Below are 144,179 nucleotides of genomic sequence, written 5' to 3' on the forward strand. Positions count from 1 at the left end.
GCTACAGTACACTACAGTCAATTATGTTTACCAAGCAGTTCCAGTTGGGTTTGGAACCTGTAGTTCTGTTCAGGATTCTGAGGCCAGACAGCCGTCTTAAAACCAGAGTATTGTTTAACAGTGGGAACAAAGCACTTAGAGAAAAAGGATTTTAGGACAGTCTACACACTTCTATTTTACCTAAAGTCCTACCATCTAGTAATGGTGACCTAGGCAAGCCTAGAATCAGAGGGGTAGCTGTGTTAGTCTGGATCTGTATAGGAACAAAGAGTCCTGTGACACCTTATAGACTAACTGACGTATTGGAACATGAGCTTTCGTGGGTGAATACCCACTTCGTCGGATGCGTGAGCCTAGTTTCTCCAGACACCCCTGATGGTTCTGTGTATCTATATAGTTACCCCAAACAACTCCCCAACATATACCCCTTCTTTGACAGGGTCTACCTTTTAAACCCTGCCACAGGTTTTGTTTTGTTTTTATTCCTCTGGTTTCCAGGCCTTTTCCAGTTCTCATCCACCCTTTTCCAGTCTCCCATCCACCCTCATGTGTTTGCTGAGAAGTGGCTTATCCTGAGCCACTGTTTTCCTTCCTGCTTGTTTTTCCCGATAACCCCCCATTAAATTAAACCAATGTATTCATACAGTAAACATCCCTATAATCTGGTCAATATACAATGTTCATAAATTATTACAGAGCAGTTTCACTTCTATCACAGTAATTACCATTACTACCAGTAATGCCAGGCACAATTTAGGATGGTTCCAGAAAGTCATATCTAAAAAGTTTAGAACCATCTGTTTTTTTTTTTCTTTCTCATTGATGTAATTCTGTCACATGCTACTTATTAGAGACTGGGTTAACAAAGCACTCTACCTCCTACATTTAATATATATTTTACATCTAATTTTTCTTAATAGTGATTATTACTTATGGCTAAATAACAATGTTATCATACCTTTGTCTTTCTTCTACCAATCTCCCTTTCAGCTATCTAGGATTCCCACTTGTATCATTTTTGAACTTAGTACCTGATCCTATGATTGGATCTGCACAGAAGTCTTGTGCCTGCAGGAAGTCCCACTTGTTTAAATAGGGCTCTGCGTGGACACAGGGGTCCACCAACACAGATCCACTTATATGATTGGGGCATTCAATTGTAAGGTTTTTGGGGCAGGGGACATATATATGTTTCTGTAAGGTACCCAGCCAACTTTCTAGTTCTCTCTTTAGAGGGAGCTATACCACCGCCTTTATAGCTCACATGGAATAATTGCTAAGTATTATTATGTATTTGTAGTGTGGTAGTGCTCAGAAGCTGCAGCATCATTGTGCAGAAACATACAACAAAAGTATGGTCCTTGCTGTAAACTGCTACAGTGTTTGCTGTTATGGAGAGTTCTAATACCTTCTAACCCAGATAAGTTCCATAAAGCTCTTATTTTGAGTGAAAAGACCTGAAAATTAACAAGGAAAATCAAAATAGTCATACTGATAAATGACCATCACAGAATATTATCAAAGTCCCTTATTACCAGCTATGCACCAAATTGCAGAATTTTTCTGACTGGCCTGCAAAGTTAAACATGGTAAATCTTTACAAAGCTCTCAGGATCAAAATCTGTTAGAACTAATCCTACAAAGACTTGCACATGTGCTTAACTTTACACGTGTGAGTAGTGTATTAACATTAATGAGACTACTCGTGTGGTTAAACACAAGCATAACAGGTCTAAGTTACTCATTCTGTGTGTGATCTTGGTCAAATTTCACTTGACCTCCTATTGCCAGGAAATCTATTTGTAAAATTAGGTAAAAAGCAGGATCTTATGAAAATCAGGGGTGAAATCCTAGACTCATGGATATCAATGGACATTTTTCACCCCAGATATCTGAGTTCAGCAGCCGAGGTACATGAATTACACAAAAGATTTATCACTGCATATGTAGCACCATCAAGTTTATATATGAAATTTGCGAACTCAGCCAGTCTTCCGTCTCAAGTGAGTCAGCATATACTGTACAGTTTTTGCTACATAATTAAGTAAAGGAAGCTTCCATAGATGTCTCAAATACTCCAAAAGCATCAAAGACTTTAAATAGAAATTTTTAAAAAATCTGATAAATACAAAAGTAAACATAACTTAGGGACCAAACCTAGCACTCAGAAAAGCTATGCCTGAAAATTTACAACTATATATGTAAGTGGGATTGTATGGTGTAACTGAGGGCAGTATCTGGCTTCTGGAGTTTATTTCACAGTCAATATCTGTATTACTATTTATGTCTGAAGACTGTGTACATTTTAATTTGATTGTATATTCCTGAGGTAGAAATAATGTCATTTATGTGTCTACCACTTGTGCTCTAGTATTTTAAGTCTATTATCTGCCTTGTATTATAGGGATTCACTTTAAAGATCAGGCTGCCATTTGGAGTGAGGGAGGGAGTGGCAATCTACACAATGTCTGTTTTAAACCAGTATTTCATACCTAAGGCCCAAATTCTCTAATGGCAAGCCTTTATGCATATGCTTAACTTTATGCATGTGAGTACTGGTGTGTAAAGTTAAGTGTGTGTGCAGATCTTTTCAAGACTGAGGCTTATATAACCAACATTTTCTATAATTACTTGTATTAAGGAAAAGATTATTTTGATGCATCTGTAGCTTCAAGATATTTCAGTATGTTTTTTGTAACCAATGATGTTGTTATTGGGATTCTTTAGTGTTGGATTATTGCTAAAATTACCAATCCTTTAAAATAATTTAATATAACTTTATGGGTGTTTGCCTTTTCCCCTCCATACATGGAGTTACGCATATAGAGGCATATTGTTTCTTTTCTGTTCACAAAGGAAGTATTTTGAGAAATGTATTGTTAACTTGTTCCTTTATGAGAGTTTTTATGCTCAAAACAAGGATAAAGCATTTTCCAGAAATGAAAAGTATGACAAATTGAAACTGGCACATATAGCTGGTTCACTAGTTGCCCTTCTGCTAGCCTTTCCATATGGCATTCTTTTTGACAGACATTTGCAAATTTGTCTTTTAGAGGCAAGGATTAAAAATATAAAGATCGGTTGCAGTTTTCGATGTTTTTTGGCTTTAACAGGGTATGAGTAAGAATAAAATACTTCTATAATTCCTCATTTAAAACACCTTTAGTAAAACAACCCAAACAATGTACAATTCTATACTGATAAAATTCAGACTTTAAAATAATAAAATATGAGAGAGTATTTATGATATGGAATGCATATGCGTATGATATATTCTGACTGATTCATTTATTGTCTTCATTTTACAGATAACGACAGGACCATATATAAACAAAACACTGGCAGAAATAGGACTGATGGAACTAGCAGCTTTTCCAAAGTGCTCAGGGTAGAGAGTCAGAGGAGATGAAGCCACAGCTTGTCTCCTCAGTGGGAGAGGGGAGCAGTCCTCCTGCCCATAGCACTTACAGTTACCATTATTTAACATTTCTGATACAGTAGCACTTAAAGGCCCCAATCAGAATTTGAGCCAGGTTGTGGTAAACCCTGAACAAACACATACAAGGACAAAAGCTTACATTCTAAGCCCCAGATCCTGCAATTTGTTCCACTTAGGAGTCTTCATGAAGGCTTTGTCTACACTATTACTTTTGTTGGCAAAACTTTTTTTTGTCAGAGGTGTGAAAAAACACACTCCTGACTGATAAGTTTAACTGACAAAAGTGCCCGTGTGAACAGCACTATGTCTGCTGGAAAACATCTCCTGCTGGCATAGCTACTGCCATTCATTGGGGGTAGTTTAATTATGCCGGTGGGAGAGCTCTCTCCCGCCAGCATAATTAGACTACACAGGAGACCAACTGTGCCGCTGTACGGTCCGTAGTGTAGACTTAGCCAAACAGAATGGCTTACAAAATTGGGGCCTTACGGTATCGTCCTTTCCCAGCCAAATTCAACACAGGCGTAAGCAGACTTCACCCTACTTCAAAAGTGTGGTCCTTTTAATACTGATGTGAAGTAGTTACTTATGTATTATCCCCATTTTCCAGAGGACGGACATAACTAAGACATGAGGCTAACCCTGCTGTAATGCCATTGACTTTAATTAATAGAGTTATGCCAGGGTTGACTTGGCACTCGTGGTAAGGGGGGGTTTACCCAAGCCCCCCCCAGCAAGTCAGTGGTAAAAAGCAGGATGACAACTCAAGAGTTTTTAAGAAGAGTTGGGGTGTGTCCACACTACCCGCCAGATTGACGGGTAGCGCTCGATCTATTGGGGATTGATTTATCGTGTCTTGTCTAGACACGATAAATCAATCCCCAAACGCGCTCCCTGTGGATTCTGAAACTCCACCGGTGTGAGAGGTGGAAGCGGAGTCGACGGGGGAACTGCGGCCATCAATCCTGCGCCATGAGGGCGGAAGGTAAGTCAGAATAAGATACATCGACTTCAGCTATGCTATTCTCCTAGCTGAAGTTGCATCTCTTACATCGACACTCCGCCCTCCCCCCAGTGTAGACAAGGCCTTGGTCTTGGGTTCTTGCAATACTCCTCTGCGCAGCCACGAAGGACTGAAGCCTGGATAAATGGAGGCGAACCATGAGAAGTAGCAGTGCCTTGTGGAGACCCAGGCCAGGAGAAGTTCACAGGGAGCTGCAGCTGCACTTTAGGGATTTGGGAGCAGAGAGAAATGCCTAAAAAAGTGCTCTTGCAGCAGCAGAGCTGCTTTGCTGTGTGGCTCAGGAGTTCCCCTTGCAGCATGGGGGCTTTGATGTAGCTCAGTGATGGGTTATACCTGGCTTGGTCTCACTGCTGGGGGCCAGGGAGATCTTGATTCAGGGATAGGTTAATATCTAGCTTGAGGTGGAGGTGTGTGTGTGTGTGTGGGGGGGTTATCCTGATTCGGGAATAGGTTTATATATGCATCAATCTCATTGCATGGGGATTTTTTCATGACTGAAGGAAACTGCCTTGGTCTGATTGAACAGAGGGATTTTATGATATGTTAATAACAGGTGGCTAAGTCTAATTGTATGGGGGGACTTTAGCGTGACTCGGGGATAGCTTTATATGTGGCTGGGCCTCGCTGCCGCCTGGCTGGAGGGGGCCCTGCACTCAGTTGTGCCCGGGACAGAAGAGCCCAAGGGCTCTTTGCCGCAGCTGCACTGGGCTTGCTCCTGGGCCGGTAGCAGCAGCGCCCGCCTTCTCTCCCGCACTGCGGCGCAGGGGCCGGCGATCGGGAAGGTGGGTCTGAGCGGCGCGGCCGGGGGCGGGACGGGAAGGCGCGGCCCTGGCCGAGGCCCAGCTTCTTCCGCCGCTTTCTGCTGCCGCCGCCGCCTGCGTGTCGGGGAGAAGCCCGTGAGTGGGGGGCCGGGCGGGGGTAGCTGCGACTCGAGCGTAGCGCGGCGCCTGCTCGGGGGAAGCCCCGAGGGGGAGGTGGCCGCCTGGGGGCCCGGCTCTCGGGCTGCGTTTTCCCTGGGGCCAGCAGCGGCCTGCCCCTCTCCGGGCCAGGGGCTCGCCCAGGCCGCTGCTCCTGCTGGCCCGCAGGCGCCATGACCCGCTCCTGCCCCTCCACACACATGGGCTGGGGCCCTGGTGCTGGCTGGCTTCGGGGGCCCGCTCGACCCTGCCGCGCTAGAGCAATAGGGCGGGTTATTCAGCCCTTGGGGGGCGGGCTGGGGCCTGACCCAGAAGTGCCTTTTGTAGGCTGGGCACTTGGCCACACTGGGTGCTTGGAGCCCGTCAGACGTAGTTCATAGTATTTCACCTGAGCCGCCATCAGATGGTGACTTGTCTGGCTACCAAACTGGGCTGGGTTTGTACCAGAGACATGGCTGCTCTAGAAGCGCTACAGCAGCACATTTGCACTGCGGCGCAGACAGTCGGGCGTAGTTAATCCACCTCGCTAAGAGCTGGTAGCTAGCTAGGTGGGTGGGAGACTGCTTCCCTCCACCTGACGTTGTCTGCTCTGTCCTCTAGATAGTACAGCTATGTGTCTTTCAGGGTGTGGGTTTTTCACATGTCTCTTGTGTCCCAAGGAGGGTCCCATCTTCAAAAACGTCAAATCCTAGGAATGAAGTTACAGGAAACGTTGTTCACATAAAGAAACCAAATTGCATGTTACTTTTAACTGATCATTCTGCTGTTGTGTATTGTCTCATTGCCACACAGGCACTGCTAGGGTGGGGAGAAGGATGAGGAAGTAGGTTTCATAGTGTAAGACTTTGGACTCTTTGCAGTCCCCTGTGGAGAAAAAAATTCCTTAGATGTGTTTTAAGAAAGGCCGTATGAAACTCAGTTTCCTGTCTTAACACTTTTTATTTGTAATAATATTTGGAAGAGTGTAACTTTTGTGTTTTGTGGGTTTTTTCTTCTAATTGCCTAAGATGACTTAATTGAGGTTTAGTTATTTAAGAAATAGAGTACAACAAAAATAGCAAAATGGGAAAATGTACTTGACTTTGAAGTAATTTCTCAATTAATTGTCTAATAATAATGGAACATTAGTGTCACGATTTGTTGGATTAAAACGTGGACTACAGATTTAACTAAGAAAATTACATTCACTTTATCTTAATCAAGTTAACAGAAAGTCAATGCACTTATTTTAAAATTTGATTTTCTTTCATGGTCCATGATGCCCATTGCTGTCAGAGCTGATTCACATACTTCTCTGACATCCTAGCATTTGCCATGCTTGCGATCCCACAGCCTCCATGGAATTGCTCTGGAGCCATTCTTCTGGGAGGGAGGGAGGGAGGGAAGGATTAAGTAATAGTGTTCAGCATGCCTCTTGTAACCTGTTAAAACCTCTTAACACAAATTCCTGAAGTACATAAATTTTTTATCTTATATTTGAAGTTTGAGAGCTGATGGTGGTGATTGGAGGAAAATCCAAAGAAGAGACTGTTAATTAGTTTGATATTTAGTACATTAGAATCACCAGTGCAGCTGTAAATGCTGTATTTCAGCAAAAATTGTTTTAATTTTGGTTTCAGGTTTTAGAGCAGCATCCACTTTATCTTGCAGTTAACTACATCAAACTGATGAACATGATTCATGTGACCTATTGACACAAATAAGCAACTTCTTAAAATTAAAGTAATTTTGTGCAAAATAATTTGACTAGCAAGGATGAGCAGTTTAAACTGTATCTATTGCATTGCTCAGCTTTTCTACAAGTATCATATAATTTCACATGAGGTGCTGAAATGCAGTCCTTCAAAAAAAGCTCTCTTTAGCTCTTGAAGTGGAGGCACATATATGCTAGGCCAGTTGCACAATATGCCTTATGAAGTTACTCTGTAATTTACTCCATTTGTAAATATTTTTGTCAGATTTCTTCAGGAAATACTGTAAAACTGGTATTCTGTAGATTTGTTTCCCCTTGAGTTCTGTGGCAGTACAGCATCTGTCTTTTGGGTTTTGCTGGTAATGTCTAAAGCAGAACAAGTTTTCATTGATCTGGGATTGACATGTGTCATAAAAACAAATTGAGGCATTCCTGTATGTAAAAAAGAAAATTGGATGTAATCTTATGCTCTCGGCAACTAGTCTTTGACTTTCTGAGAAATAGCACTAATACATATGCTTTTCATAGCACTTCACGTTTCTGGTTCCATTACTGTCATTAACTAATTTTTGTCAGGTAGGTAAATATTCTCTCTACAAATAGGAAAACAGTGGTTAGTTAGATGACTTGCTCAGGACTACACAGTGAGTTCAAGTGTCATAGCAGATGTTAGCATTCGTGATTTTCTGGCTGTCAGTCCTTCAGCTTGATGTGCAACCTCTTGTGGGTCACAGAATTGTAATTCCACAACCACAATTCTAAGGGTTTGTCTACACTGGCACTTTACAGCACTGAAACTTGCAGCGCTCAGGGGTATGTTTTTCACACCCTTGAGCGAGAAAGTTTCAGCGCTGTAAAGTGCTAGTGTAGACAGTGCACCAGAGCTATTTCCCTTGTGGAAGTGTGTGTTGTTTTGTTTGTTTGTTTGTTTTTTTTAATAGCCGTGACTACACAGCCATGTTTAAGTGCTTTACCATTGCTAGTGAAGATATGCCCTTGCCCTGTTATCTCAGGAGTTTTTATGTTCTATGACTATTCTAGCAAAATCCAAATTAGATCACAATACACATCCAGTGAACTAGTTTCACCCTCTGTTATCTTAGCGTTTTCCTTTTCTTTTTACGGGTGGGTGGGTGGGAGATAGGTTAGTTTACTTTTGCTTCATGAAACTGTATGTTGACAGTGGTGTCAGTCTGACATAAAATACCCTAGCCATTAGTCTAAAAATACTTACCTACACTCAGTAACAAGATTTTGGCAACTTTTGGCATAGTATATTTCAGTCAAAAAATAGCTCATGAATACTGTCACTGGGCAGGCAAATCCGATTTCTGTGAAACATAAGAAATCACAAAATAAAGAACAGGATGAGGAATCTGAGGAGAATCACATAGGTTTTAAACCATGAGAATGGGTAAAAAGTGGTAGATGAAAGTCAAAAGTGCTATCGAATCTTTAACTGTTATGTGGAAAGCTGTGAGAGAGAGGCAGCCATGTCTGTTTAACGTCTCGTCCAAAATACAGTCACCCTTCTAGGACTGTAATGTAATGTCAGTAGTGGTCTGTGAGCTCCAGTCATGGTGTGTGATGTGTCTTTGGGCCAGAAGATCAAGGATATGACACTACCAGAATTTCAAATGACAGGCTCCAATGAAAGAAATGTTCCTGCCACTACCAGTCAGTAGTTCTGGTCCTTTTATTGCTCTAGCAGGCAGTGGGTATTTGTTTGCTCAAAAGGCTTTCATGGCTGTCACGGCAGTGAAAGTCCTAAACTACTGATTGATGACTTTGCCCAGTTGCTAGCAATGATGAATGCCGTTCTTGCTCTGATTGGATAACATTTCATCCAGCAATGAACCAGCCAAAATGCCAGCGGTAGCTATGAAAAGTCACCCAAACATTTCTACTTGCTGCTTACATCAGAATGTGCTACAGTTCTGCAATACTTGCAGAAGATGTGTTGATTTGGCACCACCAGCCCACAGGAATATATTCCTTTTGTACTTTGGCAGATTTGAGGAAATGCATTAGGACCTCTCCTCCAAATACAGCTACAGAACATTTTGGTCTCTGGATGCTATATGATAAAGGCTCCATGTGCTCTGAGCCAAGCTGTACCTAAATTCTGTGGCAAGGACCTGTGGTTTCTGTGGCAACCTGGTGCTGGAAGTTCTGCAGCAGCTTCATTTAATCAGTACAGTAGCCCTGTGTTTACTTGTTTTTATATTCAGTTTCTCTCCACTATGCTGTCTCCACATTTTCAGTATGTTGCGATGATTTCTTTACGGTATTGGCAATATAAAACTGCATCATAGTTGTTGAGCTTTTTGGCAGCTGGATAGGGAGCAGTTAGTGCTTGTGGTGCCTGTGCGGGAGACAGAAATCAATTTGGGATAAACACATAATCTAAAATGCACAGTAGTGAAATATGCAGTGTAATTGTGGCCATGTGAGTCCCAGGATATTAAAGAGATAAGGTGGATGACGTAGTATCTTTTATTGGACCTACTTCTGTTGATGAGGGCTTTCGAGCCACACAGAGCTCTTCTTCAGATCTGGGAAAGGTACTCTGAGCATCACAGCTAAATTGAAGGTGGAAGAGATTGTTTAGTAGTTGCCATTGTTTAGTAGTATCATTCAAGGTAGAGTGGCCAATTAACACCTGCAGTCATAGGACAAAAAGAAGGGGTTAGTGAGTTACAGATTGTTGTAATAATCCATAAATAGAGTGTGTGGTCAGTCCATAATTTTTAGTGTCTAGCAGAGTTAAGAATCTAAGATCCTGGGCTCATCTTTTGAAAGTGTTGTACAGGTTCATTTGAGGATGAGGACAGATAGGTCAGACATAGAGTGATTGGTTTGTGAAAAGTATGAGGAGTACTTGTGGCATCTGACTAGCAAATTTATTTGGGCATAAGCTTTCGTGGGCTAAAGCCCACTTTATCAGATGCATGCAGTGGAAAATACAGTAGGAGGATATATATACAGAGAACATGAAAAAATGAGTGTTACCCTACCAACTCTAATTAGACTAATTTGATTAAAGTGGGCTATTATCAGCAGGAAGGGGGAAAAAAAACTTTTTTGTAGTGATAATCAGGATGGCCCATTCCAACAGTTGACAAGAAGGTGTGAGTAACATTAGGGGGAAAATTAACATAGGGATATAGCTTTTAGTTTGTGTAATGATTCATCCATTCCCAGTCTTTATTTAAGCCTAATTTAATGGTGTCCAGTTTGCAAATTAACTCTAGTTCTGCAGTTTCTCGTTGGAGTCTGTTTTTGAAGTTTTTTTGTTGTTGAGTAACTGCTACTTTTAGGTCTGTAATCAAGTGACCAGGGACGTTGAAGTGTTCTCCAACTAGTTTTTGAATGTTATAATTCTTGATATCTGGCTTGTGTCCATTTGTTCTTTTGCATAGAGACTGTCTGGTCTTGCCAGTGTACATGGCAGAGGGGCATTGCTGGCACATGATGTCATATATCACATTGGTAGATGTGCAGGTGAACGAGCCTCTAATAGCGTGGCTGATGTGATTAGGTCCTATGATTGTATCCCCTGAATAGATGTATGGACGGAGTTAGCAATGGGCTTTGTTGCAAGGCTAGGTTCCTGGGTTAGTGTTTGTGTTGTGTGGTTGCTGGTGAGTATTTCCTTCAGGTTGGGGGGCTGTCTTTAAGCGAGGACTGGCCTGTCTCCCAAGATCTGTGAGAGTGAGGGATCGTTCTTCAGGATAAGTTGTAGATCCTTGATGATGCACTGGAGAGGTTTTAGTTGGGGGCTGAAGGTGATGGCTAGTGGTGTTCTGTTACTTTCTTTGTTGGGCCTGTCCTATAGTAAGTGACTTCTGGGTACTCTTCTGGCTCTGTTAGTCTGTTTCTTCACTTCAGCAGGTGGGTACTGTAGTTGTAAGAACGCTTGATAGAGATCTTGTAGGTGTTTGTCTCTATCTGAGGGGTTGGAGCAAATGCGATCGCTTCTCGGGCCTCTGGCTCAGATCATGTGTAGATCTTGACTGTAGACAATGGATCGTATAGTGTGGTCTGGATGAAATCTGGAGGCATGTAGGTAAGCATAGGTTTCTGGTATAGGATGGTGTTTATGTGACCATCGCTTATTAGCACTGTAGTGTCCAGGAAGTGGATCTCTTGTGTGGACTGGTCCATGCTGAAGTTGATGGTGGGATGGAAATTGTTGAAATCATGGTGGAATTCCTCAAGGGCTTCTTTTCCATGGATCCAGATGATGAAGATGTCATCAGTGTAGCACAAGTAGAGTAGGAGTGTTAGGGGACGAGAGCTGAAGAAGCATTGTTCTAAGTCAGCCATAAAAATGTTGGCATACTGTGGGGCCATGTGAGTACCCATAGCAGTGCTTCTGACTTGAAGGTATACATTACAGGACTGCTGTGCAGCTCAAGCCATGGTGAGCAAGGCCTAACAGAGAGGGAGGTAGTTTACTACATGGAAGGTTTAGACACTGGGCCTCCATAGCTATGAGTATAGGGGTAAATGTAGTTAAAATATTGCCAATATTTTCTCAGGTAGTGATGATTTTGGTGATACCTCTCACTCCTGAGTGTGACAAAGGCACAGAGAATCTAGCTGCTACTGGCATTCTGAAGCTGCTTGCTTGGGCCGTATTCTGCTAGCCTGTTTGTTGTGATGATGCCAGCAGAACTCATTGCAATGTGGTGTGGGAGAAGAAACAAGCCACCATCCCCAGAAATATTTGGGAAGGGATTGCAGAGTATCTCCATGAAATTTTCATTGAGACTGCTCATGAGCATAAAAGGGACATCCTTGTTTCGTTAAACAGGTGCCCCACATGGGGTGAATTATGGTCTTCCCTGCCTAGCTGAACAAACCAAATAATGGAAATGTCGATGTTGGCTCTATTGAAGCGCGTGATGCTGACTTGCTGTAGAGTAGTGGTTCTCAAACTTTTTTACTGATGACCCCTTTCACATAGCAAGCCTCTGAGTGTGCCCCCCCCTATAAATTGAAAACACTTTTTAATATATTTAACACCTTTATAAATGCTAGAGGCAAAGCAGGGTTTGGGGTGGAGGTTGACAGCTCATGACCCCCCCATGTAATAACCTCGCGACCCCCGAGGGGCCTGACCGCCAGTTTGAGAACTCCTGCTGTAGAGCATGTCTACTCTGCAGCAGCACAGTTATGGTGATGCAGCTGTGCTGCTGGAACATTGTAGTGCAGATGCTTCCTACATAGATGGAAGGGTTTTTTTCTGTCTATGTAGTTGATCCACTTTTCAGAGTGGCAGTAAGTAGGTCGCTGGAAGAATTATTCCATTGACATAGCCAAGTCTTTGTTGGGTTTGAGGTTGAACTAACTGTAATGATCAGCCCTGAGTGACATAGTTAGGTCGATCTAATTTTTAAGTGTAGACCAGGCCAAAGACTGTGTAATTCAGACTGCTGTACTAATTTTTTTGACTTTATTTTTCAACATTTTACAAGTGAAGCGAGCAATCAAAAAACAATGCCCTTGTTCTGTAAATGTGGGGGATAGGATGGGCACCATTCTTAAATGGGGACTGAGGAAGGAGGAGTGACTGGTTTCATTTTCCTAAAGGGGGTTCAGCTTTCAAGAGTTTGAGGAAATATTGGTGTAATGAAAGAGAGAAAGGAAAATATCTGTACGTATTGCCAAGACTTAAATGTGTTTTTAAACAGATTTTTAGGTTTGTACACCTGTATTTGGTACAGTTTAACTTGCTTCTGTTTTAGCGAATTATTGTGGTGATGTGAGTAAATACTGTATGGTGCCACAGTATGTCATCTTTTTCTAAATAGAATTTATGGCTTGTGGAATTCTGAGTTAACCTGTAGAATTCATTGCCATGGGACATTGTGATGGCCAAAAGTATAACTGGATTAAAAAAGAACTAGATAAATTCATGGAGGATAGATCCATCAGTGGCTATTGATGCAGCCTCATGCTCCGGGTGTCCCTAAACCTCCAGCTGCCAGAAGCTGGGACTGGGCTACAAGGGATGGATCATTCACTGTTTTGTTAATTTCTTCTGAAGCATCTGTCAATGGCTGTGTCAGAGACAGGATACAGGGCTAGATAGGCCATTGGTCCGATGGATTATAGCTATTCTTATATTCTTAGTTAGCTTGTACTACCATTGTGCTTCATGGGAAGTTTATCCTGTCTGATATAAAATGTAACCAATATTAAAAGGGCAGCCTGTGAAAACGGGCTATTTATGTGATAAATTTCTGTATCAATACATTTATTATTGCTTATCTTAAAATCAGAAGAAGAGATGAACAATAAATATTGTACCATTTTTATGAAAAGTGCAAAATGGACAAGTTGGTGTTTGAAAAAGGAGATATTTCTCATTTTAACAAAACGACTATTTTAAACTATGATGGATGCACTATAGCGTATTGTCTTTTTATGACTAACAATATGTAACACTATTTTCCAATTTGTGAAATCAGCTACCTCTTGTTTCTGCATGTTGCAGTAGCTTATCTAACAACACTGCTCGGTGTGTATTCCTCACTACAAAATAGCTGAAGTTGGATGAAAGCTTATCTATTATATAAAGTATGTATTTTGTGGACTGCTGTTTTTCTCAGTACTTGATTTGCTACTTGCATGCTTTGAGAATATATTTCATCAAATCTAAAGATTTATATAGAAGGTGAAGTAATGTGTGTTTTTTTCCCTTCCTTTCCCAGTAAGTAACAGATGCGGGTAAAAGATCCATCGAGGGCTAACCCTGAAAAAAACAAGAGAAACAAAAGGCCTAACAGGCCTCAGGATGAAGACTCTTCAGATGACATTGCAGGTAAATAAATTATGTGACATTTGGCAGTCAGAGTGAGGGAGGGAAAACAGTGTCCATATGGTTTTCATTAGTCAACAAAGCAGAAGACACATGTGGGAACCGTGAACTGCGTGTTGGTTGAATGCAGCAACAGAGATGCTTACAATCAAACATCCTTGGCGTGATGAATTGTCATTACATTGCACTCAGGGAATTGGTGCAAAAAATAATGAACAGGAGGATAGTTTGGCTATATTAACATTTTAAGGAGGCAGGTGTAAGGACAGTAGTGCAGTGATGTAGTTGAAACACAGGGAAGGCCTTCCTTGTCCAAACAACCTGTATTCTCATTCTTTCTCTCTCTCTCTTACACACACACACACACACACACACACACACACACACACACACACACACACACACACACACACACACACACACACACACACACACACACACACACACTTCAGTAATGTTAACAGTGTTGCCAAAAGTTAGGAAAATGAACGTTTAGTAATTTTGTCCTTTGGTTTATCTTAGATTTGTTGGGTTATGTCACCAGCTTGTAGCTTTTTGGTGTTCTTTTTGGTAGGAAAAATAGTACTCTTAAAAAAGATGGAAATAAAATTCTTCAGATGCATCAGAAAATGGACACTATCGTGTCCTTGGAGCTATGTCCTGCCTTTAAAAACTATATAGATATGGCTAGATAGTGTCTTTGTAAGGTGTAATTTATGTAAATAGTAGACAACTAATACATTTTACAGTTACAAAATTTTGTTAACTTGAGGGTAGGCTACAATTTAGATCTGTCAGTTTTGATAGTTACCTTCAAAGTAATCTCTATAATCAGCTTTTGTGCTGGAGCAGGGTTCTGGAAGGAAGTGCTGTGTCTGAAATGTTAAGTTGTAACATGAATAAGCATGGTGTGCAAGCTTCCTAAACCTCCACAGTATTAAACACGTTTTTACAGTAATGAGTGCCACCTGATTAGCGTAAAATGAAATGTGATGTGTTATTACAGCACTTTTTTTTTTTTTTTTTTTTAAGAAGGCTTGAATCCTTGTAAATGAACTTGAATCTGGCTTTTGTGAAAGAAGTGAACATTTCCTGTTTCATATTTAGTTTTGTGGCTAATGACTGAGTATCTCTTATTCTGTAGGTTTAACCTGCCAGCATGTAAGCCAAGCAGTGGATGTGCATCATGTGAAGAGGGCAGTAGCTCAGAATGTTTGGTCAATATGTTCAGAATGTTTAAAAGAAAGGCGAATAAATGATGGTGATCCAGTGATTCCTTCTGATATATGGCTGTGCCTCAAATGTGGCTCTCAGGTAAAGAAACTTGCATTGTAAATTTACAGACAAATATAGACCCTGATCCTCTGAAAAGAGTTGCAAGTGGAGATTCTTATTTCTGCATGGAGTCTCACTGGCTTCAGTGGAACTCTGGGCAGGAGCAATTGGATTCTGCCCAAAGGGAAAGTGTTGTCACCGCAGATACCTGCTTTTGGGATAAGCCTCTGCACTGCACTAGAGTTAGAGTTTTCCAGAGGTTTCAGACTCCTGGAGACGGTGTTGATTTCTCTTCGAGCTATACAGACTTTCCATACAAGTCTATGCAAGGAGGTGTGCATGCTACCCTACCCACGGTACACCCACTGTTCTCTCTAGACATCGGAACAGCAGTTCAGAACTCCTTCTGGACTCTTGACTTTGAGACTAGAAGTAATTTTTAACAGTGAGAGTTATTAACCATTGGAACCATTCACCAAGGGTTATTGTGGATTCTCCATCATGGAGAATGTTAAAATCAGGATTGGATGTTTTTCTAAAATATATGCTCTCTGAATTATTTTGGCGAAATTCTATGTCCTGTGTTATTCAGGCGGTCAGACTAGATGATCACAGTGGTTCCTTCTGACCTTGGAATTTATGAACTTGCTGTGTATAGTTTTGGCCCCCCTAGCTCCCTCTTGTGTTGACTGTTCAGTGCCAGGAACTGCCCTTCCTGAAGGATGACAGATCTAACACAAAACTTAGATTTAACAAATGTTTGTCTCACGCCTCATCCTTGCTTATGGAAGAAGCCATTAGTGTTTTCCAGTCAGACTATGGGCAGGTCCAGCCTAGAAGCACTACGCTGGTGCAGCTGAAGTGCATCTGGTGAAGACACTCTATGCTGACGGGAGAGCGTCTCCTGCCAGCATAGCGACACTGTGAATAGCGCTTAGGTCACTGTAACTTGTGTTGCTCGGGGCACAGGGGCTGTCTTTCACAGCAGCGGCTCCGGCCCTAGCTCCAGCTGAAGCTGCAAAGGGCAGGGGAGCGCACAGCCCTGGGTCCCGCCGCAACCATGGGAGGGCAGGGAGGCGCACAGTCCTGGCTTAGTCCTCGCCTCTGACAGCTGAAGCCGAAGTCCTAGAGGTCTGGTAAAGTAACCTGCTTGACTAAATTGTATCCTTAGTTATAAAACATACTGTTAGTTAGCAGATATTGGGATACAATTGACAAGGTCTAAGGAGGGCTCCATGGCTTATATCCATAACATTCCTATTGATAACAGTTCTACATATTTTAACAGGAGCCCAATCCCTATGTTTATATAACATTACTCTTGATCTGGCCTCTAAATCTGATATCGCAGTTCAGAAAGGAAAACAGTCACTGTTCGATTAATCTCCTTAATCCTAACACTTTAGATGGTTATTACTGCTTAGTACTCTCCCAAAAGTGGAGATCTGTACTGAATGACTGTACTAAAGGAGAAGTTATTCCACTGTAATGGAGTAGTTTGTCAGTACAGATGCATGTTCTCCCAAACTTATCCTCACTTTCCAGAGTCTACGCTGAATTCTTGGGAAATGGAAGGAATTGAGGGTATATTGGGGGCCATCCATCCTTGTATAACTTCTCATTGAGCATTCCACGGCTACAGGAGAAGTCTACTTGGCACCCTATGATCAAAGCTTTCCAGAAAGTTTTGTCCTTTAGTGAACTGCTCTGGGGCTTCCCAAGAGTGTTGCTCTGTACTGACAATCTACTCAATGAATTCTAGCCATAGGTGAGTAATGTTTCTTTCTGAAAAGTGAGAACTAAACTTTGGAGTGCTTGTCACAGTGAATACAGTTGGGCAGAAAAAAAATGTTTTGTCCCTTGTAAATTTTAAAGATTTCACAACTTTTTCCTGCTCTGTATTGGGGTGAAACTGAGACCTTTTGACGTTTATTGTGGAAAAACTAGAGCAAGACCCACGCCAGAAAAGCCAATAGCCTGGCGATTAGGGGACTTAACCTGTCTCTCCCATATCCCAGGTCAAGTCCCTGCTTTACGTGATTCGGAGAGAGAGCTTGAAGCAGGGAAAGTAGATAAATTCAGACTCGCAATAAGGCATATGTTTTTAACAGTGAGGGCAATTAACTACTGGAACACCTCACCATTGGCTGTGGTGGATTCTCCATCAATGAAAATGTTTAAATCAAGATTGAATGTTTTTCTGAAAGATATGCTCTGGTTTAAACTGGAATTAATTCAGGGAAGTCCTGTTGCTTGTGTTATACTGGAGGTGGGACTATGTGACCACTAAGATCCTTTCTGGCCTTAAAATCAGTGCAAGCACTAGTAAAGTAAATCAGTAAAAATCCTGCTTTTTGGAGTTCTAGATGATTTTACCTCTTTTTCAAGAAAATGATCTTTAGTTCTGTTTTGTAAAGTAAAATATTGTAGTGATTTGTTGAAATATATGCATAATATATATAACCTTTTCTTAATGATCTCATATTTTCAGGGTTGTAGTCAAAACTCTGAAGGCCAGCATTCTCTGAAACATTTCCAGACTGCTCGCACAGAACCTCATTGTATTGTAATCAATCTCAGCACATGGATCATATGGTAAGATTGTGTATAGGAGTATTTGTGTAGCGCACATACTATATACACTCTCACACAATATTAAAAAGACTTTTTAAAAGTAGGGCAGTCAGTTAATCGCAGTTAACCCATGTGATAACTCAAAAAAAATCAATTGCAGTTAAAAAAATTAATTGCAATTAATCACAGTTTTAATTGCAGTGTTAAACAATAGAAGACCAATTGAAATATATTAAATATTTTGGATGTTTTTCTACATTTTCATAGATATTGTATTCTGTGTTGTAATGGAAATCAAAGTGCATATTTTTTATTACACATTTGCACTGTGAAAATGATAAACACAAGAAATAGTTTTTTCAATTCACCTCATATAAGTATTGCAGTGCAATCTCTTTGTCGTGAAAGTGCAACTTGCAAATGTAAATTTTTATTGTTATATAACTACACTCAAAAATGAAACAATGTAAAACTTCAGAGCCTACAAGTCCACTCAGTCCTACTTTTTGTTAAGGCAATCACTAAAACAAACAAGTTTGTTTACCTTTACAGGAGATAATGCTGTCCTCTTCTTATTTACAATGTCACCAGAAAGTGAGAACAGATGTGCGAGATACGCTGAATATTCATATGCCCCTTCATGCTTCGGCCACCATTCCAGAGGACATGCTTCCATGCTGATGATGCTCGTTAAAGAAGTGTTAATTAAATTTGTGATTGAACTCCTTGTGGGAGAATTGTATGTCCCCTGTCTGTTTTACCCACATTCTGCCATATATTTCATGTTATAGCAGTCTTGGATGATGACCCAGCACGTTGTTCATTTTAAGAACACTTTCACTGCAGATTTCACAAAACACAAAGAAGGTCTCAATGTGAGTTTTCTAAAGATATTTACAGCACTCGGCCCAAGATTTAAGAATCTGAAGTGCCTTCCAAAAATCTGAGAGGGACGAGGTGTGGAGCATACTTTCAGAAGACTTAAAAGAGCAACACTTCGATGTAGAAACTGCAGAACCCAAAACACCAAAAAAGAAAATCCACCTTCTGCTGGTGGCATCTGACTCAGATGATGAAAATGAACATGCGTCAGTCCGCACTGCTTTGGATTGTTATTGAGCAGAACCCGTGTTCAGCATGGATGAATGTCCCCTAGAATAGTGGTTGAAGCATGAAGAGACAAATGAATCTTTAGCGCAGCTAGCATGTAAATTATCTTGTGACGCTGGCTAGAAGAGTGCCATGCGAACACCTGTTCTCACTTTCAAATGGCATTGTAAACAAGAGGCAGACAGCATTATCTCTTGCAACTGTAAACAAACTTGTTTGTCTGAGCAATTGGCTGAACAAGAAGTAGGACTGAGTGGACTTGCAGGCTCTAAAATTTTACATTGTTTTAATGCTTGAAGGCAGGTTTTTTGTGCGTAAGTCTACATTTGTAAGTTCAACTTTCATGATAAAAAGATTGCACTACAGTACTTGTATTAGGTGGATTGAAAAATACTATTTTGTTTTTTTACAGTGCAAATACTTGTAATCAAAAATAAATATAAAGTGAGCACTGTCCACTGTGTATTCTGTGTTGTGACTGAAATCAATATATTTAAAAATGTAGAAAAGACCCAAAAATATTTAAATAAATGGTATTCTAGTATTGTTTAGCAGTGCGATTAATTTTTTTAATCGCTTGACAGCCCTACATTTAACTTAAATGAAGTGCCGTCTTTGTCAAAAGTTCAATAAAGTCCACTCCAGTCTCGCTGCTCACATGAGTGAGACCTATCCCACTTCCTTTGTCTCCTCCATGGCTTCCCACAAACTACTGAAAAAAGGACCTCTTCCCAGTAGGCAGTAAGCCTTAGTGTCCCTTTTCCGTCTGTTCTCTGCTCACATCTTCAGCACAGAATGGCTCAAGCTTAGTTCCAATAATGTTTCTACTGGGGCTGTCAATGAATCACAGTTAACTCAAGCAATTAACTCAAAACAAATTAAGTCGATTAAAAGAGTTAATCATGATTAATCGCAGTTTTAATTGCACTATTAAACAAGAATCGAATACCAATTTAAATTTATTATAAATATTTTGGATAATTTTCTACATTTTCAAATATATTGATTTCAATTACAATGTAGAATACAAAGTGTAGAATGATCACTTTATAATTTTTGATTAAAATATTTGCACTGTAAAAAAATAAAATTAAAAGAAACAAAAATAAATACATTTCATAATATAAATTGTCTACATAAGTAATTGCTTTGGCTGTCCCATGTATGTTATGTGGTCACAAATAAGAGGGGGAGGAAAATAGTGCATTAGACTTTTTTGCCACGACAGTGCGATTCACATAATGGAAAAAATGAAAACCTCTGACCTAAGATTTATGGATACAGCCTTTTCAAATTAAGGAAAAAAAGTGTTCTTGTTTTTTTAAGTTTAAATATAAAGCTACTAGTAACGGAGTTTTGCATGAGCCATTCACTGTGGTAGAATTTAAAGAAGGTAAACGAACCCAAAATTTTTTTTTTCCTTCATTTTTTATGTTTGGATAGAAAAGCAAGGTAAATGGCAGTCTGGACTGAGTTTTTTTTGATTTGCTAATCCTTCTTTTGCAAAACTACCTTTTTTTGTATACTGTATGTGTAACATATGTATTGTATGTAAAAATGTAAAACCCTTAGTATTTATTTGCATGATTTATTTTAATTATTTATGCCCAATCAATATTTAATTACTCATTTGTTGATTCTGTTCTACTTGAATTAAATAGAAGAAATTTTGAGAGAGCCATATCAGAACTATAGTCCAGTGGGTAGGGCATTTGCCTGAGACACCTAATGGATCAGTCCACATAGACAAGATAGGCAAAGGAATGCTTATCTTTTCCTGGTTTATGGATAGTGGTGGAACTTAGGCATGTGGATGCCTACAGCAAAAGGGCATTGAGTATGCGCAGGTGCAGAAACTTAGGCATCTAAGGTACTTTTACAGAGAAAATTTAGGTACCAAGTGAGTTTAGACACCTACATGGTTTGGTGGCAGCCATACAGGGGTTTTGTGGATATCAGTGGTTCCTAAAGCTGAAAATTAGGTGCTTAAGTCCCTTTGTGGATGTGGCCCTAACTGACTTTCCCAAGCACACAGGAAGTCTGTCAGATCTGGGAAGTGAACCTGGATCTCCTGAATTCCAGTCTATTTCTCTTTTTGTTTTAATTTTGTGTATTGTTTAGGTGTTATGAATGTGATGAAGAGCTGTCAACACACTGCAACAAGAAGGTTTTGGCTCAGATAGTTGACTTTCTTCAGAAACATGTTTCTAGGACTGAACCAAGTAAGTTACAGTAATAATTTTATTTAATGCACCTAATTACATATTCTCTGTTTCCAAAAACTATGGATGGTATTGATACAAATGTTTATCACAGTTGTTTCCAGAAACACTGCCTTCTATTGTGGTGCTAGAACAAATATAGATTCATACACTTAAGGTCAGAAGGGACCATTAAGATCATCTAGTCTGACGTCCTGCATAACACAGGCCATAGAATCTCACCCACCCACCCACTCCTGTAACAAACCCCTGACCGATGTCTGAGTTATTGAAGTCCTCAAATCGTGGTTTAAAGACCCCAAAGTGCAGAGAATCCTCCAGCAAGTGACCCGAGCCCCATGCAGCAGAGGAAGGCAAGAAACCTCCAGGGCCCCTGCCAATCTTCCCTGGAGGAAAATTCCTTCCCGACCTCAAATATGGCAATCAATTAAACCCTGAGCATGTGGGCAAGACTCACCAGCCAGCACCCAGGAAAGAATTCTCTGTAGTAACTCAGATCCCATCCCATCTAACATCCCATCACAGATCATTGGGCCTATTTACCTGCTAATAATCAAAGATCGATTAATTGCCAAAATTAGGCTATCCCATCATACCATCCCCTCTATAAACTTATCAAGCTTAGTCTTGAAGCCAGATATGTCTTTTGCCCCCACTACTCCCCTTGGAAGGCTGTTCCAGAACTTCACTCCTCTAATGGTTAGAAACCTTGTCTAATTTCAAGTCTAAACTTCCTAGTGTCCAGTTTATATCCATTTGTTCTTGTGTCCACATTGGTACTAAGCTTAAATAAGTCATAAGTATGCGTGTTAAATCGTAGCATGAAATCTGTAATAAAAATTCAATTTAATATAGGCAATGTCTACATTGCAGAATCTATGCTGGGATAGCCCCTTAGTGTCGATGCAGCAGATGCTAACAGAAAGAGTTTTTTTCTGTGTGTCAGAACACAGCCTTCCCAAATAACATTAGCTACGCCATTGGCAAAGCTGCATCTACACGGGGTGGGGGGTTGTCAGCACAACCTTGTCACTAAGAGGGTGTGGTTTTCACAGATGCCTGACTGACTAGCTATGTTGGGCACTGTAACATTATTCTCCTAGAATTTCAGTTTCTGCATCTGTATTTTATTACATCAGTTTATGGTAGATGATAAAACCTTCCTTAAGTCCCCAGAGGTAAAGGCAAGTACTTGATGATAAAGCATTCATTATTTCATTTATATTCACACATACAAACTGCATTTTAAAAAATAATAATTGGTTGAGTTTTTGTAACAGTCACCTCTTTAAACTGCACAATGCTTACTTTTTTATTGATGACGTTTGCACGGCAGTTCTTTAAAGCTTATTGCTGGACGTAGTGCTTTCAATCACTTTATGAAATTAATTGCACAAGTTAATACTAGGTGTAATAGTATGTTTTAGCGGTATCAGGCTTGTAAAGCATCAACTAATGTGTCTTTTATCTTGTACCTATATATTGGAGATAATTAGGTATACTTTATGCTCACCTATGCACTTTTGAAGATTGAGATGGATGATATAAGCATTGACATAAGTCTTGCTGCAGCATTTCAGACCTAAAGCTTTACTGGGACTGGGCAGATTTCACGTTATTTAGACGTAACTGGGGGAAAGGGGGATGGACTTGGAAAAGACTTTTGATTGCACATTCTCAGAAGAGAATAGTTGCATCAGCTGGTTAGGGATAGGATCAGAGTTATATAGCCTTATGGGTAGGTCTTTATATGCTCCTCAGTGCATGTGCATAACTCTTGTTAGTTTTAATGGAAATTGTTTTCCAGGTGATCATCTCACAATGAGACCCTTTCAAGTTGTAATATTTAAAAAAATCTGATTTTCTCACTTCAGTTACAAATAATGGCATATTGTGTTTTAAAAATATTTCTTCATTATGTTGTTTTTTACTGTATGTGTTTCTCTCATTTTGGACAATGAAAATACAATATTCAATTTCACTTTCCTTTATAGTCCTATTTTTAATGTCTGGTTCTCATGCACAAGTAAAAGGCTGTGATATTTCCATTTGCAACTACGGTACTTAAATACTGTGGTAATTGTTTCAAATAATTGAATGTAAAATATTTAAATTTGATTAAAAAAAGCTTGTTTTTACAAAAAATAAAAAGATTCTGGCTAAGATTTTCAGAAGTGCATAATGATTTTGGATGCCTCAAATTTTAGGTGCCAATTTGAGATGCTTTTAAGGTGTCTTGATTTTTGCTCATCACTCTCTGAAAATGGGACATCCAAAATTACCAGCCAGCTTAATCTTAAATCTTAATCATTGTCAAGTCATGTTGGGCCCGATGCTCATGCAAAGGAACAGCATTTTATATGTGGGTGTTTTTTGTTTGTTAGAAGCACATTGAGTATGCCCTATTTATTTAAACCAAGAGTTAGAAAATCAAATTTTATTAACACTGCCTGAGAATGCAGGTGTTAAAAGTGAGATGCCAAAAAGACAGAAAATTCTTGAAGATTTTACTCAGATGAACATGTTTGTGAAGACATTTTCTGAATGAAGGAGTAATGTCACAAAATACTGAATTATAGAGAATGAAATTTAAAATCAGTGATGTACTAAGCTCAGCTTTTTTGGTGAGCTTCAGTATGTTTCTGCTGCCATCTCATTCATTCTAGCTTATGTACAGTGCAACTGGTGCTGCACTAATAACGTCTCTGCACTATCTGATGTGTTGCTGGATTTTTGACTTCCTCTAGTTTAATTCAGGGCCATAGACAATTTTTACTTTTTTTATTTTGGAGTGTGGGCTGAAGTTAAAACATAATAAAATAATAGCAGTTGACTATCACTTCAGTGAGTAGTTTAGTACCAGAACTAAATTTTCCTACTATTAATAAAGTGAGATAAACTAGCTTCTGTTCCAAACTCTGTGTTTCCTTTATCAACGGAGTTCCTAAAATTTTTCTGGGGAGAGGCCTGTGAGCTAAAGTTCCCTCCCCCCCTTCTCCCAGAAGTCCCCAGTTGTCTATGTCGATGTAATTGTGAGTGCAAAATTAGACCTAATCCCACGAACAGTTATGCACAATTTTTGAGTATGTGAGTAGTTGCATTGACTTCAGTGCAATTATTCACATGCTTAAAGTCAAATGTATTTAAGTGTTTGCAGGATTTGGAGCTTGAAGAACCAGAAAGCTTAATGCAGAAGATTGGATCCTGTACAGTGACCAGCTTTCTGACCCTTGTTCAACAAAGCATTCAGTCCCATGCGTAAGTGGTTCAGATCAGGGCCAGTGCCTGCAACACTTAGACTGAACTCAAAGGTTGTATCTTTATCACTAAAGAAGCAAGGAAAAGAGGTCACAGGCTACAGAGGAAGAGAAGAGGATTCTGACTGGTAGAGCTGAGGTCTTAGTCTGGTGAATTGGTGCAGCTGCCAGAAGAATCTGGGAATTGTTAATCTATTGATAAATCACTGGTGAGAGGGGACACTTCTGAACAAGGTTGACTGTCTTGTTCCAGTTCGATAAATTTAGTTACAGCGATTGCTCTTCGCTAAATGATTATTAAATTCAAAGTTTAAAAAAATTGTTTTTCCATTAAAAGACTTTAACTTGGGCCCTTATTAGATCTTGGAGGGTAGAAAAAACAGACAGTATACCGAAAATCTTGACTGAGACCCAAACTTAACTCACATTAGTGTACAAACAGAAAAGGGGATAAAATATAATGGTCTGAATTAAATATATGAGTTTTGAATCTTCTAGCCTTTTGTGGATAGATCTGAGGCCTTTATTTCTTGTTAAATTGTAATTTTCACCATAATTCTTAATTTCATTTAAATGCTTATTTCATAGTTCAGTAGATTTTATTTTTCCCTTCTGATTTTTTAATACAATATAGAAGATTTTGATTTTTGTAATGGTCAGGTAATGAGGTTAAGAAAAATACTAGTAAATGTGATTTTTTTTTAAAATAGATAAATCTGAAAGTATTGACTACCAACTTGCAATTCTTGCTTCCAACAACCTGCTATTAAATATTTTAAAATAAATCTTGGCTTTGTTATATTTTCTCCCCTTTCTCCCCAATTTCTTCTGATCTATGAATAAGCATACTGAAGTGGGAAAATTGCTACTTATATTTCATTGCAGAAATTGTGGCATCTATAATAAATTATACAGTCTAATATCTGTGTTTTGTTCTCTGACAACTGATTAGCATGGCACTTCATAGCATACAAATATGTACAAGCCTCTATACAAATACAGTATGTACATGAATATTAGATATTAGCTATTATACTTGTCAAGTTCTTGATAATCAAGAATCCATATAAAGATAAAGTAAAACATTTTAAAACTGGAAAGAGAGGGTGGGTTGTATAGATTTCCTAATTAATGCATCTTGGAGGATAAACAAAAGCAAAATGCTTGTCATTTGGTACTAATGTGGTGGAATAGTGTGGCAGCAGGACCCCTGCCTTTTACTCAGTCTCTCATAAAGATTGAACTTCACTTCAGCTGCAGAAATGTGCAAATTACATTACTACTACATGACTGACTTTTGTAATTACATTAAGCGATTGAGATGAACTCCAGTGCTGGGTTCCCAAAAGAATGCTTGCAGCTGTGTGGTTTTTGCATCTGATCCTATGGTTTGCTGTACCCAGCAATGTCTTTATTTATTTTTTTTAAGTCTGTTTGGTTAAGGGGTCATGTTGGGCACAAGATGGAAGAATAAAGCAAGACTCTTTTCTAGGGAGTACCGCACAGAAATTTGTTTTGTAGAAAAGGTTAGCAGGCCATGATGGTTTTCCCAGGAAGGCAGGTGCAGTATTGTCAGGATGGCACACTTGTGAACTTCACAGGAATATAATGCACGTGTACTACACAGGAACCATGCTGAGATGCTACTGTTTGAGTGTCTGATTGTTTTCTGGGGAAGAAGAAATTATTTTGCAGTCTTGAAAATTATGTATATTTGCTCCAGTAGAAGTGCAGAGATATATATGTTTGAAGACTGAGTTTAAAAAAAGTTTGTTAAATCTGTCACAGACGATTGTTCCCAGTGTGGTTTTTGAAGAGAAAGGAGAAGAGCTAGTATTAGCTCTCAGGCTTTCCAGTCACAGCCCCTGCTGGGGAGGCCAACTCGTGGAATGGATTTTTGCTGTTTTAAGTTCAGCTGTGCTGCTCTGCTGAAGAAGCTGACAGTAGGTGAAAACTAGGAACTTGATTTGTATTTTCATAGATATAATTGATATACTACAGTTTCTGTAATAGCTAGAAAAGCAATACAATTTCACACAAATTACCAATCTTAGAAACGTATCAGGGAAAAATAAGTATTCTGAATAATTACCCCTATTCCACATTTGTGGGTGGATATTTGAGTTGACCGTGTTTTACACTGAATTAAAAATGGTAGCTTTTTCTTAACTAATTTGTTGTACACATAGTTCAAAATTTAAGGAGCCAGATTAACCAGTTATATTGATTTAGGGCAGGCGTGGCCAAACTGTGGCTTGCAAGCCACATGCAGCTCTTTTACAGTTAAAGTGCTGTTCACAAAGCCCCCACCATTTTCCCCCCCTCCCCCCCTTTTTTCCGCCTACCAGACGGATGGAGGGAGCTTGGGCTTCTGCCCTGCGGCAGGGTGGTGGGCTAGGGGCTTCTTCTCTGCAGGGAGTGGAATCTCAGGGCTTTAACCCCACACAGGGGGGACGGCAGGCCTCGGGGCTTCAGCCAGGTGCGTGCCATGACAGGCGCCGCCCCACAGGCCAGGTTGTGAGTGTCTTGTAGCTCTCGAACTTCTGAAGATTATTGTATGCAGCTCGGAGAGTCAGTAAGTTTGGCCACCCATGATTTAGGGGTTGCCTACACTGCTCTGGCAGAGCATGCTAGAGAGGGCTGATTTGTAAACTTGTCTAACCTATATTTGTCCTGTTTAGATCTTGCTGGCACACTGTAAAAGGTATCTAAGAGCTAATACAAACCAGGTATGCTTTAGAGAATGCCAGCAGGATCTACACCAGGCAGTCAGAGTGCTTTACAAATCCCACCTTCCTAGTGTATTTTGTTGAAGCTGTATAGACAAGCCCTTATGTTTAGAAACAAAATTAACAAGCAAAATGATAATACTAAATGTGCCCCATACCAAAAAAGAGAGGGTACACTTCCAAAAAAAAAAGTTCCTCTGTTGTTGGCCTGAAATTCAGTTTGACAAATACAGACCTTTCTTTGGGAGATGGTGTTAGTTAAGAAAACAGATTACTTTTTGGGGGAAAATGAGATGACAACTCAGTGACAAATTTGTTCTTTCTTAGTTCTGCTATAACAAAATAATTTGCCTCACTGAAGAATTATTTTGATTCTCTCGCTCTCTCCCCCCCCCAGTCTTTCCCCTTCATCTATTTAGTAGTGAACAAAAGTACAAATAAGTCTGATAGTAGAAACTCAAAATTAGTGATTGAATAGCTGCACAATTATGAAAGAACCAGACATAATTTTCAGTTTATTATATTCTGGCAGATGCATAGAAATAAAACTCTAGTTTGCTTTCTCTAATCCTGACATTATTTTAGCACTGAAAGAAAAAATTAGGCTTTTAAAACAAAAAATTGGCAGCCGTTTAAGAAGAGAATATTTCTTTTTTCTAAGGGTTAGGTTTTCATGATTGTACAATATTGAGAAAACTAGTTTTAGTTCCTTTTTTAAATAAAAAAGCGCTAGGTGATTTAGTAGCATTTCATAATGCAGCATGATGAGAATTTACTAAAAAAGAAAGGAAATCTATTAACCTTGCTTTTTCCATGAAGGCCTTCAGCTCAAGTGCCAGAGATATACTCAATAGAAAAGGCTTGACCTTGGAATAAGGGTGCATATTCCTGGAACTCTCATTTTTTAAATTTTTTTTAAAAAGTTGCATTGAAAAAATAAACAAAGATGTTTAATCCCCCAGTTGAAGGAAAAATTGATTGTCATTTATGTTTTTGTTTGCATACCATCTGTATCCCCAGATACACTTCTGTTTCAGCAAAAATATTTCTGAGGCATGCACACACTGCACATATTTGAAATACTATCAAAATAAATTGATACAAAACCTACAATAAGTCTTTAGAGTTTCTTGTGCAAGTCAGAGTCACATAGTTCAGAGTTGCATTGTTTAAACTTTGGACTGATAAGTTTTAACCCAGTACATAATCTGAATTGAGGAGTTTTTGCTAACAAGATTTATTGTGTCTGTTAAATGTACCACTGAATTGTAAAGAGAAACTAAAAATCTCCAGTTTTTATGAATTATGTGGTTTTAGTTACTTCGGGTTCAGTCCTTAAGCCCTTCACCTTCCCAACTCCTATTGACTTCAGTGAGTGTTCTGCAAGTGGAGGAATTTCAGGATCAGGCCCTTTATTTGTAAGCACTGCCAGATTAGCTAGACAACTTTCTCTACTTTTTCTCTTACCCTTCCTAAGAGTCAGTTTCTTCAAGGTGCTGCACACTCATAGCTCTCATTGATAGCAGTGCTCAGCCCCTTGCAGGGCCAAAAGTTCTAAGACTCCATGAACTCCCACAAACAGTGCAACACTAATGGGTGTGGAATATTGAACCCTGTACAAAGAATTGTCAAAATCAGGTCTCAGACCTGCAGTAGATGAGGCTTGATATTTCTGATATAAAAAACAAAATACAAGAAAACCCACCTCACATTCTACATTCTCCTTTGTTCTAGTCTGTGTTTTAACATCAAACACTTTTTATCCCCATTTGCAAATCACCTTTAATGCTGAAACATTTTTCTTAACATACTACATCCTTAAGTAACTCTCCCAGTGCCAAAGTAACATAGCACAAGACTATTGTCCCAATTCAGAGAAGAGATTTTTTTTTTTTTAAGGTCTGAAAATACTTCACTTTTATTTTAATTTTTTTTCGTAATATGAATTTGTACTTAGTAACTTTTGCCTTTAAAGATCTGAATTTAGAATTTCATACATATTTTAGCACCTGGCTAAATACAGTTTAATTGACATTGGCTAAATGTGTTCCTATTATGCCAGATATATACGGTAATAATTTTGCCCAGATTAAGTAGCAGTCATTACAGTTCAGTATTGTTTGCCTGAATCAGTTCCATAGACAATCTCCGAATTAAGCTCATTCTATTCAAATGGACTGCACTGTATGAAGCATGTTGTTATTATTGATCATGGGGACTAAAGCCAAGGAACTGGAAGCAAGATGGGAATAACTCTGCTAGATACCTGTCTTCAAAAAGATCTCTGTTTGTAAGCAGTTTATGCTCACAGAGGCGGAGGATTAGTTTACAGTGCGTTTGTGAGTTTTTGAAATATCTTTCCCCACGTACAAATCTAACAGAATGGATGTGTAGGTTCACAAGATAATTAATTCTAAATAAAGTGTTGAATAACAGAATTAGGAACATATATTTTAACTATTCTATTTACATTTATTTTGCACTCAGGAAAATGCATTATTTCTCATTTGGTTAGCTGGGAATTGGAACTTTTTTTGTATTGCAGTAGTATTTGATAGTCCCAGTCAGTTTAAAAAAACAAAAACAAAAAAACCTTTTGGCCGAACTACTATTGATACTTGGTGCCCACTGCAATTTTTTTTTATGTAAGAAACATTTTTGTGAAGTGTTTTGAGTCACATGTAAATGTATTACTTTGTTCTGTTTAAAATCTCTATTTACACCATTACTAATTTTTAGACTGTTTCCCATAGTTTGAAAGTCAGTATGAATAGTTTTACATACAGCTTCTCTTTGTCATAACTCCTTTGTAATTTTGCTTCTTGGGAGTTGGTTTGGTTTTATGGAAGGAAGATGTTTTTTTCTTTTAATCCTTGAACCTGTGAATCTATACTGGTATGTGTTTGTAGTAGCATACAGCTGCTTTGATAGAAGAGTGCAACTTTTTTTTTTATAGAGCCTTTGTTGTGTCTGTATTGGCTTGAAAAGTCACATTCTGTTACTAAAAGAGGAATGATAAAATATTTTGAATATGCGCCACATTGGATCAAAGAGTCTATAAAAATGTTTTTGTACACAAGCACTGTCTTTTTTTTTTTTTTTTTTTTTTTTTTTTTTTTTTTTTTAAAGGTTAGGCTCTAGCATGCTTTTAGCCTTGGGTTATTTTTTTGAGTAGAGCCCTGAAATTTAAGTCTTTAGAACTGTTAACAATCAGTAATTGCAGTTATTACCACTATCACTTATTAAGTTGGCTAGAGGCTGGCTGACCAGCTCAATACCTGCCCACCAAACGTATTCAGCCTTACCAGCCCAAGGCCCAACTGCCATTTATCACTGAATTTAGGGCTTTCCTGTATGGAATCAGTAGATGCTGTACCTTTTGAATTAGAGATCCTGTAGATGTATAAATGTGCTTACAAGTCACTGTACCAAATGGGCTAGGTAAGCAATAATGTCTGAACTGGGACCAGTTTACAGCTGTGTCTGTTTAGACTTTTTCCAGACAAAAATACCTATTCTTAGAAAATGTCATTTGGGAAAATCTATTAAAGATTGGGGGGAGGGGCGGGAGCAATATTTATAATCTCTGTGGAGGATAGAAAGTTCCTAGGAATCACTGATAAAATGTATACAGCTTTTGTTTATTTAGTTCTATTTTTTATCTTCATAAGTTTTATCTAGCTAACGTGACAGATCTATAATTCTGGTTTACTGTATTTTGTAATTACACAAGCATTCAGGTCTGATAACAAAATTCGTCATCGTTGTTTTGATTTTGTTTTTTTCTTAAGTTATTTACATGTGAGACTTAGCAAATGGAACCTTGCTACTTGTGTGAAGCTGCCATTTAACCATGAAGTGAAATGCTTTTATTGAGTTTGCCCTGCAGACATGGTCTGCTGTGGCAGTGCTGTCCATATTTGGTGGCTGTGCAAGGAGAGCCAGGTGGTGCTGCAAAGCATAGCACAGTGAAGCGTAGACAGATCTAGGTTTGACATTTGTCATCCTGTACTGCTAAAGGGAAGAGAAAAATCTGCTTTTCCATATGCTTATGCTTTAATTTTTGCCCGCAGTTTTGTCCAGATGGCCTTGTGAACATTGTTTACTTTAAGATGCTGTCCCAGATGTTTTTGGATGCCGATGGATAAATGCAACAACTGTGGTATACCAATACACAAATTATTTACACAATTTTGACTTTTTTTGTTTAACCATCGATTTTCTCCACGTACAGAACTATTTTAGTGTGTGTGACGGGGGAAGGGGAGTGACTTTTATTTATTTTCCAATGCTGAACATTACCTTCTGGTGGCAGATATTTAGAGATTTCCCCCCCCCCCCCCCAAGCTCTTTCACTTTTCTTGCCTTAGGAGTTTTATGTGATGGCGCTGTTGCAAGACACTGTAGCATGCAGCTTGTAAGCATGTCAGTGAAAGGGTATTACTGCATGTATCCTAGTTTGTGGGAGCCTATTTAAATTATGAAGGATTCCCAAGCTGTGTATCATTTGTTGTGCTCAAAAGTATTCTGTCTACTTTTTCAAAGAGAATTTATTCTCTTGCTGTGTCCTTATACTGTCTTCAGTTTCCACATCAGTGGAATAGATATCTGTAAGCTGCGTAGACTGTGTCATTGAGAGCATTTAAAAAGAAAAATTAAATGGCAAGTGCCTCTAACTGCATTTTGACAAACTTGAAAAATAATTATGCCTTGCTATCCTTAAGGAGTGCATGCAAATTGCATCAAAGGTTTATGGTCAGCCACAATAAATATTTTAAAATTTCATCTACTTTTTTCCTGCATTTAGTTATATTTTTCCACATTCTAAGGAAGTAAGTACCTAGGAGTATACATAAAATACCCTTCTGGCATGAGCATTTCATTAATGTAAATAGATCTGTTAGTTATTTCTCAAGAACACTTTAATGAGACTTCACTGTGTAACTCATTAGAACAAATATATGAATTCATATGTCAGGATGTAGATTGCAGCATCACAATGCTTGGCATCCATTAAGTCCATAACTCGTTTACATTGACATGCATTGTTAATCAATACTTAAAACGCTGTAGATGTCAGTAATGTTCATATGTAGTAGAGCAATCATGACAATATGAAAGTTGCTAGTAGAATTCTAGGCTAAATAGTGTATCTCAAGTCTTTACATTACCTCTAGGCTACAAGTTAATGACTGCCTAACTTCACTGCTCCTTGTCTATTTAGGTAATAAGGCAAATGGGAAAATACAAGGAAACTACTGGTAGCATGTTCTATTATGGCTTATTAAATCTGTTTTTTGTTAAATTTTAAACAAATAGCATCTTATGCAGCTGGGTGTAGCTTAACAGATCCTGTGCCAGTGTCAAGGGGCAGGAGAAGTAAATGTGTCATCTGGGAAAACAGATGACAATTCGTATCCAGCTGTTGAATGGGTTATGCAAGCCAAATTGAACAAAGTACAGTAATTGAGAGAGATTCACTATACTCAGGTGGGAGCTTTTGCACACCTCTCTTCAACAGCACCTAAAAGCAAAGTAATAACTACTGCCTGGTCTTTCTAGTATGTGTATAATGCACATAAATCTGAAGTCTTTACTGTTCTCAGTGACTAAAAGGGCATGCTGTAAGACCCATCTCTCTGTGTGGCTGGTAAGAGAGGGTGGAGGCTGCGGATGCGTGGGGTGTTTTTTTTTCTTTGTCTTTTTATGGTGGGTAGAAGTTCGGTGGGAAAAGTATCACCCATTGGTTGTGTTGGTGGTAGAGTTTGTCTGGGAGATTTACTGCTGATTTTGTTTTTGTTGTGTTGTTATTTTAAAGAAAGTCAAAAGTACCCACAGTAGCTAAGGTTTTATGTTATACATTGCAATAAATAAATAAATCAGTAGAAAGAGTGAACTAGGAAACAGGGTATAAGTAAGATCCCATTTCTGGAAACACTTAAACGCACATGCTAGCTTTAGTTAAGCGCTAAAGTCGATGGAATTACTTCTTCTGCATTAAGTGAACCATGTCTGTAAAAGTTTTCAGGATTAGGGCTTGTATCAGTACTTTTTGGGTGGGTGTAGGGCCTCATTGTGGTAGTCATGGTGCATTTGTATAGTAAAAAGACAGATCCTGCCCTAAAGAGCTCACAATCTATACAGTGTTAAACTATTATTTTTGGTAAGTAGACATCTCAGCAATTGAATATAATATTCCATATCAGACATATTTAACAATCTCATATTGAGTACTGGAAATAGCTTTTACATAAAAGCTAGCTTGTTTGCGACCTTTCCTTTTTTTTTTTCCTAATAACTTTAAATCCAACTGTTCAATCAAGCAAACGTGTCACTTTTAGGTAACGGGAATCAATATTTCATGCTAAATATCCAAAGCATAAATAGCTTATCTTTGGGTCACTTAATGTTAATCTATAGCTTTATTTATAGGTTCATCATCAAAAATTATACGACTTTGTGAAGAAAATAATGAAGGAAGTGAAACATTGAAAGGAAGAAGTTCCGCAAATGGCGCGTCAATTCCAGTTAAGGGAATAAATAATTTAGGAAATACATGTTTTTTTAATGCTGTCATGCAGGTAAGATGCAAAAATGACACCAGCTTTCCTTGTTAGCATTTTAGAAATATTTCATTTAATCATTACAAATGTGAATTTTATAAAGGATATTTGTATGTTATCACTTCAGTTATTGCTTTTTGACATTTCATTCTAACAACTTTTTCCCAACCCTTTCCTTCTTCCTTGCCTCCTCTTTCCCCAAAAAATATTTTCTTCAGTAACAAACACTGTGTCAGCAGTGCTTTACAAATGAATGAGACAGAAGAAAATGTGAGGTGTTACACATCGTGTTTTTGTGTGGTTTGTAGCTGTATTCAGTTACAATTCAATGTGTGATCTTTGCAATTCCATATTAAGTAGCCATGAGTAATGCACTGAACTTGTCCTACCTGCAGGAGTGAAAAGGGTGTTTTACTCATGAGTTAGGATGTTGAGCACCTAGGCATTGTCTACACATAAGAATTGTATTGCTTTTACTATAAGCTCCCCCTTCCCAGCATGAATACACGTATTCCGGTATAAAAGTATTTATAGTTTCTTCCCTAATGGGAAGAGCTATACTGCATGAGCTATACTGGCATAAGCACTTTTATACCAATATAATTGCATCCACACTAGGGTTGTACTGGAATAACTAAGGGTTTGGCTACACTACGGAGATTATGCTGGCATAATTATTGTGACATAGCTATGCTGGCATAACCCTATAGCATAAATGCAGCCTATACCAGTGGAAGGGGTTTTTCCATCAGTGTGGGAACACCACCTCCCTGAATGATGGTAGCTGTGTTGACAGACGCATTCTTCTGTCAACACAGCTGTGTCTCCATGGGGTGTTAAATCAGCATAGCTATGTTGATGAAAGGTGTGGTGTTTGTTTTTCCCCCACGCCCCTCACTGATATAGCTATGTTTACCTAACATTTATGTGTAGACCAGGCCTAATTCATTTTGAAAAACAGTACACCTCTAGTGGAAATAGTTATACCAGTACAAAATCTATGTGTAGAATAGCCCAAGTCACATTAAGCCAACATTGTTTCGCTGTCTATATTTTTAGTAAAGGTCAGGTATGTTGAATTATTGACTTTTTCTCATTTGTTTTATATTATATATTCAGGGATGTGACCAAAAGCTGTTACGCTAAGTCACAGTGCCCTCTGAAGCATATGTCAACACTACAGAGACTATACTGGCATAGCTATGTTGCTATACCTATGGAAGGGGTTTTCCCATCAATATAAGAACACCACCTCTGAACAACAGTAGCTACATCGACAGAAGCATTCTTCCATCAGCATAGCTGTGTCTACGCTGGGGGTTAGGTTGGCATAGTTATGTTGGTCAGTGGATGGATTTTCCACTCCCTTGACTGATTTTTCTGTGTTGACCTAACTTTTAAGTGTAGACCAGGCCTTAGACAAACAGGAAAACTCAAAGTTAAAAATAATAAATGAAAACAATAATCAAACCAGTATAGAGACAGTGTTATTGCTGTTCCAACTACTTCTGTTGTTTTTATTTAGAGACCTACCAACAATGACTTCAGCTTTTATAACAGTGAGACCTGTTTCCTGTAGGAGATACTTTTTTCCTGGGGCCTGATTCAATACCCTCTGAAGTCTTTCCGTTAAATATAATTTTGTACATGCCAGCAGTTAGAATTTGTGACTGAAGAAGTTATGTTCTAGTTATGTGTCTAACTTTTTCTTTTGTTTTTCTCTTTAAGAATCTGGCACAGACTCACATGTTAAATGAACTAATGTATGAGATGAAGGAAAAGGGAATAAAGTTAAAAATCAGTCAAGCTGAAGATGCACAATTGGTAGGTGTGTAGTAAGAGGTCCAGTTTGTGTGAAATGTGCAATGGGAGAAACCCAGATCAGAGTAATGTCTATAAAAGGTAAAGTAGGCTGAGAGTAGTTGATGATCACACCCTTGGTCTACAATTTCTTTTGTCTTTTAGTTCTCAGTTAGTCTACAATACATACAACCTCACTTATTTTGTAGAGTTAATGTTGTAAAATCAACATTAAAAGAGGAAGAATTATCACCATTTGATATTCTGCTAAACTAAAGCAGGAGCATAACTGAATGCAAATAATGCCTGACCTGAAGAAGTAGTGAAAGAAAGGAGTGTTATGTAGTAGATTTTTTTCAGTTCTCATTAAATGCACAATACAAGAAATGGTATGTTTGTGCTTCATTAACTTTTAAAAAAATTTCATTCTAATTTATCCCCAGCCCTTTGTGTAAAATTTGTGAAATTTACCAAACACTGAATAGCCAGAGCACTAAAGCAGTAGAAGAGGCTCCACTACTCAGGGCAGCCCCCAAGTCAGAAATCAAACTCCTGTTCCTCAAGTTGCTTAGGTTTTATTGGGCTGCTATTCCTGGACTTTTTTAGGGTCTCCTCTCTTTCGTAGACCCTGGTTAGTGAATATCTAATAAACTTGACACCCCTTTCTCTCCATCCATCTGCTGCATGTATTATCTGGCCATGGAACAGAGTGGAAACATTCTCTCCTGTTCCCTATGCTACCCCGGCAGCCTTCTGGTTGGTGGGAGAAGGGTGGGATTGGTGGTGAGACTCTGTTCTACCATACACATTGCTTCTCTGCTTTGGAACACTTCTGCTCCATTGCCTGCCTCTGCTGCTCCTCATAGCTTTTTGAAATACAGTGTGACATTAACAGGATTCTTGTCAGTTTCACTGCTGCTCACAGGATTCTGAACAGCAGCAGTGAATATCGATAACTTAGCTCTGAGCACCAACAGAGTCTCTAAAGCTTTCTGCCAGCAGGTTTAGGAAGACAGCATTGTACTGATTTAAACTCGGTTCATGCTTCACATGATACCTATGCAACCGTAAGGGTTAGAAATGTAACTTATTTTTAATGAAAGCTTATATTCTCAAGATTGCAAGATCTGTGGAGCAGAGACTGTCTTCTTAATATGTTTATGCCTTGGAGCACTACAGTTGTATAAACAATAATAATATTGAAGCTGATGGCTTTCTACTTGCATTTCAAGTTCCCATTATTATTATTATTATTTATTTATTATTATTTATTTGTTATTGTTATAAAAATAAGAATACCATATGCATTTATGCATCATAAAGCTTATCTTTTAGAGAGACGTCCTCTCTAGTAGTTCGAGAGGTTTCAGTCTGTATGTTGCAGACTGTAATGGTCCCTTTTAGCCTTAACATCTATGAACTCCAAGGGCTAAGGAAACATAATGCTGGCTAGTACTGTTTTGAAACAGGCTGCAGAGGAAGCTATGCATCTCTCCTACCCACTGAGTTAAGGTGCAGATGGTGGTAGTTTGGGAATAAGAGTAAAGCAGATCTAAGAGCACAAGAGTGTGATGTAAACTTTCACTTGAGTTTCATATACTAAGTAGTTGATGCAAGAAATAGGCCTTTTATCATATATGCTTGACATCAATACAATCATTGCATTGATTGCTTGTGGAAAATAAGAAGAGGAAAACCCTGCAGATGGTATTTATCGATCTTGAGAAGACTTTTATGACCACATTCTGAGAGAATTCATCAGGTAGTATATGAGAATGAAACAGATATCTGAAGGCTATATCAGACTCATTCAGGATATGTATGAGGGTGCTGTTAGGCCATGTAGAGAAATGGAATAGTTTCTAATAAGAGTCAGAATCATCAAGTGTTGACACTAAGCCCCTTGTTGACATTGGTGCTCAGTGCACTTACAGAAAGCATCAAGAGAGTGGCACCTTGGTGCGTGCTTTTTGCAGATGATGTAGTGCGCTTGGGGGAGAGCAAAGTGGAAGATTTAGAAAGATGGAGGTGCATTCTTGAGGAAATGGAATCAGAATCGGTAAATACAAAATCATAGAATTGTAGAACTGGAAGGGACCTTGAGAGATCGTCTAGTCCCCTCCACTCATGGCAGAACTAAGTATTATCTAGACCATCCCTGATAGGTATTTGTCTAACCTGCTCTTAAAAATATCCAATGATAGAGATTCCACAGCCTCCCTAGGCAATTTGTTCCACTACTTAAACACTCTGACAGTTAGGAAGTTTGTCCTAATGTCCAACCTAAATCTGACTTGCTGCAATTTATGCCCATTGCTTCTTGTCCTATCTTCAGCGGTTAAGAAGAATTTTTTTCTCCCACCTCCTTTTAACAACTTCTTATGTACTTGAAAACTTTTATCATATCCCCTCTCAGTCTTCTATTTTTCAGACAAAACAAAGCCAGTTTTTTCAATCTTCCCTCATAAGTCATGTTTTCTAGACTTTTAATCATTTTTGTTGCTCTTCTCTGGACTTTCTACAATTTGTCCACATCTTTCCTGAAATGTGGCACCCAAAACTGGACAGAACACTCCACTTGAGGCCTAATCAGTGCAGAGTGTAGAGGAAGAATTACTTCTGGTGTCTTCCTTAGAACACTCCTGCTAATACATCCCAGAACATATTTGCTTTTTTGTGGCAACAGTGTTACACTGTTGACTCTCATTTTGCTTGTTGTCCACTGTAACCCCCAGATCTCTTTCCGCAATACTCCTTCCTAGGCAGTCATTTCCCATTTTTCAAGTATCAGAGGGGTAGCCGGGTTAGTCTGGATCTGTGAAAAGCAGCAAAGAATCCTGTGGCACCTTATAGACTAACAGACGTTTTGGAGCATGAGCTTTCATGGGTGAATACCCACTTTGTCGGACATGCATCCGACGAAGTGGGTATTCACTCACGAAAGCTCATGCTCCAAAACGTCTGTTAGTCTATAAGGTGCCACAGGATTCTTTGCTGCTTTTACATTTCCCATTTTGTATGCGTGCAGCTGATTGGTCCTTTCTAAGTGGAGTACTTTGCATTTGTCTTTATTGAATTTCATCCTATTTATGTCAGACCATTTCTCCTGTTTGTCCAGATCATTTTGAGTTATTATCCTATCCTCCAAAGCATTTGCAACCCCTCCCAGTTTGGTATTGTCCACAGATTTTATGTGTACTTTCTATGCTATTATCTAAATCATTGATGAAGATACTGAACAGAAGCAGACTCAAAACTGATCCCTGCGGGACCCTATTCGTTATGCCCTTCCAACATGACTGTGAACTGATAACTATTCTCTGGGAAACATTTTCCAACCAATTATGCACCCACCTTATAGTAGCTCCATCTAGGTTGCGTTTCCCTATGTTTTTTTTTTAATGAGAAGGTCATGTGAGACAGTGCTTTGCTAAAGTCAAGATATACCACATCTACCACTTCCACCCTATTCACAAGGCTTGTTACCCTGTCAAAGAAAGCTATCAGTCTGGTTTTACATGATTTGTTCTTGACAAATCCATGCTATTACTTATCACCTAATTATTGTCTAGATGTTTGTAAATTGATTGCTTAATTAATTGCTCCATTGTCTTTCTGGGTACAGAAATTAAGGTGACTGGTCTATAATTCTCTGGGTTGTCCTCATTTCCTTATTTATAGATTGTCACTATATTTGCCCCTTTCCAGTCTTCTGGACTCTGTCCCGTCTTCTATGACTTTTCAAAGATAATCGCTAATGGCTCATATATCTCCTCAGTCAACTCCTTGAGTATTCTAGGATGTATTTCAGTAGGCACTGGTGCCTTGAAGACATAACTTGTCAAAGTAATTTTTAACTTGTTCTTTTCCTATGTTAGCCTCTGATCCCACCTCATTTTCACTGGCATTCACTATGTTAGATGTCGAATCACCACCAAACTTCTTGGTGAAAACCGAAACAAAGAATTCCTTAAGTACCTCTGTGATTTCCACATTTTCTGTTATTATTTTTTTCCCCCTCATTAAGTAACGGGCCTACCCTGACCTTGGTCTTTCTCTTGCTTCTAATATAATTGTAGAATGTTTTCTTGTTACCCTTTATGTCTCGTGGCTCCCACTGGTTGTGGTTCACTGTCCCAGCACATCCTGCACTGCTTCCCGCCGCCCCCATTGGCCTGGGACAGTGAACCATGGCCAGTGGGAGCTGCAGTCGGCTGAACCTGCTGACACAGCGGTAAACAAACTGGCCCGGCCCATCAGGGTGCTTACCCTGGTGATCCGTGTGCCAGAGTTTGCTGACCTCTGATCTACAAGATGGTAATCTTGCCTGTACTTTTTTGTATGGGTCTGACCGCTAGGCACTGAGGAAGAGACAGGTACATATCTTGAATATAGTGGAAATGAAAATGTTAAGATGGATCCTTGGAGTTACAAGGATAAACCATATTTGGAACAAACAAATTAGGGAAAGTATAAAGATGATACCTATTATAGGAAAGTGGACGGAATCCAGTCCTAGATGGCTTTGCATGTGAAAAGAAGACTGGAAGAATGCATTGGAAACCGGGTGTTAAACTTCTAAGTGAAGGGTCAAAGAAGGGTTGGAAGACCCCCAACTAGATGGATGAATGTCATACAAAAGGATCTGATTAGCTGTGGAGTTTCTGAGGAACTGTTTCCAGACAAACTGGAATGAAGAAGGAGGACTCCAAGAGCTGACCCAATAAAGATGGGACTAAGGCTAGAAGAAGACTCGTATGTGCTTGACAGCTAGTTTTGGTGAAAATGGAGAGGGGCCTGTAATAGCCAACTATGATGTCCCAGAAGTCTAAAATGAAATCGTTAATTTTATAGGAAAGATATAGTTAATTGTACTGCTACCAAATAATTCATCTATCTGTTACAGTAGTGTGTTTGGTGGGTGGTCATATAATTTTAGATTACTTCCCTTCCTTCTTAATTGCTATTGCTTTGCAAATAGGAGATAGAAGGTGAGGAAAAATTACAAATTACAAAATCTGATGTCTACTAAAATACTATAGCACAAGAATGTACAGAACACAGGGAAGAGAAGTAAGAGCTGAGCTATATTGTTTGGTTCCTTTGACTTCATCTTGGTGTGGTTTCTTACTCAAGCCTTGAATTTGGGAAGCCAGTCTTAGGTGAAAGAAGTGAGAAATACGCATAGATGCTGTGCTGACAACACTTGAGATCCTAAAGTATCTGACAGGATTATTCCAACATCACAAACCCACCCTGTAAATGGCAATTGACTTAAAAAAGAGAAAAAATAAAATGGGACAGATCTAGACCTTCTGACCATTTAAGGAGGAATATATCTGTATGTGAAAACAATGCTAATAAATTTGTTACTATATGTTCCACTAAGTTATATTAAACTTCACTTCAATCTTCAGTTAGTAAGCCACTTCCCCCCCTCACCACCTGAATTAATACAAACCAACAATTTATATGTCAGTATGAAAAGTTGCTTGATTCTGAAGCTATTGTTTTAAGAAACAAAGGTATATATGGGATTTTTCTTTGACTAAGATTCAGTCAGGATAAACTAAACGTCTGAAATTGATGTATAAATTACTAACCATTGAGTTAAACTTTTTAAGCCTTACTATCAGTTACATTGATCTTTAATGTAAATGTATTAATTACAAAACAAGTCTTGTGCATCAGTTATATCGGCTAGTGGCATCCATGTTACTGATACATAATTCAACTTTTGTTCCAAAGGATCCTTTGGTGGTGAACCTCTCAAGCCCTGGACCATTGACTTCAGCCATGTTCTTGTTCCTTCACAGTATGAGGGAAGCTGGCAAAGGCCCTCTTTCTCCCAAAGTTTTGTTCAGCCAGCTCTGTCAAAAGTAAGTGTAATCAGTAGTTTTGTTTTTAACAGAAAGTTACAAAGGGTGCAATCTCTAGTTAAAAAATATTAATGTATTGATTAATGTGGGTCAGGCTAAAATATAAGCCCATAATCTGGCATTATTAATAATATCTCAAGATATATTAAGTCACTACTCCTTGCTTTCAGTGCAGTAGTATATTCTCCACTCAGTTTTAAATAACTCAAGTGATGGAACTGTTGCTACTTCGGAGACACTTGGATGGTGATATCCCTTATTTAGGTGTGTCACTCATATTGAAGCCAGTGGGAGTTTCATCTGTCTGTCTGACTTTGCCCCTTACAATCTAATAGATTTCACACTTTGGACATTTTTCTAGTATTCATTACAATTTGTCTTTGTTAAATTTAATCCCATTCAGTCTAGTAAAACCTCTTTTGACCACTCTAAACAACTACTTTCTTTCCTGGATGTGAAAACACTTAAAATATTTGTGCATAACTTAAACAAATTTAGTTGGCATTTATCCTTATACATTCAGTATTTTGACTTGAACTCCAATTAACTGCAACAGGCTTTTTAAAGAACAGGTGGTGGGTAGAAGCTAAGGAAAAAGTCGTTAAAAAGATTTAATTTTCAGGCTTCTGGGAAGATAATATAATAGGAATAAAATACATGGATAGTGGCTACTCTGTGTCAAATGTATGTATGTGTTTTTTTTTAAAGTGTTTAAGCTTTTAAATGTGAATCTGTGCTATGATGTTTTGCTTTGGCTTTGATCCAAAACTAAAAGGGCCTAGCAAGGAAGGACTTGAAGCACTATTGAGATGGCATATGGCTCCAGATTGAGAAGAACTTGCAAGCCCTGAAGAAATGCATGTTTCTTAGGGTGGAAAATGTTCTCAGTGTTGCTTTATGGGTGGGTTTAATTGTGGCACATACAAGTTTATTTTTTAAAACCGCTGTAGAAGTGCTATAACTGGATCAAATATTTGAAAGTTAAATGTTTAAAGGACTACACTGTAAGTAAAATAATCTGTAGGTTATGATAGAGCTATGTAGTGCAATACAGTTGCAATTCATGTTTTAAAAAAGTATGAAGTGTTATAATGTGGTGGTAATTTTATTTACTGTGAAATTGCTGTACACCACTCAATGCCTTTGTGTGGGAACACCTATTATTATAGTAACAAGTTGTAATGAGCCCTCTACAATTCTTGCTTGCACCCGTGCACAAAAAAAGAACTCTGTGAAATCCTCCAATACCCCAAAGCTTTTTATTTTGATCAGAAACCAGCATTGGTATGAAATAGTTGTGAGCTAAAAAAAACTCTTTTGGGTAGTGACATACAGTTGACCATGGTGACTTTGCCCTAAACTTCTAGTATCCTGTACAGCCACACGTAGCTTTTAAACTGAAGCAGGATTGACCATTTCAGGTAAACGATCCTGCATTATTTTCATGTCTCTCTTCCTCCCCGCACCCCTCCCAACCCCGGCATTATTTTGCTCTCAAAATTTGCCTGCAAAGGTTTGGGTGTGCCTGGTGCACTTTTTATTATACTTGATTTTCATTTGGTATTTGTACCGTAGAAGAAAATATCAAATGCATATTTACTGGATTTAAATAAAAACAACCATCTTGTGTATATAGCATTCTTCACCCTCTAAAAAGCATATGGGATACTCTCCTGCTTTATAAAAACAAAGTGTGATGTAATAATATAAAAATACAACACTTAACAGAAATTTCTGGAAACAGATGAGGATTATTTATTTTTTTAAGCAAAGGGATTGGAAGGAAAATTACTAAATATGGGGCAACAACTATTCTGTATATATCTGAGGGGTGAGAGGGAAACAATAACATACTTTTATAAAGTGGAGAGAGATGAAATAGAACATTTTGGAGGAAGCAAGTTGCATACTGTGGGGCCTGCCTCCGCAAAAGTATGATCACCTGTCAACTTCAGACCAGACGGAGGTATTCTTAAATGACAGCTGGTGTGTGTGTGCACGTGCACAGATAATGGATAATTCAAGATTTCAAGCAGTGCAACAAATCCAATAGTGTTAAAAAATTTTAAAACCAGCTGTGCTGAATTTTAGATCAGGCCTTCACTTTACAGTGACTGTGTACAAATGTTACCTTAATCACCTGATCAGCTTTTTGTTATTTAGAATGATAGCTGCTGACTTTAGTAAAATCTTACTCTTATCGCTACTTTTTACACCTGTTGCCCTGCAGAAGAAACACAGCTCTGAGAGAGATTCTGATTCTTTTCTGGCTCATGCGTCAATACTAGAACTGTTAGACAAGTCCCCATTAGCAGGAAATTGTGTGTTCAGTTACACTTGTGCAACCCCACTGAAGTCAACAGACGGCTGCACAGGTATAACAGAGGGCAGCATTTGGTTTGCAGAATCCTTTGTTACTGATGGTGATGCATGAGCCAGAAAGAAAACAGAGTGACATTCAGCAAACTCAGATGAGTTTGCAAGTCTGGAGCCTAGAAAAAAAAATCTTTATTTTATTTAAATGGTTCCATAAAAAAATTGTTCTGTTTTAAAAGTATAAACACTGAGTTCCACCCTGGCATTTTTATAAACTCATTTTTCAGGGTAGCACTGCAGTGATAAACTCAATTTACTACTTTATAAGCACCATGTAAAGAATGTATAGTGGTGTAATGTGATTGTGATGGCCCTAACCAGTGAGAATTCCTTTGTTGCTGCACGTTCTCAGTAAGCTACGAAATAGACTTCTAGCTACTTATGAGCCTGGCAAAGAGGGAATTGGAGCAATAGAGCCTTGTATGCACAAATATGTTGTATTACTATTGTCTGGTCCTCCACAGGTTAAATTCTAGATAAACTGGAATAAATTCTCCAACTAAAAAGAACAGGAGTACTTGTGGCATCTTGGAGACTAACAAATTTATTTGAGCATAAGCTTTCGTGGGCTAAAACACACTTCATTGGATGCATAGAATGGAATACACAGAAGATATTATACATACAGAGAACATGAAAAAGTGAGAGTAGCCAAAGTCCAAAGAGAGACTACTGAACTTGAATTAATATGCAAATTAGATACAATTAACTTAAGTCTGAACAAAGACTGGGAATGGTTAGATCATTACACTAATTTCCCCATGTTAAAATAACCCATAGAAGGTGTGAGGATATCTCGATTATCACTTCAAAGGGTTTTTTTTTCTCTCCTGCGGATGATAGCTCATCTCAATTGATTGGCCTCTTACAGTTGGTATGGCTACTCCCACCTTTTCATGTTCTCTGTATGTATAAATATCTTCTTTCTGTGTGTTACATTCTGTGCATCTGATGAAGTGGGTTTTAGCCCACAAAAGCTTATGCTCAAATAAATTTGTTAGTCTCTAAGGTGCCACAAGTACTCCTGTTCTTTTTGCGGATACAGACTAACACGGCTGCTAATTTGAATCCAGCTAAAATAAGTCTGCTTCATTTGATTCAGATGAATGTACATTACTCTATTTTGTGTAATTCTGCAGTTCCTGCTCTACAACAAAAGTGTCCTGCATTTTAGAAAACAGAACATCTATATTGCAAACACAGAACAAGAGCTTAGTCTCATACAGGCATTATTATTAAAGATAATGCTTTGCTTCATTAAAAGAATGAGATTTTGGTGAACAAGATCATAGCACTCCTAGTTAAGACTGATCAAAAAACACAGAAATTTCTTAATACAGTAAGCTATCATCCTTGTTGAAGCTTGTGTTACAACAACAGTTCAGTCCCTTCTTCAAATTCTTACATTTTAGAAAGCTATTTAAAACGGGGGTTGACTGGGTATATCTATCTGACCAACAGAAGGTGCAGTGATTTTTATATACCATACACACACCTCAAATAATGTCAATAAAATTAGTCAGTTTAATAGAGATTATTGTCATAGGTCTACCTTTAGCTGATTCTTTGATCTCATTGAGATATTGAACCTTCTTCAGAGAGACATTTTAATAGGTAGCTAGGAAATTCTCTCAGTATATGGCAACGTTCTATAGCTAGTGATTAAAATTATCTAGTAATACTTACTGAAAATGATGAAAAACAATCAAGGTAAAGGTCAGAAAATGTGATGTTGGCAAAATAAACTGTTTGATTTCTGAAGTTTTGCTCCAATAAAAGCCTAGCCCCACTGAATGAAAGGCACTCTTATTAAGCTAATAAATAAGAAAAGCTTGGGCGCGGTTTCTGTCTGTTTATATAAAATTATGTTTAATTTCACTCTGCACGATGGAGCTTCACAACGTCAGTGTCAACAGGCAGCAAAAATCTTACGATAAAAATGAGTGCGCAGCAGTCAATATTAGACCACAATAATAAAAGAAGCTTAAATCACAGTATAAATTAAAGGCCTGGAATTACGTTTTCGAAGTTGGCTTGGAGGTTGTATAGTAGTGCATAAGAAAAGTACACTCCCATTTGTACCTTTTGTAAATCGGTATGGAGTCTTATTTCCATCCTCCTTACTACTCTTGCTTCTGTAATGAAGATGAACATATGCCTCCTTTGGGCCCATCTGGAAAAAATCATTAGAGATAAGTGTAAGGTGATCCTTTGGCTCAAAAGTGGAATATGCTTTCTTCAGAACATCAGCCCATTCTTACCCAGGCATGAAGGAATTCGTTCCAAACATTCAGACCCCACAAGATAACGCATTGCTTCACCACTAGATTATGCTGGCTCCAAATGTCCACACTTTTTTTTTATTTTTTGCACTCTTTTAACTTACAATTAAAAACAATCCATTTAATTTATGGGCTGAGAAATATTGCAGGTTATTTTAAAAAATTGAATTATGTTTCAGGTTCTAATTATACCTTAATTTTGGTATAACTCTCAATTAGAACTAGAATCAGTTAATTCTTTCTGAAAAGATTGTTAGTGTGCTTAGTATTTGGAATTTAGAACATTTTTAATAATTTTAGAAATTACTAATATTAATTACATTTAATGAAATGTTAAAATATATCAAAGAGCCCTTAATCTTTGTTATATTTTACAGTATATTTAAAGGGAAGTTATGAATTTTGTCCTTTTTTGCTAAAATGTTGAATTTTGTCCTTTTTTGCTCCTTTATTATATCTGAAAGGGTCTTCAAGCTTCCTTTCTTTAAAAAGTTCTCCTTTTTTTGTTTGTTTTTTTACATTTTGAAATATGAAGACTATTCAATCCTCACTTCCTCTTAGCTGGAGGTCTTTGGCCAGAGAAGGTCTGAATAGAAATGGTTATTATTTGAGCTTAATCTCTCCCATACCACAAAACTGAAATGAAGAGGAAGCTAAGTTCTCTCTTAGTGTAGGATTCAGCTAAGATTGTTATAGAATCATTATCTTCTCTCCCTCAGTTTGATGGAGGTAAAGTTGCATTTAGAAAGCAAGTTTGACAACCTTGTGTGACATCACTCTGTAGATCCTTAAAAATTATTACTAAGGACTTCCAGCAAAGAAAAAGGAAAGCCCTGATATTTCTAAAAATATATAATCTGTAAGATATTTTTTAATTATACACTTTTTTTTGGCTCTACAGTTACTTTAATAGGAAAAAAAAGGTTAACCTACTAAAAATTTGCTCCCTGAGTCTGTTAGCAAAAATTTATAAAAAAGAAAATATTGGATTTTTATTAAGACCAGACATTTTATTTTTAATGTCATAAGATGTCACTACATCAAATGGTGGTAGGCTTGTTTACTGAAGTCTACTTTAAAACATTGGAAATATAGCAGTAGTGATTTGCCAAAGCTAATTAGTGGCCTACTAGTTTGTTCTAGATCAGATTGCCTGATCAGAGAATGGCTGGCTATAAACTGGAAACCAGATGTCAGCCTACTTTATTTGGAGCATGGTAGCAGTATTTTGAAGCTAGTATTAACTGGCTGGTGCTCTGAAATATTAGCCAGTGTACTAGAATGGAAGAAGAAGCTATAACTGAAAGTAATTTTACTGTGAAGATTTGTTCTAAATTTATAGCTACTTGAAATAACTTAAAACAGGATGAATTAACAAAAATTCAGTTTTTCCTTTTGCGTAATTTTACCTCACCTATAAGAAATGTGTGTAATCAGATATTCTTCAACAGATGGAATCATCCACAAAATATTTTTTACTGAAAATAAACGACCGAACTTACTCTATTCTGTTATGTATGGACTGCAAAATTGATTTCAGAAATTTTCTTTATTTTGAAATCCTCCCCCCCGCCCCTGGTCAGTAACTGCAAATTAGAAAGAAGAATAGATCTATTCATCTTTTAATTTGGGAAAAGAAAGTTTGTTGAATTTGAAGTAGCTGAAACGTGAATGGTTTCAAGAAGGTAAAGTCCAAATAAGTTCTAGTGCGGGGGTGTGGAGAAGAAGTAGTAACACTACATTGAAAAAATACTCTGGGTTTGTGGTTTGGTGAACCCAGCACATTCTCCACTCAGGAAGTGAGAGAAGAATTATCAGCCACAGGAGGTATAGTCTTGTAGCTGTGTGGGATGAGATTACCTGTTAGTTCTTATATGGGTCCATATATAGGAGTATGAGGACTTGGAGTGCTTCAGCAAAGATTTTTAAATGTGATCTCCGTCTCCCTGCACTGGAGGTCAGTATCTCAGTCCACAATTTGTTGGTCTAGTAAGGGATTTTTCTTCAGCAAGAGAAGTATACTGACACTAACTGGATTTCACTTGACTAGCTGCTTCTGAGTTGCATGATGATTGTGAAGGTGGGGAGTTGTGATCTGTTTGTCATGACCCTCCAGAATGTAAATAAACTTTACATAATGGTCACTTACAAATCACTGGAACAATTTACCAAAGATTGTAGTGGATTCTTTATCACTGGTAACTTTTTAAAACAAGACAGGATATTTTTCTAAAAGATGTGCTCCAGGAATTATTTTGGTCTGTGTTATACGGAGGTCAGATTAGATGATCACATTGCTCCCTGCTAGCCTTGGAATCTATGAATGTACGGTGAAGTGGCAATTTTTAAGTCTAAGTAGGTGAAATACTGAAGCTTTCCGCAACTCATGATACATTTTCCTTATTCTTCATGTTTACAAACTACAGTACCTGCTTGGCAGGAATAATACAAGTCTGCTACTTTTTTGACTAGAAAACATGCTGTACTCTAATAATATTGTTTTCATGTGTGATGTAAGGCTGGTTCCTCAAAAATACATATTCTTCCCTAGTGTTGATATAGGTCATATGGGAAGTGTAGATCTGGATAAAATTGGTATTAATGTAATTTTTGTACTCTAGAAGACTGTGATACTCTTTTATATGGGAGAATTAATAACACTATTAGTGTAAGATGTGAGCGGCATTGCTGTAATTAAACATCTGATGCTAGCAGTCCTTCTAGAGTTTGGTACTAGAGACTAAGTTTTCAAACGTGAATGATCAGTTTTGTTTTATTGATGTTTCTGTAGGATGTGAGGCACCCAAATACTTGCTTAGATGTCAAGTGCCACTTTAATTACCCAAGTACAGAGCTAGATACCTTAGCTGTTTGAAAATAACTCTTCAGAACTCTTGCTGCCATCTAAGGCTAGAAGTGTTTAGTGAAAGAGAATTCAAGAGGCTAAGAGGAAAAGAAGAACAATAAGGGAGGAGTTGAGGGGGAGAAGAGTCAGCAATGCAAAGGTGAGGATGGAAACAGTGCATGTAGAGAGATGAAACAAAGAGCTGGTACCATTTACCAGTCCATGACAAAAAGCCCTGACTAAAAATAAAGCTAAATGTCATCCAGGAAGCCAGGAGTGAAAGGAACCTGAAGGGGAGGTGCAAATTGGCTGATTAAATGTTTAAAAAAAAAATGATTGGGGCATGACCCCTTCAAAATTGTGAGCCCTGTTTTAAAGTTCTAGATGAGCAATTGAACATCTTTACCCTTTTATGTATATTAAGTATATAAAGGGGTCATTTGTAATCATTTATAATAAAACAATATAAAACAATAGTATTAATTTGGGGGGAATGGTGGTGGTGGGTCGATCAGTTGAAGGGGGGGGAAAAAAGAAATGAATAATTCTTTCCATAGCAACTGTTTAGCGTCTGGTACTAATTCATCCACTGTTAATTTTGTTAGTGTTGCAGCTGTCAGACGTTTTGCTAGGACAGATTGTGTGCATAGCTACAGGGCCCTTCTGTTTGTTTTCCACTATTCTGAATATTAGAGCTGCAGACTTTTGACTTATCTAGAGACTTAGTGACTGACACCACATTTATGTATTAAGAGGACCTAAATATTTCCTATGTTTGTTATGGCTGAATAATTTTATCAATGGAAGAAACTTCAATTACTTTATTTAGATTTGTGCACCAGGTTAATATTGCAGGACTTGAGTGATTAGTGTCAGTGAGTGTATTTTCAGGTATCAGAAAAACTTCTGTGTGCTTCCCCCATAATACAACTAATTGTTTTGCTGCATGAATGTTACTAAATAAGGTTTTATTGCTGGTCTCCAGGATGACATGGAACAAGTTATTTCTGGTGAAGAGGAGATCTCTTTCTCTCTCTCTCTTTCCTGATGTATTGTAAAGCATAGGGAGGGATTCACTGGGGACATGGTGAATTGAGATTACAAGCATTTATGTGTGCTGAGTTTTCTGGAGACACACCTTACAAAATGCTTGGAACATTCCACCATCATCATGGCTGCTGAGAGAAATAATGTTTTATGGAAAGTTGAGATAATGTTACAGGTGATTCATGGAATGAAGGCAAGAGAAACCATTTTTCTTTATTTGTCAGTTTTAGTACACTATTTTTTAGAAGGACGATTGAGGATTTTCCACAATTTTCTTTGTTTTTAATTGAAAAAGTTCCCAGGTTTCACTGCACACCTTACTTCATTAAAACAAACAAAACCCCTCCCCCAGCATCAGACCGTAAGGGATGCTTCTTTGAGTAACCACAGAGAATTTTTATGAGAGTCTCTTTGACCCGCATAAATGTACTTGCACCACTTTGGTAGCTCTGTAGCAGAGAAAAGGGGACCTATCAGGCTGACCTTTCCCTCTTGTGCTGCTGACATAAAACGACATATGTTGGTGTTGTGGACCCCCTTCCATCACTGCAAAAATAAGTAGGTTTCACACCATTCTTTAAATTAGACTAAAGAACACTGTAAGGAACTTCAGAAAAACCTAACAAGGCTAGATGAATGGGTGGCACAAACTTGGATGAAATTAATTGCCGGCAAGTGCAAGGTGTTGCACGATGCCAGGAATAATTTGTACTGCTCATATATGTTCCTGGATTCTAAATTAACTATAACCACTCAGGAGAAAGACCTGTACATCATTTTGAACAGCTCAGTGAAAATATCTGCTTTGTCTATAGAGGTGGTTAAACAAAGCAAACAAAATGTTTTTATTCAGATGTATAAAGAACAGGATAGAAAACAATACTGAAAATATTTTAATGCCATAATATAAATCTTTGGTATGCTCTAACCTGGAATACTGTTTAGTATCTTTTTTGAGTATCAGAGGAGTAGCCGTGTTAGTCTGGTTCTGTAAAAGCAGCAAAGAATCCTGTGGCACCTTATAGACTAACAGACGTATTGAAGCATGAGCTTTCGTGGGTGAATACCCACTTCGCTGGATGTATGTACCCGACGAAGTGGGTATTCACCCACGAAAGCTCATGCTCCAATACGTCTGTTAGTCTGTAAAGTGCCACAGGACTCTTTGTTGTTGTTTTTTTGAGACAGACTGTCCAGAACTGGAGAGGCAAGATGGGTGAGATAATGTCTTTTATTGGACCAATTTCTGTGGGTGAGAGAGACAAGCTTTGAAGCTGCACGGAGATATTCTTCAGGTCTGGGAAACTTATTCAGAATGTCACAGCTAAATAAAAGGTGGAACAGATTGTTTAGTGTAAGTAATTTAATACATATTTCAAGGAACCATTCAAGGTGAAGTGGCCTGTTAACACCCTTCCAGTCATAGGGGGGGAAAGGAAGCAGATGATGAGGGAGAAAGGCACCTGGGTGAGGTTTATCAGTGAGTTACCCATTTTTGTAATAAACTGTAAATCCAGTGTCTTTATTCAGTCAGTGATTTTTAGCGTCTAGCAAAGTTATTACCAGTAATTTAATCTGTTCCACCTTGTGTTTAACTGTGACACTCCGAGTACATTTCCCAGACCTGAAGAAGAACTCTGTATATGAGAGATTACCTCACCCACTTGCCTCTCTAGTATCCTGGGACTGACAGAGCCACAACAGCACTGCATACAGTTAAAAAAAAAAAAAAAAAAAGAGGATCCAGAGAGAGGCAACAACAAATATTTAGAGGCACAGACATACTTCCATATGAGGAGAGGATCTTTGAGTATTTTGTCATTAACTTTCCCATGACTTGTGAAGAAAGCACAGAAGAGAAGAGCTTTTTTAAATTATTTTACAAGTCAAGATAATGTATTGCCTTCGTATAATGTGATTGGACTACTTTGTTACAATTGTGGATTTTTTTTTAGTGTGTTGCTTAATTCTGAAAAATAAAGGGTGACTAAATGTTGAATACATATGAAGAGTATAATACTTTAAAAGAACTGGGTTACTTTAACAAAAAATGTATTTGTGGTGCGCATATTTAACTAGTACTGCATAATTTTCATTCTAAAAAAATAGCTACATTCTAACTGATAGATAATGATTAGAAACATCTTTTTAGCTGATGTACAAGATATAAATGTTTGACCTCAAGATCAGCAATGAAATGATAGGCTTAAGTAATAAGTACATGGCTGTCACAGTTGTCCTTCACTTCTTATGACCATTAACAGGAGTTCAACCTGTTCTGTCGTTATACTGCTGACACTGTACAACAGGTTGTAGCGCATTGGCACTGGCTTCCATATGTCGGCACATCTGTGAGCAGTCAACTCAACCAACCATCTTAGAGTCCTCCACTTTTGCCAAGGATCTTGCTTGAAGCATATTTTCAAGGAGACCAGAGCACATCTTTTAGTTGTCAGATTTCTATGAATCAGTGTTGATTAATTCTTTTACTCCCAAATTTTTGTTAATAAGGATAGGAATCTTCCTGTAAATACCCTGCATTGTACTGGTTCACTTTTTTATATTCTTCTCCCCCGACATCCTCCCAACATAAACAAAAAGCAGACCCACTAATCCTGAGCATTTTTCCACAGCATTGTAGAGATTTAGAATTAACTGTGGCATTATATAGCACGTTACAGGCGTGGGTGCCCAATTGTTCATCTATTAATCAGCGTGTTAACAATGACATCACTTGTTAGTCAGAGTGAACCAGCCAGACCTTACTTACCATCTTTTAAAAAACATTTTCCTGTCACTTCACCTTTAAAATGTTAACTGTTATACTCCAATCGTCATTTCGTTCCATATAATAGCATGTGATATTTGTTAGTTATTTCAGTTAATCCATTTTAGGTATAGTGAAGGTCTTAAAAATACAGCAAAATCTAAAATTTTTTAAAAACAACCATTTCTAGCCCTGTTAAATGCCCCTCACAATACAATACAACTCTAAAACAAAAGGTGTCTTAATGATTTCTGTTTCATCAGAACTACCACATCTTGTTGGTCATACATGTCCTTCCCCATTTAAGACAATAACTTTAATATGTAGAATATCAAATGAAAATGTTCTCCCTTGTAATTGTTTACTAAATTAATTCTGATTAATAGTATATGTTGGTAATTAATGGGAAACTATACTGTACATCCATTAATGATAATGAAAGATGTATGTAATTTCCTTGAATTGCATTACTAATTTGTCTCTGGTTTAAGTGAGTTGTACTTATCCTATATGAAAAAGGACTTTTTATCCTTGCTCTTTGTTTTGACTCTGGAAAATGTCAGATTTCATCTTCATCAGTTTTTCCCCCCATTTCTCTCTCATGTGTGGGAGTTATGTGTGTACAGATATGGGAAGATATCTGTTGAATATATTGACAAATTTTGAGTGTTTTAAAACAACAGCAAGGTATATACAGTAATACTGAAAGTCACATATATGTAGCAAAACCCAGAAGTTCTCCGGCTAACATGTTTTTCCAAAAGTGAGTTGATTTTACAGCTTGTTACTTAAATAAATTTCAGAGTGAAGAATGACTTTATAGATGTCACTTCTCTTGCCCTATGTTAACCTAGAAGACCTCCGTAGTGTATGACAAACAGGCACAGAATGCAAATTATAAGGTACTATATTTACAAATATAAGTGTTTGATCTGCACATATACTGTGCATTTATGTAATTATTAATGCTCGTTGTTATTTCTGTTTTAGCATCTAGGACCCCCGTGTTTCACATCCCTTCAGTGTTCCTCTCACAGGCTATTGGTATGATATTTCCAAAGCAAAGCTGACCAGTTCTGTTGCAAGACTAGAAAAAATCATATTGTCTTATAGCTCAAGACCTTAGGTGGACAAGTGAATTACTGTGTATTGGACAAGGGGATGACATGCATTTAAAAGTAAATGCACTGACTAGCCAGAATGTACAACCTAGGCCTAAAAATGAAAACTCTCCCTCTTACGTTGATTTAATTTTAAATATAATTGAGCAGTGGAAGAAATAATCTTTTTTTTCTGACAAGTTTGCTAGTTTGATGAAATTCCTGCTTGGGCTCTGCTCAACCAGTTTTGCCCCATACTGCATTTTGGGGAGAGTGCAGGTGGCTAACAATGCATGTGCTGATCCCAAAGTGCAGTAGGAGTGATACCTACCATATGGTGACATTTACAAGGAGACTTCCGTTTAAATCTCAGGTTAGATGCATTGGCCCGGGATTTTGATTGAAGTCAGATCAGCAGCTTGTTCTGGAAAACAAGGCATGCAGTATTGTGACAGAGGGGATGGTATCTGTCTATACGCAGCTTTAATGTGCAGTAAAATTATGTTAAGAATAAATACCTAAACATAGTCTCATTTAGATTGTAAGAAGTTTGGAGACACCAAAACTATAGATCTGTGTAGTACTTTGAAAAGTTGTCTAGCAAGGATTCTGCAGTCCTGGCACCAAAGTATGTATGAAAATATTCCTAGAGGTCTTTACTTAACTTTGCATTAGAAATTAATTTTTGCTTGATGAATATTGTTGAAGTATGGATTATATGTTATATTGGACTGTTAGTATAAAGGGGACTCGCAGGGTTTTGATGGGAGCCATGATTTAGGCTATCATCTGTCTACCATGTGATACGGTGTTTGTTTTATAAATAGGTAGCTACCCATGTAGCTTACAAACATGTCATTCGTAGAAACTGTTGGCCCAGCCTGCAACAATTTTGCTTCCTTTGGGTTTGAGAGGTGGACAGTGATGCCTCGGACTCTCTTAAAATAATAATTTTGCTAGTGGTCGTTTCAGTTTTTTTTCATTTGTCTTGGGTAATAACTGTAAAATCAGCAACTGCCAGTGTTCCTGTTGTGTCCTTGCCCTGACTCCCAAGCTGGCTCGTTTCTTTTGCTGCTGATGCCAGACACCATAAAAGAGGACAGCTCGAAGGACGCACTGTGACAGGACAAGGACAACACCAGACGTATGTTTGGATTGCTTGTTTGACAGATTTCTAATTCATAGGAACCAGAAATTTTGTAGGAATAGACTGCAATAATTGTGGTGTTTCTGAAACCTGTAGTAGTTTAGATCACTGTTTAAGATGAGAAGTATTTAAGTCTGGTAGTGGTAGGAAAGGAAGTGTATACTAGGAATTGTAAGCAAGCATTTGATATTGCATCTAAAAGATACTGAATTTTTTTGGCATAGTCTCCTGTTTTTTGTTACCAAATGAAGCATACAAAATGAGAGTGTGTGTATGTGCATGTGTATGTGTACCTCATTGAAAATGTGACACACTGAGGGTTGTTTTTTTTTTACTCATTTACCTCTTGTTACTCCCCTAGCCCCGTTCTTGTATCTAGTATCATGGATGCACAAAATAAATTAACTTTCCCTGTGGACGAGGAGCCTCATAGGAGCAAGAATAGTGAATTTTGGCTGATTAAAACTCCCCCATTTATTTATTTCAACAACTTCCTGTTTTCTCTCCCATACACTTGAAAATGTTCAGCATGCAGTTAGATAATCTCTTTTCTTTTGCGGTGATTTCAAAGAATTTAATTGTAGATTCAGTGCTCGCCAAATAGCATTCAGTTATTTATATTCATTGAGACATTTGGAATTCATATTCCCCAACTTTCCCTCTGACAGCGTGACAGGATATGTGCTTGTCTGAGTGCATATATTCCAGTAATTCTGAGTTCTCCTGGCTGGTATTAATTGCAGAAGATGGTATTGGATACAACAGACCATGTAACAGTTATTTTGTTGACTTGGGGAATCCATGTACATGGTTTGAGTAACATTTTCCTTCCTTACTCATTTTTGGCTTTTTGCCTATCCATGGATGCATACTCCATATCACTTGATAGTAAGACAGTAAGTGAAATAATCTACCAAAAATAGCTGTAAATAAGAGTAGATGTTATTTGGAGCACTGAGAAAACCCTTGTTTTCTCAATAGTGAAATTCTGTCTTTGCTTTGTAGAGGCTGAAGAAAAATGTTGCTGTAGCAAATTCCTTAAAGAACTGATTCAAAATTGCTGCCATCTTTTATTGTTCTCATTGGGACTGAGACCACAAACTTCCTTCCGTTAATATGACCACTGCTTCCATTCTCCTGCTCCTCATTGTGTTCCTCTCTCTCTTCTGACAGCATAGGGGGCTATTATTTTCTCTGAGGGCAGCTTGGCTTCACTCCTATTGGGAACCAAGGAAGGTGGTAACAGTTTCAAAAGAAGGCAATTCTCAGTGAGTTTTTCTGAGGAAGCTGGTTTTGTTCTTCAGCCTCTGCAGAAGGAGAAACTTCTAGTTATGAAAAATAAAAGTAAAACCCCCATCCCTACCATTAACTCTAAATTTATTTTTAGAAATGCATTTCTTTACTTTGCACCAGATCTACTAAATGGAGTGGTGTAGGAGGATGTAGAGGTGGAGGGCAGGAGGGAAGGGAAACTTTTGTGTGTGCATGGTAAAATGCAGAGGACAGAAGACCAGAGAAATGGGGAACTTGGGGCCTATATGTATAAGGGAATGTGGGGGACAGGCAGGAAAGGAAAAATAGGATAATACACTCTGACTTCTTTGTGCTGCTCTGGTGATGCAACGCAGCTGTAAATCTAGCTTAACTGGCCAATATATTCTGCTTTGTGCTCTTCCAGTGTGTCATAAAGCTACCAGAGAAGACTGGTGAAACTGGCCTTAAAAGTTAAAATGATTTAAGATTGATATTACTTATCAACATTTCTGTACAACCAATAAATATATCATAGGGTAGCATTTTCTTTGGGCTTCTTTTTAGTGTTCATGTATGAAATTTTTAGGGATTTTTTTAAAATTTGCAAACAAAAACTAAGATGGAGTTACGATAGATAATACATATCAGTAATACATTAATGATTGCAGGGATATTGTAATGCTTGCTTTTGGTATAATTACAAACCTAGGAAATTCAGAGTTAAGGTTAAACTTAAAAGAAATCCAAACATGTTAAGATATGGAATGCACAAACAACTTTAACTGTGCTCTGCAGTGGCACCATGCAATAACTGGATGATTATAATGAAGGCATTTTGCTGTTTTTGGTCCCAGAATAGATTGGCTTTTAAGGACTCATGAATTTTTTTCACACCTCTCAAGATATCATTACAAGGCAGAGTTAAGGTTGTTTGGGTGTCTTAACTGTGTACTTCCATATCTTAAAGTGTAGATAATCTAACAATTTTTAATTCAGCATCTATATATTTTTTTAGAATCTTGGGTCTCTACCGTTCTTTTTTACCATAATGCCAACTACATTCACAGGAGGCTGTTATCGTACCAATCACTACTATTATTGACTTCTCCTCCTTTCAAACACTATTTGGCTACTTCTGTCTTTCTAGATAAAAATAACACCGCTTTCATGAAGCATTTAGGAATTCAAAGACCATTCTGGATCGATCTGTTTGTCTGTTAATCATACTGTCATTTTGTGTGGTTTTGTTTTTTGTTTCTAGGTCTTGTAAGATTGTTTACATATATTTTTTTGGTACATCATTCCATTCCATTGTACAAGTACAGAAGCCTTTCACACTCTAAATGATCAAGCTTCATTATTGGGAGCAATCAGGAAGCCTTTTAAGGGTCCCTGATAGAGTCTCATCCTCTAGTGTTAAGGTTTATTAAGGGTGATTAAAGCTCTACCAAGTTCCAGATTAGAACTCCTCAGACGCCACTTTCCTCTGTGTAAACTTTCAGCCACGGTCTTTTCCCTCCCTTCTGACTGTCCATGGAAGTAGCCTGTTTAAAGGTATTTACCTCTGCTGAAAACATTGGTAAATTGCTGCCTTTTCCTGTAAATACCTTTTTTTTTTCAGTTTATCATAAAGGTATAGAACATTACAGTACCCTGTTTTGTTCCCACATCTAATTCACAGGAATCAGATCATTAACCTTTTTTTCCTGTCTGTCCAAGGGAGGCCTTTAGGCAGACTCTGGATATTGTCAGGGCTATGGCAGTGTGTCTCCATAGAACAAAAGTGCTTTGTAAACGGATGCAGAGGGCTCAAAAGTATGAAAATACTCTACATAAATCATAGTTAAATGGTCATTAATGTGTATTAAGGGACCATTACTAGCATAAGGCTTGCCGTAGCCACTTGCAATAAGACCCACTCTTCTCAGAGGATGGCTTCCTCTTGGGCTGAAAAGGGAGTCTGCTTCGGTGGAGGAGATCAGCACAGTATCAGTGTAAAGCTTGATTCGTCCCTTTACTCATCATTACAGAGGACTGTAAGAATGTCTGCATGTGCAGTCTTTGGAGTTCTGGGAGCCAGTATCTTAGATCGTATTCCTTGCTTTCCTCCGTAGGTAGCCTGCTAGGTGTCAAGATAAGTACTGCTCAGCAGGAGGTTCTCTCACAGAAAGGAAGATTTTGATCTTACTCTTTCTGTAGAAGCCAATCCTGATTTGAGTTCTAACTGGAGGTGGCGTAATTTCCAGTTGCATTTTGTCTTATCACTTGCCGAGCTCAGGGCGGCTGCAGGGGGAGTCCAGCTGCCCATTAAAAATTGGTCTTTCCACACACCATCAGTTTGCATTGATGAGACCAAATCTTCCTTCCTCCCTGCCAGTTGTGGAGATGGAAGGTTATTAAAGGGAACTAGGATGACAAGCACAATGCAGCTTTCTCCCCCATGGAAAGCATTTGCATATGGTGTATACAAGAAGGGAACAGAGAAGATTAACTTTGAGTTATAATTGTTTTCAGGGCTTCTCAGGTCATTCTGTCTTAATCTAGAAGGACCAGATTCTAATATCTTTATGCTCGTACCATTGAGCCTGGGTAAGGATATTAGAATCTGGCCCTTACGCTGTAAATTCTTAGGGATGGAGTTTTGTGTCTTGTATGGGTCTGTCATAGGTTCAGGCCTTAAAAAAATATAAAAATAAAGCAAAGATGGTTGCCAGTTTGAAGAATTTTGGGTAACAGGCTAAAGGGCACTAAAAAGAAATTTGTGTTGGCTTAGGTATCAGGATTCATTGCAGAAAGTTTCTCCATAGATGGAGTGACCAGGCAAACTGAGGGCTTTAGAGACTGATTCTAGGCACAGACATGAGGTACAGTGAGCCATGCAGAATAGGTCCAATGAAATCCTGGAATTAACTGATGACTTTTCTTTTTTCTCCTTATATTTAACTACTTTAGTTTCTGCCTGATTTTTCTCATTGTGTTTTTGTTTTATAGTTTGTTTGTTTTTGGGGTGGGAGATAATTCTAAAGAGATGTCGGTTGGAGCTTTGCTTGGGGAAAGCGTCCTGGAACTGAACTCCTGCTCCTTCTACACACTGTTCTCAGATCATGGTTACAATGCCCATAGAGGTAAATGTTTGCAGTAGAACAGTTGTTTGTGTGTAGCAGAGTAACTTCCTGTGTAGCCATGAGCGTGCAGGAGGCAAGGAGCAAAATACACAGCTGCAATTTTTTTCTGAAAAACAATTAGCCAGTCTCTACGCTTCGGACATATTCTGTAGTTATAGTTTTAATGCTAGAGGGTGTAATGAGTGGTCAAAAGAATTAGCATGAGGAAGGATGGCAGAGCCATTTAAGAATATGCTATTCAGGCATATACAGATTTTCCTTCTGGCAGTGGTCTTGAAGAAAGCTTTTGGCAACTTTAGACTTGTACATAGTTTGCTTTCTGGATACAACAATCAGTTAATGATTATATAGACCCTTTGCTGTGCTCAGTATTATATGCTGCTTTTGATCAAATGATACAGATAATTAGGACTTGCAATAACAACTCAAGTCATGGCAGAAACTGACCTAGAATCCGCATGTTGCATGTTGCTTAAACACACAAATTCTCTTTTCTATATTTGGAAGACAACATTTTTCTTGATCAGAGTATACCAAGAGCTTGTGCAGTTTCATGTTTGTTGTTTTTCAATTCAATACATTCTGGAATGGTTGTTGAAGCAGAGGACTGGCAAAATCATTCCTCCAATAGTTAGATGACTTTTTTTTGTTTTTGTTTGAGAATTCTTCAAATACTATTACATGTCAGGAGTTACTAGTGGAATTGGGAAAGATTTCCAAAATGATTTGTAAGTTATGATAGCAGATAAAAATCTGTGGTGAATAACTTTTGGGTGTTAAACTATATCTTCAAGAATTGTCGATTACTACTGAGGTTTCTTTGTAGTCTCTTGCTAGCAAGTAACAGCAAAGAATGTTACCAAGTATTCATACAATGCTTTGTGTACCTTGGGCCATGTAGTGGGTAAAAATTTCTGAAGAGACTGGGTCTACTGTGCTAAGCATAGCATTAGCTACGCTTAATAGGACTAACACTAATGCTTTTCTGGGTATAGAAGTGTCTGACTCTTGGAATTCTGTGTCCCCATCGTCGTCTCCCTCCTCCCTCCCCCTCCCCAATTTATTGATGATATGATCAGAATTAGAAAAGATGCCATTTATATTAAGACCCTTTTTGATACAGCCTAGGTGATTTAGTCAGATGAGCCGAACATGCTGTAGAATACAGCAAGATCAAAATCGCCTTTGTTATGAATGAATAATTTTATGTGATCCTCCTTGGGTTTTGATGACATATATAGATAACTTATTGCTATATTCAGTAATCGCACACAAGATGGAATGTGTAACTTTTGGTATTTAGCCATGCTGTGGGATCATAATATTTTATATAACTTAGGATGGAGTTGCTTGAATTACTACTGTGATAGACCCAGGCCAGTTGGGCACAGGAGAGTAGTAAAAGGGAGATATACTGGCCACTGGATAAGCAGTTTTCTGTTCCCTGAGTGACCAGAGCAGGGGCTGCTCCAGGCTAATGAGAACACCTGACTCCAATTAACCTGATAAGAGTCAGGTGAGGCTGTTAAGCACCTGACTCTAATTAAGGCCCCTCTGATGCTACAAAAGGGCTCACTCCAGTCAGGCCAAAGGGAGCCAGAGGAGAGGAAGTGCGTGAGGGGAACTGGGAGCAAGAAGTATGCAAGAAGCTGAGAGTGAGTAGGCATACTGCTGGAGGACTGAGAAGTACAAGCGTTATCAGACATCAGAAGTTCTGGTGGTGAAGACAAAGAAGGTGTTGGGAGGAGGCCATGGGGAAGTAGCCCAGGGAGTTGTAGCTGTCACACAACTGTACCAGGAGCCACTCTAGACAGCTGCAGTCCACAGGGCCCTAGGCTGGAACCCGGGGTAGAGGGTGGGCCGGGTTCCCTCCAGACCTCCCAACTCCTGATCAAACACAGGAGGAATTGACCTGGACTGTGGTTTCTACCAGAGGGGAAGGTCTCTGGGCTGTTTCCCGCCCCACAGGGTGAATCTGTGAGGCAAGCAAATCCACCAATAAGCACAGGACCCACCAAGGTAGAAGAGTAACTTTGTCACACTACAGTGAGACATGAGCTGGCTCCTTCAGCTGTGATTTTTCAAAACTACAGTTGGGCATCCAAATCCCCATGGCCACTTTGAAAAATGTTAGCAGTCATGTACACCAACTTATTACCCTGCTGTTCCAGACCTAGCTTTATGAATTGGATTGGCTAGGTCAAAAAGATGCTTAAAATATTTTGTTGTCAGTCTGAGGCGTTTTATGTATTCTAGAAATAAAAGTATCCTTTTGGGTGGGAGTAATCTAGCATTAATATTTTTCAGAAGTGGATTAAGGTATTATAGTTTGCTAATTTTAAGAACAAAGTCAGACATGGGTGTGCTGTGAGTTGAGGATTCATGGTGCTGCACATGTCCTTGTAGAACTGTATACAAAGAGGACGTAAGAACGGCCATGCTGGGTCAGACCAGTGGTCTAGTTTCCTGTCTTTCAGCAGTGGCCAATGCCAGGTGCTTCAGAGGGAATGAGCAGAACAGATAATCATCAAGTGATCCATCCCCTGTGTCCCATTCACAGCTTCTGGGAAACAAAGGCTAGGGACACTTCAGAGCATGGTTTTGCATCCCTGTCCATCCTGGCTAATAGCCATTGGTGGGCTTATCCTTCATGAACTTATCTAGTTCTTTTTTGAACACTGTTATAGTCTTGGGTTCCACAGATTGACTGCAGGCTGTGTGAAGATATACTTTTTTTTTTTAAACCTGCTGCCTATTAAAGTGATAACAAGAGTTAATATTGTATGATTATCAGGGCTGTCAAGTGATTAAAAAAATTACTCATGATTAATTGTGCAATTAAAAAATTATTCGCGATTAATAACACTGTTAATAGAACACCATTTAAAAATATTTTTGGATGTTTTCTACATTTTCAAATATATTAATTTCAATGTGTACAGTGCTCACTTCATATTTATTTTTGATTACAAATATTTGCACAATAAACAAGATAGTATTTTTCAGTTCACTTAATACAAATGCTGTAGTGCAATATTTTTATCATGAAAGTTGAACTTACAAATGTAGAATTATTTACAAAAAAAAACCTGCATTGAAAAATAAAACAGTGTAAAACTTTAGAGCCTGCAAGTCCACTAAGTCCTACTTCTTGTTTAGCCAGTTGCTCAGACAAACAAGTTTGTTTACATTTGCAGGAGATACTGCTGCCTGCTTGTTTACAATATAACCTGGAACCCCACTCCCTATTCACACCCCTGACAGGCCTCCCCCCCGGGACTCCCGTGCTTATCCAACCCGTCCCTTGACTGCCCCACAGAATCTCTGCCCCATCGAACTGCTCCCTGTCCCCTGACTGTCCCCCGGGACCCTCCGCCCCTTATCCAACCCCCGTGGCCCACTTACCATGCTGCTCAGAGCAGCATTTCCAGCCACTGTGCTGCCTGGCCGGAGCCAGACACGCTGCCACGCTGCTCAGTGGGAGCACACAACCCTGCCGCCCTGAGTGCTGCCGGCGTGGCCGCAGGGGAGGGGAACTATTTCTTTCGTTTGTCGTTTTTACAATGCAAATATTTGTAATCAAAAGAAATATAAAATGAGCACTATACACTTTGTATTCTGTGTTGTAATTGAAATCAATATATTTGAAAATGTAGAAAAACATCCAAAAATATTTTTTAAAATTTCAATTGGTATTCTGTTGTTTAACAGCATGACTGAAACTGTGATTTATGCGATTAATGTTTTTAATTACAATTTTTTTAAATTTAATTTCATGAGTTAACTGCAATTCACCACCATTATTCATTATATAACATTGAATAACTGATTATATAACCAAAAATTATTTGGCTCATATTAGTGATTAAGAAGATTACCTGGTTTTCCAGAATGGGAATGTTTATTTAAGAACATCCATCTCTATTAGTAACAGCATCATTTAAAGAAATTTAGCATAAATAGAAGATTACTGGGGTTTAGTAGAAATTACGTACCTCAGCAAACCATGAGACTTCGTTTCTCTCCCCTCCTCCCCCCACCCCCAGTGCAGGGGTTCCCAAACTTGGTTCGTGACTTGTTCAGGGTATGCCCCCGGCTGGCTGTGAGACAATTTGTTTATCTGAGCGGCCGTACCTGCAGACACTCAGGTAAACAAAGCATCTCGCAGCCCGCCGGGGGCTTACCCTGAACAAGCTGCGAACCAAGTTTGGGAACCCCTACCCCAGTACAAACTAAAATTCAAAAGGTGCATGGCATTTATATTTTTTTTAATATATTCACCATCTTACCCATTCAGATGCCTTTCACTACATTCAGTAAGTTACTAACCAAAAGGTTGGTTGAGCAAGTAGGTTTGAAGCTGTCATAGGTAGATTATTGAAATATAAATGAGGAGGATGAGCTCTTATCTTACTGTTACTTTCTAAGTAACTGTACTTGTGTAATTTCTGACCTGGAGTCAGTTACCATTTGGTCCGAGACTCAAGATGTTCCTTCAGTGTCTAAATACATTTTTTCCAAATATTGTACATATTATAACACTGAGTCTTGTATTCTATACGTCAGCCTGAGGTTTTTGTCTTTTTGATGATGATGATGATTTTTTATTATTATTATTTATTATTTTGGGAGGGTAGAAGAGGGGCACGGTAGGGGAAGGGGGCAGAGTGTTTTGAAAATGCTTCCCCAGAGATCCTAAGTGGAAGCCATCAGAGTCATTCTGAACTTCATTCTCGCTTCTTTTATAGGGCCCCTCGGTTTAAAGGGTTTCAACAGCAGGATAGCCAAGAGCTTCTCCACTATTTGTTGGATGCAATGAGAATAGAAGAAACAAAGGTAAAATCTTTATATATTTTCAGTGAACTATCTTGAATTGACTGTAGATCAGATGTCACCTTTTCGCACACTTTGTTTTCTATGTTTAAAATCTACATATGAAATGACTACTAAGGCTTGTTTCTACTATTTTTCAAAAAAGCAACTTGATTACTACATTTTCATTTTGATAGTTTAAATTTGTTGATCTGGATACGGATTTCAGTTGATTTGTTGAAGGGGATATCATAAATGATGGTTGTTATAATTTTACAGTGACTTTGGAAGCACCATTTTAGGAGACTGATTCATCTATAGTTTTTTTAAAAATATACTTTTTAAGTGGTAGGGTAAAAGTCATGTCCATAGCTCATTTGGTAAAATCTACTTCAGGATAAAACTTCATATACTGCCCCACATCCAGGGAGCAATTATTTTGTGTTATAAAACTTCACTGAAACAAATTTGATCGGAAAAAAACTAAAGCAAAAATATTATCCAAGTTTCTAATGTCTTTTAGCAGTGTTCTAAGTGAAGAAAAATTGCTTGTTTTAGAAATGAAAGTATACTTCCCATTACTTAACAAATCTAGATCCAGTACTAAAATAAATAAACACACACACACACACACCCTCTCTACCCTGATATAACATGAATTCGGATATAACGTGGTAAAGCAGTGCTCAGGGGGGCTGCGTATTCTGGCGGATCAAAGCAAGTTCGATATAACACAGTTTCACCTATAACGCGGTAAGATTTTTTGGCTCCCGAGGACAGCATTATATCGGGGTAGAGGGGTGTATGTGTGTACACACACACACACACACACACACACACACACACACACACACAGAAAGCTTTTTATATAAAAAAGATATCTATACAGATTTAGTATTTACTTTCTTCATTTCTTCCCCTTACTTCCCTGTTTCCAGAAGTGCAGTCTTGAACCATAATACATCTGATCTGATTTGTTTGACATCTCAGGTTCATCAGTGTTTTGCCTCTTTCTGACTCAGAGGAAAAGGTCTTTCTTCAGGTGTAATAGAAAATAGCCTTTTCCCAAAGGAGGCACTTTACTATAGTGGTGATCATTCAATATAGCCCTTCTTCCATCCCGAGCAAAGTTTACTTATCTAGTATCTGTAATGTACCTATACTGAAATATCATGGACATGAGATCTGAAGCCACTCCTGTACCCGGGTCTCTGGCACAATTGAGCCATTGCCACATAACAACTCTGTGTTGCAGTATTTTTATGTATTTTGGACTTCATGGAACTATTTTTTTTGACAAATGGCACATCTGGTCATCAGTCAGTCCATATTTTCATTGACTGAATAAAGTCTATAGACATTACTATTGTAGCTTATAATGTACAAGAAGATTATGCAGGGACAGTATGCTATAAATAAGTTGCACAAGTGATTAGCATGAATTGTGGAAATGCATTGCTAATGTGCAACTCAAACCCAGTTTAATATCAACATGCTCCTTGTTGCAAACCTGAAAACGTAGTTCATGTAAACAATAGGCTGCATCATAAAAATAGTGAACTATGGAGAAGCTTTTCTCAGTCCTGACATTGTAATGTCATAATATAACCCACTGAGCAAAACTATAAGGACAGCTGTTTTTTATTTCTTTAAGGGGGAAAAAAAGAGTTTTCTTAATGTTGTTGTGATGGCATTACTGTGCCGTTCCTGTTGACTTTAATGGAGTAGAGAGGTTTAAATCCTATTTGATGTACAAACTGTAAGAATATAGGTTTGACAGTAAAAGCAAGGGAATGTTTACTTAAACTAATATTCTGACACTCCCCCATAATGAACAGATTAACAAAAATGACAGCATAAACTCCAGTGCCATCAGTGAACGTGGCAGCATCATTAGGTCTTTGTGTATTTTTTATTTGTCCTATTAATGGTGGCTGCTGTTATCACCATTATAGAACATGTTGAGAAATATTTTCTGTATACATTAGGTTGTACAGTATTTCTGCCATCTCTGTCATTGGGAAAGTGAAGGTTGGTCCCACCTTTTACAGCAATTAAACCCCTGTTTTGCCATAGTGGTGCATTACTATTAACGGTGACTTTATCACCTCAGGCTGTGCAGTAAGGGACATTACTAGTAAAAGCTCTTTTTTTTTTTTTCTCTCCTTTCTTTTTCGGGTCTGTAAATGGTCTGACAAACTGAGAATGTCAGATCTGTGGATCTATTCAATCTTGTGAGCAATGACAGTTGTGCCAGTCAGATACAAGCAGTAGCAGCATTGTCTGTCATGGGAACTGCACAGCTGTTAATCGTGCTATTGTTATGGAGTGTCACTACCATGTGTTTTTTGATTGAAGAAAGCCTACAGCAATATGTCTGCCACCAGAATCCTTTAGAAATGATTATAGCCACTAACCTTCCTCTTTCATGCTGCTTTTAAATGTTTGCTTTTGAGTGTAAAGTTTCGGTAACAGCCCTGATAAAATAGCAGCTAACCACTTCAGTGTACCTGTGATAGACCCTCTGTTTAGTTGAGCAGTCTAATTGGCACTTCTCTTACAAATTCTGATTAATTTTTTCAATGAAAGCTATTTGGTCTTTTAAAATATATATACTATATTCAAATAGGTGAGTGCAATCTCAAAATGCGTTTATAGCGCTACATAAATTACCTTTTCACTATGCTTTTAATTTGTTTTTTATATCATATAAAACAGTTCTTCGACAGCACTTTGAGGTTTTGTCTCCAATTTCTGGGCTTTCTGAAACAATACTGCATCATTTGGAATACTGTTTTTATTTATTTCTGCATCCTTCTGAAAATACATTAATCTGTAAAAGTGGACCTTTAAAATAAGTCTGTCAATACCACAATCCAAATTACACACTGTCTGCTGTTTCCAGCAATGTGTGCTGGAGATTGTTTCACACCAGGGTTTGAAGTAGCTGAACCCTGCTGCTAATTGATTAATGTCTGCTGCCATTGTTAGTAGCACCCTGACCATTCAAAGACTGTGTCTTTCTTTGACCTAAATAAATGGTTCAACGCACTAATCCCAACAAAAGGGGTTGCTTATGGCCCTAAACCCATTTATGGTATTCAACTTGGTGAATTACGTATTGATTAGACCTTTTAGTATATTGTTGGCTTTAAGATGAACAAAGCGGAGCTTAATTCACAAGCCAGGCCACATACTCATAAGGTAGAAGTATGACTAGTCTGTGAGTAGATAGATGAACTGAAAATCGAACCTCGAAAGCTATCCTTCATCATAGCATTTCCCAGGACATAATGGTTTGAGTGGAACATAACATGACATGATAACTTATAACCATCTCTAATTTTAATATATTTTTATACTTTAGAACTATGTTGTTAAAGTGATGATTATTTGTTAGTAGGTCTGCTATGGACTACATACGAAACTTTTGTAGCATCACAGCTTGTTTCTGGAATGGTACTGTACTTTGTTCTGTTTGTGACTTCCATGTGCAATTTAACAAATATAGTAATACTGTAGAACTTAGCTACTTTTCACTACTGAAATGGAAACCCATTACACATTACTGAAGACTGTGAATAAGTACAGTACTTTGAAAAAGAGAGGAAAATAAAAGCAGACATTTACTCTGGTCCTGTATTTGAGAGTATTGATTAGTTTAATTATTTATGCTATTCCACAGCATACTGGGGAAAAGTTAGTTATATATTCTGTAGAAATATTGAAGCCTTAATAATATGAGACCTCACTATGGTAACTGCTGTTAATTTTTTGTTGAGAAGTGGGCAAAGCTTGTTGTTTTTATGTTCAAGCTGTAGGTACGGGTAATATCATTCTGTTGGATACTATTTAGGTGCAGTTAGCCTCCTCCAAAAATATATTTTCAGAGTTCTACATTCTCTTCAGTACGTTCAGATAATCCTTATATAGGTTAAGGAGAGTTTTCTGTACACACACTGATGTGTGACTAGATTGGTTATTATAATTGTTTTTAAAAGGTTGTATTGACTAGCAAATAAAATTAAACCTAGTACTCTCTAAATGGAGTAATTGAAGCATGGTTAAAGATATTTAGCAAATTTTACACATTTTATATTCCAGTCAATCACCGCACTACAGAGTAAATTATCCATTATCACATTATTTTCTTTCCTAGCAATGTTCACTTCATAATCTGCAATTTCTTGATAAATTCACTACCTATCTGAAATTTGCCCTTTTTTGTGAGGGGAAAAATGCTTGATGTAGTTAAAGCTAGAGTTATATAAACTTGTGTAGTTTTCTGGAAATAACCAATAATTGTTGTTTCTAACAGTCTGCCAGTGTTTTTAGAGTGCCTGTCACTCACTGAAAATACTTATTAAATATTTGTGTTTATAATTATAGCGTATACAAGCTGGTATCTTAAAAGCATTCAACAATCCAACAACTAAAACTGCAGATGAGGAAACTAAAAGAAAAGTTAAAGGTATGTTATTCTTTAATACAATATTGTCTTGTTATTTATAGTGATTTATTTTTAAGTTCTTCTTAGCAAATAAATCACTATTTAAAAAAAAATAAATGTACAAGTTTTAAAATAGAATTTTCAGAATTGACTGCCCTAAAGTATTGTAGATGGTTGTATAAGGCTTTTATTACATGTTATTCTGGTGCCATCTAGTGCACATGTAAAGTATTGAAGTATTATGTACTAAGCCTTTATTCTAGATACTGGAAACAGATTTCTTTTGTTAATCACTGTCATATAGGCATGTAAAACTTAGTTTTACTTTTACTTAGATATTCTGCTGCATCTTCAGATCTTTCATTATGAGTGATGCAATAGTTGTGACCTTAAAGAGACCACATTAATAACACAAAAATAAGATAATTTATTATTTGAATCAGGGCAGTATTTTCTAAACCTCAGCCTTTTATTTACATAATACTTTAAGTTTCTGTGTACAGCAAGCAATTAGCTTCATTAAAATTCCAATGGTATTGTAATTGTTCTGAAAAATTAAGTTAATCCTTGCCAAATCTGTTGTAATTTGATCATGGTAATGTATTACAAATCTATTGAACAGGTTTTGGTTTTGAGTTGTACAGTTTTTTAGAAGCTATTTGTCATTTAGAAAATCAACCAGTGGGTCTCCTGCCTAAATGCCTGCTACAGTGCAGTAGAATATTATATCAATAGGACTTATGGCTTGCACTGTGTATTTAAAATGAAAAACCTTTCTTAAAAGGAGATGCAGCATTATTCTGTTACTGAAGGAGGAGGGGGAGGGAGAAACTGAATTCTATATTACTAAGCACTGACAAATATTAAAGTAAATGATATATTATATTGAATTAATTTCTTTAGTGGTAGGAAATATCTTGAACATATTCCTACATTGTACTACCTGTGTTCAGAATAAACCATAGAAAGAATTACGTTGTACTTATACAGTAGCATTGGATCTGTTTTTTCACATTAAAAAAGGTAATGTTTTTTCAGCATATGGAAGAGAGGGTGTGAAGATGAACTTCATAGATAGGATCTTTGTTGGTGAATTGACTAGCACTGTCATGTGTGAGGAATGTGAAAATGTAGGTATTTTGGAATTCAGCTCGATGTGGAATAGAAATGTATTGTCAATTTTATACTATTTATTTGTAAAAAGATTTTATTGAAGGCTGTTTATTAAAAAGGACTATTTTGTCCTTAAAATATTAATATTAATATTTGTCCTTTCCACTCATACAGAGGAGTCATGTGATTCGGAAAAGATTTAAATGCTTTGTGTCTAGTTAATCTTGGGATGGAGGTTCCAAATTCTACAATAGTTTGGGAACTACTGATCATGTATTGAAGGCGGCATTTTCAAGATTTTTGAAAACTGAGCCCCTCTTCAGGAGAATGAAACCAGTCCACCCTCCCTGCCCCCTGCAACTCTGTCATGTATTGTTAAAGTCCTACCCATCTTAATGTATCCATTTTTCTTTCCCCCATGGGTGGTTCTTTGGGACATGGACCACACTTGGGAAATTTTGGTTTGATTAATGGGAGTGGGAAAAATATATGTAATCAGATTATGGAATTGATATTGATCTAAATGGTCTCTTCTTTAAATACTTTCAGTAGTTAACTTGATGTTTTTATTAAACAATATATAACTTTAGTAACTTAGTATTGATCAACATTTTATCAAAAATAAGTAATTTCCATAATGGTTAGAATTTCCTTTAGAGTCAAAAGCATGAAAATTTTATTATTCTGATAAATTTTCATGAATGATTGAATGTTGCATTTATATTTGGTTTACAATATTATATTTCATATTATAGACATATAATAAACCCTTTCAGTCTGAATAATTTATCACAGTTCTTCAGTGCCTGGTAATCTTCCCCTTGTGTAAAGTGCAGAATATAATTTTAATATGTCACTGGTATCAATGAAGAACTTCATCTGCATACAACTTAGGAAGGTTAGAAGTTATATATTCCATATTACTGTTGCTTAGTCTGCACAGGAATCAGGAATTTGCTGGCTACAACCACATTAAAACAAGGTTCCAGCTCAGTTTACTTTATTAGCGTTGGTAGGGACTTTGTTTTGTATAGCACTGGTTCTTGAAAAATCCCTCTCCACAGAAGCCTTGCTGAAATCCTGCTGACCCCAAAAAATAAACACACAAACAAACATCACTTAAATTTATACATGGAGTGCTAGGACAGTTCTAATCCTGATTGATTATTTTTCTAGCATCCAATGATATGTTGGGTGCATCACAAAACAAGTAAAAATGTTTTCCTGGCTAAATTTAACATAACACCCACAAGTGAGGGTCATAAACATACAAGGGGAAAGGAATGACAAGGATGACAGTAATAGAACATGGTTAGTCACTGGGTTGTATATACATCTTGGTATTTTTTGTTTGTTTACCTTCCACTAACTTCTCAGAAGCAAGGTGGCAAAAAATTTTTTAGAAGGGATTTGAATGTGGTGAGAAAGGGAGCTTAGTATAAACAGGTTTTGGCAGGATATTTCAGGTGTAAGGTCAGCATGGAAGAGGGCACGAAGAGAAAATGTGAGAGAAAATGTAGATAAAGATGGGTGACGTAATATCTTTTATTGGATCAACTTCTGTTGGTGAGAGAGACAAGCTTTTGAACTACACAGAGCCTGAATAAGAGCTCTGTGTAGCTTGAAGGCTTGTCTCTCTCACCAACAGAAGTTGGTCCAGTAAAAGATATTACTTAAACTACCTTGTCTCTCTAATATCCTGGGACTGATACTGCTACAACTACACTGCATATGTAGATAAAGTCCAGCTCTATCAATTCTACCATACTTTTTTATTATGGTTTTCAGAAAGCAAAACATAATTTTGGAATAAATTAGGGTATTTTTAAACACCCTATAAACTTTTTTCCATAGATTGGCTTTAATTTAACTATTAGTACCACTCTAAGTGTAGATGTTTGACCCAAGAAATTCATATAATAGCTTTTTAGCTTTAGTAAATGAACCAGTTACATGATTTAACTCATTTTGGGGTACATCACTTCAGATATGACTAGGCAAAATCCTGTCATTTTGCCCACTTGTTGAGTAAATGACAATTATATCAATAATTGCATTAATGAACAGTGCAAAAGCTCAAACATTTCTGCATAGGGTCAAAAGATTCCAAGTTTCCCTTCGGAGAGTTTACTCTGCAGTTTTCCATTGGGTTTGCACCTTCTGCCTGCAGAAGAAATTGGTAATCCAACCACAAACACCACATGTCCTCCAACATCTGCATAGATCTGAGATCCACCAGCTATCACGTGATTCCTGCGGCTCATTGCCTGTCCCCTGTGCCATGTTGCTGTTCAAGCCATGCTGCCAGTGACTTCCCATCCAGCATCTGTCTCTGGGACTTCCCTTTCAAAGGGTTTCCCTGTCTTTTCAGTTTGCTCTAGGTTCTGGGATGGGGACAATATGCATCTCTCCCGCTTACCTCCTGCCCTCTCATGTTTTGCTACACCCTTAGAGAGCCTGTGCAGGTAAGGGAATACTTAGTGGCAACTGACATGGAGGATAGGTCCATCAATGGCTATTAGCCAGGATGGTCAAGGATGCAGCCCCATGCTCTGGGTATCCCTAAGCCTATAGAACTAGATGACGAGATGGATCACTTGATAATTGCCCTGTTCTGTTCATTCCCTCTGGAGCATCTGGCACCAGCCACTGTCAGAAGATAGTGGCTTGGGTTGGATGAATCATTGGGCTGACGCAGTAGGGCCGTTCTTATGACACTCTTTGAGTGGGAAGGGAAGGTCTCTTCTGTGTATGGATCACAGGGATATATATGACCTTGTCCAGTGACCTTGTCCACTGAAATTTGACATCACATTCTCCAGTACTTACTCACCCAAAATAAAATCACAGTTAGCTTTAAGTAAATATTTAGTACAAGGATTATAGAAAGTTCTTCATTCTAATTAAAAAGATCTTGCACCTGACAATTAGCTTTTGTATAGTTATTTTTCTACTATAATAGAAACATGGAGACTCTAATACAGTTCTTTGTATTTAATTGTCTTTTCCTCCAAGATTTCCACAGTAAAGGAACCTTTCATTGATCTTTCACTCCCTATAATAGAGGAGAGGGTAAGAAACAAATCACATTTTTAATAAATAGTCTCAGCTTCTGCTGGAGTATGTTTTTACACATCTGTATAAAAATATGTGTATAGATACACATTGTTTTGCTTTATAACCTTAGAGTGTGTATGTATGTAATATACTACTATGTAATTTGTATATGTGTTTACAAAAAAATGTACAGTATCTGTATATTAAATTAGCCTAAATGTAGAACAATTAGTAGTCAGTCATATGTTTAGTTTTATAATACTTTGTGTACATATACCCACACACGTTCAAACAGATTATTGTTAAATTAGCCTAAATGTAAACCAATTACAGGGTACTTAGAAGCTTTTGAAAAGTCAATTCCCAATCTGTTGCTTTCTATATCTAAAGAAATGACTTAAAGTAGTTTTTAAATACTCAGAGATTTACCTGCAACTCTCACTGAAGGCTAACAAAGTGATGAGGTAACGTAAAAATTGGTTCACTGTGAGTATCATTGTTCCAGTTTATTTTAGAACATTATTTTGAATGTAATGATTAGCATAGAGTTTTGTAGACTCTCTTCATTAATTGGAAGAAAGTCTTGGGTTTTTGTTTTTGTTTTAAGTATCCTTCTAAGCTCCTCCACTGTAGATTCATAAGTATGCTGAGGAGAGCATTTAATAACTTAAGTGAAAAAGGAACTGATGGGTGGAGGCTAGAACACAATTATTTATTTATTTGATCCCTGTTGTTGCAAATTTCACCCTTCTGCATCTGTGGAGTCAGTGGTCTTCCAAGAGAATTCTCTCTGCGGAGAAGACAGGCAGTTTTTTCACCACCACTCTTCCCCAGTGGTTCTATTAGGGAAAGGCAGTTTTAACTTGTGTTTGAGGCTTACTGAGAATGAGTGGAATTGGTGCCTCTTTGATCATATTGTTTTCCTGGGAATGGAAGTTCCCATTTTTATATCTCCAGACGCTTGGGTGTCAATGCATTTTTCTCAGGTATAGTGGGTTATGTTCTATAAACTTAGAAAACAGTTGTGTATCACAAGTCAGAGGCCAGTTAACCAGAGAATGTTGCTTTAGTTAGACTAGTACTGCAAATAAGATATGAGAGCTCTCTGTTTCATGAGACCAACATGACTAAACACTGCAAACAACTGAGAAACTTGCATTTAGTTATTTTATGGGTACAAGGAAAATGGGATTTTATATCATTTCTTTCCTAAATCACAATATTTTATTTCTCAGGTCTCAAAACCCATGCCTTTGGGAAGGACAAGTAAATGTAAAAACATACAAGAAGCAGATCTTGATCAGTTCAACTGCTCTTCTATTACTGTACCAAATAATCAACAACCAAAAATCACCAGGAGACACTCTTTAACAAAAGATAAGGTTAGAATGTAACAGCATTGCTGGCCAACTTTATATTCAAACCCTATTAGAATGTTTCAGGTAACAAAATAGAATTCTAGTATGCAGCGAATGGGAGGCTTAAAAAAATCAACTTCAAATTGATCTGCTGCATATTTACTTCTAGATTTATAGATGTTGGAATTTTTAAAGTTCATATTTTTAAATAGCTAAATTACAGATTTATAAAAATATATAGATAATTATATGCATGAAAAATCAGTGACTGGGATGCCATGTGGTTTGAAAATATGGCTTTATTTGTAAATGTGAAATCTTTTTTCTAGATTAGTTTTTAATTCATGTGACTTTGTTTTGTTGGCCTCCTGCCTTGTGCTATCCTCCAGATTTGCTTCTGGCTGAAATCGCAGGCGTGGTAATGCTGGCAAAGAGCAGGCAAGTCAGCATTAGTGTCATTTGGTGGATCAGTTGGCAGGGTGTGCTACAAAAGTAGTACAGCCAACACAGTCCCCTGGAGACTGAGAATATGGCTTCCATGATGCACTCAGCCTCCAGTTGCCCAAAGGCTTGGGAATCACAGTTCAGTCCCTTAACCTGGTCCTTCTTGATGGTGGCACAACGTTCTGAAGACCTGCCAAACTAACGAAAATGTTCATTAACACTGAAGCTCCTTCCTGTGTCATGCTCTGTTCCAGGGGTAGGCAACCTATGGCACGTGCACCGAAGGCGGCACACGAGCTGATTTTCAGTGGCACTCACACTGCCTGGGTTCTGGCCACCGGTCCTGGGGGCTCTGCATTTTAATTTAATTTTAAATGAAGCTTCTTAAACATTTTAAAAAACTTATTTACTTTACATACAACAGTAGTTTAGTTATATATTATAGACGTATAGAAAGAGACCTTCTAAAAACGTTAAAATGTATTACTGGCACGTGAAACCTTAAATGAGAGTGAATAAATGAAGACTCGGCACACCACTTCTGAAAGGTTGCCGACCCCTGCTCTGTTCTATACCTGTCTTGTGAAATACATTTTCTTTTTAAAAATTTCAGAGCTCTGTAGAGGAAAGGAAATCTGTAATCCATGTTGTGTATATGCATTATTGCTATTGTGACAGAGGCTTTGGTTTGGTATTCATTTCTCTATTTAGAATATCCTTTTTGTAAGCCTCCTTATTGTATGTAGCATCCAGCGGAATATTAGAGTATGTCAGAATACCAATGCTGACATGACTTAAACAATTCCCGAATGGATATGAAAGTACTAATAATATTATGTGACAGACCCAGACCAATGGGGTACAGGAGTCTGGTAGAGGGCAAATATACTGGTCACTGGATGAGTAGTTTTCTGTTTCCTGACTGACCAGAGCAGGGGCTGCATAAGAGTAAACAGGAACCTGCTAGAACCAATTGAGCAGACAGGCTGGTTAGAACACCTGCAGCCAATCAAGGCAGGCTAATCAGGGCACTTGGGTTTAAAAAGGGGCTCACTTCAGTTTGTTGGGGGCGTGTGAGGAGCTAGGAGCAAGAGGCGCAAAGAGCTGAGAGTGAGAGTGTGTGCTGCTGGAGGACTAAGGAGTACAAGCGTTATCAGACACCAGGAGGAAGGTCCTGTGTTGAGGATAAAGAAGGTGTTTGGAGGAGGCCATGGGGAAGTAGCCCAGGGAGTTGTAGCTGTCATGCAGCTGTTACAGGAGGCACTATAGACAGCTGCAATCCACAGGGCCCTGGGCTGGAACCCATAGTAGAGGGCGGGCCCAGGTTCCCCCCAAACCTCCCAACTCCTGATCAGACACAGGAGGAGTTGATCCAGACTATGGGTTCCACCAGAGTGGAAGATCACTGAGGCGTGCAAATCTGCCAATAAGCGCAGGACCCACCAATGTAGAGGAGGAACTTTGTCACGATTGACAGAAGCATAAATCTCTGCAGGTAGTTTGTCAGTGAATTATGAATCAAACTATAAATCTGATTTTTAAAACTTTTTAAAATACAGGATTCATTTCAAATTAATATTCCAAGTCTAGGCCAGACAAAACCGTGTAATAGATTTTAGGAAACAACTTTGTTTTCCCAGGTAACAAAATAACCGAATAAATCTGTCCTATCTCTAACTTTTGTGTGGTTCTGTGATTCAGAAATCCTTATGCCTTTTTTCCTTTTGGACCATACTTTGTCTTTCTGAATAACTTGATTAAAAGATCTTAAATATCCTTTTCTCCGCACTGAATCTGTCTATCTGAAACAGGCAGTTGCCAATTCCAAGTCTGTTTGTATTCTGTCTCTCTAGCGCAGGATTTGAGAAGTCTATATCTGGAGCTCCAAGGGCACTTGGAAAAAATCCACTTTCAGCAGGAAGACATCTAAGCACTAGTTGCCAGTCCTAATGCTTTTATTCAGCAAACTACACGTCCTAATGTTAAGGACTTAATGAGCTCTGTTTGCATAATACTGTATTCTGAATTCTAGTAGGAAGTAGTAATAATAATGAATTAGTTCCTTTTAACAACTTGTAGAAATTAAACAAACCTCAGTGGGGCAAGACACTTTTCTCACTAGTGGTTGTTTTGTCTTTGTAATTTTCTTCTTTGCCAAATTGCACCATGACTTTCGAGTCTGAGGCCCTAAATTATGAAAACACAAGTCCATCCCTATGAAGTAAAACATTTAGGAACATGTTTGAGTTTCATTGACTTCAATGGGACTTAAGCATGTGCTTAAAATTGAACACGTGCACAAGCACCCTTCTGGAGCAGGAATGTTTTCCTGAATTGGAGCCTTCAGCACATGCGAAAAGGTTCTGGTAAATCAGGGCATAAACACAGAAAATGAACATTTTAAAATAAAAAGAATAGCAGTGGAGAAGGACCAAAGAAGACACATGAGACAAAACTAGTGAGAAGATGGTATAGTTAGGGCCCTACCAAACTCACGGCCATAAAAAATGCATCATAGACCATGCAATATGGTCTCCCCACATGAAATGTGGTCTTGTGTGTGCATTTACCCTATACTATACAGATTTCATGGGGGAGACCAGTGTTTCTCAAATTGAGGGACCTGACCCAAAAGTGAGTTGCGGCATTGCCACCCTTACTTACTTCTGTGCTGCCTTCAGAGCTGGGTAGCTGGAGAGTGGTGGCTGCTGACTGAGGGCCCAGCTCTGCAGGGAGCAGTGCAGAAGTAAGGCACTGCCTTGAGAAGTAAGGGTGGCAAAACCATAGCATGCTATCCTTACTTCTGCGCTGCTGCTGGCCTTCAAAGCTGGGCTCCCAGCCACCAGCTGCTGCTCTCCAGCTCCCAAGCTCTGAAGGCAATGCTGAGCAGTGCAGAAATAAGGGTAGCAGTATCGCAACCCCTTCTGCAATAACCTTGCAATCCCCCACAACTCCTTTTTAGCTCAGGACCACTACAATTGCAACAGTGACATTTCATATTTAAATAGTTGAAATCATGAAATTTACAATTTAAAAAAATCCTATGACTGTGAAATTGACCAAAATGGACCGTGAATTTGGTAGGGCCCTAGGTATAGTGGAAACAAGGCAAAAAGATAGAAAGATAAAAGCACAGACAGCCATAGTAATGGGAAAATTAGAGTCTGATCAATAACCCATTGAAGTTATGAAAGGATTTCCATTGACTTAGCTGGACTTTGGACACACCCTGAATATATAAAGGAAAATGAAATTAAGTATAAAGATAAAAATAGATGGACTAGAATTTGTCATTGAAACTTACCTACAAGAAGGTAGACAGGAAAAAAAAGAGATGAGAATGTAAATAGACATTTCTTAAAAATCTAATCAAAACTGGCATATGGTTATCTATGATGGTATTTTTCTGTGATTGCAAGGTTTCCTCTTCTTAAATTTCAAATAATGCAACTACAGATAATATAACTGTACATACAAGGTCAATATAAAAGTAGAATTGGTATAAAAATATGTAATAAAGATACATAGACCATCCTTTACATTCATTTATGGTGCTGCAGTAGTAGAGTAGTCAGTACAGAAAAGGTGAATCTAATGGATGGCAAAATTTTCAACCTTCGGTACTCAAAACATGCTGAGCCTGGTGCAGGTGGGAATGGAAGAATTGCAGTGCTACCCCTTGAACTCCCATCCACAGCACCCATCCCTATAATTGCCTAAATCACCATCTAGAAAACATAGTTTAGCTTACTTCTAGCAGTTCCCAGGCCTGCACAAGCAACACCCAGCACTGGAACTTCTCAACCAAAATCAGCCATGATTTCTTCCTGTGACCACTATCATGCGTTCCTTTGCAGCCACAAAAGATTGTGAGAGTAATGACAATAATTCAAATTAAGCTACCACAATGATTTATTATTATTATTATACTGGGTGTTCCGGAGCAAGAGAGAATTAAAAATAATAGAAGAACTTTGGCATTGCCATTCACTCTACATTAATATGAAGCGCATGACAGAGGGCATAGTCCACACTTCTGTTGTTTGGCTGGAAACAGTTGTCTGTGTGGTTGCAATAGTAAGGGAAGAAGCACGCGCAGTAGTGCTGGCTGGAGAAAGTTTGTGAATCCTTTTACTGATTCTGAAGTAATAAAAAGTTTGTTGAAAAGACCTTTTTTGATACCTTCTTCTTGTTCATTTTTATTAAGGATTTTTTAATATAATCGTATTTCTCAGTTATAAAAAAATCAATATATTTCAAAATCTTAAATCAGAATTCTTGTATGAACAAGGCAGCCTAGATCCCATGAAAATTACAATGATTAGAAATTTTGTTATAGATCTGGGAGTGCTATTTCTTTGTTAGCAGCAAAATGTATAATCAGTCCAACTAAACTAACAGTCTGAGTTTACAAGCAGAATGTAGAATCTTTACCATCCACAGCGGAAGCTACAGTGTCACAAATTTGATATGATTTGTCTCAAGAAGCATTGATCTCACTAATTTATGTAAAATCTCTTTCTGTGCAGTGTACGGATCTACATTTAAGCACCAGATGATCTAAAGAATTTAGGAGATCAAGTCTATATATTATAAGTTCTTCGAGGCAGGGGACTGTTGTTTTGTGTTTGTACAGTGCCTAGCACAGTGGGGGTCCTGATCCATGAATGGGGCTCCTAGGTGCTAACACAATACAAATAAATAAATTAATAATTGTATAGCTAGGTAAATTAAAATATTGGGTTGTATTTTGTTTTGAAAGTGTCATAAGTTTTATATTTACTGCTACTTAATGATATCTGACTGTCTTTAGATTCACTAGTATATTTTTTCTGTTTCTCTCCCATGCCCCTTTGCAATAATAATGTGGCAATTTCCAGAATCAGTTAAATCATGAAAGAAGTCTTGCCAGGAAATCCTCCTCTGGGGAGGAGGAGAGAAGTCCAGTTATCATGCATGAAAAAAGAAAGCTTGAAGTAGAAGGTGGTTCTGGAGTTTTGTATTCTGAGACCATCAATACTGCTACTGTATCCACAGCAAATGGAAGTCAGACTGAAGGCAGTGAAAAAGAAGTCAGCCATTCAGAAAGTAGCGTTGATGCAGACAGCGAAGCCTCAGAAGGTGAAAGTGCTGTTAAGCGAGCAGTTACTGGTAGATCTGGTTTGCACATTGACGGGCTTAACCACTTGGTAAACATTAGACTGCCACACAGCAAACCAAGTGACAGTAATAATGAGATGATCACCAGTGCCATGTCCAAGCTCAGTTTCAACAGTATTATAAATGAAAGTGAAGAACCCATCAGTCGGGATCCATCATTAAGTTTGTCAAACAATTCCATGTTTTCAGTGGAAAAGTCCCCTTTGTCCCAAAGCCCTCAAAATGCTTTTCAGACTCTTTCTCAAAGTTATATAACTAGCTCTAAAGAATGTTCTGTTCAGTCCTGCCTCTACCAGTTTACATCTGTGGAGCTGTTAATGGGGAACAACAAGCTTTTATGTGAGAATTGTACAGAAAGGAAACAGAAGTATCAAAAGAAAACTCACACCGCAGGTAATGTGCTAATGTGTTATTCATTTAAACAACTCTCTTTAACACACTCAGGGGGACTGCCCTGGGTCCGGTACTATGCAATAATTTCAGTAATTACTTGCATAACTGAGTGGAGAATATGCTTATAAAATTGTGGATGATACGAATTGGGGACGGGTTGCTTGCACTTTGGTCAGGATTAGAATTCAAAACAACCTTGAAAATTGTAGAATTAAGTCTGAAATCAACAAGATAAAATTCAATAAAAAGTGTAAAATGCTTCACTTAGGAAGGGAAAAAAACAAATGTGCAATGACCAAATGGGGAATAACTGGCTCAGCAGTAGTGCTACTGAAAAGGATCTAGGGGTTAAGGAAAAGGCTAATATTCTGGGTATGTTAACAGGACTGTTCTGTGTAAGACTGTGACATTTCGAAGTGCAATCCAGACCAGAGAGAAGTTATGTCACAGCCTGCCTGGTAACCCTGAGTGCCTTAAATGGTCTGCTGCTATGGTTCGCTGCCCAGATACCAACAGCCAGTGTATAAGTCTGCCCTGTGTCTGTGTGCTATGGAGTTCTGGTTCAGTGCTCTGACCCCAGCAGCCTGCCTACAGCACAACAGTTTTACCTGGTCTCCATCAGCCTTGGTTACTATCTGCTCGCTGTGTTGGAGCTCAGGGTGAAACTGTTGTGCTGTATGTAGGCTGCTGGGGTCAGAGCACTGAACCAGAGCTGCAGAGTGCACAGACACTCAGTGCTGGCTTGTATGCTGGCTTTTGTTGTCCGGGCAGCATAGTTGCTAGGGATCTTGCTGCACCTCTTGCTTGAAGTAGTTTCCATCATATACAGGGTTTACAGTTTGGTTCAGTGGCTCACAGCACCCACTATACAAACGGTTCCAGCACCCCGTTGGGCAGTAAACCACAGCTGCAGGACATTTAAGGCACTGTGGGTTACTGGGCAGGCAGTTACACAACCTCTCACTGTTTTTGGATTGCACCCCAGAATTTTATATTGGTGTAATCAAACAGGATCTTCGCACAGCTTGTTATTTTAAGTGTGATTTACACTTTCAGAACTGGTAAAATAGTAATTCTCAAGTGAGAAGATTGGGATCAGTCAAGGGAAGGTTACAGTTTATTTTCTGTTTGTTTGGTTTTTGGGTGAGGAAATAGGACAAAGGAAGTTTAAATTGAGGAGCAATGAAGCAACCACAAAGTTAGAGCTGAAAAAGAGCAAAAAGGCCTAAAACAGGAGGCTGAAAAACAGCATAGAAACATCAAAAATGGGAAGCCAAACAGAGAGAGCAAGAGAGAGCATGAGCACCAAAAATTAGAGGCAGAGCAGGGAGGCAGGAAACCAACAGCGTGTTACGAAGACATGTTCTGGTTGGCACTGGAGAGGTCTCAACTAGAATACTGTGTCAAGGTCTGGGCACCGTGCTTCAAGATGTAAACAAATTGGAGAGAGTTCAGAGAACAACAAAAGTGATAAAAGGTTTAGAAAAACTGACCTATCGGGAAAAGTATTTAAAAAACCCAGAACTGGGTATATTTAGTCTTGAGCAAAGAAGACTGGGAAGGAACCTGATAAGTCTTCAAATATGTTAACGGCTGTTATAAAGAGAACTGTGGTCAATTGTTCTCCATGTCAGCTGTAGGTAGGACAAGAATTAATGGGCTCAGTTGGCAGCAAGGGAGATTTAGGTTAGATACTAGAAAGAACTTTTTACCTATAAGGTTTGTAGGCAGTGGAATAGGTTTCCAAGAGAAATTGTGCCATCCCTATTGTTGGAAAGTTTTTAAGAATGGGTTAGACCAACCCCTGTCAGGAATGGTGTTGGTTTACTCCTGCCTCAGTGCAGGGGGCTAGATGATGTGACCTCTCAAACAAATATTCTTGCTCCTGTGTTTACTGTACATAGCAGGAAACTTCTGAACAATACAGCAATTTACTCCATTATAATGCAATCTTTTACTACAATACAGTGAAATACAGATACAACTTGATGTATTTTACTGTAATATTACAGTAATTACATCTTCAGTAATAATACTCTGTAATGGTAAACAAGCTTTACAGAAATGGATATTGATGCAAAAAGGATTCAATTCTTTTTTATCTGCAGTTCTGTGCAGCAGTATCTCAGATTATAAATTTAGACTTGCACATGTGGACCTTTGTCCCTCCCAGCATCCTGCTGAATAGGCGCATAAGAGTCCAACCATTTTGATCCCTCTGTAGAATCAGAACCTTAGTCTTGTCAACACCAGTATTTATGAATACAAGAACTAAATTCAAGACCAGTATTAAAATGCTCAGCTTTTACCACTGACATGTCAGTGTCTCTTCTGAGCAACTGTCTGAGCCATTGATTGCTGATCTATAGAACAGAGGTGAATGGTGTTTTTGCTAACTTGTGTGATGAGAGATCATAATAGTGGCCAAGAGTGGGTAGGGTCATGTGTTAAAAGAATACAAAACAGAAAATGTTCTTCCTTTCACTGCCATTCCCACCAAAAATTCCACTTGTTGTTTCTTGGTGTTCTTCGAGTGCTTGCTCATATCCATTCCAGTTAAATTGGATGATTGGCTCATCCGAGGGGCCTCCGAGACACAAGTCACTCAGCATGTGGGCATCGTCAAGGACCTATTGACATGTCTAGGCCAGATGATCAATATAGAAAAATCCACTCTGGTTCCCACGCAGAGGTTAGACTTCATTGGAGCTATCCTGGACTCCAATCTAGCCAGAGCCTGCTTACCACAGCTGCGGTTTCAGGCAATGGCAACAATCATCCGAGGTCTACAGAATTTCCCGACAACCTCGGCTCGCACTTGTCTCAGTTTCCTGGGTCACATGGCTGTCTGCACGTTTGTAACCAAACACGCAAGGCTCCACCTCCATCCTCTCCAAGTTTGGCTCAACTTGGTATACTGCCCAGGCAGGGACCCAATAGACACGATAGTCACCATTCCCCCGAGCACCCTAGGCTCCCTAGAATGGTGGCTAACTCCCTCCCTGGTGTGTGCAGGGATGCCGTTCCATCCGCCCCAACCCTCAATGTCCCTGACGACGGACGCGTCATCTCTCGGCTGGGGTGCTCACCTCGGTCACCTTTGTATGCAAGGCCTTTGGTCTTCTCAGGAGCTGGCATTACACATAAATGTCCAAGAACTGAGAGCAGTCCGCCTGACGTGCCAGGCGTTCCAGCAGCAGTTGCGAGGCCGTTGTGTCTCAGTGTTTACAGACAACACAACAGCCATGTACTACATAAACAGGGAGGGACACAGTCCTCCCCCCCTTTGTCAGGAGGCCATCCAACTCTGGGACTTTTGCATAGCCCACTCGATAGATCTGGTAGCGTCCTTTCTCCCAGGCTTTCGGAACACCCTGGCGGATCGACTCAGCAGGTCTTTCCTATCTCATGAGTGGTCGATCCGCCCAGACATTATGCATTCTGTTTTCCATAAGTGGAGATTTCCCCACATAGACCTGTTCGCTTCCCGCAAGAACAGGAAAAGCCAGATTTCTGCTCCTTCCAAGGTCTCTCCCCGGGATCGATCTTGAACGCTTTCCTGATGCCGTGGAAGAGCCAGCTCCTTTATGCCTTCCCACCGTTCCCGCTGGTTCACAAGGTCCTGCTGAAACTCCGCAGGGACAGAGCGTGCATCATCGTGATCACTCCAGCGTGGCCCAGGCAGCACTGGTACACCACGTTGCTCGACCTGTCGATAGCCAACCCAATTACCCTGCCAATCCACCCAGACCTCATAACTCAGGACCACGGCAGGCTTCGCCACCCGGACCTGCAGGCTCTTCACCTCATGGCGTGGCTGGTGCGTGGTTAAACCAGTCAGAGTTACGTTGCTCTGAATCAATACGACAAGTTCTCCTGGGTAGCAGGTAGCCTTCCACCCGGTCAATGTACCTGGCCAAGTGGAAGCATTTCTCCTGCTGGTGCAAAACGCTTAATCTTACTCCCACTGAGGTCTCGATCTCCTCTATTTTGGACTACCTCTGGTCTCTCAAACAGCAGGGCCTAGCAGTATCATCACTGAGGGTACACTTGGCAGCCATCTCTACCTTCCACCCAGGGAAAGGTGGTCATTCCATGTCCTCACACCCTATGGTTTCGAGGTTCCTCAAGGGCTTGGAGCACTTGTACCCTCAAGTACGCCGCGCAGCCCCGACCTGGGACCTCAGTCTGGTTTTAACCAGACTTATGTCCTCCCCATTCGAGCCGTTAGCAACCTGCTCGCTACTATACCTGTCTTTGAAGACAGCTTTCCTTGTAGCCATTACATTGGCCAGACGAGTCTCTGAGCTTAGGGCTCTTACAGTGGATCCGCCGTACACTGTGTTCCACAAGGATAAGGTGCAGTTGCGACCACACCTGGCTTTCCTCCCTAAGGTGGTTTCGGCCTTTCATGTTAACCAGGACATCTTTCTCCCGGTCTTCTTCCCGAAGCCACACTCTACGCGACAGGAGGAACAATTGCACTCCCTGGACATCCGTAGAGCGCTCGCATTTTATATTGAGCGGACAAAACCGTTTCGTAAAACATCCCAGCTCTTGGTCACGGTAGCAGACCAAATGAAAGGCCTACCTGTTTCCTCTCAGAGGATCTCCTCTTGGGTGACGATGTGCATCCACACATGTTATGGTTTGGCTCATATTTCCCCAAGCCACATCACCGTGCATTCTACCAGGCTTCATCTGCCGCCTTCCTGGCTCATGTACCTATCCAGGAGAGATGTCGCGCAGTTACCTGGTCCTTGGTCCACACCTTTGCTTCACATTATGCTGTGGTTCAGCAGTCAAGAGATGATGCAGCCTTTGGCTCAGCAGTTTTGCATTCTGCCACATCTCACTCCGACCCCACCGCCTAGGTGAGGCTTGGGAATCACCTAACTGGAATGGATATGAGCAAGCACTCGAAGAGGAAAAGACGGTTACTCACCTTTGTAAGTGTTGTTCTTCGAGATGTGTTGCTTATATCCATTCCAAACCTGCCCTCCTTCCCCACTGTCAGAGTAGCCGGCAAGAAGGAACTGAGGGGCGGTTGGGTTGGCAGGGATATATATCCGGCGCCATGGCGGCACCACTCCAGGGGGCACCCAGCCAACCCACCAAGTGTTGCTAGGGTAAAAATCTTCAAACGAACGTGCACGCGGCGCGCGCAAACCTAACTGGAATGGATATGAGCAACACATCTCGAAGAACAACAGTTACAAAGGTGAGTAACCGTCTTTTATGTTCCTAAATTCACCAAGTGAGTATCACATACAGAAAGTATTTTTGCTGGCTGTAAACAGTGAAACATGTTGAACTGATTAAAAAAAGAACATTAGAACATTCTCTCTGTGCCTTTCAATTGCTTCGATATTTATAAATTATTGGATTGTTTTATAATTCTTATACTATGTGCTGCACAGAAAAGAAAACCGAAGGCTTATACACTAATGCCCGGAAGCAACTGCTGATTTCTGCGGTTCCTGCCATTCTTGTTCTCCATCTGAAAAGATTCCACCAGGTAAAAGTAAAAAAATCTGTTCTTTTAAAATTCACTCATTGAAAGAACTTGTAACAGACTGTCTGTACCTAGTAGAGATATACAGAAGCGTCTTTCATATGAGGGTGTGCTAAGGGTTTTTCGTAGGATTGCTTTTTTCCCCCCTCTTTTCTAAGAAAGTATAGTGGTAGCAACCTCCTGGCTACTGCCTTGTTATTCTGGCCATGCTAGATGACTACTGAAGGGAGACAGCAGTCTGCAGCATAGGGCTGTGGGTTTGAGCACTAGCTGCTAATACTGCATCTATTAATTCAGACCCCACTTCGGGTATATTGTTGGTTCATTCAATGAATGGGGGACACAGTTTTGGGAGATGCCTCACTTCCCTCAATAGACCACAGGAAGAGCCAGGTTGGAGATGTTGGGGGAGCCCCATGTGTGAAAGATGGAAGCTGGGTTAAGGGGAGGCAGAGCTGGCCAAAATTCAGGATTCTCAGTTCTTGAGAAGTATCGATATTTTGGAATTTGGTTTCAGTACAAATCTGAACAAACCCAAATTTTATCAAAATCTCTTGCAAATCCCTTAAAATTTTATTTCGGAAATGTTAGACCCGCAACCAAATTAACAGTTAAAAGTTGGGAAATTCTAGATTTATGGTTGCCTGTGTAACCTTAATTCTGTCCCCTTGTGTATATGCAGTATGATGATATTTATTCTTAAACATCTTTTATTCACATTCTACTTTTTCCATGGCACCCTGTCTCCATTGCACAGAATGATCACACAAAGGAGCAGAATTAAGGTTGCACAGGAAACCAAAATAATGTTTCTGTACCATAGGTGGTTTTTTTTTTGTATATAATGTTGAAGAGATGAAAAACAAAATTATAGAAAATGTGTTTTATCCACATTCGTTACAGACTTTGTATTCTGTTTTGTCTTATCGGGTTATTTTAATACTGAAGCAATACACTTAGATTTAAAAGACAGCTATGTACAAATTTTTCTTTCATACTCATATTTTCTCTTGAAGGCTGGTTTGAGTCTACGGAAAGTAAATAGACATGTGGATTTCCCACTGATTTTAGACTTAGCACCATTTTGTTCCGCTTCCTGCAAGGTACGGTATATTAAGAATCCATTTTAGAGTCTTTATTTTAAAGCATTAATTTATTCTAGTCTAACTTTTGTAGCTATGGATACAAGTTAAACTCTGATTTTTCACCCCAAAGAAATTACAAATGAATGTGTTCAAGCAGTAATCTAGAATCAGTTCTTCAACTGGTGTAAACTGGCATAGCTCCACTGAAATCAGTTGAGGAGAATCTGTCCCACTTAATGTTTTAAAATGAACACAGTAGCATTACAGCTATTGATCAGTGCTTCGAACAAAACTGAATTTAGTTATTGAACTCTGAATAACAGTCTTCACTTCTTTCTCAAGTTACTTCAGCATTGCAAAACATACTTAACAAACTACAGTACTTATCAACTATTTACTCCCTTTATTGTTGTAATATTTGAAATGTGTTAATATATATAGTTAAAAAAATCCACTCTGAAATGATACAATTGATCTTTATTTTCTGTGATTTTGTGAATAAGAATGTTACAGATGGAGCAAGAGTTCTGTACACTCTCTATGGACTAGTGGAGCACAGTGGCTCAATGCGAGGCGGTCACTATGCAGCATATGTGAAAGTCAGAACACCTTCCAAGAAATTATTGGAGCATATTGCTAGCAATAAAAATGTTCCAGGTATGTCCAACAAACCCTTCTCCCTTTGTAAGGAAACAAAATTGATCACTGGTATAACTCATCCAGTCGCTGTGCTTATATTGAGTAAACACTTCGGCCTTGAATCGTCTCATAATTTGCAGTGCCACACAAGTTGTTAATTTTTGTTTTAGTAAACCCAATATATAAACACTAATTTCTATGCCACCTACACTCTACCTGTGGAGTACCAAGTCATCTTCCTGTCTTCACTGAAGTCCTTCCTAAAGGCTCACTTCTTTCCCAGTGCCTGCAAGAAGTGAGTCAGTAATAGTTTTTAAAACAAGTTATTTCCTTCTCTGGGGATCTTATCTCTTCTGTGTCTCTTAGATTGAAAGTTATTTGAAACAGAAGCTGTTCCGTTTTGAGTCTTATACTATGCTAGGCACAGTGTCAGTATGCAAAAAATACCAAATATTCTGGTTTAGTGTGAGAAGTAAGAAATACTATTTCATGGAGGATTGAAAATTTCTCCTGGTGACTCTGCTGGCACAGAAGTTTGAAGTGGCATCCTATGAAATAAAGGAGAAGATGCCAGGAGCTCTGCCAAATAATGGCTGGGTGATTATTGGGCAGGAGAATTGGGCTGATGGCGGAGGTCAGTCTGCAACTTTTTTTCATTTTAGAAAAAAAACTGCCAGTCCTTGCTGGCAATCATTTTATATTAGAAGCCTATCTCTCTACAAGGAAAAGAACTAGAGATGTATTGACTTCTTAAAAGAAAACTTAAGTCTCCACTAATCACTTGGTTCTCTTTGAAAGTTCATGGAAGCCAAGTGGATCCTTGTAGTGTTTTTAAATTGCTGTTAAATAACTGCTGAAATATTCCTTTTTCTGTCTCAGAATTGATCCTGTGTACTATACATTATCAATGTAATTCAAAAAAACCTCAAAGGAGGACAAGCTGCTTTTTGAGAAAAGACATGGCAAAAACAAGATATGACAGTTATCCAGTGTAAATACAATTTTCGTGATTGGCATAAAACAATGGTCATATTCTATATCCTTTCACCTGCTCCTCCCATTATGACATTTTTCCAGTACACATTTATTTGGCTACAAAGTTTAAAAAACAAAACAAAACAAACTTATTCAGTGTAAACTTATGATATAAACAAATTATTACATATGTTTCTAAATCATGAATAACTGATATGTTCAAAAGTATTTTCCCACCTCTTCTGTGAAGCACCAGTGTGTCATTTGATAGTAAAGGTATAAACCAGTGAATAGTAACTCTTTGCATTTGCATTTCAGGTTTAAAGGAAGCTGTGGGAGCATCAGCAGGACAGTGGGTTCATGTTAGTGATGTCCATGTACAGATGGTTCCAGAATCAAGAGTACTAAATTCACAAGCTTATCTGCTGTTTTATGAAAGAATATTGTAAGAGTGTTTACCAGTTTAATTTGAAAAATGATAATGGTTATTTGGTCTATCTTTCTTAAATACTGCAGTGGTTGCAGTACCTGTAAATATTGTGCCTTAATCTGCCCTTTAATAGAAAACGTACCATAGTTTGACTCTGAACTTCAATCAAGCTGATTATCAACACCCCAACACTAGTTTAAAAATGTACATTTTGCCAAACATTAAAATTCCTGAACTCCCTGTATCAGCGAGAGAGAGAAAGTGAAACACAGGATGAAATCCTGGCCCTGTTGAAGTCAGTGGGAGTTTTGCCATTGAATTCAGTGGAGCCAGGATCTCACCCATGATTTTTAAACCAGTTAAGAATGAAAATGACATTGGTAATGTTAAGTGCCTGGAATCCCAGTGGACAGTAATAATGCAAAATTACTCATCTTCTGTGGGATTTAGTTCAGATCATACAAATTGCTGGGTTAGATATTTTGTCTTAAGATTTCTACAGACAAATTTGCATCATGGTATATTTCCAGACTTCTTATCTGGAAAGCAGTGCTTCCAGAATGGAATGATGACATTGGACAACATTGGCTAATGCTGCAGTGTAATTTCCTGAGGTACTACTGGGAAAACTTAAAAATGTATCATCTACCAGTTCATGCTTCCTGATGGCAAATAAAATATTTAGGGTTTGGATTCTCTCAAAAACCCAATTAGGTTTGATACACTTGCTCTGAGCCATCTCTAAATGGCATTATTATATGAATTTTCTACCCTCTTCGTACCTGTGGAATAATCTTGCTGTATGTCTGTCATTTGTAAGTCTACTGATTTAATATATAGCCATCGTATTTATTGAAATAGTTCTGTATTTTAGTAAAAACTCAAACTGCTATACATTGGTGTGATTACACATGTACAGTATATAGTGAGCTCGTGTGTGTTTATATATATATATATAGAGAGAGAGGAGTTATTCAAGCACAACTGGGTAATTCTATTACTAATTATGGGTTCTAAAAACAAATTTGTTCGTCTGTTGCTGATTACTTTTCTCACAGAAGTGATAAATGACAAATTATTTTTGCAGTGTGTGAGAGTCGGACAGTAGATGACAAATTCTGCCCTCAAATAGGTACAAGCAATAACCGTTGAAGTCAGTGAAGGTGAGGAGATCCATTGGCAGAATTTGTCCCTAATACTCTAGTTGCGTAGGGTATTGTGTCTGCCGTAGTGTCAGCACTTTATTTTTCTTGGCAGCCCCATTATTTCTGTCCCAAATGTAATACAATCATTTCTGTCAGTCTTCGGCCTTATAATTAAACTGGTTATTTTAATTTTTAGGTAATCTGATAATTTATTGAAGTTAGTTAACTCATAACTAATTTCTGTTTAGCTTGCAATCCATCTGTCACAACTGCCGATTTATTTGGTAAATAAAAAGCTTTGTGTTTGTTTCTGTTTACTGTTTCAACAGTAGAAATATTTAGTTTAATGGTGAAAATTAAGTGCCAGTCCTCCTCACCACAGCATTCTCTACTGCAGAACTCTAAACTTGCAGTGCTGCAATTAAAGCAGCCTGCAGCTTACAGATAGCCAAATCCCACCTCTTACCCGAGGGATTCAAGGTGTGAAAAGCAGCAGGATCTACTATAGTTACCTAGGTCAGAGGTAAGGAGCAGAGGCTGCGCAGAGGCACTCCATATTCCACATGTTGCAGCACAGTGTTCCATGGCAGCACACACTGCCATGTAGATCCACCTGGCAAAACTCCAATGTGGGAGGGCAGGAGGTAAACTGGCATAAATGTCTTAGAGACTGTGGGCTGTATAGCAGATATGGGGAACTAAGGGCTAGTTGCAGCTAGCTGGTCATGCCTTTGTTTAGAAGAAGTTGAGGTTACAGCAGGGTTAGCTAATATATGTTGGCTAACCCAGACACGTTACTTTGAATGTCCCCCAGAGTAAATTCAAATTAATGTCTCTTACCTCCGTTTAGCTGGTCTTGGTCAACCCTTGTGGGAGCCTAAGGTTCAACCGCAACCACCTAAGTGAGGTAAAAAGTCTTGACCTTAGTCTACACTAGGGAAAAGGTCATGGGGAGATTGGAGTTAACTAACAGATTAGTTACCTTGACCTCTTTTTCTAATCTAGATAAAGCCACACAGGGTGCAGAGAGGTGTTCTTTTCTCTCTCTCTCCTTTTTTTTTTTTCCTTCTTCTGTTTCTACATAGTTAGTTGAAACTCATAATATTAATGTGGATGGGACTCCCAACAACCAAAACAAGTCACTGGAAAGCTAACAGAGAAGTTTCACCATGGTGACAGAATCCGCTCTACAGAACATCAATGGTCCTGTATTAGAACCACTGAATTTACATACATAAATCTCTAACTGGCCAGATGTTCAGCCTAGCACTACTCAGTGGGATGCAAGACTGAAGCATCCAACAGCAGAGATTTTCTTGGCCCCAGTCAGCCCCAAGGAGAGCACTTTGCATGAGGTAATGGAGTCCTCACAGAGCTGGCCTCTGCTCCTCTCCAATGTTTGCACTCACTGTGTGGCCTGTCTAAATTCTGCCCCCAAGGCAATAGAAATGCCTGGGTTCTGCTGCCAGGGATCCTGCTGCAGCTGTGGAAGAAAAGGGACAACTTGTCCATTAGGGCTCAGGCACACATTTCCTTACTTTTATGCTGCTTTATAGGCTTGTCAGCAAGAAAGATGCAAAAAAGTAAAGTGAAATGATGTGAAAACAGAATCCAATCCTAATATTATAAGAAGTACATCTATCCAAGATGCGTATTACTCTCTCTGCTGGAGTTCTGGTATTGGCAGTAAAAGCGACATGAGCTAAAACACAAAAGAACTAGCAGTGTGTGGCGGAAGCTACAGCAAATATGGAGCAAAAATTAATTTGAAACTTCAAAATACATCCTCTGAAATGGATTTATAGCTTTATATGGAGAATTATTTTGGTAAAATGAGACAGCAATGCCTGAAACCACAGACTTCAAGCCTTATGTCTCCTTCAATAACTTTTAACTACTTAAGGCAATAGTTTTCCCACAGTAAACCTTACTCTTTCTTACTCCAAACAAACAAAAATCTGGTAATAGCTCCACACATTCTGCATCAGGAATTGAGAGAGAAGATGACACAGACTTCCAAAGGTTCTAGTGACATAGTATCCCATACTTGCTAAGATTTGAAACATTTTTCTAAGAACATTTTTTGGATAAACTGGACAATCTGGAAGCTACTAGATTCCTCCAGCTGCCTCAGGATTCTGTGTGCATTCTGTTGCATGTTAGGCTAGTATGAAACTGCTCCTGCCCTTTCCTACCTACCGCTACCCTTTGTGCTGTATCATGAGGTTGCAACTGATGCATTTTCAAAGCCCCTAAAGATTCAGCATTTGGCTAAGCATCCTAAAATAGAGATGCTTTTCCAGTGGTGCTAGAACAATTTTTATAGTAGGGATAACCAAAAGTAGGGGTAGAGGTAAGGAAGGAAGAAACCATGTATTTAGGTTATTATTACTACTTCAAGCCAAGGGGTGCTGCACCCCTACTTCCAGGACCTATGTACTTTTCCAAAATAATGGAGTCTCCCTCCAGGGCCTATGGTCCTCCTCTATGTAACCAAACTTTCAAGGATAGATCATAACTATGCCTTACTGTTATATTCTTGCAGATACAAGAGGTAGTATAGCCTCCTACTGCACCTGGAGTTGTCAGAGGCTGGATTCCTCTGCAATCTTTGTAGGGGAACAGTCCTCTTCTATCAGTCCCATCTTACCCTTTCCCATCCCTCCTTGTGATGTCTCCTCCTCCTCTCACTTTGACACCAATGTTTCCCTTCCTTACCTCTTACCCTACTTTTTGTTATCCTTGCTGTTCTCCCAGCCTCTAGAATTTGTCTGTCAGTCACCCCTCTTTTATCTCTTCTCACTACCATCCAAATTTCCTGATCTACTGGAGCCTTTGGTAGGGTGCTCAACTTACAGACTTGCTACTCATACTGCCTTTCTGTGGAATGCAGTATGGGTTGCAGAAAGGCCTGAGAAGATAGAGAAGCAAGTAATGGCCGCTGAGCAACTCCTCTGCTGGCCAGCTGCAGGAACTTGATGGTGTGGAGGATTCCCAGTATGTGGGACAGACAAAAAGTTCTGCCCAAAATGGGACTGTTGGCAGGTGTGATAGTGTGTGCATGGTCACTATCCCTGTTTAGAAGGTAGAGTCCCTATATTTTGCAAAAATTGGTTACCACTGGCTACCTCCAGAATTTTTAATCTTGTTTTTTTTTCAATAAAGTAAACCTATTTTTTCTTCCCAAATGTCCCTGTTTGTGGATTTCAAATGTTGGCAAGTATAACAATGGTTTATAAAGTCATCAGAAGTTTGAGATGTCTTGTATATCTTTGTCACCATTCTCTTCTCCTATGGACTTTATATTCAAATAATACTACAGACTGACATTTTAAATGCTGAAGAGGTTAATGTGCCTATGTCTACTAGAGAAAAAAAAATTAACTGCTCAGATAAGATTTTAACAACAGAAACTAAGCTCTTGAAACTATAAAAACTTATTTCTGAAAAGGAACTCCCAGCTGGAATGATGTGTAGAGGATGGGGAGGGCAGATGGAGGAGACCTACAGCAAATGTAAAGATTAGAAAACAGGTGTTTGGATATTTAACAATTTACCACACAGTTGTGCAATCGTCTCATGAAACAGCTTTTTGTTGATATGGCAGTAGCTGTGAAATACATTTTTCACCAGCTGGTAGTTGATTTCTAGACAAGCTTCTTGCCATATCTAAGTTTGCACATAGTTTTATAAATCTATACAAAAGGGACAACATCAAGTTGCAATCTAAACAGTTTTTAAGATGTGGTTAAGTAGTTTGTTACTGCATCTGAATCTCCCTGTCTATGTTGTGGTTTTGCAATGACATTTTCACATATTTAAAAAAAGAATTTCTTTCCCCTGTTGCTGTGTAAAAGACTCAGACAAACAATGGGAAGTTGAAAGTGCTGTTAAGTGGACAAAGTAAAAAAACAAAAAAACCCTCTAATTTTTTTCAGTTATAGTAATTTTAGGTGGCAGTTGTTAACAATAGTAGGTAGGACCATGTTCAGAAAGTAGTGTAATTTTTAATTGATGGTGTCCCTGTAAGAGCAATTATTTTCTTTGCACAATATTTTGTTGGAAAAAACCCAAAAAACTAAGCAGAATTTACTTTGTACATGCAGTAAATGAGCCTAATTATAACTGTATTTTTACACTTGGGATGACTTGTATATAAATTGTCAATGGAAATATAAGTATTGATAATAGAACAGAAATACAATAATATATTCTAATTAAGAATGTTTCTTCCATTATTGCAACTTCATATTTTTATTCCATTATGTTTGTAATACAAAATATTCTGCAGTAATATTGGTTGGTTGTTTTTGTTTGTTTGTTAAGAAATTACTGCACATCCCGCTTATAAAAGCATTTATTTTGATATTTATTTTTGGAGATTCCTACATGAAATCATAGTGCATATTTATAACCCCATTGTTTACAGTTGTATTAAACTCTGGTTTCTGAATTGTGTAACCTGAAATTACAATGAGCTCTATGTGCTACTCTGGGGAGAATTCTCTGCCACTGTGCATGTGCAGAATTTGTGTACCTCCACAGATTTCTTTACTTCCCTGCATCTCAGCACATTTTCTAAACCGCTTATTGTAGATATTTGTAAATAGTGCTAAGATTAGGAGTTTTTAATGTGTAGTCAGTGTAGTTTTGGCCCATTAACATAATAGATATTTTTGGAGAGAAGTTATTTCTCCTGGTACTGTGACTTAGTCATGACTGAACCTAAGTCTCTCAGGTCCCAAAACTGTCCCTCCTGTGCTGCTTAATGATGGTCATAAAAGATGTCTTTTTTGCCTCAAGGACAGACACACCCTTGATAAATGAACCATTTCTAGGTTCCTTTCACAAAGAATCCAGATGGTAAGAGAGGCTCACTTCAAACTTCTTCTCTTGGACCAGGCTTTGACCTTCCTCAGCCCCAAGCAAGCAAGACCCCCCTGGACTAACTCAGTTTGATTCCAGAAGTGCCCCAGTAAACTCCCGATCAATAACTAGCTAAGCCTTGTTCTCTAGAGTGGCCCTGACTATAGACTCTCACAGGGCTATGGAATCATCAGCTAAAACTTCGGATAGAGGTAAGAAAGGAGCATCACTCCTTTAGAAAGCATTGGGGCATATCACAATTAGTTGACCCAAGCATACAGAGAATGAAATCGCTTCTTCACTCACAGTCTAAGGGGATTTCACAGCCCAACTAGGGTACTGCTGTAGCCCAAAGAAAGCATGGTACCAGACTCTCGGCATGTCTCATGGAGCAAAACTTATTGCCTCTGGTACCAAGTCTGCAGTACCAATGACTCATTCAACACCAGTTACTTTGGCACTAACCACTACACCACAGTCAGCCCCCACACTGCTATTTGCAGTGCCAGGGTGGAACTTGCTCAAAAAAGCAATAGATGTAAAGAAGATCCATTTGTGGCACTACTCAACTATAGAGCTACACTGTGGCAATATGGAACTCCTCTACAACAGAAGTATAAATATTGATTACCAGATATGGGACAAAAACAAAGTCTGACTAAGGAGACTGTGATAGTGAGAAAAAGACTGGAAAAGTACAATCAGACAAAATATTACAATAAAGGAGTAAGACATCTTCCACAGTTAAAAAAGAAAGTCTCTGTGAGAATTTGGCAAGATGAGTACTTGCCAGTCAAAGCTATAGTGAAAAAAAAAATTGGAGATATCCTTATCTCCTAGAACTGGAAGGGACCTTGAAAGGTCATCAAGTCTAGCCCCCTGCCTTCACTAGCAGGACCAAGTACTGTTTATTGCCCCAGATCCCTAAGTGGCCTCCTCAAGGATTGAGCTCACAGCCCTGGGTTTAGCAGGCCAATGCTCAAACCACTGAGCTATCCCTCCCCCCAAAAGAGAGCAAAGAGGAGTCACCTCACTCATACTCACTGATCATAGATGAAAGCAAAATCTTACACAGGAATATGCTTGAGATACCTGACTCCTTAGCCAAGATAAGAGAAGTGAGAGCAGATGCATAAGGTGAAAATATTTCATAAACTGCCCCTATTATTTCATGAGGCTGAAGAGTTTCTTACAAACAAGGACTTTTCTAAAGATGGTTTGCAATCCAGCATCTCAGGAAGACTGCTGAAATGCCCTAATGACTGATCAAGACATGGTTGTGTTTAAGCAACTTGAAGGATTGTTGTCAGGTATTGTATTTATCATTTATAGTCTGTTTAATTTAATAATGTTTTAGTTAAATACAGGAAGATGGGATGCAAAATAAGTCCTCCAGGAAGTGTATACACATCTCACTTCCTGTGCACTCTAGATGCAGTCCTTGGTTTCCAGTGTCGCAATGCTAGAGCAGGACAGGACTATCACAACCTGCAGCTCCATAGAATAGCAGAAAGTTTAGATACCTCACTTCTGTACGTAGACTTTATCTTGAAACTGATCAGCTCATCAGTAAGATACCACAGTGGAGGAGATTGTAGGGGAGATATAGGTTGTGATGAGGGATTGGCTATGGGCATGGGTTGTGGCAAGAGTATGTGTGTTTGTAGGGAAAAATATAGGTCGTGGGTGTCTGGGTGTAGGAAGAGTAGGGTTTGGCTTTTGTACATAGATGTGTGTGTGTGTGTGTGTGTGTATATATAGAAGAGGATGAGTTGTGGTGAGTGTGTGTAGGGATGTGTTTTTGTGTAGAGAAGGATACAGGATGTAGCAAGAGGTCTGTGTGTGTAGGGGGGAGGGTATGGAATCAGACAAAAGATGTTTCTGTTCAGGGAAGGATATGGGTTGGGGTGATAATGGGTATATTGAGGAGGGAGCAGTGTGGTGGGGTGGGTGCATGGGGGCATGAGGTGTGTGAGTAGAGGATAGGATAGAAATTTTGGTGGGGGATGGAGCGGGTCTGTATGGTACAGATTGTGGGGTGTGCATGTGAAAGGGGGAATACAGATTGGGGTGGGGTGTGTGTGAAGGATGAGGGTTGTGGGAGAAGGGGAGGGTACAGTATGGGGTGGGATAGGGTGTGGGTTGTGACAGGGAGGGATTGTGGTGGGGTTTGGGGACCAGGGCAGGGGTTGTGGTGGTGGAGTGTGTTGGGGGAAAGGAGGTTGTGAGGTAGGGTGACCAGATGTCCTGATTTTATAGGGAGAGTCCTGATTTTTAGGTCTTTTTCATATGTAGGCTCCTATCTCCCCCCCCCCCTGATTTTTCACACTTGCTGTCTGGTCACCTTGTTGTGAGGTAGAAGAATCCTTGGTACAGATCATGGTGTGTGAGACGGCAGGGGTGGGGGCTGGGATATGGGTTGTGGTGGTGGGGTGAACGGGGTTGTGATGTAGAGGCGTGGGGGTAGGGTACATGCAGTGGCGTGAGGGATGACGGGCAGGAGATGGGTTGTGTGTGTGAGAGAGGGGAGGTGCGAGGGGTGGGGCACAGGCTGGGAGGAGGGTGGTGGGGTGTGAGATTGCGGCGGGAGGCGGTTGATGGGGTTCCCCGCCGCGGCCTGTGCTGTCTGAGCTCAAGGTACCTCCTGCCACCCAGCACTAGCTCCGCGGTCCCTGCTGACGCCACAGGGGCTTCCCCGCCCCAAGCGCTAAGGTGAAATCGCTGCAGTCGCCCTCGCTAAAGATGGAGGCGGCTGAAGCTTGGTCTTGCCCTTGCTAAAGATGGCTGCGAGAGGCTCCAGCCCGTTCCCCGCAGTAAAGAGGGCGATTGATAGGGAGTCGCTCACGGCCACGCTACTGCCCACATTAAAGATGGCGGCCGAGAGCGTTCACGTTGCCCAGGAAGGGGTCAGCCCAGTGACGCAAATTTCCCTACCGGGTGAGCGGCAGCGGGCGCCATATTGTCTTGTTCGTGAAGACGAGGAGTAAGGGGGAGGAAGCTGCGGTGGCGGTGAAGGAGACGAAGCGGCGCCACCTGTGACTGGCGGGGGGAGGAGAGGGAACATGTAAGTAACGGGGCGGGCAGCGCTCATGGCGACGACCGGGGGCCTGAAGCGACCGGCATCCCCGCCCCGCTGAGCCGAGGGGGGAGGGGCCGAAGGGCGCTCGGCGCTGTTGTCTGAGCCGCTCGCGGTGTGAGGGGCTGGGTGGCCAGCGCGAGGCTTTCTCCGCCCCTTGGTAGAGATTTACGTTCCCGCTGAGAGGGAGAGCATCTCCTGCCCCCGTGGCGGTTGGCATTTGCGCATGCGCTACGCGAGGGAGCTGGGGTACAATCGAGGTGACTGGAGAGAGTGGCCCCGTTTCTCGCGGTGCGCATGCGCTGCTGTCCAAGGGGGTACCCAAGTGACTGATGGAGGAGACTGGTCTTAGTACCCCATATTGCGCATGCGTAAGTGGTCAAGTGTAGCAGAACCCAATGGGTTGGAGCGCGCAGCCCACGCTGCTGTTCGAGCATGAAGGGAAGCTCTTTGTTGAGGTCTCTGCCATGTGCCCGTGGTCCCAGTGGGTGTGGGAGACCTGCCTACTGTGTTTAGGGTTGCCCAGCTTTTGGGACTTTGCCTGTGGCAGTGTCATTAAACTTACTCTGAAACCCAGTTGAGCCATCCTGGGTGGAGGGTTACTAGGTTTGCATACACCCGACCTGCTTTGTGTTTAGGTCCCAGTAAGGATTATGCCATTGAGGTAACTTAGGCAGTGCTTTGCTCAGGTACAAGAAAGTGAGTGACAACAGGGTCCGGCTGATAGTGAAGCTCAAACCTCTCTTTAAACTCAAAAAAGTAGGATTCTTCAGCTGCTAGCAGTGCTGATTCTGTGCGCAAGTGACCAGAGCATTAATAGCTGTGGGCCAGGTTTTTGCTGTAACAACTTTAGGATTCTGTAACTGTTAAATTACCAGGATACCTCTTTTAAATACTTACTGTGAAATGTATGTTGCATTGCACCAGCATGTGTGATGATCATTCCACTGGGGGACTCCTAAGGGGTAACATTATGAATACTCATTTACAGAATGTCTACACTTAGCTGAACAGCTCAGCCGAGATAGGACATTTCTAAACACCTTAATCAAAGCTCCAGTTTTCAATCCTTACTCCTGTTAAGTGAGTAATACACAAACAGTTCCATGGAGTTCAATGGGACTGCTTGTCTGAGTGTATATACTACTCTCTGTGAATAAGGGATTGGGCTCTTAATTATGTAGCTACTGTTCTACCTAAAGTTTTGACCTGTCTAACTTGCGGAAATTTAACTTCACAGCCTGCCATGTATTATTTCTTTTCTTCTGTTACTATCGTATATGCCCTGAAACACACAATAAGAGCCTTCCTCTCAGGAGTTGGGGAGGCTCGCATATTCTTGCTTTAAAATGAAACCACCAGATGGAGGAGTCTCAAGCAGGTTTGGCCTTTGGTTAGGCTCAGCAAAGTAAGGTATTGTGGGGGCAGTTGCCTCCAGCTTCATTTTCCTTCCATGGCTGGCAAGTCAAGTATGAATTCATAAGGTTGCCATTGACAACAGGTTTGCAGTGGGTCTTTGGATGGGTTTTACTTGGCTATAGAAATAAATATAATGGAGGAGTCACCTTCCCTGATGCACAGACATTACTTGTGTATCGTATGCCTCATCAGTGTGCTTGGTTTCTATAGAAGAAAAATCCTTTGGGAAGGATGCTACAGTCTAATGTAGACTGATAGTGCTATTGGGGCACACAATAGATTGGATGATCAGTTGAAAAATCTAGTGCCAGCCCTGTTAGTTGGGGTGACTTGATTTCATTTCTTTGTGCACCCATTAGTTTTTTCCTGAACGTTTTCTAAATTTAGTAGAATTTTGACCATGATTTAAAAAAAAATAATTTTATTTCTCATATAAATGTAACCAGTCCAGCATCTGTTTCTGTATATGATATCAATGTAATCTTTTATGTAAAGATAATTTAAAAGTAGATTTGGTATATTTGTTACATTAGTCACAGATTTGTGAGATTATCTGATCCACAACCAGATGAAGAAGAATAAAATATGACAGGTTATGATGGCTTGGATGTACCTATGTAGTCTGTCTTTATCTCTCCAAACATCAGAAAGTGCACATAAGACACTGCAGTTACCCATATTTTGCCTATTGTGCTTTTTAAAGTTATCTTTCTGGATCAGTTCATTATGTACGTATAAATTTGAAATAACAGAAGACTAAAGTTTCATTCCTTTTGGATTATTCTTTCAGTACAGGTGTTTTTATAACAATTTTTCAGTTAAATTTACCTCTGTTCAACCTGCTTCATTCTGGTGGGTATTAATTTAAATGTTTTTCAGAATTGCTGGTTCTTGAAGACAGTTACAGGGGCTAAACAAGCCACACATTACAGTTTGTCATTTATTTGTCCTTTATTTTGGATCATCGGTACATATTTGGAAGGCCTGTATTCCATGCTTTGACAAAGGGACATTGGGAAGAATGGTAAAAGTAGACTTCAGATACTAAGACCTAATGCAGGTAGGCTTAATTGTAAGGGCCATAATGATAAGTAACTGAGATAAAAATGCATTAGGTTTTGCTCTCACTTCTTGCTAACAGAAGCTGTAGAAATAATTGTATTTTGCAAGAAGTTGACATTTGAAACAAATATTAAATTTTTTTATGGTTCTTCTGACTATCTTAGGTATAAGGCAGATATCACAGTAACTGCGCAATAAATAACTTCCTCAACTTAGAAATGCTACTCATGGTAACACTGAAGCCTTTGGTCAACTAAAAATGGATTGGGTGAAGCAGAGTAACACCCAAGATAGTTATATTAACTCAGTCCAAACTCACTTTGCAAAGTTTTCATATTTAAAGGCCACCAAATACAGTAATATATTTAGTATCCTTTTTTAAAAAATGAAATAAGGGAAATTGGTACTTTTACCTGTTATCGGACTGTGTAGCATATTTGGGCACACATTACAAATCTACAAGAAAAGATTTCATTGTTGGGGCAAGGAGGGGAGCAAAAAGAACAAATGCATGTTTTCTGAAAGAATTGGGAAATGTATGTAAAGGATATTGTGACCACTGTTCTTGGCTGTGGCTGAAGAGTGCACATTGCTATTTGGGGGGAATATGCATAGATGTCTTTTAAGTAACCTTTATGCTTCCCTCTGTCCTGGGCTGGCTGTGTGCTGGGTCAGCCCCCACTGTAAATTATGCTAGTTGCCATTGTCTCCAAGAGTCTGTTATAGCTGTTGGGATCACTGGGCTACAGGAAGGCCCTGGACATGCCATTACACCAGATCTACAGCACAAGAAGGTCCTCCTACAAAATATTGATTCTCTCATCGGTGTTTGCTTCAACGTTAGGCCCTTTTTCGTGTCGGTGGCGTGGCACAACATAGCTCTACTAGAGAGGGAAATCTGGGCCAGTATTTTAAAGAATAACACACAGAAGCGGTATTACAGAGAATGTAACAAGACTATTTATATTATTCTGTGACATCGTACTAACGGTTACATTGTCTGTAACAGGAAAATATATACAAGTTTAAAAAAAAAAAAAAAAAGGGTAATCGGAATTCATTAGATACCTTTCTTTCAGGTAGTCATGTCTGTATAGCAAGAAAACTGAATTAGGTTCTTGTTCCCCCTTTGGTAAACAGATTTTTAATAGGTCCTAGTCTTCTGGTCTGACATGGGGGAATAAGAAAACAGTTCTTAGAGCTCTGATTAAGTGGTCTTTTGTTTACTCCTGGCATGCGAGAGCAAGGAAATACAAAAGAGAGAAAGCTAATTTCACTGGTACGTGAAACAGCCAGAAATGAAACTACCACAACTTTGTGTTTGAGTGTGTATTGATTTCCCCTTCCAGGTAGGCACGTATGAATTTAACATTCTTTTCTTGACCTTTATATCCAGTTATGCCTTTTAAATTGTATTCATTTATGAGATCAGAGTCATACCTTCTTCCTGTTTGCTAAATGCCAAATTGACATACCACTCTATTGGAGGGGAGATGTCTTGCTTAACATCTGAATCCAGCCAGCAAGAGAGATGTTCAGCTTCCTCAAGCTCCTAGATTCTGTTTGTACACTGAACTGTATTTTCCAGCATTTCTTTCCTTCTCAAAGGGGCTCCACCATCTCTTTGGAAGGGAAATATCTTTTAGAACCTCCCACAACACTTACTGACTCAGTGTTATAGTGAATTTTCATTAGTGAGAAGTGGATTTGGATCTGTCCAAGTGCTACCCAAAGGGGCTCCACCTCTGTGGTGTCGCCAGCATAGGAAAAGACGGGCAAAGCAAAGTCCCAACCATTTATCTTTTGTGTAGCACTAGGCACCATACTTGTCTTAGCAATACAGTTTTTAATCAGCTCATCATCTAGCACTTTTAATTTCAGAGGTGTCTTTCTTATATCTCTTTAACTTGGATTCTATCTTCTACAGCCTCCGCTCATTGCTGCCTGCAGGTGTCAATTCTTAATTTGAAGAAAAAGGTATTAACTTTCAGAGGGATGAAGGTGCCAAACACCCTGTCAGTTATTATGTGGAGACGTCCATCAGTTCTCTGAGATCAGTTTTTTAAATTTATTTTTGAGAGCACTAAATTGGTGATCCTGACAGGGGAAAATAAAAGAATAGCGCCTGTTATATATTGCTTAGGAGTATGAGACAACATAATCTGCCTTCGCATTCTAGTTTTCTACCCAGACTGCATGGTGAAAGGTATAAGTGTTCTTTATAGTCTGTTATGGATAAAACAGATAACTTTGTTCAAATTAATTAACTACTAGCTTTGAATCTTAAAACCTTACGGCTTCACAGAATGTCTTACAAAATGCTGGCACCAGAGGACTCTCCTACACTGTGGTGATCCTCCCATGGCCAGCCATGCTGGCTTAAGAACCATAGTGTCCCAGTGGTGAATTTGTAAAGCAGCCACCCCACACAGAGGATCTGGACTGAAAGACTTCAGTTTTCTCTAATATATGATCCTCCTAAGAGAAAACTCTTGTCTTTTTCTGCCCAGATTGTCTGTGTGGGGTGGCTGCTTTACAAATTTGCAGCTGGAGTCCCCCTTTCCCAAACTTGGGGCTGTGAGCCAGGCTGGGGCTCAATTTCACAGCAGGGTGCCTTCCAGCAGTGAAATTGACATTCTTGTCAGTTTCATGGCTGCTGCTATTTCACATTTCCTCTTTGGCTCCTACTGTCAGGTCTGGGCTCATCTGGCCGCCTCCTGGTGATGTATTGGGGGCGGAGAACCTGGGCAGCGGCTGGATTTGGGCTCTTCCCCCCCAACCCCTCATGGAGAGGAGGTGGCAGGGCTCTGGGCTGTCAGCCAGCAGGCAATGTAAGCAATGCAGTGTCTACACCAGTGGTTCCCAAACTTTAACAACCTGTGAACCCCTTTCACTAAAATGTCAAGTTGAGTGAACCCACTCCTAAAAATGAATAGTTCAGGGATTTTCTTCTTTACTTGAGTATAAATTGTAAAAGCAGTGATCTTGGAAATATAAAATTTGTTTTTATGACAAGCTTATTACACAGTATTGTTTATCATTACAGTATTTTTATTACATTATGAAAATGGCAGCGCTCTTCCAAGATCTCACTTTCATAGGTTGTATCGTTTTCAATAAGCCTCTTATAAGACAAGGCTCCTATGTTTCATCAAGGAATATCAAATGTGAAACAGCATGAAGGTATGTAAGAAGCCAACTCAGAGTTCCTCCTACACGAGCATTCAGGTCTTGAGCAGTCCAGGCAAACAACGCACATTACAACAAAGCTTAAACTTGTTCTTCATAGTAATTTAAAAAACAATACTAGCTGTCTATTTAGTTTTAAAAACAGCAAAAAAATGTCCATCTCCCTTTCCATTTCTTCTAAGGAGTCTTGAAGTTTAAATCTCCTCAGCGTGATAGATATGCTTGCTTTGATCTGTTTAGCTTTTGGAAGACCAGGGGCTGTGGGCTGCTGGCCCCAAGTTGTCCCGGTCCCTAGTGACAGCTGTGTGTGCCATTAGGAAATATTTTCACGAGAACCCCCTGTAATATTTTGCGAACCCCCAGGGGTTCATGGACTCCAGTTTGGGAACCACTGGTCTACACTGGCCATGCATCGTCTGAACTACATTGACATAAATGCTATGCCTCTCACAGAAGTGGAGTGATTGAGTCGAGGTGACTTACATTGGCGGGAGCACCATTCTAGTGCAGACACGAAATTAGGTCAACGTAAGCTGCCTTGTGTTGACCTAACTCTGTAGCGTAGACCAGGCATGAGACTGAAGTCTCATACTGGAGGTTTGAGACCATCACCCTCCAAGAGTTAAAATCTTGTGAGATTGTATTGTTAGTGAAGCAGAATTACAAGTTATGTAATTTTCTCTTTGGAGATACCATCATTGCAAAATTCTCATTTGGAGGAAAGGTTTCAAACCTGCTGTATGAGATTGGTGTCATGGTAGGAAGCAGAGACCCAAGAGTGAGAAGCCTGTCAGAATATCTTCTTTAGAGAGGCAGAATTAAAAGTGAGTTAGTTTACCATCATGGGATGTGAAAGGGAGATTGGTTATGAATTCTGATTATTCTATATAAATCCCAAAATAAAGGGCATGTTTTCTTAATTCTACACTTTCTCTTATAAGTTCATTTCACTGACTCTACTGCTTTGTGTACTTCACTGCACCACTCTGTTATAGAAATATTGATACTTTTTAGTGTTGCGGTATTATTTTCTTGGCCATCAAAGGAGTGTATAAGAGCTATCTCTACTACTGACAGAGGTCCAAGGATTACTCAATAAAATCAAACTGTGTAAATGGAATAGTCCCTTCAATTTTAAGATTAAATAGTCTGTACGTTCTCTTACACAACTGGGCTGCTGGCACTTATGTACCAAGTTGCTATTTGTGGTATTTTACAATTATGCTGTTCCTTTAAATTATTACAAAGACCTACTAATAGCGCATTAGCCCATTTAGCAGGTTACCTGCTTACGTTTTCAAAGAATAAACCAAAGAGCTGGGCTTCATTTGAAGTCCATTTCCAGCAGCATGGAGCATCCAATTTTAACAGCTTATTTAAGTGTAAAATTGTTAATAATATTCTGGGATCTTAGTCTTAATGTGTCGGCTTGAGGTACCCAGAACAAATATTTGTTCATTCCCAATTAGGGATGTAACGTATAATTAGATCTTTTTGGTTGAGCATTAATCAGAATGCATTTTGAGTATTCATGTTGTCAGTTGCATGCCATTTATGTACATGACTCCTGAGTGCCATAGTGGATAGCATTAATGTCTGTTCAGTATTCAGAGACTAGTGGTGAACTATTAGTATTTAAAGCCTTATCTACGTTAGGGAAGTATAGATTGGTGTAACTGCACTGATCAGTAGTTACACTAATACGTCCTTCCATTTGTTTGTCACATGACATCCCTACAGCAGCCTGTGTTATTTGCTTTTGTGGAAGCATAACAGTGGGAGTATTGAAATATATATTTTAGTTTTTCTTACTGTAATATAGAAGCCAGAAGTCAACACAGATGGCATCGTGTGACTAGTCAGCTCTTTGGAGTTTAGTGGTTGTCTACAATATCAGATTCTTTATTGTAGAATGTAAAGATTTAGGAAGAAACTTGATTTATCTTCACAATGAGAAGATGTGAAGATCACTGAAAAAACAAACTTAATTGTGTACTATTTCTTTGTTATTTATGTATGAAGTCAAGGTTTTTGTAAAGTTGCTTTAATTCATACCTGCAGTCTAATACAGACACTCTTAAGCATAAGTCAGACCTTGCAGGATCATTTTAAATGCCAGGCTTGTGCCCTTGTTGTGTAACTTTTCCCATCTTTCTACTGATACAAATACAAAGTGGTCTTCTTAGTTACAGATCAAGATGCTACTGTCTTGTGCTCTTCCTTCATGTTATTTGGTGTCGATATGTCCTAAACTGGTGCCATTGAGTAGTATGATACCTTAATGTAACAGTGAAACTTCCTTGTTTTATCCTGCAACAAAAAGTTGGTGAAAGAAGTAAAATAAATTCATGCTGATAATCCCTCTGATAATCTCAAAATTGAACTGGTCTAGTTAAAAACCTACAAAAGTTTGTTTCACAGATTCCAAGAGGATTGCATTTTCTTTTACCTGCTGTGCCGTATTCATACAATTACATACAACAAATTTGGCCCCACTCCCACAAGCCGATATGTGGGTAGAGCCTGATGCCTGTGTGGAACCCCAGTAAAGTCTGTGCAGATCAGCTTTGGATCAGGGCCTTTCTTTGTCTCTTGATAACAGCATTGTTTGTAGGGTGTATAGAAAAATACCTTTCTTCACAAGCAGCAAAGAGTCCCGTGGCACCTTATAGACTAACAGACGTTTTGGAGCATGAGCTTTCATGGGTGAATACCCACTTCGTCAGATGTATCCGACGAAGTGGGTATTCACCCATGAAAGCTCATGCTCCAAAACGTCTGTTAGTCTATAAGGTGCCACAGGACTCTTTGCTGCTTTTACAGATCCAGACCAACATGGCTACCCCTCTGATACTTTCTCCACAAGATATGCTGTCTATATAATAATCTCTTTAAAAAAAAAAAGAACACACAGGTGCATCAGTTGGATAATACTGTTCTAGTTATAAAAATAACTCCTTAAATGTAAAATGATAAACTAGTACTTACTTTATTTAAATTGCTGTAATATAACTTTATCTTAAGAAACTTATTACCACATCTTGCATATCATTTTGTAATTTATTAAATGCTTTATGTAAATTTTAGGGAAAGAATATTAGTGTTTCAGAAGTCATACAGTGTTGTTGAGTTTAAACAGTACACAGCTGTTTTAATAACCTCTTTCAGTTGATGTTTTGAACAGTTAGCATTTTCCTCCAGCTAAAATTATTAAACCGATACTGCTTTGTCAACTTGGTTTTGCAGGAGTTATGTGTCTCCGTGCAATTGTGTAATACTTTCAAGTATGTAAAGCTTCCTGAGTATCAGTTCAAATGTAAAACCATATTTTTTATTAAATGTAGAATATCTAAAGAATTAAAGATGTGGGATCAAGGTGGACAGCCTTGGCAGCAATGGCCTTTGAACCAGCAACAGTGGATGCAGTCCTTCCAGCATCAGCAAGATCCAAGTAAGTAAATAACAAGATTTGTGCTATCCAAATACAATTTAATTTATATTTTGTAATCTGAATTTTAGTCCTTGGATTACAGCATGACCATGGTTACTCCTTTCTTATACTAGCTATTGAGAAATTGTATTTTCTGGTGCTCTTCTGGACCATAACAATTATTAGGCACAATAATGCTTAGTGTGTCTCCACCCTCATTGATTTTTAATATGTACAATACAAGTAAGTGAATTGATTTGTCTTGGGTTGGTAAAGTATTGATAGACTATAATCTGTTCCCAACAGTTAGTCTGCCTTATTTGTTCTTGATTTTTGTTGCCTTAGTGATTCTTGATGGCTCTTGGCCTTTCTTTTCAGAAACATTGGCTTTTGGCCAAGCTAGGTCATGAAAAACCTTGTAGTTGAGAATGCCTGCTGTACTAGGAAATGCCTGTCTGGTAAAGTGTGCATGCAGATGTGTTTAAAAATCACTTCAGCGAAATCTGTTTTTGTGTAGATGGATATATTATTTATTTTGGTTACAGTAATGTGAATGGTGTGCAAAATGCTTTTCAAACACGTAAGACAGTCCCTGCCCAACTCGAGTGTGCAGAATGCTGGCAGACACATATTTCTTTAGTTCTATGTTTTTGTCTGTTGCATAAACTGTCCCCAACTGCACATCTATCTAGAGATTATTTGCTGACTTTATGATGTCTAATTCTTATTATGACAGTATCTTTGTGAATTGATGGCTTTATGGTAATTCACCAGTGGTGTAACCCCAAGTAAGTTGTTCTCCTCCCCCTCCGTCCCCCCCCCATTCTTGTAAAGATAAATTGCATAACAGAAGTGAGGTACCGTACGGTAGGGGAAAGATGATCTTGAGGGAAATGCAGAGGACTAGTGACCCAGAGACCTGGAGTCTATTTAAATCTTTACCACAAGCAAGTCCCTTTTCAGATGTAAGACACTGTACAATTTTTAAAATAACTCTTTTTAGTGTTTTGCAGAACTAAAACTGATTATGTATGAGAATTGTCGAAAATGAGAAGTGCACAAAATACATGTGAAGCCAAAAGGTTATTAGGACTAAACACAAGTTATGTCCTCCATAAATAATATATGAAATAAGAATAACACAACAGTATATGACAACAAATACATGAAAAATGGAAAATGTGCATTTAAACTAGATGATTAGCAAATGGAACTCTGTGCTCCTGTTTGTACACATCTGTGCGTAGATAACTTAAATCAGGAGTAATTAATGTATAGTTATTCACTTTGAAGTACGTTGTACCTTTGCCTACTGTTTCTTGGCACACTTCCAATTGCGTCTAGCTCCTGTGCTAGTCTCTTGCTTTAATGCAAGGAGTGATGATGGGAGAAAAAATGTGGAACAAAAAAGTAGCAAGTCCAATCTCAAAGCAGAACAAACAGTAGTTAAGAAAACATTATGGGAGAAGAGACAAGGTAAAAATGAGGAGTGACAGAGAAAAGGGAACAAAAAAAGAATAGGAACTCAAAAGACCATTATAAGAAGATAAAAGGTCATTTTAACACACACTACAAAATATGTGCTCTAACTATACATCTTCCTTAAACTTAACTTCACTGATATAGAATTTACAGAATTTACACCTTTTAAAATCTGAATTTGTATTTTTCACTCTCAGCAAGAGTATAACTAGCATCCATTCAAGTAATGATAGGAAAACTAAAACCGTATATATAATATTCATTTAGAGAAACTCCACTGTGACAGTATGCACATACACGTTGACATATTTGCAATCGGTAATAAAAATGTAATTAATTACGTGCCATGAGTCGTGGCAAGGTAGTTGTAGGTAAATAAAGTGATTCTTCCGTTAAGAGAATATATATCTATTTCACTAGGAGAATTGTATTTTGGAAGTTTAAATACTGAAATGGTAAAGTTTTTTTTAAAATTTGTTTTAGGCCAGATTGATTGGGCTGCATTAGCTCAGGCATGGATTGCCCAACGGGAAGCCTCGGGGCAGCAGAGCGTGGTGGAACAACAAGGAATGATGCCAAATGGACAGGATATTTCCGGAATAGAGCCTGGTCCAAACAACCATGGTAATTTTCAGGGGGATCCCAACTTCAACAGAATGTGGCAGCCAGGTTTGTGTCTTATTTTATTTTATTTTCTCTCTCCAACCCCTCCCATATTTTAATTATTTATTCAGTAATTTGGTGAATGTGTGAATATGTATTTATATTATGCCCTGTTTCTCTATTTTCTGTGTGTCACCCTCCCCATTGCATCATTCACTTCTGACAGCATGATGTCTACAAGCAACAAATAGCTGGTTCAGGGATGGGAAAGAGTACAGCCATGAAGATTTTATAGCACAGTCATCTGAAATTTTCATAGGCACTGAGGAAGAGAGCATTTATTGTCACTCTGTTGCAACCCTTTTAGTTGTTTTGGACAATGTTATTGACAGGTTATGGAATGAGTTCTGTCCAGCACTTAGCTGGTGGGATGTTTGCTGTGGTGTTCTTTTAAGGCACAACAGCTTGGAGATCAGAAAGGGCAGAGGTCTGCTTGTGAAATACACTTTTATTGTATATAACCTCAAAAAGGAAGACATCTGCTCTCCCCAGGTCTTGCCCTACCCATTATATGCACCGCACATGGGATGCCTATAGTTAAGATTAACTGAACATTTACAATAAAATGGATCACTTTCGATTAATTATAACTTTCTCAAAAATTTAGTTTTTGGCTGAAACATATATTTCTTTTCCTATCAAGGAAAATGTTTGTCCTGAAAGTTTCATTTAAAAAATGAAATAGAGCTGATTTCAAGAACAGAAGGAGTAGAAGAATTGCAGTTTTATTTCCAAGAATTATTTTGCAAACATTTTCTTTTGCAATTTTTAAAAAACAGATCTAGCACATCTGCAGAATGTAATGGCGAATATGAAATTTGGCAGGAATGAAGTTTCTAAGTCTGTAGATGGTTTTTAATTGGTTCAGTGAAAATTGCATTTGATTTTATAGCTACAAGGGAGGGGAAAAAACCCCAAAATCTGCACATGCACTGAATTATGTTTAAACCATTAAAACAATTATTTCCCAAAGTTCTATTGGCACTTTGGCAAATGTGCCTATGTGAACTGAATGGAAATTTTCATTAAATAAACTATCTCAGACAATCACTTGTGGTGCATATACATGCTTAACAAAGTGGAATAGAATGTCAGGTTTGAAAGTTAGAAGTTATGTGGCTTGTAGTGTCCCAATTCAGTGACTTAACCACATTCTTCTTCCTCATTCACTAAACATCCAGGGGAGTCATGGCTCCAGTATGCCGCTCTGCAGAGAATCTGAGCAGTGCTGCTTTCCACAGGGAAGCTGCAATAAGTAGGCAGCCCTTAGGGCTGTCTAAATTACCCCCTGAGCAGCCCCAAGGTTCAAAGGTGTCTTAAGGGCACCTGAGTCCTTCCACTCCTAGTCTTCAAGTTCTGTGCTGCCACCTCTAAGATACGGAGTACTGAATCTTGCCTATAAATGTTTGCAAGGTGTAAGGGTTGGGGTTTTTCTTGTTTTGGTTTGGGTTTTATTTGGTAGTTTAGCTTATCAAAGACTAGGTAGAGGGGTGACTTTATCACCATGTATAAGTATCTACATGGGGAACAGAAATTTGATATTAGAGGGCTCTTTAGTTTAGCAGACAAAGGCATAACTTGATCCAGTGGCTAGAAGTTGAAACTAGACAAATTCAGACTAGGAATAATTTACCCAAGATTGTGGTGGATTCTTCATTGCTGGAGATTTTTAAATAGAGATTGAATATCTTTCTAAAAGTTTACATGCTATATTCAACCATGTTTTTTGGATTTGAAGTAGGAATTAATTCCTGTTTCATCAGACTAGGTGGTTATAATGGCTCCCCCTAACCCTGATCTATGACTATATATATCAGTTTATACCTACCTGACTCCTTATCAGACAAAAGCTGAAAGTCTTGTTTTTTTGGCACTTCATGAGATTGATAGCTTAAGAACATTTATTATTTGTCTAAGTGTCATTGTTATCTTCATACTGAATTTTATTCTAAATCCTGAACAGAATGGGGAATGCCTCACCAACCTCCACATCCACCTCCAGATCAGCAGTGGATGCCTCCAGCCCCTGGTCCAATGGAAATTGTTCCTCCATCTGAAGACAGCAACAGTCAGGATAGTGGGGAATTTGCCCCTGACAACAGGCATATATTTAACCAGAACAATCACAACTTTGGGGGACCACCTGATAACTTTGCAATGGGGCCAGTGAACCAGTTTGACTATCAGGTGAAACATATTTGTTGCTTTAATATTGTAGACGTACAGAGTCCCTTCTGTGGAAGTGTTCCTCTAAGAATATCTAGCGGCGACTCTCACTCTTCAGTTCTACAAACAAGAAGTCTGTTAGCTGCTAAATCTTAGCAGCTAAGATACATTTTAACACAATGCAAAATACCTTATGCATACAGAAGAAGACTTTAGAGTTTTCAGTTCTGAGGCCAAACAAGATTTTTTCCATACAAATAATGAGAAATGGTTGTTATGTGCAAGATTAAAATGACTCAGTGTTTTCCAGTATATAATTAACATGACAAAGTTGTGTAAAAGAAAGGAGCATTAAATAAAGTTAAGAAAATAATATACCTAAATATACTAGAGAATGTACTATAGAGCAGCAGTTCTCAACTGGGTATCTGTGGCCCCTGGGGATCTATGAGCCCTTTCAGGGGTTCCATGGAGCCCTTCAGCTGAAACCCAGTGCCCCGAGCCCAGCGCTGAAGCTGAGAGCGGCACAGGGCTGAAGTTGGTGGCCACCCCACCCCAGAGTGGAACAACGCGGGGCTGCAGTTGGCACACTCTCTGCCGCCCCCACGTCCCGCCCCCCCCCACCCCCCAGCCAGTAGCGGTGTGTGGCTGAAGCCGGTGGCCCCTCCCCCATCCCACACAGCTGGGAGCGGGGCTGATGCTGGACCCTCCCAAGCTCCCGAAGCCAGGAGCGGTGTGGGGCTGAAGCCGGCAAACCTCCTCTCTTCCCCCCCCCCCGCCCCCCAAGCTGGGAGCTACACTAGGAGTTGCCCACCCACCCGTACATAGCCCCTAGCTACCTCCTGCCTGCACCCTAAGCTACTCCCCTGCCTGCACACATCCCCTAGCTAGCCCCTCCCTGCACCCTGAGTGGTATTCAACCTTTTTGAACTGAGTCCCCTCCCCATTTGAGTTATATATTTTGGTTGCATCCCCACACAGCCCAGACAGGCTGGATGGCCACCTGAGTGAGTTGGGGGGTGGAGGTGGCACTCCCTTCCTGGACCCCGATGCATGGAGCTGGTTCAGGCCCCGTCAGCTCTTGCCCTCTACCCCTCACCCCCCATAGAAGTAAAACTATGCCTATGCCTAAGGGTCCCCCCTGGTCCAGAGCCCCAAGTTCCCCCTGGCCCCCGCTGAGCCCTATTGTTTTTATAGCATGTTGAGGGGGGCCTCAGCAAGAAAAAGTTGAGAGCCCCTGCTGTAGGGAGTAGTCCTGCATTTGCAGGGAGATAGAGATGGAAAAGATCAATTGGATCCTCCAGTCTGTCTTCTGTGAGTCTGTGAATAAACAATTATTTAAAAAAAAATTCACATCCAATTTTTTTCTTTACTCTTGCAAACAAGTTATGTGCAGTGTGTATAAAGAGTAGATTTTTTTTTAAGTATTACAGTGAGGGATATTGTCCAAGCCTATATCCAAAGAATTTACTCTAGATTTTTCCCCCCAATTTTCAATGGTATTGTATGCTCAAACCTGTTACAATAAATTATAAACACACGTTACCTTTTGGAATATCTATCTCATATTCACAGACAATAGAAATCTGTGTGGAAGGCTGACAAAAGGTATAGGAATTTATTTCTCTTTTCTATCTAATTTCTCTACTCTTAAATTGTAGTGTCAGGCATCGTTGTTAGACGTGAGGTGAGCCATCCATTTTCAAATACTTTAGACTATAAAAGTCTTCTGTTTACTGTTACTGGACAAAGTTTTATAGACAACTTCTCAGAATCCTGTAAAAATGGTACTGAAAGTCCACTTTGTAGCAGATGATGCAGTAAATGCAACTATCTTTAAAATTACATTGGAAGTACTAAATGTCTGAATAACCAAAAGAATATAATAAAGCATTGATTTTAAAAAGAGCAAAATAATCAGATTTTTTTAAATTTAAATTTAAAACATTTTTCTTTTTGAAAATAAACCTATTTCAAATTAAGACAACCTGTGTTAAATCCTAAACTTATTATAAATATTAAAGTAATTTAAATTGAATTAAAATGTTAAACAGTACATGTTTTCTGCCAAAATCTTAAAAAAAAAATCACTTACTGAGCTGCGGAAGTCACTGGCTAAGCACCTAGAACCAGAGTTTGTTGAAGTACTAAGCCAGCTTTTGATAGTAGTAGCAAATATTTTCTTCATTTCAGATTATTCAGATAGTTCAATGACTAGTTCATTCAAAATTAAAAAGTTGATTGGAGTAGAAAAAGAAGAAAAGTTTGTTTTCCTCTTCCAGTCTGAATAAAAACTCTTATGTGACAGAATGAGATCTACTAGTTCTAAAATCTTGAAGGACATGATAACCCGAAACAATCAGTTCAGTTTATTAACTACAGATAACTCTTATTATTTTTATTTATTTGTATTGTCGTAGGGCCTAGTAGGACTAGTCATGGACATAATATAGTACTTTTCTTAATAATCAGTTTTAAATGCAAAACATGTTTTGATAAATTTGTTTTTATGTATCTAGCACATTTAAGGGAGTTTTAGTTAACTAATAAAAAAAATTAAAATGCTGTTTTTGTGCATTTTTAATTGAATTCCAGTTTGCATGCAAATAGAGCTTGACACAAATCACACACAAAAATGAACCTAGTAAATAAATGTATCATCTATATAATAGATACCATTTCAAACATAATAAAAAATGTAAAAAAAAAAAAAGTGTTAAGCTATATAATTGCTTAAATAAATATGCATAGATATAGTGTGTCCCCTGGTTAACAGAGTAGTATCAAATTTCATGTAAAGGGTATATGTAGTTGCAAATCGGCATGTTTTAATGGTTACCAACCAATGAGAATCAACCTTATTTTAAAGAAAATAAGTACAAATGCAAAACAAGATTAAAATAATCCATTTTAATCAAGGTCCTGCTTGTTTAAATCATGCTGAAAATTGGCAATTTAATAATTTTGACTTAAATCATCGTCATAAAATTTTTGCTTGCAGCCTTATACCTATACGACATCCTTTTAAATGGATTCAGTGGCTATTTCTAGGAACCAGCTATAACATGCACTCATCTGTGCCACAGCTTTGCAACTCTGACTTGCATGGCAACTTGGTAGGAATGCAAGAAGTGTACCAAACTTGCATATAAATGTATGCATTATTTTGATCAGCCGTAATATATATTTTTATTTTTAACATCCTCGATTAGATGAGTGGAGATTGCTGGTCAAGTCCAGCAACAAGCAACAAAAAGTTGGAGTGTTTCACCTTTGTCCTCAAGTTGTAGTTATAGGGAGAGTGATGGTATGTCAACACTTCAGGACTCTGCATGCTACTATGGCCCTCAGGTTGCACTTTGTGCACCCCAGCTTTAACTGAGTATGCTGATGGTAGTTGGTAGTGAATTGGTTAATATTGACAGCAGCTAGATGGGTATCAGACTTCAGTTTTGAGAGGCTGTGAAAAGGGGTTGTCTGCAGCCAATTCATAGATTCATTATGGTGTCTGTGCATTGGTTTACATTCTAAAATCCATTTTCAAACCCAGAAGTTCTTAAATAAGTCAGTTTTTAAATAAAAATGACAGTTTAGATTTTGGGGACCACAGTAAAACAGGTAGAAAGACCATAGTTAGGTAGAAAAATCCATGATTTCAATTTGCATGGACTTCTGTTTCACTTACACACACACGTGCGTGCACACATGTATGTGGAGCCCAAGGAATAAGTTTAGAGTGCATTGTATGAAATGTGAAGAAAAATGAACTGCATTACTCTTTCAGCATGGGGCTGCTTTTGGTCCACCCCAAGGTGGATTTCATCCACCTTACTGGCAGCCAGGACCACCAGGGCCACCAGGTCCCCCAGCACCTTCAGCGCCTCCCCAGAACCGAAGGGAAAGGCCCTCATTCAGAGACCGTCAACGTTCACCCATCGCGATGCCTGTGAAGCAGGAGCCTCCACAGATTGGTACATGTTAATCACACTTTAATGAAAGAAATCCAAAAACATGATTTCAGAGATGGTTTTCATTGTAAAAAGAAATGTAACATTTGAAATCTGTAATTACAACTTAATAATAGCAGCAAAGAATCCTGTGGCACCGTATAGACTAACAGACGTTTTGGAGCTTGAGCTTTCGTGGGTGAATACCCACTTCCTCAGATACATGCATCTGACGAAGTGGGTATTCACCCACGAAAGCTCATGCTCCAAAACGTCTGTTAGTCTATAAGGTGCCACAGGATTCTTTGCTGCTTTTACAGATCCAGACTAACATGGCTACCCCTCTGATACTTAACTTAATAATAGCAACAACAAAAAATTCTAATTGAGTGAGAAAGATGTATCTTTTTATTTTTCTTCTTCTGACAAAACTATAAATCTCTGGCATGCAGATGCTGTGAAACGTAGAACCCTTCCTGCTTGGATTCGTGAGGGTCTGGAAAAGATGGAACGAGAAAAGCAGAAAAAGCTGGAGAAAGAGAGAATGGAACAGCAACGTTCTCAGATGTCTAAAAAAGAAAAAAAAGCAAGTGAGGAAGCTGAAGAAGGAGATGGCCCACGGTTACCTCAGAAAAGTAAATTTGTAAGTAGAAGCATTCACTTTTGATCTAGATATGTATTTTCCTGAAAGATCTTAACATTTCTTTCTGTAAACTGAAAAATAGTTTCTTTATCTACAACACTTATTTGTTACTCATGTTAAAAATTAAGTTTGTGTCAACTGCAGTGCCACTTACCTGACCTTTGTAAATTCTTGGTAGATAATGGGCAAAAATTCAAGCATAGCTTAAAGAATATTTATTTTTATGTGGTTTGTAATAGCAAAGAGGCAGTGATAAAATTGGCCTTTATTTTCTGTTTGCTTAAGTTCGTAGTTGGCATAGACTAAAAGGGAGGTGTCTATGGTAAAGAATTGAACTGTTTGTACTTGGACTAGTTTGAGTACAAATGTACCAGTGCATCCATGCTTGCCAAACTGAACCAATTTAGGGAGTCTTATGCTGTAGCCTTGTGTCTGTGGTAGTTCTTCCTAAATGATTTGCTGGATACCTATCCTATAGTGACCAGACCACAGCATAGGTGGTCTTTCTGGACATAGGGGGTCAGGTGAGCAGTCGAGAGCCTTTAGTTTTTCTTCTTGGGAAGCTGCCTTGCCTGACGAATATCCTAGGTTGTTGGGTGAAGGTCCTCTCTCTGGATCCCGTAGTCAAATTCCTCCAATCCATGCATAAATCCCATTCACTTGGGGAAAAGTGTCTACGTTGGTCCCCATACGTTATATTCTCCACACCCTGCCTCAAATAACAGCTTTGCGTGTCCTAACCAAATAGACCCACCATGGGTTGTCCTCTGCAAATACTGGTTTGACGATCCATATGAGGATTACCAAACCTGCATTGCAGCTGGTGATTTATGGTGGGATTTCTAGCTCCAAGGGCTTGTAGAGGGGAAGGGGGATTACCTACTTGTTTGGAGGGCTGTTTTGCTTCATTCTGAAGTGCTGTATTTCAGTTTCTGTTGAGAACCATAAATAGAAACTGCCTTGTTTTAATTATTAATTAGTCCTAAAGTATGCAATGTTCTTCTTATAGGACAGTGATGAGGAAGAAGACGACATCGAAAACACAGAAGCTGCAAGTGTTGGAAAAGTTAGTAGGAGCCCCTCTCCTGCTCCTCAAGAGGAGCAAAGTGAACCAGAAATGACAGAAGAAGAAAAGGAGTATCAAATGGTATAAATAACGTAGTTCTCTCAAAAGGGTGTTCATCTATACATATGTTTCTGGTTTTAAGCATAGAAGAAAGAGTAGCTGTGCTTTTCTATGCCTGACATTTTAAATAAATATATAACATAGATTGTATAATGTACTGGGAATATATATGGAGTCGTGTGTGTCTCCAGTTTAACATATGGATAGCATATCTACATAGGGGAGAATATACTTACATATGTGTTGTACCATTCCATACCATATATGTGAAGTCTAGAGCTATCTGATAAGATGTAAAGAAACACAATACACCTATTTATCATGCATTTTTGCCCACCTCACTGGTCTTCATCCACTAATAATTCTATCATTCTTCCTTGGAATTTATTCTAACATTCCAACCCCCCGATCATCTACATTTTGCTAAAAATACAGTTTCTTAAAGCCCAAGAATAGCAAGATTAAGTCTTGGACTAGCAGCAACTTTTCTATCAAAAAATTATAATTATTTGAAGTGCGGTATCTTGTGATGTTGCACGATGAGAAATGGGAGCTTATTTCTCAGTATGACCTTGGAGGGTCTCTATCGCCTATATATAAAAAGGCTATTTCAGGTGACTCATACAGGTTTTTGTGGTTCTTTCTGAACCCTCTACAACTGAAGTCCTGGTACTTAAGGCCCCAAACCTGCGAAGTCATATGCATGCACTTTATTTTGCCATGCTTCTGTATGTGAAATGATTATGATTATAGGTCAGTATGAGAGTACAGACTGTTTGGATTTTTTCAGTTGAACTTGATTTCCAAACTACTTTAGAGTCCTAATTTTAACTGATCTTTTGTATAGAAAAATAAGTAAAAGGAACCAAATATGGTTTGACACCCATGCAAAGCAGTGGGGTTGCATACGTGTAACAAAGTGTAAAATTTGGTCCAAATACTTGGCTTCCAGTGTTGTTTAAAATTATTTTCTTCAGATGATGTTGACAAAACTGCTGCTGACAGAGATTCTTTTAGATGTCACAAATGAAGAAATTTATTATGTAGCCAAAGACGTACATCGTAAAGCAACTAAAGGTATGCTTTTCTTTTTTAGTTTGTTCAGTGAATATTCTATATTTGCATGTTTTTAGAACACTTTACTCCATAGCAACTGTTCCCAAGAGCAATCAATATCTAATGCATCTGATTTGCTAGAGCTCAAATCCAGTAATCATATACTGTTGTCCTGTGCAGTGTATTGTGAGTTACTTCAGTTATTCCATGTCTTTCATATAATTCATTTCTTTAGTTATGATGGTATCTCTGTGTTAATGGCTTTTGCAGTGTAGCTATCTATTCTTTAACGCTATCATTTTACCTCAGACTTTTAGTTGATCAGAAATGAAAAGAGACAAATATGAATCCTCAAGTAGCTTATTTTCTTTCACTGTTAACAAGCCACTCTATATATAACAGCAGGTGATTTTTTTTCTATACAATTATGAGTAAAATTAAATATGTAAATACTGGTATTTGAAATATATATGCAGATGCTGTAACTTGGAAACGGATCTATGAATATAGATTTGTGGTTTGCAAGTGACTATTAACTCATATTTATAATGCGAAACTTTTACATGGTGAGAAAATCTAGGACTCGTTTTAAATGGATGATACGTTTTTAATGTTTCTTCTCTCCCTCCAAAAAACAGCAATAGTAGTAGATTTAACAATACCATAGAATCTCATGACTATGAAATCGTGGCTATTTGTGTTAACATGTTGTTCCTGTTGTTGATGTGATACAAAGCTCCTGCAAAACAGCTGGCACAGTCCAGTGCACTGGCTTCCCTCACTGGGCTCGGTAAGTATGTTCCTTATTTTTGAGAGGGGCTTAATGGGGAAATCACTCTTATCTTGCATTTCCAGAAATTGTGTGTTGAAACTAGGTTGTAATTACCATAATAATTAAGGTCATTCTGATACCTTTACTCATGTTGGGTAGAACCTTACAGTATAAGTTATCCCATAGATTTCAGAGGGATAATTTGTAGAGTAAGGAACTAATCATATGAGTAGAGTATCAGAATCTTGCCTAAGTTTGTAAACTAGGTAAACACATGAGAAGTACACTTACTTCTTTTTGGCTGGATAGTTTACTCGATAACTAATCTTAAAAGGATGGTTTTTAAATTTTTCCAGGAGCAAACTACAATCTTTTTGAAGGAAGATGACTATTTTTATGCATTAGTCCCGTTTTGGTCCAGCCTATGTTAACCGTGGGTAACAGTTGACAATATAACTGATAAAAATGTAAAGCTCTGATTTGCAGAAAAAGCCTATTCAAATGTTTAGAATAAATGTATACTTTCATTGAAAAACTACACATTTACTAAAGCTCCCATGTCCACGATTATCAATTTGATGTGCAGGATGTGAAACAGAGAATTGCATTCTCAGATGTAATAGGAAAAGCTCTTTCCCAATGTTGTCATCTTACCATAGTCTAGTAGCAGTGCTACAATAAAATGTCAATGATCATGTGCTGATTTCACGATATTGTGAACTTTGTTGAACTCCTTTACATAAGATGAAATGTTCTCTGTCCCAATTATTCATCTGTTTTTAAACTAATTGTAATAAAGATTAAGAGAGACTCAAATGGAAAGAAAGTAAAATGCCTCTGTCTCAGATGTTTAAGGTTACTTTGTATCAGTCCAGTATATACTCAGATCTTTCTTTTCGGGGCAAGGGAAGTCCCATTTTTATTCCATCTCTGTACCTTTTGATGTACAGTATTTTCTAAACCACAGTAGAAAAGTTGATATGGCATTCAGGAATTCTAAGCCCTGGACAACTGAAGGCTGCCGAAGTCATTGCAGAGATGTCTTCAGGGACAGTGTCCCAGGCATTTCACTGCTTTGTCTGTGCGCTTGCTGATACATGGGAAGGCATTGTTACTGGCTCTATATGGAGCTTTTTTTGCCCTTCCATAGAATGAGAAAAGTGCCACGATCGCAGTGGTTGCTTGCTGAGAAATAGACAAGCTGTTCCAGAAGGAGTAAACCCAGATAATAAGCATCAGTACAGAAATGGGGGCCTTGAACACTCCAGTCAACCAGCATTGGCACTTCCCTAAGAATAAGTGGCTTCTTCAGAGAAGAGAAAGTGAAAGAAGGGCAATGTACTCTCCTCTTTGCCCCACAGAAATATTAAGAACAAGGCTTAATCTTTCCTCGTGATAGACTGGGCTTTATGCACGCAGGTGGACTGGGTGGTTATGGATCAGGAGACAGTGAAGATGAGAGGAGTGACAGAGGCTCTGAATCATCTGATACTGATGATGAGGAATTACGACACAGAATCAGGCAAAAACAGGAAGCATTCTGGAGAAAAGAGAGAGAACAGCAACTATTACTAGAAAAACAGCTAGAAGGTAAGTCACTTAAATGTGTTCCTGCTGTAAAAACATATACATGCATACATTTTACAACTTAGTGGAATATGTGTGGGGTAGTGATATATATATATATATCACTACCCCACACATATTCCACTAAGTTGTAAAATATACAAATGGAGCCTTATATAAAAATGATGTTCCTTAATTCTAAAGTTTTGCTCAGAAATGTGTTTGAGATACTTCGCCAAAAACTGGTTTTGTGTTCCTTTTTTCTTTCCTGCTTGTAAAATCCATTATATATGTTCTTCATAGACTAGTTATTTACTTTCTTATTTTTAAAAGAGCAAATTATAACAGAGCCCTGCAAATCCATGGATATCCGATTTATATCCGCGGATATCCACAAATTATTTTTGCAGATCAGATGCAGATACATATTTTGTATATGTTCAAGGTTCTACAGATAATTTTCAAAAGTAAATTCCTTTAACATATCAATCCTGATTTAGGGTAAAATTCACCTCTCTGGAGAGGGACCATATGAATCTTTTTCTCCACTGTTCTTTAAAGTGGGACATAAGCCTTATGTTGTCCCTTCACACGCGAATTAATTTTACAAGGACTGCACTGCACAAGGATCTTTGAAATAGTGTACATTTACAAAGTGTTCTCAACCTGAGAACCATTCTCCAAACCTATTTGTCAGGCTACACAGTGGGTATATGTCAGCCTACTTGTGGATGAAGAAAAGAGCTTATGCAGATGAAGAATTTTGTATATACATTCTAAATACATGAAAAATATTTTAACCAATCTGATAGCTTTCTTTGATAGGATAACGAGCCTTGTGGATAAGGGAGAAGTGGTGGGTGTGGTATACCTAGACTTTAGTAAGGCATTTGATACGGCCTCGCATGATATCCTTATCGATAAACTCGGCAAATACAATTTAGATGGGGCTACTATAAGGTGGGTGCATAACTGGCTGGATAACCGTACTCAGAGAGTAGTTATTAATGGCTCCCAATCCTGCTGGAAAGGTATAACAAGTGGGGTTCTGCAGGGGTCTGTTTTGGGACCGGCTCTGTTCAATATCTTCATCAACGACTTAGATGTTGGCATAGAAAGTACGCTTATTTAGTTTGTGGCCGATACCAAACTGGTAGGGATTGCAACTGCTTTGGAGGACAGGGTCAAAATTCATAATGATCTGGACAAATTGGAGAAATGGTCTGAGGTAAACCAGATGAAGTTCAATAAAAACAAATGCAAAGTGCTCCACTTAGGAAGGAGCAATCAGTTTCACACATACAGAATGGGAAGAGACTGTCTAGGAAGGAGTATGGCAGAAAGAGATCTAGGGGTCATAGTGGACCACAAGCTAAATATGAGTCAACAGTGTGATACTGTTGCAAAAAAAGCAAACGTGATTCTGGGATTCATTAACAGGTGTGTTGTAAACAAGACATGAGAAGTCATTCTTCCGCTCTACTCTGCGCTGGTTAGGCCTCAACTGGAGTATTGTGTCCAGTTCTGGGCACCGCATTTCAAGAAAGATGTGGAGAAATTGGAGAGGGTCCAGCGAAGAGCAACAAGAATGATTAAAGGTCTTGAGAACATGACCTATGAAGGAAGGCTGAAAGAATTGGGTTTATTTAGTTTGGAAAAGAGAAGACTGAGAGGGGACATGATAGCAGTTTTCAGGTATCTAAAAGGTTGTCATCAGGAGGAGGGAGAAAACTTGTTCACCTTAGCCTCTAATGATAGAACAAGAAGCAATGGGCTTAAACTGCAGCAAGGGAGATTTAGGTTGGACATCAGGAAAAAGTTCCTAACTGTCAGGATAGTTAAACAGTAGAATAAATTGCCTAGGGAGGTTGTGGAATCTCCATCTCTGGAGATATTTAAGAGTAGGTTAGATAAATGTCCATCAGGGATGGTCTAGACAGTATTTAGTCCCGCCATGAGGGCAGGGGATTGGGCTCGATGACCTGTCGAGGTCCCTTCCAGTCCTAGAGTCTATGAATCTATGATGTCATTCCCCATTTCAAAGCGGCAGTCTGGTTCTGTCTCACTAGATGGTGAAAACTTGGTGGCTGGATAAGCTATGATTTTTTGGGGATTTCCCCCTTTCCCTGCCTTTTTAGAATTTTTCTCTTGTCACTTCATTAGGGCTAGATTAGCATAGGATGCTTCTTTGTGGATAGTTAGACTTTTATGTTGCTTGTTTGCCTTAGGGTTTTTCCCTCTCTTCCCCCAAAGAAAATCCTACTGCAACTTGGGTCTCTGAGAGAAAGCTGAGCAGTCCTCAGCCAGAGGGATTATCTTCTTTCAAACTGCTGAAAGTTGGTTTGGAGTAATTTGTGACTGCTCAGTCCTTTAAGAAAGTAAGACCCAGGATATGCAATTTCTTAAAACAGATGTAGAGATATATTCACTGCTGTTTGTAGCCTAAGGCACCTGTTGGGTTCCACTCTATTCTAAATATGAAGAAAGTGAACTCTGTTTTCTGTGTGCCAATCTAATTTCGGAGACTCAATTGTCCATGATTCAGCAAGTCAAATGGAAGGAATTCTGCAAGAGGCCTGCATTCACATACTCATTCACTCAAACAGTAAGAAGTTCCTTTGGGTTTTTGGGTTCTCAAAACCAGCCAAAAGTTCCTTGTCCCATTGCAGAAAACACTTCCAGGTTAGATACTCTGCTAAAGTGTTCCTTTCAGGATCTCAGATTATGCAACTAGATATGTTTACATGTGTATCTTCATAACTTGGTGTTGGTTCCAGTTTTCACATTCAGTCACTCCAACTGTAGTTTTGGAGAACATAGCCTTCCTTGATCAGAGCTCTCTCTGGCCTACCTCTCCTAACACTTTGAATATTAAGTCCCCCCTCATGCATGATGGTTACAGCACAAGAAAATTTGCTGCAATTACTTCTGTGTTTCCTTCCTGGAGAGCAATGGTGCTTGGTACATGCATGGGTTAGAGGCTCACTTAAGTCTCAGAGTGGGATAAGTCCACTGGTGTAGGCAGAGAATAATGATTACCAATCATTTTGCTTAAAAAAAGGGGACTGTAGGCAATTCATTACTTCAGTCAGGATCTGGTGGTGGCATAGAAGTTAAAGTTCAAACAGTGTATTACTGGCATATTTATTTCATGTTGTGTTGAAGTTGGACATTTTCTCCTTTTTGTTTAAAGGCCTGGAAGCTGACCTGGATCAGCCATTCCATTATAAAGAGGTGTGATATCTCAACATTTAGTTTCCATTCCTCTCTTTTTAGGTGTATTAAGTGCATATATCAAAGGAGAGGAATGTGGAAGTGATCTGTATTGTGGTCACATGAGGGAGAAGAGGTCTCCCTGAGGAAAAATATTGAAACTATGGAATTTTGAAAGGATATTTTAACTTTGTTGTCAAGGTGGTCCTTATAATATTAATTTCCTGGCCTTCTTGATTACTTCTAGTTAAACATGAGCAAACACAGAACCTTTGTCATTGCTGAATATTCAAGAAGGTGGGTTTTTTTGTGAAGCTTGAAGTGAAAATGATCCAAAAACTCTTCCAGATCACTTCATTCTCCTGGGTTTTTTCCTCCCTATAAAAGATGTTCTCTTCCTAAGGCAGTTCTTACATGAACACACACTTACTTATTGCATCTGTGTATCTCAAACGAAGTTTTGTGTGGCTTTTAAACTTTCTGTTTAGAAACCATGTTGCCTCTTTAAATTTTCAGTTTCTCTTCCCCTGCTTTTATTTGTATTTATATTAGGATATTTACTATTTAGAATACTGCTTAGTCTTCTGCTCATCACGTAATATTCCCCATTTAAAGGCAATATTAAAGCTATGGGCCCAAGCCCATTAGCTACAAAACACTTCTCTTCTGAGGTATTCACTTTGCCATTTAAACTGTCACAGCAAGCAAACAATGGAGTTGTGCATAGCTATTTAGCCAGACTAAGTTATCACCAGACAGAGCAGTAAATGGATGTTTCCTATCATAAATGGACAAAAAAAGCTTTATTGCAACAGAAGTGCTTTACCCTGCTTGAGTGCATTTTTGGATCACAACTGTAATCCTTATCTGTGATCAGTGAGGTACAGCCGACTCAGTTTTATGTAGAATTTTGGGGGGCAACCTTTAACCTCTTCAACATGCAGCTGAAACAAACATATCTTGTTACTCCATATCTGTGTGTGCTATATATCAGAGTTGATTATAATTGAATTGTAAAAGGTGAGCATGTACAGATTTTCTGGATAGCTGAGATTTTTGGTGATGTATTCATTTAATGTAACAGTGTCTTGTTCTGCTATTTTAAAAAAAAATATATTGAAGGGGAAAAAGTATTCTAAAATTATTTTTTACCCCTTAAAGGTATCTTTATCCTTAATATGTTTAAAATGTGTATAATGCACTGAAAAACCTTATACAATTCATGATAAGTATTTATTTTTTGTGCTTAAGGGCTATTTTAAAATAAAATATATGGAAGGTCTGGATGATTTGGGGAACTTGGAAATGGGAGATATAACCTTTTTACTTTCATGTCACCAGTTTGACTTTAGTCCATACTGGTAGTGATCTGTCAGCAGTTTGGTATGCTGAAGGCTTGTCTATACATGGAGTTGTTCCTGATTAACTCCATGTGTGAACAGTCTTATTCCAGATAATATCAATATATGGAGTTACTTAGGATCAACTCCATGTATAGACAAGCCTTTAGTCTCGGTCCTAGTGGACAGATGTCCACTAGAATCATGCCCCCTCTCCGTCTACAGCATTGCTAATTAGTCTCAACAAAGAACCTAATGATTGAATGCGTGAGTATGGAGTCTCCACTATCCTTTTCTAGAGATGTGGTCTGTCAGAGTGGAATGGAGAAGTTAACACATCTTGCAGTACATATCGCTTTGAGGTGATTTTGTCGTCATGGAAACAGAATGGTTTCTCTTACTCATATGCACCAATTTCAGATACGTTTAAAATACGAACATAAAGTATGAATTAATCACTTGCCAAAATTGAGTTATGTAAACAAAAATAGCATCCAAAACTGTTAAAAAATCTGTTTAGCCTTTAAAAAAATAAAAAATCAGAAAGCAGGTTTTAGAAATCACTTCTAAATTATAGTGTCATAAAATTAGGTCATCCAATGCAGCTCCCAGTCATTACAGGCTTGTGAATTAAATCCTTTATGTTAAACAGTATTAAGCACTGGGTGGGAGGATTTTTTTGGAACTTGAAGATGGTGGCAAGTGAATTGTTTTCTAAAAATGACTAAGGTGGTCTAGGAACTTGTTCCTTAGCCAAGAAGGACAGCACATTTGTTTGCTTGCCATGTATCTGTACCACATTATTTGGCATTATTTCTGTTTTTTTTCTTTCATATGCTTTTCCAGAAGAAAAACTACAAAATGAAAAAATTGCAAAAGAGATGAATGAATTCATTAATAAAGAGCAAAATAGCAATTCAGCACCACAGGAAGCGAAGGAAACAGAGGATGATGTGTTTAATGAAAAGAAAAGATCTCCAGGTGAAACTGCACCAGATACAGAACCCAAAAAAGAGGTTAAAGAAAAAGAGAGAACAGGAAGGAGTAGGTCAAGAAGTTCTTCTAGTGGTACCACTAGCAGCAACAGTAGAAGCAGTAGTAGCAGCAGTACTGTATCTAGTACATCATATAGTACAAGCTCAGGTAGTAGCCGCAGTTCTTCACGGTCTTCCTCTCCTAAAAGGAAGAAGAGACGTAGTCACAGTAGATCTCCATCACATAAAATTAGGCGCAGCAGAAGTAGGAGTTATTCTCATAGAAATAGGAGAGAGAGGAGTAGAAGTAGGGAAAAGATAAGAGAAAGGAGAAGGTCTAGTAGAAATAGCATGGACAAGGGAGAGAGACGAAAAAATCGTAGTCCTTCCCGGGAAAGAAGTTGGGAGAAGCATAGAAGCAGTAGTCACTCAAGGGATAGGCGAGCTAGTCGTGCTAGTCGCAGCAGGAGTCGAGGTAGGCGTAAAAGTGATGACCAGCATAGAAGTCTTAGTGGAAATAGGCACAAGCACAAGGGTGACGGTAAAGATCAAGAGAGGAAAAAGGAACGAAGTAGGAGCATAGATAAAGATAGGAAGAAGAACAGAGAACGGGAGAGAGACCAGGAGAAAAGAAAAGAGAAGCAAAGAAAAGAAGAAAAAGACAGTAAGTCTGGCAATCATGATGAAAGTAGATTAAAGAGAAAAAGAGATAGCGAAAGAGCTCTCTCTCGCAGCAATTCAATGTCTGCTAAAATTTTAAGACAGGATTCTAGACAGGAAAGCAAAAAAAGTTCTACCAAAGATAGTAAAAGACATTCAGGCTCTGAATCTAGTGTCAGGAGTAGTTCTGAATCACCAGGAAGCAGCAAAGAAAAGAAGGCTAAGAAATCAAAGCATAGTCGGTCACGATCCATGGAGAAATCTCAAAGGTCTGGTAAGAAGGCAAGCCGCAAACACAAGTCTAAGTCACGATCAAGGTAGTATACTTTTTAAGTATTTTGTCTGATTATTTTTTTTTTTTTACTATTCGTCTTCCTGTGTACAACATATAAAAGTATTTTTTTAAATAAAATTCGGTATTCGTTATAATTGTTGTCTTGGGCAAAAGTAATTTTGGGAAGTCTTTTACAATTACTAATTGTTAAGCCTAAAGTATGTGTGGTTTTGGGGCGGGGTGTCTTTCCCCATTAACTTTTTCCCATTTCCCTTTATTTTTCAGGTCAACCACCCCTCCTCGTCGTAAACGCTGAGGAATGATGTGGCACCAGTGATATGACATTAAAAAATTCCATGAGTTTTAAGGGCTTGTCTCATTATAGAGGCACATTGTGGCTGTGTAGGTGAAACCAGAATCCTTTTTTAAACTGTAAATAGGTGTATTTTTTTCCAAATGCTGCTCAGTTAAATAATAGGATTTCTTTGTATTGCAATTTTTTCAGAAACAGTAGTGCTTAATAAGAATATAAAACATGCCATTCTCTTTCAGCTGTAATGTTCTTAAAATTACTATTGAATGTACTGTGATGTCAATAAAGCTCTTTAGTTCATTTTTGTTTAAAATTCTTGCACCTTAATTTTACGTGTTAGAATATAGATAGTACTTTTTTTTAAAAGGCAGCTGTTTTTTTGTATAACAAATCTTAAAAAGTACTTTGAAAAAAGTTTTTAACATCTGTCGTTTTTCAAAGTATGTGAGGTTTTTTGGTTTTGATTTTGTTTTGGTCCAGGGATTTAAGATTAATGAATTGGGTGGGGTTGGGGAGAAAAAGGAATAGACTTCTAATTATTTTTTTCTTTAGATGAAAACGTCTTAACATTTTTACAGTTCTCTTTCTTTTTTGGACTATCAAGTAACATATGCTATGTGTGTAAAATATAGATCATTCTGTAATATGAGAGATGCTAAACCCAACCGAGCACCAGTAGGAATATGTGCAAGTAACTGATTATGTGCACCATGAATGTTCAGCTTTGGAACTATATTCCTCAATCAACCACTTCTATTTTGTATTCAAACGCTACTTAATCCTGGTTGGAATATAAAATAATGGATAATACTCTGCTCTCAATAGACTATCGGTTCTCTTAAGAAGGGAAAATTTTGTGAAGAGTTGGTTATCTTGACAGTTTAGACATTTGGGAATGCGTAGATTTTTTTTTCCAATCAGCTACAATTAAGTTTAAGATACACTACTGTGGAATACAGCTTCCGTGATGCGCTGCATTTGGTTTTCAGTCCAGATCTTGTATTATCTGTTCAGTTAAAAAAAAAAAAAAAGTGTGAAAGGTTTATATACTCTGCCAACAATTGGAATTTTGTCACATCCTGTACTTATGGAAATTACATTATTTGACACAACTGCACTGATATTGGTAGTGACTTGCCAATAAAGAGAGCATACTACAGTACTACTGTATTTAAAAATTCCATAGATCTAGCTAAATAGCATACACAGAACATCTATTACTAGCAGTACATTGGCATTAATTTTGTTACATTGTTGACATTCACGAACATTAAACTTCATCGTGTTTTATAAGAGAGTTCTCTTATGAGCATGTTTGAATGAGAAGGGTAAATAAGAATGCCAGGTATAATTTTATAGATGGAGGAGATGTGATCTTAATTCTGTGGGTAAGTATATAATGGGGGGGGTGTATAAATAAAGACAATTTTAAATTTGGATGCTCTATTAGTTTAGAAGTGTGCAGGCTTCTGCTTGTTCTAAACAGACACAGATTAAAATAATTTTAAAAGATTTGTGTAGTAGGGAAAAGAAAACACCGTTTTTAAGTGTATGGAGTAAATGTTATGGGGTTTCTTTAAAACCCAAGTTCACAAATGAAGGCTGGGGTGGAATGAAAATAGTATCCTCCCTGTTAGGGCTTCCCTTCATCCTCCCTTGGTTATTGTCATGCAGACAAAAAGAAGACCAGAGTCTGAAGTGCAAGCAATGCAGTGTTTATTGGGGTCAAGCAAGCAAGCATATCCATAGCTTTGTACACCAGTAGAGTTTTGTTTTCTCCTCTTCCCCTCTTCTCTGTTGAGCATTATGAACCTACCTGGAGGGAGGGGTTTACAGAAGGCCCGAAAGCACTCCAAAGTGAAAAGGCCTCTTGTATGTCCTCATCACCAAGACAAACTTCTGTGAGACCAGGGGCCTCTTAGTGGTTGTCCTCATCCAGTTTGTCTTTTGAAACTAAAACCAGATTCCAGAGAGCCAACATATTGAGACTGTGACTACACAACCCTCCCTCACAAATAATTTCTATTATAAATGGCATCATGATGATGAGGGAGGAAATAAATTACTTAAAATTAAATTACCAGTTTCCTCTAACCAGGAACAAGAGAAGACTCCATGCTATTTACCATGAACCTTTCCATGCATGTTTAGACTGCTGAAGGAAGCACCTAAATATTAGTGATTGCAGCTACAGAGACCATTAATGTATACAGATAATCTAAGAATGAAGAATCCATAGGCACGACTATCTGAGGAGGCCTACAACCAACCTTGTCCTTGAATAATTATGTAGTTAAACCCTTAATTTCTGCACCTGCTCCAAGAGTTTCAATTAAGGCATAGAGCCAGCAGATGTCTGATCCCTGCATCCATCTCACCTCCAGTAGAACTGACTATATTAGGTTCCACAGAATGGTTTTAAATAGTTTGTGCATCCTATCCCAAGCTCACCAATAGTCCCCGTAGTTGATTGAAGAACTAGAAGACAAAAATGCCTAAGCCTGATCAGGAAATCATACTTATTAGGCACCTTATGGGGTAAATAGCCAATTATGGCTTGTATTTCAGTAATACATTCCTACAAAGGGGACAGAGCAGCTTTCTCTCTTAAGTTCAGGGGAGTGGAGGAGTAGAGTAGCCAAAGCTGCTGCTGCTTTTCCCGCAAGGATTAGCAAGCAGCATGTCTACCCATGTGAAGAAGAGGAAGGAAAAGTCCAGAATTAATTTGAGTGAACCCAACATATGTTATGGGAGGAAGTGTCAATATTGATTTTATTTAGGGCGTGGAAGCTGATTTATTAGTGAGGCAGTGAACTTGTGGCAATACAAATGTAAACCTAGCACCAGAGGATGTTTCGTTTGAACTGGAAAGAAACAGTACATTTTTTCAAGCCTTGCTACTGGTAGTGGACTAGTACTTACCACCTAGATTTATGTTGGATGAGCCTGCTGCATTGTTTTTTGGCTTTCTAGTGTTTACATTGTTACATGGACAGGGCCACCCAGAGGATTCAGGGGGCCTGGGGTCTTCAGCAGCGGGGGGGCCCCGCTTTGGCGGTAATTCGGAGGCTGGGGGTCCTTCTGCTCTGGGAACTGCCGCCAAAGTGCCCCAAAGACCTGCGGCGGGGGCCCCTCCCGCCAAATTACTGCGGAAGACCTAGCACTTCAGCGGTGGGTCCCACTTTGGCGGTAATTTGGGGGCTGGGAGGGGGGTCCGGTGGAAGGACCCCCCGCCGCTGAAGACTGAGGGAAAAAGCTCTGGGGGCCCGTGCCCTGCGAGAGTTTTCCGGGCCCCCCGGAGCGAGTGAAGGACCCTGCTCCAGGGCCCCCGAAAAACTCGTGGGGGCCCCTGCGGGGCCCGGGGCAAATTGCTCCACTTGCCCTCGTCTCTGGGCGGCCCTGTATGTGGAAATGCACTTTAACATTACATGACTTTTTAAAAATTTCATCATCAAAATGAATAAAGTGGTACAAGAGTATCAGAGAGTCCTGTCTCAGTCCCCCTGTTTAAGCACTGTAAGGCTTCTCTCAAATGCTTTTTTGGTTTCATGAAAGGGTTACTTCTACTGCCCTCTTTTCTTCATTTTATTTTTTTCCCTCTTTTTACTGTACAAAGGCATTTTCTTAAGGACTGCAGCTACTGTCTTTCTCTTTGTCCTGTCTCTGTCCTCTTTGTGGAGATAGAATTCACTGTGGCTATTGGTGTGTCCCTTTTATCTCAAAAAAATGTAGTAAGGAAGCACTTAATTTCTATGCATTAGTCCCAAACCCTTTATTAGAACCTTTTTTCATTAGCCACAGTGGCACAACTTCAATAGGAGAGATTGGGGAAACCCTCCAAAATCAGAGTACTACATATCTCAGTGGTTGGAGCATTCACTTGAGAGGAAGGAAACCCTTATTCACATCCTTTTCCCCCTCTGGCAGAGAGGGGGGGATTGAACCTGTTCCTCCCACATCCCATGTGAATGCTCTAAACCCTGGGCTAAAAGTAATAAGGTGGGCAACATCATCTCAGGTGGCCAAATTTTGAATGGGACCTAATCCAGTCTGTAAGCACACCTACTGGGTTGGGCCCTGAATGTGACTTAGGCATTCGGCCGCGTATCTTCCTCTGAGGTTGTGAATCGCTTTGGGACCTAGGCAGGAGTTAGGTGTGCAGCTGCCTAGATGGAGACAGCAATGTGCATGCCCAGATGCAAAAACATAGATGCTAGGATACTCCCACCCTGAAAACTGAGGCTTCCAAGTAGTTTAGGCACCTACTGGGTTCAGCCGAAGTTTTGTGGATCATAGTGGAACCAAAACTGAAATGTAAGTGCCTGAGGCTTAGGTTCCTAAGTCTGTGGTTTAGACTCCTAAGTACCTTTGTAGATCTGGGCCCTTGTTCCTTATTTCAATAATTTCATATTCCAAAAATAGAAATTGCTTGATTAGGTTTCCTCCTAGTAATGCAGCACACTAATACCTGTTCCTCTATTTTAGCACATTATAATCCACTGAAAAACAAACACCACCACTTGATTCGAGCATTCTGATTACTGCTTCCAAGTTGATGTGTTAATTGCTACTTGTTATCTATCATCATTTTGATTTCTCAACACTATTAGTTTAATGTTCTCAATTAGCATCAGATCCATTGATGATCGTACCCAAAGTTTCAGTGTTTCCCATTGCCTGGTACAGCTCGGAAACAAAACTTTTAAATTCTTAATACAGTACAACCACTGTATTGTGTCCAAGCTTTTGTTACTCTCCTCTGCTCATACTAACTCAACATAGTTCAATAAGATGTAGATACATCTTTGATGTCCTCTGCAAACACACACAAAACCAACCTGTGACAGAGTAGGAGTAGCCTAGGGCTGACTCACCACTCTGCACTTTGTAAGCAGCCCAACATGGGCCAGACTGAGAGTTGATTAGAACTGGGTGATTCAGCTCAGCTAAGGACTATTAAATGGGAGACAGGCAACAGAAGGAAAGGTAAAACTGCCCAAGATCTTTAGTAAGACCTCTCTGACCCTGTGGCAGGAGGGGTGTTGAAGCCTGGGAGAAACCTGGTAATGGGACATGAAGTCTGCATAAGACACTGTAAATAAAGTGCACTGCTAGTGAACTCACCAAGGGTGTGTGAGGACTGCTTGCAAAGAGAAAGCCAGTCTGAGGGAACCTCATGCAATTTAGAGGCTTGTCCTGGGATTTCCTACTCCACTGTATGTGAAGGACTGGAAAGGGAAGCTGAAGTGGGCAGACTGGGAAATCTGAAGGAACTCCTATGGTAGTTAGGTGAGTGGTAGGAGTTACAGCAGAGATTGACAACCTTCGGCACACGGCCTGCCAGGGTAGGCACCCTGGCAGCTCAGGCCAGTTTGTTTACCTGTCACGTCCGCAGGTTCAGCCAATCACAGGTTCAGCCAATCGCAGCTTTCATTGGCTGTGGTTCACTGCTCTAGGCCAATGGGGGCTGTGCTTGCCGCCACTTCCTGCAGCCCCCATTGGCCTGCAGCAGCAAACTGGGGCCAGTGGGAGCTGCGATTGACCAAACCTGCAGACGCGGCAGGTAAACAAACTGGCCTAGCCCGCCAGGGTAAACACCCTGGCGGGCCGTGTGCCAAAGGTTGCCAATCCCTGAGTGACAGCAACCCCTACAAGAGTTTCAACAGATCTTGTTATCTTAGCAAGCTGAACAACCTACCTCTTCTCCTTCTTCCATCTCAAGTCCTGAGTTTGGAAAGAACAGTACTGGAAAGGAGCCTGGAACCTGGGTGGGGGGAAAATATTTTACACAGGAAATCTCAAAAGTTATTGCCCCTACAGCATCATCACCCTACTGAAGCTCAATGATGAAGGTCAGTGATGTTTTGGTTTTGGATCAGAAGTGGCCGAGGTTGAACAGCTTAGTATCTATTTGATAGATTAGCTGCACGGAATCTTGTTAGTGATCGAATAGAGCATTGCAGCGAGGAAGATGGAGAAGAGCATTGGGGCAATAACACAGCCCAGTTTAATGCATGTCTTAACCTTAAAAGGCACCATAGTAGATCCATTACAAAGGATCACTGCTTCCAAGTCATTGTGAAAGAGACAAGGAATGGTGATAAATATCGGTGGGCATCCATACTTCAGAAGGATTTTCTACAGTGCGTCTCTCTTGATGGAGAAAAAGGCTTCTGTCAGGTCCATGAACACCAGCTATAATGGTCTGTGGTCTCTACATTTTTCCTGCAGCTGGCAAGCAGTAAAGTACATGTCAGTGTTACCTCTCTAGATGGTTTAAATTAGGGGTTCTTACAACAAAATTTTTGGTGGCCTAAGAATATGGCCACGCACTTGTGCTGGTGGCTGCTCTGACAATTTTTCTTAAAGTACTAATTAACTTTAGGAAAAACAAATATGCACATATACATGTCCAAATCACTGTAATTTATTTATGTAGGGTTTTTTTTTCCCCCACTCAATAAAAATGTACTGCTGTCTCCATTCTTTACTGGCCCTAAACAACATAGAAACACAAGGTGTGTGCTTTGCACGTTCTTGTCTTTTTTGTTTTGTTTTTAAAAGACTTGCTAGCTCCTGCAACTGCTGCTGTAAAAAGAAATACTTTTATGTTAATATAATTTTCATAGTCTCCTAGCTGGCTCCTAAATCTGCTGTGAAAAGTGATATTAACAAATAGCCTTAGCTCTGGGACAAATTAAGCCCTGGATAGGTTGGTGGAGAGGAAGGCAGCAGGGTGCAATGGAGGAAGAGTCGATGGGTTCGTGGGAGGCAGCTGGGACAATTGGGGCAGGGGGGTGAGCCTGGGGTCAGCACCCACTGCTGCTACACAGCTGGGGCCCAGGGCCAGAACTTCATAGCTTGGGCCTGAGCCTGAAACTCTGTGCCTGGAGGATGGAGCCCCCTGCTGCATGGTGAAAGCGCAGGGTCGGAGAAGGCAGCAGGGGCCAGAGGCAATGGGGAAGAGGTGGCGAGCCATGGGCTGGAGCCTGCTGCCACATGACTGAAGCCTGGGGCTTCAGGAGGAAGGGGGGGGAGCAGTGGGGAAAGGATGAGCCTGGGCCGGGAGCCTGTCTGCTGCCATGCAGCTAGGGCCCATAGCTGGAGCCTAAAGCCCCATGGCTGGAGCTCGCTACCTGCCACCCCAGAGCTGAAAAACAACCCCATTGTCCCTGGGAAGGTGGGGAACTTGCTGGCTGCCTTTTCCTCCAGCATTTGTGGCTCCAGAGTGGGGGCAGGACCCAACCTCTAATAGCAGTTCTGCGTGAGAGGCTGCCTCTTCCTTCCCTCACCAGATCACAGCCCAGCATGCTGTGGCCACAAGAAAAGCCCTAGGTGGCCGCATTTGAGAAATGCTGGTATAAATCCATATTGAGATTCATGAAGAATGTCTTCACAGAGGAAGAAGATGGTTCAAAAGAAATCTAGCAATGACGTTTCCTGAAGTTGCTAGCAGAGAGATTCCTCTATAATTTCCACAGTCAGATTTATTTCCGATGTTGGGTTAATGTGTCAGAATATATACAGGTACCATTGATATAACTAGGTTGAAACCATACTAAAGTTTTCACAGGTTTAACTAAATCAATTTTAAAAGGATTTAAAATAAACGGTGCAAATCCTGTGTTCAGACAATCCCAAAAGCAAGGATGGTGGGAAGTGGAGACAAGGGGTAGGACTGTAGGACAGTAAAGCAGTGACCTTGCAGCACTGGGGAGGCAGGTAGAGGGGCTCTCCCAGGAGGCTGCTGTATGCTGTGCGGTGACCATGTTTTTCAGTCTGGCTTGGGGCACGTAAATAAAGAAGTGTGGGTCAGGCAGGGGCTCTGCCACTCCTGCTCCCCACTGGCAGGGGTCAGGGGTGATAGCCCCGATCGCAGCACCTGTGCCTGCACATGTCTCCCAGGAGCCGTTTGGGCCACTGCCCAGTTTTAGGGTGACCAGACGTCCTGATAAAATCAGGACTGTCCCGATATATAGTTGTTTGTCCCGTGTCCCAACCAATGTACTGTTGGGATGCCATTTGTCCCGATATTTTGGCATGAGGCTGGAGTGGATTGGTCACCCTAGCTGGCAGGCTCCCGGGAAGTGGCCTGCAGGGCCCTGCGGCAGCTAGGCACAGTGGCGGGCAGGGGGGTCTCCCGTACGCATGCTGCGCTCATCACAAGTGCCATCTCTGTTGCGGCCAATGGGAGCTGCGGAAGCGGGGCCTGCAAGCGTGGGCAGCACGCAGAGCCCCATGATCCTACCTGACGGCCACTTCCCCAGAGCCGCCTCAGGTAAGCGCCACCTCACCCCTACCCCAGGCAGGTCCCTCTGATGCATAGGGTCAGGGGTGGCCAGGGGACTCTGCATGTTGCCCATGCCATGACAGCCCTATCCCCGCAGCTCCCATTGGCACACTTACGGCCAATGGGAGATGCGGAGCTGGCGCTAGTGGTGGGCACAGCATATGGAGACCTCCCCAGCTGCCCTGACCCTAGGACCCAGAGGGACACGCCTGCTGCTTCCGGGGAGCTGCCCCAGATACGTGCCGCCTGGACCCACCCCCCGCACCAGCCCTCAGGTGTGAAGGTGGGGGGGGAGGGGCCGGCCAGGGGCAAGCATGGCATGATCAGATGCACACTGGTATGCCTGGCCCTTCCTATTGGGGGTGGGCCCATGCTGTGCCTCACAGCTCCCCTGCCCAACACCCCCTGGACCCACTATGCCCAGTGCCCCCCCACAAATCCATAGTACCCTGAACACCAACACTGCTGCCCAGTGCCCCCCCGCCCACAGCCCCACCATAACTGCCCAGCCCCCCCCCACATAACCCCCACTCCCTAGTGCCCCAACACACAGATCTCCCCCACGGCCCAATGCCCTTCCCCACAGCCCCACCACCACAACTACACAGCTCCCCACACAGACCTCTACTGCCCAGTGCCCTGACACACACAGATCTCCCCACCTGCCTACCACCCCAAAACACACAAACCTCCCCCACTGCCTGGCACCCCACCAGCACCTCCCAGACACTCACTGCCCCAAGCCCTTCCCCCTCCCCTGGCCACACTCACAGGCCCTGCTGTGAGGTGAGGTGACTGTCAGCTGGGCTGAGCCAGCAGCGCGGAGCGGGCTGGAACTGGGATCATGCGCCCCTGTCCCGCCGCTTCTGCGGGGGGGGGGAGCAGGGGCCGTCCGCCCCCTCGCAGCTTCCTAGCGCTGTGCGCCCCCTCCACCCCAAAGGCTCCCGTCCGGGACGCGCGCCTGTGGCTGCCCCGCCCCCGGCCCCATGTGTCCTTCCCGCCTCCCCATAGTTTCCTCTCGCGATCCGCTCACCTGACCTAGCCCGGAACCGCGCTGTGCAGCGGCGGGAGGCGGGTCCCGCTAGGGGCGGAGCTCGGCGGCAGCGCTCTGCCTGGGGCAATGTGGGGTTGCGGCGGGCTGAGCAGAGCAGCCCGGGCTCTAGTCGGCCCGCGGGGCCGGAGCAGTGGGGCGGGCCCGCCCGGGAGGAGGCTGGGGGCAGTGGCCGGTGAGTACCTTCTGGGCCTGGCCAGAGCCAAGCGGGGCTGGGGCTGGGGCTGGGGTAGGCGGCGGCACCAGCTGGCTCTGGGGGTTTCCTGCGGGGCCTGCCTGCGGCGGCCGGGCTATGTGTCCCCAGCGCTGGACGCGCCGCCAGCCCCTGTGGCTGTGCTGGGGCCGGTAGCGCTCTGTGGCGCTGGGTGCGGGCCCCGAAACCTCCGCGGCCGGCTTGCGACATCGGCGTGATTGACAGCGCCCGGGCGCCTCGCCATGACCCCGAAGGGCTGTGCGGCGGGCGGGCGCTTAGCCTGGGCACAGCGCTAACGTGCCGCGGCGGGACCCAGCAGCCCCGCCCCGGTCCAGAGCTGCAGCGTGTGGCAAGGACAGCAACAGGCTGACGTGCTAGCCGGCTGTCAGGGCTACTTCTAGCTCCCCGAAAACAGTAGTGTGGCCACTTACGCCCCCGGTAACCCGCGTTTGCCAGCATTTAGTCAGCGCCAGTGGAAGCTAGGCTCTCTGTGAGTAAGAGTGGCCATACTGGGTCAGCCCAAATGTCCATCTAACCCAGTATCCTGTCTTCCAACAGTGGTCAATGTCAGGTGCCTCAGAGGGAATGAATTTAACAGGTAATCATCAAGGGATCCATCCCCTGTCGCCCATTCCCAGCTTCTGACAATGAGAGGCTAGGGACACCATCCCTGCCCATCCTGGCTAATAGTCATGGATGGATCTATTCTCCATGCCTTTATCTAGTTCTTTTTTTAAACCCTGTTATTATCTTGGCCTTCACAACATTCTCTGGTAAGGAATTCGACAGATTGACTGTGCATTGTGTGAAGAAATGCTGCTTTTTGTTTGTTTTAAACCTGGTGCCTATTAATTTCATTTGGTGACCCCTAATTCTCCAGTTATGAGAAGGAGTAAATAACACTTCCTCATTTACTTTCTTCCACACCAGTCATGATTTTATAGACCTCTATCGTATTCCCCCCCCCCCTTTAGTCATCTTTTTTCCAAATTGAAAAGTCCCAATCTTATTAATCTTTCCTGATATGGAAGCTGTTCCGTACCCCTAATAATTTTTGTTGCCCATTTCTGAACCTTTTCTAATTCCAATATCTGTTTTGAATTGGGGTGACCACATGTGCGTGCAGTATTCAAGATGTGGGTGTACCGTAGATTTATATAGAGGCAATATATTTTTCGTCATCTTATATATCTCTTTGTTAATGATTCCCAGTGTTCTATTAGCTTTTTTGACTGCCCCTGCACACTGAGTGGATGTTTTCAGAGAACTATCCCCCACAATGACTCCAAGATCTCTTTCTTGAGTGGTAACAGCTAAATTAGACCTCATCATTTTATATGTATAGTTGGGATTATGCACAGTGATTTCACTTCACTGGGTCTTTCTGGGAGCTCCAGCCTATATAGTTCACAGCTTACTCTCTTTAGCGCTCCTTGTCTGCTCCTTGTCCTTTCTTGGCTACAGTTAACTTTCAGAGCAAGGAGCTTACCCATGGAAACAGCTCAGCTCACTAGTTTAGTGTGTCTCTGCGAAAACCAACACTAGGGGTACAACTAGGGGCTCCTGCTGTTATCTGCAGAATATCTGAGTTTGATCACAAATGGCACCATAGGCTGTCTTGTTCAGCTAGCTCATAGAGGCTTTCTGTAAATGTTAGCTTACATGGTTTAGTGACAGACCTTTTTTGGGGCCTCTCCTTCCAACACTCCTGCATGACCCTAACAAATTATGTTAGCAAGCTCAAATCATTGTGAAAGATATAAACAGCACAAAATTAAGGGGCACAAAGTAAAATGTGTGGTGATAGCTACATAATATAGCTCAGTGGTGGGCAACCTGCAGCCCACGAGCCACACGTGGCCCATTAGAGTAATCCACTGGCGGGCTGCCAGACAGTTTGTTTACATTTGTATGGCCACCCACAGCTCCCAGTGACTGTGGTTCACCGTTCCTGGCCACTGGGAGCTGCAGGCAGCTGTTCAAATGTGAACAGATTGTCTTGCGGCCCACCAGTGGGTTATCTTGTTGGGCTGCAGGTTGCCCACCATTGCAGTAGCTGTTCCTGTGGTCACTGGCTTAGAAATGTCACAATACTGTACTTGCAGACTAAATTGTTATAATATGTAAGGAGGAGTAGCTTTTTAGAAACAAATGGAGGGTTGGTCAGTTGGCACGATGGAAGTTCAACAGTGAGTAATAATTAGCTACTTTGCTATAGTCATTTAAACAGGAAAGATAATTGTCAATATATTTAGGATGGAACTAATTATATAAAAATAATCTTAGAAGCATTTCATGGCGTGTTTGCTCTATTAAAGCTTGAAGCTGGCAATTTTGAATGGAACTACTGGTCTGCAAAGGTGGCTTAGAGGAGTAAAGTTCTAAAGAGTACCCTTGTCATGGATTCACAGGGTCAGGTCTATGCCCCAGCTTGCGACCTGTTCCTGGGGAGTGATCCTTTTTGTGTGTTGGGCCTCAAGAACTCACAAAGTTCCACAAGGGCAAGCCTGGGACCTCCCAGACTTTGAAACTGTGCCTTTGGGCACTAGTGATCCCTGTTTCTCTCGGCTCCCTGCAGCAAAGCTAACCAAGGCAGACTTCTGTGGGAGACTTGTATGGTACCCTTTCAGGGCACAGTGCTCTCAGTGAGTAGATGCTGTGACACCAGGCATCCTTTCCAAAATAAGATGGTAATTTATTAATCACCTAGCATACAGAATCTGAAAGTCCTTAAATTAGCATAGAGAAACAAAGGTTAATATAGAGTTGCTCCCTTGAGCCATGCTGCCATGCCAGCTAAGCCATCTTGGCACTCTCACTATATTTCTGTCCGTAGTCCCACACCCAGAAGGTGGTGGGGTGACATCTACACTTGCAGAGTTTTTGCGCTGTCAGTTTCAATGATGACAGTGAACCAGTGAAAGAAAAGAGCTGGTTTGTGTACTCACTTACTTCCACAGGCATCAGAGAATGTTTACATTTGCAGCACTTCCATCCCTGATGAGAGCAGTGCACTGAGGGCAGCTAGCCCACAGTGCAGCTCTCTCCAGTTTGACTATGGGTCTTGTGAGAAGGGATAGGGGCTGAGAAGGGGCATCCTGGGTCCATGCACAGTCTCCTCTCCCCAAACACTGATCAGCTGCAGTAGGTCAGCATTGTTCCAAGCAGGGGATCATTTGCTCCTTAGAGCAGGCATTGTCACCTAGCCAGATGGTAAGTGAGCACTTGCCAAGAAAACAGGAAGGGGAGTTTCAAAGTTCCCGGGGCCTTACAGGGGGAGAGTGGGTGTCTGTTTACCTGGCATCAGATCAGTAGAGCTGCTGGGCAGAGTGGTCACCTAGGCACTGTGGGAAATCCTACAGAGGCTAAAGGCTGTGTGAACGGGAAGAAGTGACTTCACTTGTACATCACTGCAAAAGCATCACCGGTAAGAGCTTTACGCCTCTTATGGAGGTGGTTTTCTTTTTGCGGTGAAACTCAGATGTTTCACCGCAAAAAGTCATTGACAAGTGTAGGTGAACCCACTGTTTTGGTGTAAAAGAGGGACTTTTTCCATTTTAAATGACAAGTATAGACATGCCCTAAGTCTCTCTCTTCCCCCTCCCACAAGGCCAGTTCTTAATCCAACTACCAAAAACCTTTCCTCTTCATTCTTCAGCTAAGGGCTTTTGCTCTGCTTCCCTGCAGGGAGGTGAGGGGAAAAAGATCTCCTTTCTCTTGGTTGTTGATTGCTAGGCCTGAATGTCCCAGCCACTGGGATTCCCATTGTCTTTCCACATAGTATGTGTTGGTTTCAGTCAGTCCTTAATAACCCATTCCTACCATTCTAGACACACACGTGGCACAGTGCACAGTCAACTTATAGAATTCATTGATATAGGATGTTATGAAGGCTAAAAGTATAACTGTGTTCAAAATAGTTAGATAAGTTCCTGGAGGATAGGTCCATCAGTGGCTATTAAGCAAGATGGTCAGAGACACAATTCCATGTTTTAGGTGTCTGTAAATCTCTGACTGCCAGAGCCTGGGATTGGATGATGGGATGAGTCACTCGATAATTACCCTGTTCAATTCATTCTCTCTGAAGCATCTGGCACCTGCCCCTGTGGGGAGACAGGATACTGAGCTAGATAGACCATTGATCTGACTCAGTATGGCCATTCTGATGTTCCCGTGTCCCCTGCTCTGCCCCAAGAGCAGCTTTTTAAGCCTTTACGCTCCATGCATAGCCATGCAGAACAGAGGGAAGCTGAAGCGCAAATAGCAATCATAAAAATATTACCAAAATTCTTACTTCGTCACACCATAAAACAGAATAAGCACTTTTCTACTTCACTGGTGGATTTTCCTAAATCAATAACTAAAGGACATAGTTGTAGGTATATGTTGTTACATAAAATAAAGGCAAAAGCCACCATTAGCAGTAGTAAATATTCATATCATGATAGTACCGAAGGACCCCATAGGGTTAATAAATTAAAACTACCAAAATGATTTGCTTTGTATTTTTTAAGCTGGCAGCAAAAAAAATCAGACTAAAGCATTGCTAGAGTTATCTGATCCATAAAAATAATACTGACAGATCTATATGGCCTTTGAACTGTATGCTTGCTTTATTTGCATTATACATTTCCAGTCCTTTGACAGCACATTTGTGTTTCATTTTATCTACATTGGTTCTATTTTTGTATGCAATGTTGTTGTAGTCATGTTAGTCTCAGGGTATTAGAGAAACAAGGTGGGTGAGGTAATATCTTTTATTGGATCAACTTCTGTTGGTAAGAGAGACAAGCTTCCAAGTTTACACAGAGCTCTTCTTCGGGTCTGGGAAGCTAACATTGTGTCAGTTTTCCAGATCTGAAGAGGAGCTCCATGTGAACTTGGAAGCTTTTCTCTCTTACCAACTGAAGTTGATCCAATAAAAGATGTGACCTCACCTACCTTGTGTGTGTCTCCCCACCCCACCCCTGTCATTTAGTTGCTTTATTTATCACATGTAAATTACCTAAGTATTTTCTATAAATAACTTAGTAGTGAGAGTCTCCCTTCTCTCCTCAGAAGGGATACAGCACTGTTAGCATGAAACTGGCTGTAATATAAACACATTGGAGTGTGTTCATATAAATTAATAAATAAAACAAAAAACCCTACCAAAACACTACACTAGCCTACATAATTTTTCCCATGGGGAGAGGATGAGACAGAGCAAACAGCATATGAACAGATGTTAGTCACATTACGTAACACGCTGCTGGAAGCCACTCATATTTCAGTGATGAGGGGTGGTATAAGAACTTACATAAGAACAAATTGCTTAAAATAATTGCTCTAATTCTCATTTGTTACTCAAGTATAAACACACAGACTATGACTTGATGCATATGTCTAAAAGAGAGGTGATAATTAGTTTTTCTAGATACTTCAAACTTGATGCCTGAAATCATCTACTACGGGAATAAAGCTAGCTATTCCCTTTGTTCTGTATCTGAGTTCTTAATGACAAACTGATGTTTTTGGCAACGTTTCTTTCGATAGTTCTTGGTTTTTCTTTTTTAAAAGCTCACTCACTATTTAATCTTAAAGTGTACTGGAAAGGGGGCAGGGGGAGGGAGAAGAAGCTATATGCAACATTATGATTGCACGGTTAAAAATTAGGAATTCCAGAAGTTATGGTTGCAGTAGTGATGCTAACTCAGCTGCATATCCTGTATGTTTTATGACAAAGAATACAATGTTAAGCTACATATTTAACTAGAACAGTGGGAATAGAAAATGAGTAAAATTTTCAAAAGTACCCAAATCCCATTTTCAAATGAGATTTAGGAGATAGGTCTCATCAAAAGTCAATGGGATTTAGGACCTAGGTGCTAGGATTTGACTTAAGACATTCAGATTTCGGAACATATGAATTGTCATCTTGGATCAGATCCAAGGTCCATTTAGTACAGTATTGTGTCTCTCACAGGCCAGCACCAGCAGCTTCAAAGGAAGGTGTAAGAGTCCTGCAATAGACAGTAGACAATGTGGAGGCAGACTTTTCTTGGTCTCTAATGGCAGAGATTAGTTGAAGAACTGAAGTAAGAGGTTTAATGTCCCTTCCAAAATGTTTATCATTAATTATTTTTAATATCCATATAAATGTCCAATCCCTTTTGAAATTTTGTTAATTTCTTGGCCTCAATAACTTTATGACAATGAGTACCACGGGTGAATGATATGTTGTGTGCAAAAGTATTTGCTTTTACCTAGTTGTAATTTTCCATCTTATAATGTCATTGAATGTCCTCTTGTTCTTTGTGTTATGAGTCAGGGTGAATGTAAGTTCCTGATCTACTCTACTCTGTATCATTTATTATTTTATAGACTATTATCATGTTCCCTTTTACTCACCTCCTTTCTAAGGTAAAGAATCGTAATCTTCAATCTCTCTCTTCATGTAAGTGTTTTTCCAGGCCTTGGATCATTCTCGTAGCCTCCTCTGAACCCCGTCCAGGTCTGCAGTACCCTTTTAGAGATGATGTGACAGTACTGTACACTGTATTCCAGATAAGATCACTCCATTGATTTATATTATTATTATAATGATGATGTTTTCTGTATTATTCTCCCTCCCTCCCATTCCTTATGCATCCTAACATCTTGTTTGCTTTTTGTCTGCAGCTGCCCACTGAGCATGGGTTTTCATTGAGCTGGCTATAGTGACATCCAGGTGTCTTTCTTGAGTTAATATAATTAATTTAGAATCCTGTAAGGTATACAAGTAGTTTATATTTTTTGTGTTCAGTGTGCATGACTTTGCATTTATCAATTTTGTGATCGTTTGCCTTTGTGTTGCCCATTCACCCAGCTTGTTTGATCTCTCTGAAGTTCCTCACAACCCTCTCTGGTCCTGAATTATCTAAATAACTTTGTCATCTGCACATTTTGCTATCTCACTACTTAGCTTGTGTTTTCAGATCACTAAGCAATATATTGAACAACCCCATTGTTAACCTTTCGCTGTGATGAAAATTGTTCATTTAATTCTAGTCTTTGCTTTCTGTTTCCTAGCCAGCTTTTTATTTCACAGTACTTTACCTCTCTCCCCATTACTTTTTAGCTTCTTTATGTAGGGCTCTGTGAAGTCTAAATTATGTCAGTCAGAATTCTTGGAATGTGTCAATAAACTAAGATATTAGTGAGACATGATTTTCCTTTGCAGAAACTGTGCTTTTTAGACCCAGTTATATAATCTTCAAGGTGTTTTATTCTGTTTTTAACCACCATTTCAACCAATTTGCCAGATAAAGAGGTAAGGTTTATTGGCCTATAATTAATTCCCTATATCATCCCCAATGCCTTTTTAAAATATAGGTACAACATTTGCTACCCTCCAGGCCTCTAAAATAGTGGCTGTTTTTCATGATAGATGGCATATTTTTGTTATTTAGCTCATCTACTTCATACTTACATCCAAGAATTCTAAAAGAGATTATCATCTGGTCTTGTTGACTTTTGCTTCTTAAATTATTAATTTCCTCTAGCACCTCTTCTTCTGATACTTGAGTCTCTGAGAGTGCTTTCATCTTTATTACCAGA

At 39.6% G+C, this 144,179-nt stretch overlaps 3 protein-coding genes across 10 annotated transcripts in view; all 3 read left to right on the forward strand.

The window, feature by feature from the left end:
• Positions 1-5,132: 5,132 nt before the first annotated feature.
• USP45 (ubiquitin specific peptidase 45) lies at positions 5,133-94,124 on the forward strand. Of its 3 annotated transcripts, none has more exons than XM_050949254.1 (18): positions 5,133-5,245; positions 13,796-13,905; positions 15,047-15,216; positions 17,669-17,772; positions 20,983-21,083; positions 33,502-33,650; positions 35,361-35,456; positions 41,181-41,311; positions 64,003-64,090; positions 68,456-68,537; positions 69,555-69,646; positions 72,645-72,701; positions 73,922-74,068; positions 79,369-80,041; positions 85,462-85,559; positions 86,573-86,659; positions 87,145-87,298; positions 88,574-94,124. In XM_050949254.1, exons 2-18 carry the CDS (start codon positions 13,806-13,808, stop codon positions 88,702-88,704), a joined length of 2,460 nt encoding a protein of 819 aa, XP_050805211.1. In that variant the 5' UTR covers positions 5,133-5,245; positions 13,796-13,805; the 3' UTR covers positions 88,705-94,124. The 3 variants fall into 3 exon arrangements, with proteins under 3 accessions (XP_050805211.1, XP_050805210.1, XP_050805212.1); XM_050949253.1 differs by lacking the exon at positions 5,133-5,245 and adding an exon at positions 5,285-5,359 and having other exon boundaries at positions 33,490-33,650; XM_050949255.1 differs by lacking the exons at positions 5,133-5,245; positions 13,796-13,905; positions 15,047-15,216; ... (4 more) ...; positions 41,181-41,311; positions 69,555-69,646.
• Positions 94,125-97,623: 3,499 nt separating this feature from the next.
• Positions 97,624-127,367, forward strand: PNISR (PNN interacting serine and arginine rich protein). Of its 4 annotated transcripts, none has more exons than XM_050949243.1 (12): positions 97,638-97,760; positions 106,787-106,893; positions 108,838-109,023; positions 110,981-111,204; positions 114,968-115,154; positions 115,583-115,773; positions 116,783-116,920; positions 117,877-117,976; positions 118,692-118,745; positions 120,147-120,317; positions 125,693-126,797; positions 127,040-127,367. In XM_050949243.1, the coding sequence occupies exons 2-12, from the start codon at positions 106,806-106,808 to the stop codon at positions 127,068-127,070; spliced, it is 2,475 nt and encodes an 824-aa protein (XP_050805200.1). In that variant the 5' UTR covers positions 97,638-97,760; positions 106,787-106,805; the 3' UTR covers positions 127,071-127,367. The 4 variants fall into 4 exon arrangements, 3 of the variants coding, with proteins under 3 accessions (XP_050805200.1, XP_050805201.1, XP_050805202.1); XM_050949244.1 differs by lacking the exon at positions 97,638-97,760 and adding an exon at positions 98,838-98,855; XM_050949245.1 differs by lacking the exon at positions 97,638-97,760 and adding an exon at positions 100,235-100,251.
• Positions 127,368-136,427: 9,060 nt separating this feature from the next.
• The window catches only part of COQ3 (coenzyme Q3, methyltransferase), a 22,941-nt gene continuing 15,189 nt past the window's right edge, over positions 136,428-144,179 (forward strand). The window contains exon 1 of one of the 3 annotated variants that reach the window (XM_050949320.1): positions 136,428-136,583. In XM_050949320.1, coding sequence (XP_050805277.1) covers positions 136,478-136,583 — 106 coding nt within the window. In that variant the 5' untranslated portion in view covers positions 136,428-136,477. Of the gene's footprint in view, positions 136,584-143,381 lie in introns of those variants that run through there. The other 2 variants (XM_050949321.1, XM_050949322.1) reach the window with 2 other exon arrangements.

Source organism: Gopherus flavomarginatus, chromosome 4 (genome assembly GCF_025201925.1).
Source record: "Gopherus flavomarginatus isolate rGopFla2 chromosome 4, rGopFla2.mat.asm, whole genome shotgun sequence".
In the NCBI taxonomy this organism is placed as follows: domain Eukaryota; kingdom Metazoa; phylum Chordata; order Testudines; family Testudinidae; genus Gopherus; species Gopherus flavomarginatus.

What these genes read in the sequence shown, in the direction of transcription:
- PNISR (XM_050949243.1), top strand. Translation starts at nt 106,806, where the DNA reads ATGTGGGATCAAGGTGGACAGCCTTGGCAGCAATGGCCTTTGAACCAG. An exon ending in ACTAGAAAAACAGCTAGAAG is followed by an intron (nt 120,318 to 125,692) that starts GTAAGTCACTTA and finishes ATGCTTTTCCAG; the next exon opens with AAGAAAAACTACAAAATGAA. An exon ending in AAGTCTAAGTCACGATCAAG is followed by an intron (nt 126,798 to 127,039) that starts GTAGTATACTTT and finishes TTTATTTTTCAG; the next exon opens with GTCAACCACCCCTCCTCGTC.
- USP45 (XM_050949253.1), top strand. Translation starts at nt 13,806, where the DNA reads ATGCGGGTAAAAGATCCATCGAGGGCTAACCCTGAAAAAAACAAGAGA. An exon ending in CTCAGCACATGGATCATATG is followed by an intron (nt 17,773 to 20,982) that starts GTAAGATTGTGT and finishes TGTATTGTTTAG; the next exon opens with GTGTTATGAATGTGATGAAG. An exon ending in TGAGAATAGAAGAAACAAAG is followed by an intron (nt 64,091 to 68,455) that starts GTAAAATCTTTA and finishes TTATAATTATAG; the next exon opens with CGTATACAAGCTGGTATCTT.